General features: G+C 47.6%; 3 protein-coding genes and 1 long non-coding RNA gene across 8 annotated transcripts in view; all 4 read right to left on the bottom strand.

The window, feature by feature from the left end:
- UVRAG (UV radiation resistance associated) overlaps positions 1 to 20,803 on the bottom strand; it is a 334,168-nt gene extending 313,365 nt beyond the window's left edge. For all 4 annotated transcript variants that reach the window (XM_025894184.2, XM_073879729.1, XM_025894185.2 and 1 more), the window contains exon 1: positions 20,493 to 20,803. In XM_025894184.2, coding sequence (XP_025749969.1) covers positions 20,493 to 20,609 — 117 coding nt within the window. In that variant the 5' untranslated portion in view covers positions 20,610 to 20,803. The remainder of the gene's footprint in view (positions 1 to 20,492) is intronic.
- A 16,940-nt stretch (positions 20,804 to 37,743) lies between these two features.
- DGAT2 (diacylglycerol O-acyltransferase 2) lies at positions 37,744 to 68,729 on the bottom strand. The gene is made up of 8 exons (XM_025894160.2): positions 68,361 to 68,729; positions 53,499 to 53,627; positions 48,161 to 48,268; positions 47,692 to 47,762; positions 41,944 to 42,148; positions 41,117 to 41,291; positions 40,509 to 40,711; positions 37,744 to 38,888 (listed from the first exon to the last, which is right to left on the bottom strand). Exons 1-8 carry the CDS (start codon positions 68,398 to 68,400, stop codon positions 38,734 to 38,736), a joined length of 1,086 nt encoding a protein of 361 aa, XP_025749945.1. The 5' UTR covers positions 68,401 to 68,729; the 3' UTR covers positions 37,744 to 38,733.
- A 395-nt stretch (positions 68,730 to 69,124) lies between these two features.
- On the bottom strand, positions 69,125 to 79,352 carry LOC141370446 (uncharacterized). Of its 2 annotated transcripts, XR_012374474.1 has the most exons (4): positions 79,221 to 79,352; positions 77,519 to 77,613; positions 72,316 to 72,427; positions 69,125 to 69,322 (listed from the first exon to the last, which is right to left on the bottom strand). It is a non-coding gene; the product is annotated as an uncharacterized lncRNA (long non-coding RNA). The 2 variants fall into 2 exon arrangements; XR_012374473.1 differs by lacking the exon at positions 69,125 to 69,322 and having other exon boundaries at positions 71,918 to 72,427.
- Positions 79,353 to 92,054: 12,702 nt separating this feature from the next.
- On the bottom strand, positions 92,055 to 116,446 carry MOGAT2 (monoacylglycerol O-acyltransferase 2). Its single transcript, XM_025894159.2, has 6 exons — positions 116,277 to 116,446; positions 110,763 to 110,941; positions 102,092 to 102,296; positions 101,561 to 101,735; positions 100,746 to 100,945; positions 92,055 to 99,293 (listed from the first exon to the last, which is right to left on the bottom strand). Exons 1-6 carry the CDS (start codon positions 116,365 to 116,367, stop codon positions 99,139 to 99,141), a joined length of 1,005 nt encoding a protein of 334 aa, XP_025749944.1. The 5' UTR covers positions 116,368 to 116,446; the 3' UTR covers positions 92,055 to 99,138.
- Between the last annotated feature and the right edge of the window lie 26,584 nt (positions 116,447 to 143,030).

The following is a 143,030-nucleotide window of genomic DNA, read 5'->3' as shown; positions in this document are numbered from 1 at the left end:
GGTTATCCCAGGGAAGAGAAAATGGGTATTTGGGGTACAGAGTGATATGGAGACTCTTCACTCTTATGTACCTTTGAATTGTGATCCATATGAATATACTGTTTATTTTTTAACATAAAACCAGGGGCACCTAGGTGGCTCAGTCAGTTGAGTGTCCAACTCTTGGTTTCAACTCAGGTGATGATCTCATGGTCGTGGGATCAAGCCCTGCATCAGACTCCACACTCAGTGGGGAGTCTGCTTGAGATTCTCTCTCCTCTCCCTCTGCCCCTTCCCCCTGCCTTCTCTCACTCTCTCTCAAAAAAAATCTTAAAATAAAATAAAACCAAATTTACATTTTTTAAAAAAACAGAGATAGCAACTAACCTTTAAGCACAGGTATCTGTGATAGCCATTACCAGAAGCAGTGTGACATAGTGGTAAGAGTTCAAACTAGAGTCAATAATTCTGAACTCTAAGGTAGTTCTACCATTAACCAGTAGGCAAATCACTTACTTTCTCTGAGCTTGTTTCCCCTCCCATAAAATGGAGATATTTCCTGTATGCCTAACTCTGTGGGTTATTTTAAGGATCAAATGAAATAATGGATATAAAAGCTTTCTGAAAAATCATAAAGTACTTTATAAATATAAAGTATTAACAGAAATAGGTACGTTGAGAAAGGGATGTGGTTATCAGTATAAGACGATGAATTGGTTTAGGCATTTCTAATTTGAAGTGAAGAGACAGATTTAGAATTCATTTATCTAAACAGAGGTGACATGGTCTCAAATATAAGAGATCTCCAAAGGACAAACATTCAGTAAACAGAATTACAAAACTACAAAACTAGAAAACATCCTGAAGGTCATCTAAGCCTTTGCTACTCAGGATTACCTGGGAACTTGTTGGAGAGACACAATCTCAGGTCCCACTACAGACCTACCCAATCAAAATCTGTATTTTAACAGGATGCCCAGGTAACTTTCATGCACATTTTAAGTTTAATAAGTACTAATCTAGCCATCTCATTCATTTTTCAGATAATAAAACCGGGGCCACAAGTAAAGGATCTTGGTCATGTTCACACTGTCAGTAAGCACCAAAAATCAAGATTTGGACCCAGGCCTGATCTCTTGGACTATGTGTAGATGTATGCATGTACATTATGTATTTGCTTCCCAGATACCTTGTTGGTTTTTTTTTTTTAAGATTTTATTTATTTATTTGACAGAGAGAGACAGCAAGAGAGGGAACACAAGCAGGGCGAGAGAGAGAGAGACAGAAGCAGGCTTCCCACCGAGCAGGGAGCCTGCTACGGGGCTCCATCCCAGGACCCTGGGATCTTACCCTGAGCCAAAGGCAGACACTTAAGGACTGAGCCTTAAGACTGAGCCACTCAGGCGCCCCCCAGATACTCTGTTTCAAAACCCAGGAGACATCTTTGCCTTGCAGATATCCCATGCCCCCCCGCCCCCATTTCTGATCAGCCACCAGCCCAGTAATTCTTTCTTTCTTCATAATATCTCTGGCATATATTCCTTCTTTTCCACATCCTTCATTCACTGCCCTAAAACTACTGCTATGCATACAATGAAAACCCAGCTTCCTTCTCTTACACATGTATCAACTTCCACTCCTGGAAACAAGAGCTCTCTAACAAAGAGCAAGCTCTATATAATTCCAAAAGAAGATGCAAGCCATTAAAAAGCATTAAATATTAGCATAACTGATTCCAGGTAGAATCTATGTTTGAAACCTAGCAAAACTAGCACACTCTAATTTGGTAATCCTAACCCAGAAACTTCCTATTGCCACTCCCACTATTTCTTTCCCATCGCCTCCTTCTCTTTGCTCTAAAACTGACCCAGGTTGCCTTCTTCTAGTAAGGCCTTCCACTATAATCAAGCTTTACTAAATAAATCCAAAGGCTATGAATCTACTTTCTATTACCATCTTCTATCCCAACCTGTCCCAATACACTCTCAACATTCATAAACATTCTTCTATCTTCATAATTCTCTCCTATACACTGTACTCTAACAAACCAAAGTATTTCAACATTTCTTGAGTATCCACAATGTGCCAGGAACTACACAATAAAACAGAAGTCTAAATACCTCTGAAGGGGCGCCTGGGTGGCTCAGTCAGTTAAGCGTCTGCCTTCAGCTCAGGTCATAATCCCGGGGTCCCGGAATTGAGTCCATCAGGCTCCCTGCTTAGAGGGGAGTCTGCTTCTCCCTTTCTCACTGCTCCTGCTCTCTCCTCTCTCAAATACATAAAATCTTTTAAAAAAATTTTTTAATAAATAAATAAATAAATACCTTTGAATACCTTTCCTACATAAATTCAAGAAAATTAAAAGCCCTGGTCTCTGCCCTATTTGCATTTCTGCACCAAGAAGTTTTGACTTTTTGGGCGCCTGGTGGTTCAGTCGGTTAAGTGTCCGACTCTTGGTTTTGGCTCAAGTCATGATCTCAGGTCCTGAAATCGAGCCCAGAGTGGGCCTCCATACTCAGTAGGAAATCTTAGATTCTCTCCCTCTGCCCCTCCCGCACCCACCCTGCTCACGCACTCATTCTCTCTCTCAAATAAATAAATAAATCTTTAAAAAAAAAAAAAAAGGAAGTGTTGACTTTTTAAAGAGCAAATAATATGGAAACACTTTTTATAGATGTTCAGCCACAAAAACAACAGGTGAACAGAGTAAGACACCCACAACATGAAGCCTGCACAGCATGAGGGTAAACAGTTCTAGAGACTCCCGTGTACAAATCGGGCTCAATTAGATCAACCTGAAAAAACAAAGGGAGTATGCTTCAATTCAAAATCAAATTGTGAGCTATTTATTCCAATGATCCCAAACACCATCTTTGTGTTACAGCATGAACTTGGCAGACTTGGGTCTGAGCACCACCCTGCTATGTCACTAGGAAATGTATTTAAGCTCTCTAAGCTTCATATTCCTCATCTGTAAAATGGAGCTAATGACAGTTTGTATCTCACAGAATTATAATGAGAAGTAAATAGAGTAACTGCAAAGTCCTTAGACACAGTGCTGGCACATGTGACAGTTAAATAATATTACTATTATTATCAATCATCCTAAAGTTTCCTCATTCTTTTGTGGTGAGTTTACCTCTAGAGCTTCAAAATCTATCCTCCAAACTGGAGCTATACAGGTTTGTGAAGGTACAGGCAAAGATGAAACTGGAAAACTGCATTTTAAATTCAACAAGCAAGAGTGACATAGCGGGAAAAGCTCTGAATTTAGAACCAGAATAGGTGGATGTGAACTCTAGCTCTTCCATGTTCCTTTCTTGGCCTTGATTTTCTTCCCTGTTAAATGGGAGAGATGGCTCTAACTACTGTAGCTAAAAATACTATGAGAATGGTTTATAAAGAGATTAGCTACTACAAACAAAGCAGCAGGGTAAAAGATAAGAGTGGGAAACTTGTTCATGAATAACTGTTAAAGGATATCTCTATAATGGTATGTGACAAGAAATCAGGAATCTTAGCTGGAGGAAAATATGGCAGTAAATGGTAATCACAAAGTTAGACTAAAATGATTATCTACAATTAAGTAGGCAAACACCAAATCACTCTTTATGACCCAGCTCCAGAATCTCCATTTTTGATATATCCTTCCTGACCTCCCTGTCCCATCCACTACCCCAAATGAAGATGATCATTTCTACCCTCTGGGCTACCACCACCCTGTGTACATGCCACCATCAGACAGCACTTGCCGTAATTATGCTTTATTGTCAATGCCCCCCTCAAAAAGAGAGGTGATCTCTAAATACAGAAACCAAGTTTTATTCCTTTTTACACCTACAGCACTTAGCACAAACCTGGCACAAAGTAGGTCCTCAGTAAGTGTTTGATGGATGAACCAATGAGTGAATCATAGACAATATTAGCGATTTCACTCTGCCATGTCAGATAGTACCCTTAAGTATTTGGTAACATTTAAAGCTGTATTTTATGCAAAGCTCTTAATAACATATATTTCATAATTCTTTGCCCTTCTGTAGCCTCAATGACTATAAGCACCTTAAGGACCAAAACTATGTCTATTTATCCCAAGTGGCTAATGGGCAAGCACACAGATATTCAATAAATGTCTGTTGAGAGAAGAAGAGAATGATGAATGTATGAATACCACTGCCTCACCACTCAGACCTCAATCTTCCCTTAGTTAGGAATTTTGTCAGCAGGGGCTCAGTTGGTTAAGTGACTGCCGTTGGCTCAGGTCACGATCCCGGGGTCCCAGGATCGAGTCCCACATCAGGCTCCACGCTCAGTAGGGAGTCTGCTTCTCCCTCTGACCCTCTCCCCTCTCATGCTCTCTCTCACTCTCAAAGAAATAAAATCTTTAAAAAAAATTAAAAAAAAAAAATTTTGTCAGCAGTCTTCTCACCACTCTTTCCACCACCACTCTCTCTCTCTCCTTGTGTCAACTAGACTTGAATAAAAAAAGTAGTGAACTTTTTTAAAAAAGACTATCCTCCCATTCTGGCTTATAGTACAATGTCAAAGTCAGAATGGTAAATGTAGAGGGAGTGTTAAGAGCTGAGATATCTTTGTTTTGTAACGTCATAGCCAAGACTGGCTCAGATAAAAACCATCAATGGATGATAAGTCTGCAGGGTGGGGGGAAGCAGGATATATGCATGTTCTCTGTCTCCCTGCAAACTATTCATTAGTCACACACATGTGCACATGCACACATGCAGACTTCTAAAGTTGAGAAATCACGTAATATCTTGACCATGTGATGAAACTTAACCTCACCAGTGAGGGACAAATGGAGACCATGTGCCTCCAGAAGTGATACATTATGAAGGACACATTACCACACATAAAATATTCCAGGTGAGAATGCATAATCTGAATCTGATCATGAGGAAACATCAGATAAACAGAAAATGAGGTATGTTCTATTTTAAAAAGGGAAGAGGTGATCTGTATTATGATAATGACATTAAAAAAAAAAAAAGACAAAGCTGTGAAAAGCTCTTAAAGAAGAGATAAGACAATTAAATGCACTACCTGATCCCAGACTGAATCATGAACTGGAGGAGGAAAATTTTATAAAGGACATTACGGGATCAACTGACAAAAGTGGAATATAAACCACACATTAAATAAAAGGATATCAATGTTAAGTTTACTGAAGTTGATAACTATACTATACAATAACTAGCATATGAAAGAGAATATACCTATTTAAGAAATACATATGCAAGTATTTAAGGGTAAAAGGTCACGATAACTTCAAATGACTCACATATACCAAAAAATATTTATCTATACCTGTACAGACAGAACTTGCAAATGATAAAGTACATGGAATAATGTTAACAGGAGACAAATCTGGGTAAAGGGTATAAAGGTGAGGTGTTCTTGTACAAGTTTTATTTTTGCAAGTTTTCAATAAGCTTGAAATTCTTTCTAAACAAAAAGTTTGTTAAAAAAGGAAAAGAAAAACAAGTCCTAGCTAATGCAATAAGACAAGAAAAGGTATAAACATGTGTAAAGATTGGGAAGGAAGAAATAAAACTGTTTTTGCCACATATGACCTGATCATCTATGTAGAAAATCTGAGAAAATGGACAAAAAATTCCAGGAACTAGTAAGCAATAATAGCAAGGTTACAGGATACAGGTTAACATACAAAAGCCAATCACTTTCCTTTATACCAGCAATGAACAAGTGGAATTTTAATTTAAAAACACAATACCATTTACATTAGTAACCTCAAAAAATGAAATAGTAGGTATGAATCTAACAAAATATGTACAAGATCTATATAAGGAAAACTTCAAAACTCTGATAAAAAATATCAAGGAAGAATGAAATAAGTGAAGTAACATTGCATATTCATGGATAACAAGACTCAATATTGTCAAGATGTCAATTCTTCCCAACTTGATCTACAGATTGATGCAATCCCAATCAAAATCCCTGCAAGTTACCTGTGGTTATCAACAAACTGATTCTAAAGTTTATATGGAGAGGCAAAAGACCCAGAATAGCAAACACAATGCTGAAGGAGAACAAAATTAGAGGACTGACACTACCCAACTTCAAGGCTTACTATAAAGCTACAGTAATCAAGACAGTGTGGTACTGGCAAATAAATAAACAAATAAATCAATGGAACAGAACAGAAAGCCCAGAAATAGACCCACATAGGTATATTCTTTGTATACGTGTCAAAGTATACATCTTTGACACAGGAGCAAAGGCAATACAATGGAGCAAGATAGTCTTTTCAACAAACAGTGCTGGACCAGAACTGGACATCCACATGCAAACAAATGACTCCAGACACAAACCGTACATCCTTCACAAAAATTAATTCAAAATGGGATTACAGACCTAAATATAGAATGCAAAACTATAAAACTCATTGAAAATAACACTGGAGAAATCTAGGTGACCTTGAGTATGGCAATTACTTTTTAGATATAACACCAAACACACTCTCCATGAAAAGAATAACTGACAAACTGGACTTGATTAAAATTAAACACTGCTGCTCTGCAAAGGACAATGTCAAGAAATGAGAAGACAAGCAACAGACTGGGGAAAAATATTTGCAAAAGGAACATCTGACAAAGGACTGTTACCCAAAATATACAAAGAACTCTTAAAAACTCAACAATAAGAAAACAAAACAACCCAATTGAAAAAAATTAAAAAAAAAAAAACAAACCCAAAGACCTTAGCAGACACCTCACCAAACAAGATATACAGATGGCAAACAAGCTCTGGAAAAGATGCTTCACATCATTTTTCATCAGGGAAATTCAAACTAAAACAAGATGACACTATACAGACCTATTACAATGGCCAAACTCCAGAACACTGACAGCACCAATGCTGGCGAGGATGTGCAGCAACAGGAACTCTTCATTCATTCATTGTTAGTGGGAATGCAAAATGGTACAGCCACCTTGGAAGTCAGTTTGGCAGTTTCTTATAAAACTAAGCATACTCTTACCATACATTCCAGCAATCGTGGTCCTTGGTATTTACTCAACAGAGTTGTATGATTCAAACTATATGACACTCTGGAAAAGGTAAAACTATGGACACAGTAAAAAGATCAATGGTTGCCAGGGCTTAAGAGGGTGTGAGGGATGAACGGGTGTAGCACAGGAGATTTTTAGGGCAGTGAAACTACTCTGTCTGACACTATATTGGTGAATACATGTCATTATACGTTTGTCTATAACCATATAGATGTATAACACCAACAGAAAACCCTAATGTAAACTATGGACTTTGGGTGACAATGATGTGTCAATGCAGGTTCACCAAATGTAATAAACGTACCATAGAGTGGGGGATATTGATAATGGGGGAGACTATGCATGTGTGGGGGCAGGGGTATTTGGGAAATCTTTGTACATTCTGCTCAATTTCACTGTGAATCTAAAACTGCTCTAAAAAGACTGTCTTCCCCTCTACCTCCAGGATATCCAAATCCTAAAGCATGGCATATATGGCCCTTTATAATCTAATCCCAGACTACGCCTCTCCGACTCATTTGTTTCCACCATCCTCCTCCAAACTACTTAAACTCCAGCCTCACATAATTATCAGCCATTCCTTTTTATACCTTACCTTTTTACTCAAGGGGGTCACTTGGCAAGAATGCTTTTCCTCCCCTTTCCGACCTCAGCATTTGTTCAAACTACCTCTTATATACTGCACTAAAATGGTTTGCTGATATAGGTGCCTTAACCATTAGATTATGTGCACCTCCAGGGCAAGGATAGTGCCTTATTGATCCTGTATCCTCAGTGTCTAACAAATAGTAATAACAACAGAAGCCAACAACTAACATTTCTGGAGCACTTTCTCTGTACCAAGCACTTTTTAATGCAAATTTATGACTCATTTAATCCTTTCAACAACCCTATTGGGTAGGTGTTATTATGCCCATTTGATTTGAGCCTTCCTGAGGCATAGGGAGATAAGTAACTTCAGACTACTCAGCTGGGAAATGGAAAGACCAGGATTTCACCCAAGCAGTCAGTCTGGCTCTAGAATCCATATTCTTCGCCAATGTAGTGTACATAGCAGAAAGTCAAAAAAATAACTGTTGAACAAATGATACTGTAGAACAGAGTTGAACACAATGTTTATGGAATGAAAATATTAGGGAAGAAAAGTCAAGCAATTGGCAACTGAGAAAAAGGAGGCACACGGAGGTTTAAAATGTTTAGAGATATAAATAATCCAATCTCTTTCCAATCTTCTCTTGTTAAAAAGTTAAGACCAGAACAAAGTTTCCCAAAGTTACCTTAGTTACTCCCAGAACAAGCTTTACAAGTCTTCCCACTATACCACATTAAAGGAATGATTATCTGTTTTAAGAAACTGTAAAACAAGAGCCCCTGGGTGGCTCAGTCGGTTAAGCATCTGCCTTTGGCTCGGGTCATGATCTCAGGGTCCTGAGATCCAGCCCTGTGTCAGCTCCCTGCTCAACAGGCAGTCTGCTTCTCCCTCTGCCTGCCGCTCCCTCTGCTTGTGCTCTCTCTCTCTGACAAATAAATATTTTTTTTAAAAAACTGAACTTGAGGGGCGTCTGGGTGGCTCAGTCGTTAAGCATCTGCCTTTGGCTCAGATCATGATCCCAGAGTCCTGGGATCGAGCCCCACATCGGTCTTTCTGCTCGGCGGGAAGCCTGCTTCTCCCTCTCCCACTCCCCCTGCTTGTGTTCCTGCTCTAGCTATCTCTCTCTCTGTGTCAAATAAATAAATAAAATCTTAAAAAAAAACTGAACTTGTTAAAAAAAGAAACTGTAAAACAAGGGGTGAGGGATGAACTGGGTGAAGGGGGTCAAAAGGCACAAATTTCTAATTATGAAATAAATAAGTCATGGAGATGTAATGTGACTATAGTTAATAATACCATACTAAATATTTGAAAGTTGCTACGAGGGTAAATCTTAAAAGTCCTCATCACAAGAAAAAAATTTTCTTGTAACTATATATGGTGACTGGGACACCTGGCTGGCTCAGTCAGTAGAGCATGCGACTTTTGAACTCAGGGTCATGAGTCTGAGCCTCACATTGGGGATGGAGTTTACTAAAAAAAAAAGAAAGAAAGAAAGAACTATGTATAGTGACATATTAACTAGACTTACTGTGCCAATCATTTCAAAATTTACATGAATATCAAATCATTATGTTATATACCCAAAACTAATGATGTATGTCAATTATACTTCAATTTTAAAAAACAATAATAAATAAAAATACCTAACACCAGGCATTGTCAAATCACTCACAATAAAAATGAAATACAAATTAAAAGAAAAAAGAGGGACACCTGGGTGGCTCAGTTGGTTGAGTGTTTGCCTTTGGCTCCTTGCTAGGCAGGGAGTCTGCTTCTCCCTCTGCCTGCGCTCCCCCTGCTTGTGCTCACTCACACTCTTTCTCTCTGACAAATAAATAAAATCTTTAAGAATAAATAAATAAAGAAAGAAAGAAAAGAGAAATATTGTAAAACTATGTTCAAACATATTCTGGTATTCCAACAAGAGAAGTTGGAAAAAGACGTACCCCAGTCTGATGCAGTATTTGATACACAGCAGGACTTTAATATCAATTAATTAAATTTTCAATTTTTAAGAGGTCTTATGTTTACTTCTAAGTATCAATTTATTTAATTTTTATTTTTTATATAACTACCTAAAATATGCTGCATATTTTGCTACATCATTAAAGAGGATATTGATACTGTAACCTTTTCTTGAAAATTCAAGGCAATAATCATGAGCAATACTTTTTAGTAATTTTCAGGTAGTCCTAAAATAGCCAAGTTTATTTATCAAAAATGTAGAAAAAACAAAAAATGCAGCTAAGGTGCAATTAAGAAATTCTGCAATTCTAGTGTCCCCATCTAATAATCAGACTGATGTCTTTTCATAGAAAAACATGAAAATCAAAAGTAAACTAGTCACTCCAGAGTACCTGGACAACTGTTCTTTACTTTTACATTTATATTAAATACCTTCCAAGCAGAATAAACTCCATTAAGTCAATTCATGAAAACAAGACTGAAATACCTACTCTACAGTAAGTCTATAATGGGACCAACTCTCTCCTGTTATGAGTACAGTATTATAAAATATCCTAGACCTGTAATGAGCACCCACAGCCTACCTGCCTATCTTGCTTTGTGATCTATTTTCAAAATGAAAACTTAGAAAATCTTCTTCATATTGCTGCTTCCTGCTTCCCATATATAGCTAGATATTAACAGTTTAGTGGATGAAAGCAATACCAGTTTTCTCATTAAGATTATTCTATTCATTAAGGTAGACAATCAAGGTTAAAAAAAGTTTTTTCATAATTCTAAATAAAGTTATTTTCATGTTACATTTTTTAAAAAGTTTAGTTTTCCTGTACTCATTAAAAAAATGACTGGCATTGTGACAGGAAATAATTCATATCCTCAGAAAGACATAAGTAGGTTGGAGGAAATAAGGCATACAGTTTCTAATCACATGCCTAACATAATTCAAAGAAGGTGCTTTATAAATATCTGTTGAATAAATGGCTGATGCAGTTAAGTTCCTTCTATACTTCTTTTAATAGAGGCTTACAGGACATATGAAGTACTTACAGTTCAGAGTTAAACCCTTAGTAAAAAAAAAAAAGTACAGTCATGGTGAAGAACACCAAGCTTTTCCTGGGGAAAAAAAAAAAAGATCATAGGTCTGATTTCCACTTTTACTTATTTGTATCTTCTCTTTTTTACCCCGGAGTCTACTGACAAAAGCCAAAGGTAACTGCCAGTTTCAGCTTCCAAGTTTTCCTCATTGTTTTTGTTTTTTTTTTAAGATTTTATTTATTTATTTGAGAGAGAGAGACAGCAAGAGCAGGAACACAAGCAGGGGGAGTGGGAGAGGGAGAAGGAAGGTTCCCGCTGAGCAGGGAGCCTGATGCGGGGCTCGATCCCAGGACCCTGGGATCATGATCTGAGCCGAAGGCAGACCCTTAACCAACTGAGCCACCCAGACACTCCTTCCTCATTGTTATTAAAAATATCTGAATGCTTCTTTCAGGACATTCTAAAAACCATGGTGGGGAGAAAAGTGCCAGGTATTTCAATGGACCAACAAACAAACAGAAGATGCTTAAGTAGTAGGTTCTAATGCTCAGCTTTAGCATTATCTGGCTCAGCCTTTAACCAACAAATGCACTTTACTAAAGTTTTCAATGCCTAATAACATTTCTAGTAAATGAGGTCTATGGCAATCATCGTCAAATATTACAAAGAATGAAATTCCTGACATCACAGAACCCACAATCACCAGATGTTGTTGTTTCAGAAATTTAAAAAGGTAAAAAAAGAATCAGTACTTTTAAGTGTACTATTCAAAAAGGATAGACATGGTAAAAAAAAAAAAAAAAAAAAAAAAAAAAAAAGGATCAGCCTGGTAACTACCCAGGGACAAAACAGGAAGACTGATCACTTCAAATACAGAGGGATTTTCCAAAGTTTCACTCTAATTCATACCATAAAAGAGGGTGTTAGGGGGTGGGGTCTGAGTGTTCTGCCTGTAAAGAGAAGTTTAAAATATAGTCTTTCTCCCGTTTCAATTCTAGCCTAAAATCCCCAGAGCTGCGGAAATGATGTGTCAAAGCACAGAGGTAAGTTTAAAACACAAATTCTCAAACACCCAGCCAAGCACAGTAGAACTAAGGCCCAGGATCTGCTCAGGTATCTGTCACTAAAAGGAACAAGAGGAACTGTCAGGTAACTGTCACTAAAAGGAACTAAAGGAACACTCAATTTGGATTTGTTAAACTAATACTCTTTATTGACTCCTCGAGGAACGGAATAAACAGATGGACCAAGTCTATGACCAGGGAAATAGTTTCAACTCTGAGGGCTTCAGATTTTGCATCTATAAAATCCTACTATTCAAATTCACACTTCTACCTTAAAATAAGATGGAAAACAAAATTATATAATATTAAACCAAGGTATACTAGGAATTATACCTTATTTTTTTAAAGATTTATTTATTTATTAAGAGAGAGAGTGCATGCACATGCGTGCACAAGCCAGAGGGGCAGGGAGAGGGAGAGAGAATCCCAAGTGGACTCTGTGCTGAGCTTGGAGCCTGACACAGAGCTGGTCTCACAACCCCAAGATCAGGACCTGAGCCAAAACCAAGAGTCAGATGCTCAACCAACTGTGCCACCAAGGCACCCCTATACCACTGAAAATTCCAATGTCAACTTTTCGGTTCTCCATGTGTTCCTCTACCTGTATAACCTAAGTATATAACAACTACTAAATCATGCAAGGCATCAGAAAAATTTAACTCTTCCTGAGACATTACTGATGTCATCAGACCTCATTTAATATAGACCTAGTCTTCAATTTTTCTAAAATACCCCTAGTTTCTTGCTGCACTCATTCAAGTGCTTTAAAAATGACAAATATTCCTCCACCCAGTGGTAATAAGTCTGACAGGTAAAAATACACAGATATCAAAAGTACAAATATGGAAACTATGAAAACCTTTTTTTTTTCATTTCACCATATACTTCAGGTCCAACTTATTAGTTTCAATTCTGCTCCTGCTCTATTTCCAGTCAGTTTCACTTCTGAATTTTCTGCCACAAAGTTAAGAATTGTGACCCTGTGGAGAAATTTTAAAGTAAACGCCAAATAAGAACAGCTTTTACTTTCAAAGGAGAACTAAACATTTTCACAGGAAAAACAAAGAAACAAACAAAAATTCTTACATTCCTGATGGCATTTTGTCACATAAAAATGATTTTAGAGGGCGCCTGGGTGGCTCAGTCATTAAGAGTCTGCCATCAGCTCAGGTCCTGATCCCAGGGTCCTGGGATCGAGCCCATCGGGCTCCCTGCTCCGCGGGAAGCCTGCTTCTCCCTCTCCCACTCCCCCTGCTTGCGTTCCTGCTCTCACGGTCTCTCTCTCTGTCAAATAAATAAATAAAATCTTAAAAAAAAAAAGACTTTAGGCTGTTGATTTTTTTGTCAAGTTTCTGAAGCTTCATCATACAGTTCTGTTTACAAGAGCCAAAGCAGCTAAAAATTGCTATCATTCTATTTTATAGGTATTACATGTTTTAAATCTGAGTCACAAGGGGTTCAATAAATATTTGTGGAAGGAATGAATGTACATAGCACAGTGCTGTGCTGCATGAAGCATACATTCCCAGTAAGACACAACTTTCTGCCTTCAGTGGCCTTACCAACAAAACAGATTTTCTTTGAAAACATAATAAAAAGATAATTAGATAAGATTAGCAAAAGTAAGATATCTAATAAACGTTTAAGGGGAAAATATATATCATGTACAACTAAATTAAGCTTTATAAAGCATTTTGGTGCTTCTCTACCATTTTTTTCTTGTATGTGTTTCAATCCCATTTCCTTCTCTTTAGGCTGTAAAGTTGTTCAAAGGAAATTTTCATACAGAAATAAAATTTAAAAATAAAAACATAGGCACGCTTGAACATTCAACTCTTGGTTTCAGCTCAGGTCATGATTTCAGGGTGGTTGAGATCGAGCCCTGCATTGGGCTCCACACTCTGTGGGGAGTCAGCTTGAGATTCTCCCTCTCCCTCTCTCCTACCCCTCCCCCCACCACAAGCACACCCGCTCACTCCCTAAAATAAATAAATCCTTAAAAAAATAAGTAAATAATATATAAATAAATTAAATAAAAATATACAGCTCCTACTACATAATCAATAGTGCTTGATACAGGTGTATGGGAAATAAACTACACAAAGCATGATGGTCCTGAACCTTGTGGTAACTTAAAACTTCTGTACTTCGCCAGCAATCTACAAAGAGTGGATGCCCATAGCAACTAGGGATCAAAGACCTTGACTGCAGTCCCTGTGTTGACACTGTGTGACTTTGAGAAAGTTACCCAGACCTTAGATTCCTCATCTGTAAAAGGAAGTGGTTACTGATATAAATCTCCCACGTGGAAAAATTCCAAATAATTTATGTAGATATTCTGCCCTCAAGGAGAGGAAACAGGAATCCCCTACTCCTTAAGTGTGAGCTGTGCATAGTGACTTCCTTCCAAAAAGGACAGTAGAGAGAGGTGAATGGGAAAGAGTAACCTTATAGCAGAGAAACCCCAGTCTAATCATAGAAAAAAAACAACAACAAACCATGAGACTAATTCCAATACAGGGACAATCCAATACAAAACACCTGACTAGTACTCAAAACTGCCACGGTCATCAAAAAGAAGGAAAAATCTGAGGAACTGTCACAGCCAAGAGACTAAGGAGATAGGACAAATATAATGTGCTTTCAGGATGGTATCCTGGCACAGAAAAAGGTCATTAACAGATGAATGGATATACAAACCACAGAAGCTCCCTGCTGATTCAGTCGGTAGAACATGGACTCTCGACCTCCAGGTTCTGAGTTCGAGCCCAATGCTGGGCGTACAGTTTACTTTAAAAAAAAAAAAATGCAGCATATACATACAATAGAGTATTATTTAGCCATATAAGGAATGAAATTCTGATACATACTCCAACACAGAAGAACAATGAAAACATTATGCTGAAAATAAGCCATACACAAAAGGACAAATATTGTATCATTCCACTTGTATCAAGTACTTAGAATAAGCAAATCCATAGGGACAGAGAGTAGAACAGAGTTTACCTGGGGCTGGAGGAAGAAGAAAATGGGGAACTACTGTTTAATGGGTACAGTATCTGTTTGGGATGATGAAAATGTCTGGAAATAGATACTGATAACGACTGCACACACAACACTGAGAATACACTTAATGCCCCTAAGTTGTATACTCAAGAATTACTAAAATGGCAAATTTTGTTATGTATATTTTACCCCAATTTTTTTAACTAAGGAAATCTGAATAAACTCTGGACTTCAGTTAATAATACATCAATATTGGTTCATGAATCATAACAAATGTATCATACTACTGAAAGATGTTAAGAATGGGGGAAATGGGCATAGGGTATATGAGAGCTTTCTGTGCTATCTTTCATCTCAATTTTTCTGTAAATCTAAAATTGTTCTGAAAAATAAGGTCTACTTAAAAAAAAAATCAGGGAAGATAAAGGTTAACAGCACTAATATAGCCCACCTGTTCCAAAAACAGGACAAGAGGGGCCACTGGGTGGCTCAGTTGGTTAAGCGACTGCCTTCGGCTCAGGTCATGATTCCAGGACCCCACATTGGGGGGGGGGGGTCCTTGCTCAGCGGGGAGCCTGCTTCTCCCTCTGCCTCTGCCACTCCCCCTGCCTGTGCTCTCCTGCTCTTTCTGTCAAATAAATAAATAAAATCTTTAAAAAAACAAAAACAAAAACAGGACAAGAAAACTGCTCTTCAAGTCAATGAAAAACATAAGCAAGCAATCAGAAAAATTAATGCCAAGGACATAAATAAACCTGCAATTCACAAAAGAAATTAAAATCTACACAAAGCTAGGCAAAGATGAAATTTATAGGGTTGTATAAGGATAAATGAGATCATGTACTTAACATAATGTTTTATATACAATAAATGAAGCTATTAAAATATAACTAATAATTAAAGAAATACAAATTTAAATAATAGAAACATATATACATATGAAGGTTATATACATATTCATAAATTATATGATTATATTCTATATATATTATTACATGCAGATAAAATCTGTACACATAAAATCATTTTTGAAAACACTGAGAAAACTTCTGAGTCCAAAGTTGACAAAATATGGAGAAAGAAGTACTGTCATAATTTGGTAGTAGCAGTGTAATGGGCATGTCCTTTTAGGGAAACACTTTGCTAGTATCTTCTAAAGTTAAAAAAATGTATATACAAAAATCTTAATTTATATATTTAATATAAAGCATAATTGTATACATTTATATATATCCTTGAGTGATTTCACTGCTCAAAATTCATCCTACAGAATTATTAGCACAAGTATACAAAGATATCTACACATGGATATTTACTGCAACAATGTAATAGAGAAAACTGGAAATAATCCAAAAGGCTACCAAGAGTTGAACAAAGGTAACTGAACATTATTGTGCAAAATGTGGTGGATGTATATACACTGACATGGACGACTGTCTAAAAGAAATAATAAACTGTAAATTTAAAAAAAAATATTTTAAAGGAAGGGAATAAACCAGTTTAGGACTATTTAATCTGGGCTCTTCCATATACATATGGTTCAAGAGAACCAAAACTGCATGTAAAATTGTCTATGTATGTAAGCACATTTTCTAAGGAAAGTGTCTGTAGCTTTTATCAAATTCTTAAAGGAATATGTAGCCTCCTGGAAAGGGTCACTAAACAATCAGGAAAAAGCATCCCAGCTCTGAGTATCTAAGAAATGTAATTAGGTTGTATTCAAGTGAGGAAGACCTTGGGGAGGAAAGAAATGCTCTCAATTAAACTCTTAAGAACATATTAAATGCCTCTACCACAAAACACAACATTTTATTTCAAAACTCCTAAATCTAAGGGTGTGAAGGAAGTTACTCATCAGATGAGCTTATATTCACTAATTACAAACCTCAACCAAAAATTAAACATCAAAAGCAGTCTTCCAAATGCATGACTAGTTCATGCTTAAATTACAGTTAAAGTAGTATCATACAGAAGCAAAAGGAGGCAAAGATTAAGTGGTAGTCCCATTTGACACAGTCAGGTTGATAATTATGGACTAGTTACTCACACATATAAAGATTCAGGAGTTATGCAGCCTTAACTAAACTTTATTTTTTAAAGATAAGTCGATTAAAATAAGACAAAAATTACTTAGGTCTTATACATAATTTTGTGAACTTTCTCTGAGCAGAATAAATAAATAAATCTTTTCCTGGAGGCAGGTTAGGAAGAGGAATCCAATACCTTTAGAACTAATACAATAAATTAACATTTTAAACATTATAGCCACTAGAGTCAATGGGACTTAATGAAGACTGAAATAAATGAGTAGAAAGTAGCAGGAATACTCTCTATCCTAAAATGAAAATATAGGGCGCCTGGGTGGCTCAGTCGTTAGGCGTCTGCCTTCAGCTCGGGTCGTGATCCTAGGGTCCTGGGATCGAGTCCCACATCGGGCTCCCTGCTCAGCGGGAGACCTGCTTCTCCCTCTCCCACTCCCCCTGCTTGTGTTCCTGCTCTCGCTGTGTCTCTGTCAAATGAATAAATAAAATCTTTAAAAAAAATAAATAAATAAATAAAATAAAATAAAATGAAAATATATCTTAGGGGCACCTGGGTGGCTCAGTCATTAAGCATCTGCCTTTGGATCGGGTCCTGATCCCTGGGTCCTGGGATCGAGCCTCACATCGGGCTCCCTGCTCAGCGGGAAGCCTGCTTCTCCCTCTCCCACTCCCTGTTTGTGTTCCCTCTCTCACTGTGTCTCTGTCAAATAAATAAATAAAATCTTTAAAAAAAAAAGAAAATATATCTTAGAACAGTGGTTCTCAACCAGGAGTAATTTTGCCCCCCCTAAGGGACATTTTGCAACACCTGAAAACATTTTTGACTGTCAGAACTGGACGGGTGCTCCTGGTATATTGTGGGTAGAAGCTATGGATGTAGCTCAACATCTCCCAGACTCACCTACCCACTCAAAATGTCAACAACGCCAAGAAGTGGGCTGGAGGAACCACTGAATCAATGCTTTGAGATAATCAACTTAACAAGAGAAATCCTAAAGCAAGGTTTAGTTATTTGTTTTGAAAGACTGACACCTTATCAAATAGCATGGATCTTATTAAAATGATATAATTTTTGATGTGTTATTTAAAAGAAACTTATTAATTGAATTTCCAATTTATCTAAACCTTTTAAATTATGCAAAAGCCATAGGCGAGGAAAAAAAAGACAATGAATTAATGCTAAAAGAAAAAAGTTTTATACACACACACACACACACACACACACCCCTATCATGCTCACAAACAATACTGAGCAAAGGAAACCAGACACAAAAAGCTACATTTTGCATGATTCCATTTATATGGTTCAAGAATGGCCAAAAACTGATCTCTTGTTAGAAATCAGAATAGTGGTTCCTCTGGAGAGAAAGAAAAGGTAGAGATGGGAGAGAACATAAGGGGGACTTCTGGAATGCTAATAATTTTGTATTTCTTAATCTGGGTAATGGTTATATAACTGTGTTCACTTTGTGACAATTCGTCAAGCTGTGTACTAAGCAATCAGTGCAGTTTATACAGTTAACGCTTTCACAAAAATGTTTTTCACAAAAATGTTTATTTTTTAAATGTTATGTATTCACACCCTAAAAATCTGAACACTTTGACCCACAAAGCTAAATGAACGTCAACTGCAAAAGTAAAAGTATTTTTGCCACATAGGCTACCTTCCAAGAATTCAAGAAGGATGACACCCCCAGAAAGCTGTAAATACCATACTGAGTTCATACAGCATTCAGTTGAACACTTAAGCCACCATATATCCCTCAGCACAAATCCAAAAATTTGACAAAGGCTTACAAATGCAGTTAAATTTATTCCATGGACAGTCTGAATTATTTCCCCCAATTTTAAACTGTGAACTGTTATTAGAGAATGCATTCTATGAAACAAATGATGCTTTCTCTTTCTTAATCCCACATTTTCCCAAAGCTCCCCCAAACTAAATCCCTCTTGGCCATTAACTTCTTAGGATTTCTCCAGGCTGCTTGCAACAGTGCCCACCAACGCCTCTCAGTATCCATTCTTAAAATCCACCTCCCCACACACATGAAAATTCACATTAATGCTCATTCCAGAGGCTGGTCTCCCCTACCAGACTTCTACTCCCTCCCAGGACCTCATAAATACAATCCAAACCTAACTACCCTCAAATTCCTAATACTCTCCAACAACTGGCTTCCCAACAGCACCACAAAACTAGGGCATATGCTAACCCCATCTTTAAGAATCTTCTTCTACCACATAAAAAGCCCTGCTTCTGCACACAATTCAGCTCAGTGGCCACTGCAACTATGATCACCAGTGTCGCTCTCTGCTTTAGCACCCCCTCTACTGCATTCACATCCAACCCATTTCCCACCCACCCCCTGCCCCAAACTCTACTTTCTTCTTTTTTTTTAAAGATTTTTTTATTTATTTATTCATGAGAGACAGAGGGAGGGAGAGGGAGAGAGAGAGAGAGAGAGAGAGGGAAGCAGAGGGAGAAGCAGGCTCCCAAGGAGCAGGTTAACCACCTGAGCCACCCAGGCGCCCTCTACTTTCTTTTTGAAGAATCTTTCCTAAGTACTACAGCAAGGATATAAAGTTGAAGGAAGAATAAAGGAAATGTGCTCCATTCTGAGTGAAGGTAGTTGCCCCAGTGTCAAGCACACAACCATGTGCATGGGCTACAGGGTCGGAGGGCAGGAGTGTGAAACCCAGCCACTGCCCTTCCCAACTGCAAGGCTTTGGGCGAGTGATTTTACATCTTTAAGCCTCAGTTTGCTGAACTACAAAATGGGAAATCATAAAAATAGCGATCTCATAGAGTCGCCAGGATGAAATGAACTACGGGCTGTTGAGCACTTTGCACAAATCCTACGTGGTAAACTCTCAGTAACTGAGAGTTTTTCCTAGGTCCTCGTCTTGGAAGAAGGAATACAAGAGAGGGTGAAAAGTACTTTATAAGGGCAAGGGAGTGATGGAGGGAGGAAGTACTGTACACACATTGTGTCAGATCCCCAAACAGCGTTCTCTCTTTATTATCCCCTTACAATGTGGACCCAAGAAGCCCTCAAAGCCCCTGCTAAAGGATGGGGGAAGACACAAATAGATATATCAAATCCTCCTTCCAGGAGAGTCATTTAAGGGAATGAAAGTGCCCCCTAAATTGCTAAAATGAGATCCCTGGGGGTCTGAGAATTAGGAAGGAAACCCCAAAGTCCCAAAGGATTTCTCTTGGGAAGCTGAGGGGAGTACTTCATAACAAGGAGATTAAAAGTAAACGCTAGAAACCATGAAGACTCCTCAACTTCTCCCCTAGGAAAGAGTACTAACTGGTTTCTCCGCAAATGGCTTGAGAAAGGAAAAGCGCTTTCCCCGTCTCTCATGGGACACCCGGGCTTCCCCGGGCTTCCCCGGGTCCCCTCCCCGGAGGGATAAGGAGGAGGGTCCGCGCAGGGGAATCCCCAGCCCCCTCCAGCGGGGGAGAGGCGGGCTCAGGCCGGGGCCCCCAGGGAGTTCCACTGGGTCTCTTCCAGTCTCTTTGCAGCCGGTCTCCAGTAACGGGATCTCTCCGGGGACTCGGGGATCTCCCAGAGCTTCGGCCATCGCTGGCTCCCTCCCCTCACAATTCTTAAGTCCTCGGTCCGGCGAGTCCTCCCCGGGCACTTCTCCGGGTCTCCTGGCTGGCACAGGGTCCGCCCGCCGCCCACGGGCTCCCCTCCCCGGCCTCCTCCCGCCCCCCCACCCCCCGCCGAGCGCCGCAAGCCCGCGGGGTTACCTGCTGAGAAGGCAGCTCCACATGCAGGGCCCGCGCGGCAGAACCGGGTGGCAGCGAGGAGGCCGGGCCCGGGGGCGGCGGGGGGACCGGGCCCCCGACCGACGCTGAGGCGCTCATCTTGACCCAGCGGCCGCCAAGCGGCGGGGCCCGCGTTCCTCCGGCATCCGCCACCACCGCCTAGCCTCGACCCGCCGAGCCCCTGCAGCCCAGAAACCCGCCACACGAGACGCAGAACCGCTCTACCCAACCTCCAGCCGCCACCGCCGCTGGCTAAGGAAGAGCCATATTACCGCAGTGCAACCCCCACCACCCCGCCGAGACCCGGCTTGCTCATTGGTTCGGCTGCCACGGGGGCGGGACCCAACGACAGACAAGGGACGTGCTATTGGGTAGAAGATCTGTCCATCGCCGGCCGGAATGGACTCGGGGCGGAGGAACCCGGGGATGGCCTAAATCGCGTCTGTCAAACCCGGGTGAAACCTGGGGCGTTGCTTCTTTTTTTCCCAGTCTAATTGGTTCTTTCAGTACCGTGGGGCGGGGTCTCCTGGCGGATCCGCAAAGGCCATTCCTTTAGGTCGGTGTCAGTTGTCAGTAAGAGGAAAGAGGGGCGGGGTCTGATTAGGTAGAGAGCGCGCCGGGGCTCTGTTGTCACGTGCAGGAGGCAGGAGAGTCACCTGATTAGTGAGAGTCAATCTTCCGAGCCACTTCCGCCCGAACCTAGTTGCCATGGTAACCGGCCTCCCTCGGAGGGCGGGGACCCGTTTGGCGCCCGCTGGGTCGTGATGCCCGATCTACTGTTGCAAGCTCCCTGAGCAGCCTTTTCCTGAGGGGCTCCCAGGAACATGCGGGAATTGAAAAGGAGTATTTTATGGGTTCGACAGAAGGCCACCACTCAGGATGCACGGAGACTAGAAACCTGACGGGCAGTCCCACCTGCTCTTCCGTGACCAACTCCAACCCACAAGTCCACGCCCCTCTTCGCACTCCCCTGACTAGTACCCTGAGCTCTAAGGTGTGCCAGGCACCCAGGACGCTGTTTCACCTCTCGGAGTGTGTTGCTTATGCTGTCCTTAGAAAGCCTTTGCTACTTTTCTCCTCCTAGTGCTTACTTACCCATCAAATCTCATCCGGGGGTGGGGGTTCCTTCTTCCAAAAGGCTTTCCTGATCTACTCTGGGAGCCTGAGTTAGGAACCTTGCCTCTACCATATTTCTGATTATTCTACTTCATTGTCTTTTAGTAAGTGTGTAACACACACACACACACACACACATTGAATTCCTCAAGCAAAAAGACCTTGTCATTCGTCTCTGGATTTCCAGGACCTGCTGGATAATGAGTACATGTTTGTTTTTTAAGTGAAGACCCAGCTCAAATGCCACCTCTTCCACGAAGACTTCCTTGATCATAATGATAGCATATATAGCAATTGCTTCTATAATAAAGAGCATTGAATCATTCTGCAGGATATCAATCTGCCTTCCCCCACCCACCCCCACCCCCAGACTGTGAATTTATCCACCACCTGGACTGGTATAACTGAAAAGAACAGAGTGTTTTAGAATCAGACACAACAGAAATCAGGCAGTTTGGGAATCTTGGCTCTGCCACTTTCTAGCTATGTGTTCCTGGGCAAACCAGTTCCCATCTTTCCGCTTTGGTTTTCCCATCTGTAAAATAATAATAAGGTTGCTGTAGGGATTAAGTAAATCAACATATGTAAAGTGCCAGTGAAGACCTCACATATAATAACTGCACCAAAAATAGTTTAATCAAAGGTAAGCATACTATCTTTCCAGGGTGTTCAGAAGCCTGAAGACACTTTGGATCTGACCCCAGGACTGGCTAACATGGATGTCACACTGTCTCCTATTCTGAGACATGGAGTGGTTCCTCATGGGTGTGTGGTCAGGTGTTTGTTGAGAAGGGATTAGTCAGGAAATCCCAAATCTCATGTGGTTCAACTCATGTAGTGCCAAGATCTGGTGGAATTTCACAGAAAGCACTTTTCTGTTTCCAAGCTGTATTAGTTCCCTGAGTCTGCTGTATCACATTACCGCAAGCTAGGTAGCTTACAACAACAGCAACAGAATTTTATTCTTTCACAGTTCTAGAGGCCAGTAGCCCAAAATGAAGGTGTTGGCAGGGCCTCCCTCTCTCAGAAGGCTCTAAGGGAGAATCTTTCCTTGCCTCTTTCATCTTCTGGTGGCTCCAGGTAGTCTTTATCCTGGGGATGCATAGTTCCAATCTCTGCCTCCATCTTCTCATGTCTTTTCTTCTTCCTGTGCATTCTTTTCTTTTCCGTACCAGGACACCTGTCTTTGGATTCAGGGCCCACCCAGATAATCCAGATCTCATTTTGAGATCCTTAATTACAAAGACTCTTTTTCCAAGGAAGATGACATTCATAGGTTCCAGGGATTAAGAGTATGGACTCATTCCAGGGGGAGAGGGACATCGTTCAACCCACTACAGAGGTTAAGAAGATAGACCTATAAAGACAGAACACAGAATTACTTCATTCCTCTTTGGAGGTCAGCTCTGAATACTAGCCAGCTTTATTACTTCGTTCATTCAACAAATTTTCATTGACACAAAGGTGTCAAGCCCTTTGCTGGGTGCTGGGAAATCAGACTCAGACTCATCCCCAGAGGAGCTGCCCTCTTTATCGTGTAGTCCAATACGTAAACAAAGACTGATAATCCAGTTGCTCAGCCTGAGGAAAGCTCGGGAGCTGTGGAAGCCAGAGAAGAGAGTCAGATTTCCGTCACAGTAGAGGTGACATTTAAACTGGGTATTGAAGGACCAATAAGAGTTTACCAGGCAGGAAGGGAGAAAAGGATATTCCAGCAGAGAGAGCAGGATCCATTCTTTCTACAAACTTCTATTGAGATTCAACTCTGTACCAAGATGATTACCAAGCACTGGAGATACACACTTCAAGTAAACAACCCTTCTCAGACTTTTCCACTCACATGTCACTAACACCAGGATAGCTAGAATGCTCACCTCTAGGGACAGGACAAAGAACGGAAATACCTGCAAAGTATTCAAGGTAATGAATGTAAAATGTTTTGCACTGTGCCTTGGGTATAGTAAGTGTTGGATAAATGCTGTCTATCATTATGTTTATATGTCCTGTTTCATTCTAAAAAATCTTGTATTATCTTAGATCCTTTTCTGTTATATTTATTTCAAAGGAAGAATATTTCTAATCACTTTGAATTAAAATACTATAATATTTATACAGTGATATATATCCCCTAGGGAAACTTGTATCCAAGTGTAGGGAACATGGATTCTAAAGTGGCCAAATACAATATACATGCAATGATAGAAGAAAGATCAAGGTCCAGTGGTAACAGAATGACTGACTCTACTGGAGCTGGTGGGCAAAATCAGAGAAGCCGTCACAAAAGTCTTAAAAAATGATTAGGAGGTTGATAGATGAACAACAGGTTAGATCTGTTTGGGTCAGGGATGACTGGTGCTTTAACAGCTAACTAGAACCATGTTGGATATTGAAACCAAGCATTGTTTGCAGGGCCAAAAAGCTAAAGCCACTCCAATCCATTTTACCTCCTCTTCTTCCTCCCTCCTCATTCTCTAGATCTTATGGGTGTGATGCATTAAATAAGTAAGAGCAAGACAAGCCAGGGTGGTCTTTTGATGTCTCAAATTTAATTAAATTAGATCTAGCCCCTTCCTTTTGGCAGAGTCCTCTTTCTTCCATTTACTCACTCACTAAGTCAAACAGCATTCAGACCAGTACCAGGTGCCCAGCGAGGGCACTACGTTTACAGAAATAATGCAGATAGAATCCCTGACTGCAAGGAGGTCATGGATAATTTCAGTACAAAGTGGTCAATGCAGTCATTGGGACGATATATAAAGTATAATGGGAGCATGGAAGAGGAAGTTGCTAACTGCTGTGTGTTGTACCAGAAGGCTTTCCAGAGAAGAAAGAGTACTCTAGGCAGAAGCATGAGCTTTGCATGAACAAAGGCCCTGAGGCAGAGGACATGACATTAGCGTAGTTTAAGGTGGCTGAAACAAAGGTTGCATGAAAGGAACAGGCAAAGAGGCCAAAAAGGAAGGGGGGCCCGGTAAAGAAGAACCTGGCTGCTAGGCGGAAGAACTTGGGCTACATCTTAGGCAATAGGAAGTCAGTTAGAAAGATCCTCAGGCAGCCCTGGAGATGCAGGTTTCAAGGGGTAGGATTTGAAGAGCAAGACTCTTGCAGAAAGCCAGATGAGAAGTGTAAAACAAGGAGACCATTCCGCAAAGAGCCTGCACCCAACAAAGGGGGTTCCCTGGGCAGCATTTCTTTTTCTCCTTTCTCAACCCTCCAAGGTCACTTTTTTGGAAAAAAAAAAAGCTTCTTAGATGTAGGCTAATGGCTACCTTTTCTGGGCTCCCACTGTGGCTGCCTGACCTCTCTTCAGTACCTGTATCCGCGTGCCTAGTCATACGGTTTGTGTTTGTCTCACCCACTCTACTTTGAACTCTTTCTTTTCATTTCAATCCAAATCCCACAGAGGGCAGGCTGCAGAAGCTTCAACGCACCGATGCATAAAATCAGTGAATGAGTGGACGAACGCTTGAGTAAGGGAATGTTTAGATGACGTGGAGCCTCCATACCTCTCCCACTGGAAACAACCCCAGAGAGAGGAGGTGAGCTTGCGCAGGGTCACACAAAGTTTGTAGCAAAGCTGAGACAAAGACTTAGGCTTCTTGCCCCCAGGGGCAGCGCTCCTGCCTCAATTCCAGTGGTTTTCACACTGTCATGGACTATAAATGTGCCAATGTGGGCACCTGAGTTTATGAGTTCATGGGCCAGCCAGGGTGGCAAGCATTGGACAGAAGCACATCTAACCCATGGGGCTGATTTAGTGGGAGCCCCAGAGAAAGCTTTCTTGGGAACTGCCTTTTACAGTGAGGTCTAAAGGGTGAGGGGGAGGTAACTGGACAAAGCGGGCTAGTGAGAGGAAGAGGAGAATTCGGGCAGAAGGAAGAGCCTGAAGAAGGAGCATGGAGCATTGAAGGAACTGAAAGGGGAGGCCGGGCGGGAGTAGGCAGAAGAGGCAGCGGGCATGGGGGGGATGGGGGGGAGGAGAACAGTGTTTGAAAGAAACTGATATTTCAAAAATAAAATCAAAGACCTCCTTCAATCTCTTTTACAGTTTTAGGGTTGCTTTCATTTGTTATTTCATAGAGCAGCAGCAGCATTGTCTTTTCAGGGCTTAGAGCTTGCGCAGCTTTAGTCCAGCTCTGATGGCACAGAATAAGTCGGTGATGCTGGCAGGGTCCAGATCCTGGGGATCTAGGGAGTCTGACCAGGGGAGTCTGACCTTGAGGTGTGTGGACCACCACGGAAGGGTTTAAGCAGGGGAGCTACATGGTCTGATTTATGTTTTAAAAAATGTCACTCTGGGGGCGCCTGTGTGGCTCAGTCCGTGGAGCAGCCGACTCTTGAGCTCCGCTCAGGTCTCGATCTCTGGGTACGGAGTATAAGCCCCGTGTTGGGCCCCACGTTGGGCGTGGAGCCTGCTTAAAATAAATAAATAAAAATATCACTCTGGCAGTTGGTCAGGAGCAGATGCAAGGGGGGGGGGAGTGGTGAAAATGGCAACAGTAAATTGTGACTTTCCTTTGTTGAGTTAGAGGACAGTTTGAACACAGAAATGCGGCTGAGTTCCTGAGAAGAGAGCGGCTCAACGGATGCCTGATTTCCCTCGTTGCCCGCCGGAAGTGGGCGTGATTTCCCAGGGTTCCTGAGACTGGGCATGCTGGCTGCAGAGCGGGGGCGGGGGGGGGGGGGTCTGGGCGTTCCGAGCCAGGGGGCAGAAAAAACCCGGTCTGGCCCCGCAGCTAATTGGCTACAGGATTTGAGGCAAATTCATTCCCCTCCCTAACAGGGTTCCCTGGGGGCTAGACCGAACTAACATTCCTCTAGTACTCTACATATATTACCATGGACAATCCCCACAGGACCCTGTGAAGTAGGTATTGTTGCCCCGCTTTCACAGAAGCCTAAAAAGCAGCTCTGGAAATGGAAATGAGCTGCCCAATGTCACATGGTTCTTAGTGGCAGATTGACTTGTGAACCCAGGTCTCTTGCTTGCTGGGCTGGGGGCTCTGTCCCCCATACCACACTGCCTGCATTAGGTAGAATACACTATGTAGGACTGAATTTTCCCAAAAGAATGAGAATCTTAGGGCGCCTGGGTGGCTCAGTTGGTTAAGCGACTGCCTCGGCTCAGGTCATGATCCTGGAGTCCCGGGATCGAGTCCTGCATCGGGCTCCCTGCTCAGCAGGGAGTCTTCTTCTCCCTCCGACCCAACCCCCTCTCATGTGCTCTCTCTCTCTCTCATTCTTTCTCTCAAATAAATAAATAAAATCTTAAAAAAAAAAAAAAGAACGAGAATCTTACTTCCAACAACAGCAAAGTATAACCGCAAAAAATCCAAAAGCTAGAACTCTCTACACAGTTTTTCTTTCTCATTCTCTTCCTGAATAATGTAGTTCAAAGGCACTTAGGGTGGGGCTGAGAACAAGATCAGCATGGGGTGAGCGGGTAGTGTGGAGAAGGCCCAGAGCAGGGAGTCAGAGCCAGAGGGAGGCGAGGCGGGTGTCCACACAGGGCCAGCAGTGAGTGCGGGAGGAGTGCAGAAGGCTAGGGATTGACCAGAGTAGGTGAACAGGATATCCACTGGGAGGCCAGCCTAAAACAAGATGTCTGAGCTGAAGCAGGGCTAGGTGAGGATTGGCTCCATAATTAGTGGGGCCTAGTGAAAATGAAAATGCAGAGTCCCGTGTTCAAAATTATTGAGTTCTAAGAAGGCAACAGCATTAAATCAAGCATGGGGCCTTTCTAAATATTTTATTTATTTATTTGACAGAGAGAGAGAGAGAGAGAGAGAGCACAAGCAGGGCAAGTGGCAGGCAGAGGGAGAAGCAGACTCCCCAAGGAGTGGGGAGCCCGATGCAGGGCTCCATCCCAGGACCCTGGGATCGTGACCTGAGCTGAAGGCAGCCGCTTAACTGACTGAGCCACCCAGGTTCCCCAAGTGTGGGGCCTTTCTAAGCACCAGGCCTGGGGCAACTGCTTAGGTCACATCTGGTGAAGCTAGCCTAGATGACAAGAGCGTCAGTATTGGGTTCAGGGTTGGAGGACAAAATGGTGACAATGGAAGATTGGTTATGTACAGAGGGATTGATCAAATAAATAAATATATTAAGGATAATGGCTGCCAGTTTCTTTTCTTTTTTTAATTTTATTTTATTATGTTATGTTAGTCACCATACATTACATCGTTAGTTTTTGATGTAGTGTTCCATGATTCATTGTTTGTATGTATCAAGCACCCAGTGCTCCATTCAGTACGTGCCCGCTTTAATACCCATCCTTCCACTCGCCCCAAAACCCTCAGTTTGTTTCTCAGAGTCCACAGTCTCTCATGGTTCGTCTCCCACTCCGATTCCGCCCCCCTTCATTTTTCCCTTCCTACTATCTTTTTTTTAACATATAATGTATTATTTGTTTCAGAGGTACAGGTCTGTGATTCATCAGTCCCACACAATTCACAGCGCTCACCATAGCACATACCCTCCCCAATGTCTATCACCAGCCGCCCCATCCGTCCCACCCCCACCACTCCAGCAACCCTCAGTTTGTTTCCTAAGATTAAGAATTCCTCATATCAGTGAGATCATATGATACATGTCTTTCTCTGACTGACTTATTTCGCTCAGCATAATACCCTCTAGTTCCATCCATGTCATTGCAAATGGCAAGATTTTGTGGGTTTTTTGATGGCTGCATAATATTCCATTGTATGTATATACCACATCTTTTTTTTATTATTATTGTTATATTAATCACCATACATTACATCATTAGTTTTTGATGTAGTGTTCCATGATTCATTGTTTGTGCATAACACCCAGTGCTCCACGCAGAATGTGCCCTCCTTAATACCCATCACCAGGCTAACCCATCCTCCCACCCCCCCTCCCCTCTAGAACCCTCAGTTTGTTTTTCAGAGTCCATCGTCTCTCATGGTTCATCTCTTCCTCCGATTTCCCCTCCTTCATTCTTCCCCTCCTGCTATCTTCTTCTTCTTCTTTTTTTTTTAAACATATAATGTATTATTTGTTTCAGAGGTACAGGTCTGTGATTCAACAGTCTTGCACAGTTCACAGCGCTCACCATAGCACATACCCTCCCTAATGTCTGTCACCCAGCCACCCCATCCCTCCCACCCCCCCACCACTCCAGCAACCCTCAGTTTGTTTCCTGAGATTAAGAATTCCTCATATCAGTGAGGTCATATGATACATGTCTTTCTCTGATTGACTTATTTCACTCAGCATAACACCCTCCAGTTCCATCCACGTCGTTGCAAATGGCAAGATTTCATTCCTTTTGATGGCTGCATAATATTCCATTGTGTATATATACCACATCTTCTTTATCCATTCATCTGTCGATGGACATCTTGTCTCTTTCCACAGTTTGGCTATTGTGAATATTACTGCTACAAACATTGGGGTGCATGTACCCCTTCGGATCACTACATTTGTATCTTTTACAGTAAATACTCAGTAATGCAATTGCTGTAGGGTAAGCTCTAAGTAGGGTAGCTCTCTTTTCAACTTTATGAGGAACCTCCATACTGTTTTCCAGAGTGGCTGCACCAGCTTGCATTCCCACCAACAGTATAGGAGGGTTCCCCTTTCTCCGCATCCCCACCGACATCTGTCATTTCCTGACTTGTTAATTTTAGCCATTCTGACTGGTGTGAGGTGGTATCTCATTGAGGTTTTGATTTGGATTTCCCTGATGCCGAGCGATGTTGAGCACTTTTTCATGTGTCTGTTGGCCATTTGGATGTCTTCTTTGGAAAAATGTCTGTTCATGCCTTCTGCCCGTTCCTTGATGGGATTATTTGTTCTTTGGGTGTTGAGTGTGATAAGTTCTTTATAGATTTTGGATACTAGTCCTTTATCTGATATGTCATTTGCAAATATCTTCTCCCATTCTGTCGGTTGTCTTTTGGTCTTGTGGACTGTTTCCTTTGCTGTGCAAAAGCTTTTTATCTTGACGAAGTCCCAAGAGTTCATTTTTGCCCTTGCTTCCCTTGCCTTTGGCGATGTTTCTAGGAAGAAGTTGCTGCAGCTGAGGTCGAAGAGGTTGCTGCCTTGTTCTCCTTTAGGATTTTGATGGACTCCTGTCTCACGTTTAGGTCTTTCAACCATTTGGAGTCTATTTTTGTGTGTGGTGTAAGGAAATGGTCCAGTTTCATTCTTCTGCATGTGGCTGTCCAATTTTCCCAACACCATTTGTTGAAGAGACGGTCTTTTTTCCATTGGACATTCTTTCCTGCTTTGTCAAAGATTAGTTGACCATAGAGTTGAGGGTCCATTTCTGGGCTCTCGATTCTGTTCCATTGATCTATGTGTCTGTTTTTGTGCCAGTACCATACTGTCTTGATGATGACAGTTTTGTAATAGAGCTCGAAGTCCAGAATTGTGATGCCACCAGCTTTGCTTTTTTTTTTTTTAAGATTTTATTTATTTATCAGAGAGAGAGACACAGAGGCAGGCAGAAGGAGAAGCAGGCTCCTTGCTCAGCAAGGAGCCCGATGTGGGACTCGATTCCAGGACCCTGGGATCATGACCTGAGCCGAAGGCAGACGCTTAACCGACTGAGCCACCCAGGCATCCCTGCTTTTCTTTTTCAACATTCCTCTGGCTATTCGGGGTCTTTTCTGGTTCCATACAAATCTTAGGATTATTTGTTCCATTTCTTTGAAAAAAGTGGATGGTATTTTGATAGGGATTGCATTAAATGTGTAGATTGCTCTAGGTAGCATTGACATCTTCACAATATTTGTTCTTCCAATCCATGAGCATGGAACATTTTTCCATTTCTTTGTGTCTTCCTCAATTTCTTTCATGAGTGTTCTATAGTTTTTTGAGTACAGATTCCTTGCCTCTTTGGTTGGATTTATTCCTAGGTATCTTATGGTTTTGGGTGCAATTGTAAATAGGATTGACTCCTTAATTTCTCTTTCTTCTGTCTTATTGTTTGTGTATAGAAATGCAACTGATTTCTGTGCATTGATTTTATATTCTGCCACTTTACTGAATTTCTGTATGAAATCTAGCAGTTTTGGGGTGGAGTCTTTTGGGTTTTCCACATATCATATCATCTGCAAAGAGTGAGAGTTTGACTTCTTCTTTGCCAATTCGGATGCCTTTTATTTCTTTTTGTTGTCTGATTAATGGGTGCCAGTTTCTATCAGAAAAAGGAGTTATAAATATAGGAAGAGAAGGAACTTGGATGAACTCTGTGGTGATAGAACATAATTGCCCAGATCTTGGTTTCTAAATATCATCTTCCACTAAGAGGAATCAAGATTCTCTGAAGAAATGGCTGACTCCCAGGAGTGGGCCAGAAAAAATACAAGATGATCGATCATAGGATGTCTAGTCGTGTTAGAAAGTAAGGAAGTACTCCTCTCCCCGCAGAAAAGGGAGATATGTCAAAAGAACACAGAAGCCAGTTTGATGAGTCTCCCACTGGCCAAATCTGGAGCAGTTTGAACATCAGGATAAATAATGATAGAATAGCAGATAGCCCACTGAATAAAATAGGGATACATGAGTCTTTATTGATATAAAAAGGTGGGGAAAGAGAGATTTTCAAAGTATGGAGAAAGAGTAACTTTACAATATAGACGCTTGACAGGTCCCACCTTAATCACGTGATCAAGTGAACATCACCTAGTAGGATAAATTGAAATCATGACTACCTCCTAGGATGTGGTAAGTAGAGTCCATCATTACTTCTGCGATATTTCAGCTAAAGATGGATAGTTAGAGTCAATCATAAGGAAAAACTAGATATAACAAAACTGGTGTTCTACAGAATACTAGACCCATAATCTCCAAGGCTGTCAAGGTCATGATAGTCAAGGAGAGACAGAGGAACTGTTTCAGAGAAAAGGAGTGTGATACTGTGATTTATAGTAAGTAATAGATATTTGGTCTTTGGGTTTTTTTTTTTTTTTAAGATTTTATTTATTTATTTATTTGAGAGGGACAGAGATAGTGACAGAGAGCACCAGCAGGGAGGAAAGGGAGAAGCAGGCTCTCCACTTAGCAGGGAGCCCCATGCAAGACTCGATCCCAGGACCCCGGGATCATGACCTGAGTCAAAGGCAGACGCTTAACCAACTGAGCCACGCAGGCTCCCAGTATTTGGTGTTTGTTCACTGTTCCTGGCACATAGCTCCCAAAACTCCTGTAATTTCCTATATAAGAGCCATAGGGGCATTTTTTTTTTAAGATTTATTTATTTGAGAGAGTGAGCACGCAGGAGGTAGCATGGGGCATCTTTTGTTATATTTAGTTTTGTCCTCACTTCCTGAAAGCTTCAGAGAGGGAAATGAATATCTTTTGTTTCCAAAACAAGTCCCTTTCAACTACATCTGAGTTTATGTTAATGAGTTGACATTTGGAAAGCTCCAGATAACTTAAGGTTGGGGACTGGTTGCCAGGGAAACCAACCCTGATTAGAAGGTTGAAAGCTTCAGCACCCTCCCTCCGCATTAGGGCTGGGACTTGGGAGCAGTCTTACTCCAGTGTTATAAACCCAGCATTTTACTGCCTGTAGTGAAACAGTGTTATAGCATTTTTTTTTTAAAGCAAGCTCTACACCCAATGTGGAGCTTGAATTCACGACCCTGAGATCAAGAGTCACATGGTCTACTGACTGAGACAGCCTGAGGCCCCAAATTTTATTTATACAGTGAAGTCATATTTATTTTCAGAATACATTTTTATATCTTACATGTTAAAAATATATCTTTTGTGTTGAGAGGAAAAATATTTTGTATCAATTTTCATCAAAATTAAAAATCTCAAAAATTGGGTGCCTGGGTGGCTCAGATGGTTGAGCGTCTGCCTTCGGCTCAGGTCATGATCCCAGGGTCCTGGGATCGAATCCCGCATCGGGCTCCCTGCTCCTTGGGAGCCTGCTTCTCCCCCTGCCTCTCTCTCTCTGTCTCTCATGAATAAATAAATAAAATCTTAAAAAAAAAAATCTCAAAAATTGTTGATATTTTAGCACTGAGAAAAGGCACTTACTAAATGTGTGCCAATGCAATTCAATGTTATATAAAAAATGTAGGAGATAAAATTGTGTGTATGCATGACACAAATGTTAGATGAAGATACACAAAGCAAAACTCCCTAAGCAGGAAGTGGTGGAAAATATCTTGAAAAAGAGTTTACAAGGAAGGGAAACAGGATTGTGAAAAAAAAGAAGTTTGGAATACATATGGGACAGAGATTTGTTATAAAAATTATGGTTGAAGCCAAGGGGTGGGGGGAATTCCTGTTTTCTCCTAGTGATCCTATTCATTATCATTACAGGGGAATTTCTTCCACCTCTCAGAAGTATCAGGAAAAAGTGCCTTCTAAAACTGCAGCCTGGGGGCACCTGGGGGCACCTGGGTGGCTCAGATGGTTAAGCATCTGCCTTCAGCTCAGGTCATGATCCCAGGGTCCTGGGATCGAGCCCCACATCGAGCCCCACATTGGGCTCCCTGCTCAGCTGGGAGCCTGCTTCTCCCTCTCCCTCTGCCTCTCTCTCTGCTCATTCTCTCTCTCTCTCTCTGTGTCTCAAGTGAATAAATAAAATCTTTTCAAAATAAAAAATAAATAAAAATAAAACTGCAGCCTGCCCCATGTAAAGAAAAGTGAAATACAGTTGACTCTTAAACATGGGGGTTAGGGGTGCCAACCCCCCACCACACACAATTGAAAATTTGAGTATAATCTTGACTCCCCCAAAACTTAGCTACTAATAGCCTCCTCTTGACCAGAAGCCTTACCGATAACAGTTAACAGTATTTTGCATGTTATTTGGGGTTTTTTGTTTCTTTTTTTTTTTTTAAAGATTGTATTTATTTATTTGTCAGAGAGAGAGAGAAGAGCACAAGCAGGGGGAGCGGCAGGCAGAGGGAGAAGCAGACTCCCCGCTGAGCAAGGAGCCTGATGCTGGACTCCATCCCAGGACCTGGGGATCATGACCTGAGCCAAAGGCAGATGCTTAACTGACTGAGCCACCCAGGTGTCGCTGTATGTTATTTGTATTATATTCTGTGTAGTTACAAGAAAGCTAGAGGAAAGAAAATCATAAGAGAAAATACACTATAAAAAAAAGAGAGAGAGAAAATACACTGTAGTAGCACTGTTTCACAGTTATCAAAACCAATCTGTGTGTAAGTGGACCTGGGCGGTTCAAACCCATGTTGTTCAATATTTTATTGATGAGAAGGCCAAACTCTTCCATTCATGGGTACAGCTCCTCTAGTAGGTGATATAAACATATTGAAGGTCACTGTTTGTATTAGGTCAAGCCATAAAGTGGCTGACTTAAAACAGAAATTCATTCTGTCCCAGGTCTGCATGCCGGAAATCCAAAGTCAAGGCGTTGGGAAGCCTTCGCCCCCCAAAGACTCTAGGGGAAAATCCTTCTTCCCTATTCCAGCGGCTGGCAGCTGGCGGCTGGCGTATGCCTGGGCTGCCTCCTCCACAAGGCCCTCTCCCCTTTCCCCTGTGTCTGACTTTCTCCTAGAAGGACACTTGTCATTGGATTTAGAGCCCACCTACATAATCTAAGATTATCTCATTTTGAGATCCTTGACCTAATTATATCTACAAAGGCCCTTTTTCCAAATAAAGTCATATTCCTTCATTGATAACAGGGTTTAAGGTATGTACATATCACGTTGTAGGCCACTATTCAACCTGCCACATCATTCCTATGTGTGACCTGCCCTTTTTTCCTCTCAGGCCAGCCTGCCAAAAGATGGAGAAATTAAGTTCTTATTAATCTGAATGAGACTGTTTTAAATTAAGATGTGAATTTTAATCTCCAGGGTAACCATTAAGAAAATAACTCAAAAACATACAGCGAAAGATACAAGGGAATTAAAACAGTGTATTAAAAAATACACATTTAACAGAAAAAGCATCAGGAATGGAGGGAGAGAGGAACAAGAAAGACTAAGAAAATGGCAAAATGGCACATGTAAATCCTACTTTATCAGTAATTATATTAAATGTAAATAGACTTAACACTCCAATGAGAAAGGTAGAAAGTAGGAGAATGGATGAAAGGAAAAAAGATCCAACACTATTCTGCCCACAAAAGATATACTTCAGGGGCGCCTGGGTGGCTCAGTTGGTTAAGCCACTGCCTTCAGCTCAGGTCATGATCCTGGAGTCCCGGGATCGAGTCCCGCATCGGGCTCCCTGCTCAGCGGGGAGTCTGTTCTCCCTCTGACCCTCCCCCCTCTCATGCTCTCTATCTCTCATTCTCTCTCTCTCAAATAAATAAATAAAATCTTTTAAAAAAAAGATACACTTCACTTTCAAAGACACAAATAGGTTGAAAGGAAAACGATGGAAGAAGAGGTTCCATGTAAGTAGTAACTAAAAGAAAGCTGGGGTGGCTATATGTCTATAGGCTAAATAAAATAGATTTTAAGACAAAAATTGTCACTAGAGACCAAGGGCATCTTATAACGATAAAAAGGTGACTCCATCAGGAAGATGTAACAATTATGGACATATACATACATAACAGCAGACTCCCAAAATATGGGAAGGAAAACTTAGAGAATTGAAGGGAAAAATAAACAATGTAACCATAATAGTTGGAGGCTTCAATACCCCATTTTCAATAAAGAATAGAAAGACTAGGCAGACGATCAACAAGATCAGCAAGGAAACAGGAGACTTGAACAACCCTATGGACCAACTTGACCTAATTATAGATATCTGGAAAATACTACTACTGTAACACTAATAGTATCTAGAAAACACTTCAACAGCAGGAGCAGAACACACATTTTTCTCAGATGCACATGGAACATTCTCTAGTACAGACCATCTATTAGGTCATAAGAGAAGTCTCAGTAAATTTAAAGAGACTGAAATCATACAAAGTATGTTTTCTGAAATAAAATTTGAAATAAATGACAAAAGAAAATTTGGAATAGTAAATATGTGTAAACTGAGCAACATTCTCTTAAGTAACTGAAAGGGTCAATGGAAAAATCAGAAGGGAAATTAGGAAAAACTTTAGGATGAATGTAATAAGAACACAAGATACCAAAACCTATGGGATGTGGCAAAAGCAGTTTGAGAGAGAATCTTAGAGATGCAAACATATTAAAAAAGAAAAAAGAAAAAAGATCTCTTAACTTTCTACCTTAAGACCCTGGAAAAAGAAGAGTTCCTGGTTAGCTCTGAGCATTTGTGAGTCAGTTTTACTCTCTCGAGTTTCTAGCCCAGGGCCGGAGCGCTGAAATGCCACAACGTGAAAAGAAACCCCAGGCCCCTGTGGGACGTTTGCCTCAGAACTAGCCCCAGTGCCCTCTAGTGGCCATATCTGTGAACCACAAGTAGAATCATGGAATTGACAACTTCCAGGCTGGGACTACAGCCCCACCTCTGATGGTCGTCTGGAAAAGGAGGAGCCTGTTCCCTCTCCCGAGGTAACAACTCCCCATCAGAGGCAATATTCACAGCATTTACCTAGAGCCCCCCACCCATTGCTTAGAGCAGGCTGCTGCTAGATGTACATTGCCCTAGGTGAGGTCCCCCTCTGGGATTTGGGGGCCTGCTGATTGTTGCTGTTCTTAGGCAGAGATGGTGGAGTTCCCTTGCGCACAGTAGGTGTTCAATCTTCACAAAATTAATGCTGAGAATAAGGGCCTACCTTTGTGAGGTGGCCTACGTTAGGGCCAGGGCTCAGCCTGGAGCCAGAGGCTGAGAGTCATGGCTAACCTCAGACTGGGGCTGGAAAGGGGCTGAAACTGTCATCAAGAAACAGGCCTTTCCTCCATCCTAAAGGAAATATCTGTCCTCTACCGGAGCTCTGTGGACCTGAGGCCCCTCCAGGGTACCTCCCGTTGCTGCCTGCCCTCCTGCCCATCTAGAAACTCTGGAGAAGTCAGCCCTCCCACCCTTCCAAGCCAAGCCCCACTGCAGACCTATCTCCCAACACCTCCTCCTTCAACACAGCAGTGCCGTCTCCCCGGCCTTTGCACCTGCTTGCTGCTCTACCCTTCATTTCCTCCCTGGCAAACTTCCAGTCACCTTTCAAGTCCCAGGTCAGACATCGAGGTCCCAGCTCAATGAGGCACCCCACGTTGGATGCCCAGAGGAGTGGTCCTCGAAGTGGATAAATGAATGGCAAGGGTGGGCACTTAGGCAGTTGGAATGAAGTCATTTGGTCTCAGCTAGCAGGGGTTCCCAGCTGCTTAGTACTCGTTGAATCGAATGGAATTCGAACAGAGAGAGGTGCCATCTTGTGAGACCTAGTTGTGGCCTGAAATCACTACAGTGACTGGAAGAGCTCTCCCTCTTTGTGGTGTAACTGAAGCCAGGGGCAAACAACATAGTTTCAGTGATCATGGAGGACGCTTCCAGCTCAGTCATCTCGGGACCTTAGCCCTTACCTACATATAGGACAGAAACCCTTACCACATGTAGTAGCCAGCCATGAGGGGGCTCCAAGGACCCCTGCCTCCAGATTTTCACTCAGTGTATACTCCTCTTGAGTGTGAGCTGGATCTAGTCGCTTGCATCTCATGGGGAGAATACGGCAGATCACATCTGAGATTAAGTTATAAAATAATGTGACTTGCACCTTGCACACTCTTTCTGGCTCTTCCTGCTTACTCTCTCTGATGAAACCAGCTGCCACGTTGTGAGCTACTCCATGGAAAATCCCACATGGTAAGCAACTAAGAGTGGCCTCTGGTCAATAGCCAGTGAGGACGTGAACCCTGGGAGCAACCACATGGATGACCTTGGAAGTGGAGCTTCCCCCAGTCAAGCCTTAGGATGACTGCAGCCCAGCCGACACCTTGACTATGGCCTTGTGTGAGCCCCTGAAGTAGAAGCTGCACCTCAACTACTGACCCTCAGATTGTGTGGTGGACACCATGTTGTTTGAAGCCACGACATTCTGGAGGAATTTGTCACACAACACTAGATAACCAGTACCAGTACCAGTACCAGTAACCAGTACCGTAACCAGTACCAGACCACACAGGGTCATGTAGCCCAATGAGCAAAGGGGAAGGCTTGGCAGGCAGCCCAGATGGGGCCCTGGTTTCCCCAAGTGTCAGTGGCAAGATACAGATGTAGCCCCAGCAATAACTCACAGAGGACTCTCGTTTTTATTTATTCGTTTTGGAAAATACAAAAGTCTGACATGGTACAATAATCGCATCAAAAGGAAACAGGATGCACAGAGGAGGGCCTGGATTTCTTCCCTGGCCCCTGCCCTCTCAGAAAGGCACAAATATGTGAGGCTTGAGTTCAGGGGCCTCCTGACCTGAAACCAATCTGCTGCTCAGAAGGCCAGGCCCCTCTGTGAACAGGAAGAAGGACCCTTTCCTCACACCCACACTTGGGGGTATGGGTTAAACAAGTTGAGGCCCTGGGGGAAGTATGTGATTCAGGCCAAGTCCGGGTCGTTCTGGGTCCATGTCAGCACCCTGTGGAGGACCAGTCACTCCAACCAGACATGGTGGCTGAATAATCCCGGAAATGGTGCATCTGGGCACAGGGTCATTGCCTCCCCCATTCCTGCTCTGGAGGCCTTAGATTTAAAAGACTGGAGACGCTCAAGCTGGAGCATTCAAGATGGGGACAATTGTGCCCTCCAAGTCTTCCCCTTGGTAAGAGGGACCAGTCCTGCAGTTAAGTGCAGGGTAGGTAGTTTGGAATAGAGGTGTTTGTATTACAAGTGGCTTCTGCCCCTCATCCCGCAGTGGGAAAAAGCAAATAATCTAACCGGCCCGAGCCACGAATGGCTGTCCTTCTTTCCCAGTTAACCAGGACTGAGTTTTCTCTGTAATTCTGGGAAAGGAAGAAGGGTTGGTTGAGAAACCGTGAAGGCCCAGATATGTTAGCCATCACCTAGAGCAGGACAAATTGGAAGTGAAAGAGTTTGCAATATTCGTTTTTTCCTTCTTAAAAAAGACCTAACATTTGTAATGGTTTAACAAAATTATTATAATTTCTTTTAAATAACCCACAGACACCCATGACGCTTCCAAATTTACAGAACAAAAAAGCATTCGAGAACTTGGTAGAAAACGATCTGTAGCTGATTCTTCCCAGGAGCTGGCCCCCAATGGTGGGCTCAGTTCACCTCCAGAATCTCGGTCTCCGGGAGGCCGAACTTGGTCTTGTGCTTGTCGAAGAGCTTCACCAGGGCCTCCATGTACATGGTGTGGTACAGGTCTATGTCCTGCTGGGTTGGGTGCTCCAGCTTGGGGATGGTGATGGGCTCACCCACTGCAAGGATGGGGCAGAGGCCTCTGGTTAGTCAGCCCACTCGGTCCACCTGCCTGAGAGTCTACCACGATGTTGACGGCAGTGACCCTGCACTACGTGCCAACCATGTGCCAGGAACTGGGCTAAATGTGCTCCAGCTCAGGCTGTCCTCCTGACAGATGAGGAGGGCCTGGGGCATGGAAGGGACCTGCCCCAGGGCCCACAGCCACTAAGCAGCGGGTGAGATCCACATTGGCTGCACCCACTCGCCCGACTGGAAGCTCCTGCGAGGGCTACGGCAGCAAGTGACGGCACTGCTCTTGCCCCGCTCTGCGCAAGTCACATAGCCTCACTGAGCCTCGGTTGCCTCACCTGTCCCATGGGATCCTCCCTCCTAGGGCTTTGCTGAGGATCACGTGCTTTGAAAAGTGTGGTGAGGGAGGAGGAGGGGAGCAACATTCATGCACACATGCATTGCTTTACTCCCTGCATCTTCACACCCAACTCATCCCGAAGCCCTGGCAAAGACATTTTGGAAATTTCTCCCCAGTTCTTGCCCTTTCCACGGCCATTCCCTCAGTCCCCCCCCCTGGCTGCCAGAGAGGCATCTGCACCCATTTCGGGGGCTTCCGTTTTGACCCCTGTAACCCATTGGCTATCCAGCAGCCCCAAGAATCACTTTAAAGTGCAGTTCTGAACCTCTCCTCCCCCCAGTCCTCAGGCAGCTCTCCATTCTTAAGGTGAAGCGCAAACTCATTCCCACTGCCCGTGGGAGCCTGTCCCTCTCCAGCCACAGCTGTGCATGGAAATGTCCCTGCTGCCTCAAAGAGATCAGGCCTGGTAATGTAGGCCTATGCAACGAGAGCAGAGTGAGTCTGGGTCTGGGACCTCAGATGCAGGAAGTTAGTCTTTGTAAAAATGCAAAGCAAAACACCTGACCCTGATAACTCAAAGCATCTATGTGAGCTTTGACCCCGAAAGTCCACGGCTGGTGGCCTACACACTTGTGTGTGATCTCTGGCTTGTGAAACACACACACACACACACACACACACACACACACACACACACACAGAACAACGCAACTGAGGGACAAGAGCAGCCAGTTTTTTGCTATACTTCTCAGAGGCCTATGCTCCAGTCATGTTGATGTTTTTCTTTTTGTTTCTCAAAAATCTATACAATTTTGCTGTGGAAGTCCACTCAGGCTCATGTTTCCGACAAATCTCTCCTCCACGTCTCTTTTGCTAGATAATTCCTCTTCAGCTAGAGGTGTAAGAGTCACCTCTTCCCTGGGGTCCACTATAAGGCCCCAGAGCACCCTGCACATTCCCCTCACACCCCCTCCTGGTCTTTGCTCCACAGACTGGTCTTCCTGCATAGACTCCGGGCTCTACACACACACACTGCCGAGTCTTGTTTTCTCACCTGGCACTGCTTGGCTCATAGCAATGGAACTAATTCCCCACCGCCCGCTCCCCACCCCCACTCGCCATCCCCAACAGCACCCAAACATGTCTGCATCCACAAGGTTTAGAGCGTGGACATCAGAACCACATAGCCTGGATGTGAATCCTAACTCCACCACAAACTAGCAGTGGGGCACCCGAAGTTCAGGAGCTGCGGGCAGGGGAAGCTCACCGACGGTGGTGATGGGCTTAGAGTAGGGCACCAGCCCCCATGTGTCAGAGGAGAAGAGGCCTCGGCCATGGAAGATGCACGGGGCAAAGCCAATGTACTTCTGGAACTTCTTCTGGACCCATCGGCCCCAGGAGCCCTCTTCAAAGATCACCTGCTTGTATACTTCATTCTCCCCGAAGGAGTAGGTGGGAACCAGGTCCGCTCTGGAAGGGAGAAGCCAGGGTCCGTCACACCCTAACTGCCGGCCTCCTGCTCTCCTAGCAGCATGACATGTGTTGGCCTGAGGGCACACAGTCCCGCACGGGAGCCTGGCCTCTCGGCCTGTCTGCAAGGGCCCCGGGGAGCACAGGTGGCATTTCTGCTCCACTCAGACCCTCGGGCTACGCTCGGGCAAACTTGCTCTGCAGCTCTGGCCGCCAATCTCCCCCCTCCCACAGGATGGCAAACTCTCATCCATGCCTTCCTGGGGTCTGGGCCTTGCCTCAGGGGCCGAGGAGTTGCTCTGTTGGGGCCAAACAAAGCTTCGGAGGGCTGTGCGTGCACTGCACGCTGTTGTGTGTGCATGTGCGCTCGTGCGCGCGTGCACGCGAGTTGGGGGGGGCACTTACCCGTGGCGTAGGGCCAGTTTTACAAAGCCCTTGCGATTGCGCAGGGTGACCGCATTCTTGCCAGGCATGGAGCTCAGGGACTCGGCTGCGCCCCCCACTACGATGATGATGGCATTGCCACTCCCATTCTTTGAAAGCAAGTAGTCTATGGTGTCCCTGTTCACAGGGCAGATGCCTGGCAGGGAGAAGGACACAGAGTCAGGGCTGCCCACAAAGGCACTCCCTACCCCCTGCATACAGCCGGGCATGAAGAGAGAGAGCCCTGGCCTTGGGCCCCAGATCTAAGCCAGCCACTAGAAGTTACATGGCCCTGCCTAAGCTATTTCTTTTTCAGAGCCTTGGCTTGCTTATCTGTAAAAGGGGGATAACGATATGAGGTTGTTTAGGGAACTCCTTCATTTGGCAAACATTCCGTGAGGTCCTAGCTCTGCAGGCTGTTGCTAGGTGCTGGGGAGCCCAATGAGTCGGGGCAGCAGGGGTCACAGCAGGTGGATAGGACAGAGCCACTGACAGTGATTCACGTGTGCAAAGGGCAGCACAGGGGCTGGGGTCGGAGAAGGCTTCCCAGGGAAGATGTGAGCCAAGAGAAACCCTGACGACCTCATGGACAGCTCTCCTGCTCAGAACTGGGCCGCCGTGCCTGGGCCACACTGCGTCTCTCCACACAGGCCCAGCCACTGGGGCATGGCGTATTGACCTCCTGCTCCCTCTCTCACCTCGCTCAGTGGCGAGGTTCGGGCCTGGACAACAGGAACATGTCAAGGTAAGAGTGGAGGCTGCTGGGTAAGAGTGGAGCCCAGCAGGGGCAGGCGGAGGCGGCGTCTCACCTCCAGACATCAGGTACTCTCTTAGCACTGGCATCCGGAAGTTGCCGGCCAGCGTGGCCAGGTAGGGCCTTATGCCGGGGAACTTCTTGCTCACTTCTGTGGCCTCTGTGCTGAAGTTGCAGAATGCACCCAGGCCCATGATGCCATGCGGGTGGTACCCAAGGATGTAGTTCCTGGTGGTCAGCAGGTTGTGTGTCTTCACCAGCTGCAGGGAAAAACTCAGGTTAGAGGAGATGCCAGGAGAGGGGTATTGGGACATGCCCAGAAGATGGGGGAAGGACCCGGGGTGCCATACCCTGGGCGACTCTGCACACATGACCTGAGACTCGCTGCAGTCTCCATTGAGACTGTGAGTCCCCACCCGGGAAGGGAGTGGGGAACTTTCCCTCTCATTCCCTTACCTCTCCAGCCAGACACACCAGGTCCTGTCATCTGCACCCTGCCAGCCTCCTGCCTGCCCTCCTCCTGGGCCCATTGTCCTCATCGAACCCCTGCTGCTCTCAGATAAAGAGGGGTGTCCAGTTTTTGTCAAGGTAAAGTCCATGTCCCTTAGTTTGGCCAGAGAAGGGACAGTGCAGGTGGCCTGAATGGAAACTTCCTTCCAGGCAGCCAGGCTCGGCTCATGCTGTATTGCAGCGAGGCCAGGGGCGAGCAACAGGCCTATGCCAGCGCTGGCAGGGGCAGGGGGCCAGCCAGGCAGCTGAGCTGTGGTACTGTCAACAAAGCTATCTTGGGATGCTCTAAGGAATGATTGGCTTCCTCCGGGGGCTGCTCCCTGCCCTGGGGTTGGTGGCTTGGAGGGTGGGGTGGGTGGTGCAAAGTTGCCCTAGACTCTGAGGCACCTGCCCAGCATTGCACGGAACATGGTGGGGATGGAGGGTGCTGAGCACACTGGAGAGCAAGGCTATTCAGAAACATCACTTCTTTTCCGATTAGAAAATTAATGAATAATCATAGAGTACTTTAAAAATACAGGAAAGTAAAAAGGTAATCTATCCAAAGCACCTGCCCTATCTCCATCCGGATAAACCACTTTGACGTGTTGAGTTCTTTTGCTACTCTTTTTTAAAAACCACAAAATTAAGGGCACATGGTTGATATCATTTTTACATAATTTACTTTTTTTAAAAGATTTTATTTTGTATTTAATTATTTGACAGAGAGAGAGAGAGAGAGAGAGAGTGAGCAAGCACAAGCAGGGGGAGCAGCAGAGGGAGAGGGAGAAGCAGGCTCCTCACCGAGCAGGAAGCCTGACGTAGGGCTTGATCCCAGGACCCCGGGATCATGACCTGAGCCGAAGGCAGACGCTTCACCAACTAAGCCACACAGGTGCCCCTCATTTTTACATAATTTTCTACCAAGCATATCTTAACTATTTTTCCTATCACAATCCCTCGGTCACATGTCTCTCCTGGCTGCATTATCCTGCCCCACAGTTATGCTGTGTGTAACAGAATTATAATCAAACTCTGATGGATGGATCTTTAAAAACCTTCCAGAATTTCCTTCAGAAATAATGCTTCCATAAGTACCTTATTTTTGTCCACATATCTGATTGCTTGACAAACTTCTAGAAGTCACAGTTCCTGGGGCCAAGGGTATGAACATTTTGGTCTCATGGGCTGCCCGGCCTCTAGCGGGGTCCACTGATAACACCCGCCTTCCCATGCCAGAAAGTGCCTGTGTCCCTGCACTGGCGTGAGCTGGACACAGACCCACGGGCCACTGGCAGAATGTCAACGGCCTGGGTTTTCCATGACTCCCGAATTGGGAACCCCTGGCTGGGGAAAGGACCTGGTGCTCGATTTGGGGGACGCAGTGCTGGTGGCTGCCCCTGGGAAACTGAAATCTGAACCTTCAGGTGACAGAGGCCCGAGGGGGATGGAGCAGATGGTGGCTGGCCCCATTCCCAGCTCTACGACTGCGGGGACGTGTCTGAGCACGCCCCCCCCGAGTTCCACCTCCACTGCCGCTCGGGCCTTCCCTACTCTTTCTCCCACTTTGCCTTTGGCAAGCACGTTAAAGCTGCTCAAAAACCCAACCAGCGCTTTGCTGCCTGCTACATAAATGGAAAACACAGGCAGCCTAAGCCATGACTGTTGGGTAGGGGGTAGAGGGGGGGTGTCTAAAAGGGCGCCCGGCTTCACGTGAGCTCTGCGAGGAGACTGCTCCGAGAGTTCACCTCCCGAAGAGCAGGTGTGCCCAGGACACTAGCTCACAGGAAAGCTGGAACCTGGAGCAGGCTTCCAAACAGTAGGAACATGTCAAGGTAAGAGTGGAGGCTGCCAGCACCACCCTCGTAACCTGCTCCAGAACTGAAGGCTGGGTCTGGGAGCCCAAAGCACAAAATGTGCCGGAAGAGCCCTGATCCAGGCCCTTCCTTTGATTGCAAGGTGGAGACAGAGGCCTAGAGAAAGGAGCTGCCCCTTCTCTCAACCCTGCTACTGACTTGCTTTGGGACCTCGGGACAGTCCCACCTCTCTGGGCCTTAGTAGGACCAACTGGGAAATGAAGGAGATGGACAGATAGATCATTCAAAGCTCAGAGAGTCTTTCCTAGTCTCCTCGCCAGAGATCCTGCCTATAACTCAGGGATAGGTGACTCGGGTGCCACCACCCCTACTTCTGGTAGCCGGTGGTGCTGGTGGCCACTGCTAATGCATGAGCCCTTCTGTGCTGGAAGAAGGGATGCTCTCGGGGCTCGCTGAGCTGCTCTGGTGGCAGGGAGCTATACAAAGAAGGGTGTGGGGAAGGGCGGGCGGGTGGTTACAGCCAGAGATCGTTACATAACCACTGGCAAGAGGCCAGGAGAAGGGGGAAGGCCAGGAGGGCCACACAGAACACGACAGAGCATCAACCCTGACATCAGGTCACCAAGGCCAAACCCTCTCTGCACTGAAAAGCAGCCTGAGGCCCTGAGGATCAGGGGCTCGGCCAAGTTCACCAGTGGGCAAGAGCAGAGCCCAGGCTGAGGCTCCATGCCCTGGCCGGCCTCAGGCCCAGGTTGGCTTGGGTCCTGGTGCCTAGGGGCCCTCTCCCGGCCAGCCCACGTGTGCCCTGTAGCTCCAATTCCCATCTGACTTCTTGGAATAGAGGTGCGAAAAGGGACACAGGGTTTTGTTTCGGTTCTTTTGGAAATGTGGACATAAGTGGGGAAGGGCACCTGCTTGTCCCAGCTCTGGCCAATGGTCATTGGGTCATCCTGTTTTGGGTGGAGGGGGCTATTGGACTCAAGGAATCTTCCAGAGGGACAGGCTGCTCTGATCACTGTGGCCTGACCTCTGAGGTAAAGATCCCAGCAGAGAGAAGAGAATCCATAATCCCTCACACCCACCCATAATTTACCACTTTTTATCATATGAACAGCTCCATTTTGCAAGTAAGGCTAATGAGGCTCAGTGAGCTTGAGAAAGTATGCCTGTGGTCCCTTGGGCAGAAAGTGACAAAGTCTAGCAGAATCTGCTAGATGGTGAGCCTACCTGAGGGGCCGGGGCTGACTCCTCCGTGTCCCCATGCCTAGCACAGAGCCCAGCGCAGGGACAGGGAGCTACAGCCCTGGGCAGTGAACAGAGTGACAGAGCAGGAACTCAACCCAGGTCTCTAACCACAAAGCAGAGGGAGGGAGACCCAGGAAGTGGGGCTCAATCTGATGAGGAAATCCGGGACTGAATCTCTCCCAGAGAAACAGGCAGTAGGAATTCAGTGGGAAAGAGCCTGGGGCTTGGATTCTAGTACGAACGCCAGCATGGACTCGCCATGCAACCTGGACCAGACCATGCCCGTCTCTGGGACTCAGTCTCCCCACTTCCAGAATGACAGGGTTAGGTCCGATGATGCAACTCTGTCCCAGCAACAGCAGGCTTGAATTCCTTGCAGCCAGGGAGATGGGGTCAGGGGAAGGGAGGAGCGGGAGCCCTGACCCCAAGGATCCTGGGAAAACTGGCTCAGGCTGCGGCAAGCAGAGGGAGCTTCCTCCCAACACTGAGGGCAGTGGAGGAATGTAGGGTTACCCGGCCACCTCCTCTGGGCAGCACGCCAGGATGTCTTAGTCGCTGACTCACAGCAGCAAACATACACCACCCTGCACCACACACACATTCACTCTCACACTTGCTGCCTCGGCTCTTCAGACCCCACTGCCTTCTGCTGGGGTCACCCTAAGCAGCTAGGATGTGCCAGTGCTGGGGTGCTCAGTGAGCTGGCCAGACAGGTCTCTCCCCTTCGGGATTCTGCCAGAGTTAGCCACAATCCCCCAGCACTAGGGCCCAGATGGCCTCTGCCTTGCCAGCCTGGCTTGTAGACCACCACTGGCAGGGGGCCAGACAAAGATGAGAAAAAGTCCAGACCAAGCCACCACTGATCCTGTCAGGACCTGGAGGCTGGCCCCAGAGAAGATAGGTGCATAGAAGACCGGCATGGGGGTCCCAGAGCAGCCAATGGTGGTGCGGCAGGAAGGAAACCCAGAGACCGACTTAGTCTAAACTCGCTTCATATGGGGCGACTGCATGCTGGAAGGGACGGTGCCTCTCTCAGGGTCATACTGGGCTCTTCCTCCAAGCCTGAGGGAACCTGGAGTCCCCGAGCTTATTTCCTACAGCTCTGCAGCATAGGGAGGCAGCAGGCTGTTGGGAAGAGTCCAGCATTCTGAGGCAAGGCAGCAAATGGAATTTCAGCTCAAACTGCTACTAGCCTCATTCAGCTTTACTACTTTCTGACCTTCAGGTTTTTCCTCTGTGAAAAAGGGATAAAACGCATACCCGCCTCACGGGGTACTGCGAGGGTTAACGGGGACTCCTTGAGGAAAGGTGCTGGTTTCTGGAAGGCTCCCAATAAATGGAGATCCTCCTCCTCCACTCCACCGCCTCAACATCCCCCACACGGCAGGCTTCTTCTCAAACTCAGGTGCCTCGCGTTCTTCCGTTTCCATGCCTCTTTAGTGCTACTCATCTTTAAGGTGGAGTTCTAGGAGCATGTCCTCCAGAAGCCTCCCCTGAGCACTTCAGAACTAGGGTCTCACTCTTATTTCACGGCACATCTAATTTCCTGGACCCTAATTCCCTGGTCATGAGCCCCAGTGGGCCACCTGCAGCTGGCTGAGGGAAGTGATGATCTTTCAGAGCTTCAGAAGGAAAAAAGAGCCCCTCATACCTACTGCTTTAAGTTGTATCCGTGGTTCAGGTCAGATGGACTTGGAACTATCTTAGTATTGCTCTTGATAAATTGTTGCCATTTCAGTTATGCCTTTAATATTCACTGAAAGGCAGACAAGCAACAGCCCTAATATCTGCTATTATACATGCTTATAGCACTAAGGATCTCAGTGTCGGAAACATCTTTTAGATCCAAATGCTAGAACAAGTCCCGTTTCCTTAAGAAACTAGCACGCTTTGTCCTTTCTCAAAATAAAAACCAACAACTATCATGTTTCCCTTTTTGCCTTGGCTGCCAGGAAGCTAAGAGTTGACCATGAAGCTCAACTACTGCAACTTTGTTGACCCTTATGGCTGAACTGCTAGTAGCTTCTCCCTCAGGTCTTGACTTTTGTTTTTACCTGGTATGACACTGTATGTATCCTACATTGCCTCAAAGCCTGCATAAAGTGGGGTAGAACATGAACAGATGTCCACAGTGGAAGGGGTCACGTGGTTCAACTCAGCACATGTGGTACCCACAGACGGGTGAGTTAAAGCTTGCGCTCAGATTTCCCACCCGTTCCCACCCTCCCGAGTTAACACTCGCAAGTCTTTACCTGGATGGGAAAGTAGTCTCGAAAGTAGCGCCACACAGCCCAGTTTCGGACCCACTGTGACCTCCTGCCACCTTCCAGGGAACAAAATACAGTGTTGGGAAGCAGCGGGAGTGGGGGCGGGTGACATTTGGGCAAGGCAGAGAAGACAGAGCCAGTGAGACCCTGAGTGAGGGGACTGTCACCCTATGGGGCATCTTCTCCCGCCTCCCCACTGGGCCCTTTCTCACCTTTTCTCCCCTCACGTTAGGCAAACCCTTGATGGAGTGTGAGCTCCTCTGAGGACCAGGACGGTGCCTTCTGAGGGGCTTTCGACACCCCAACCCGGAACCACACCCTGGCCTAGCTCCCCGCTTTCTACATAGCAGGTGCTAAGTAAAAAGTGGTGGCCCCCACGCTGAGGAACTTCCGCTCTGCGCAGGAGGGCGGGTCCCAAGGGCGAGGGGGTGGGGCGAGGAGGGTGTGCTCTTACCTTTTTTGGGCGTGTTCCAGTCAAACACCAGCCAGGTGAAGTAGAGCACGGCGATGAGCCAACAGTCGGTGCAGAATGTGTACATGAGGATGGCGCTGCAGGCCACTCCTGGTGGGGAAGCAGAGGGCCCCGGGTCAGGCCCTGTCCTCCCTGGGTGGGCCTCAGTCTCCCCTCTGGGCAAAGGCTCACCAAATGACACGCCTTCGGCACAGCTGGGACCATGGGCAGAGGAGGCCTGCAGCCACAGCCCGGGGAGGATGACGCTCATGGGGACAAGAACCTCATCCCCTAGATGCTGACGGGCGTCCCTGGCGTCCAGGAGCTCGTGGGCTCCCTGCGGTCTGGGCAGTAGCACTGGGAAAGCCGTCCTTAGAGCTGTTCTTCCGGGCCCCTCCTCGCACGTTCTCCCCACCCCAGTGCCGACCACAGTTACTGTGCACGCAGGGAGGGACCCACCGAGAGCCTCTACACCGCAGGACTTGGGCCGAGCCACCGTCTCAGGTGTGAGGCCGGGGAACTTTACCCCACTTTGGAGATGAGAACACTGAGGCTCCAGGAGGAGGTAATGTGCCAAAGGTCACTCAGCAGGACAGTGGCAGAGCCAGGATTCATAAAGATTTTATTTTATTTATCGGGGGGGGGGAATGGGGAGAGAGGGCACAAGCAGGGGGAGCGGGAGAGGGAGAAGCGGGCCAGCTGCCAAGCAAGGAGCCTGACGCGTGACTCGATCTCAGAACCCTGGGATCATGACCTGAGCCGAAGGCAGACGCTTAACTGACTGAGCCACCCAGCCGTCCCAGCAGAGCCAGGGCTGGACCAGTGAATCCATAATCTGCACCAGGCTTTAGAAGTTCACCAAAAATGAGAAGGCCCAGCCTGCCACCGGAGGGACCTGACAGAGGTGGCTTCCTGCCCCGGGAGGAGGGCCGGCCCCTTCCAACATAAGAGGGCTGCAGTCAGGCCCAGGCCAGAGCCCAGAGCCCATCAGGACCCCTTGCAAAAACCCCAGCAGGGCCCTCAGAAGACTCCCTGGGGCCACCTTCCATGCAGTCACTCCTTTCTGGGTCTTCTGGCCCTAATGTTGAATAACCTGGTGCAGCAATGAAGTCTGCACCAGAGCTGGCTTACCTCAGGGCTGGCCCCTGGAAGCCCTCATCAGGGCCTCTATCCCCATTTTACCCAGCCCTCCAGGCCTCACTCAGACCAGATCTCTCCAAGAACCATCCTCCAGTATCACATTGCCCTCCCACATGGATCTCTCACCTCTGAATTCTCCACACTAGGTGGGGGGGGGGGGCACATCTTCTTTGCCCCCTGGCACTCAGCACAGGGCTGGGGGCAGCCGGTGCTCATGCGAGGTAGAGCGTGACTTCCATCCAGCACCCTCCCCCACTGCTCAGGGAGGGAAGTCAACCCTTGCTGTATGCCCACCCTCTGCTGGGCACTGAGCTGGTCATGGGTGCTCTAGGGCTGCCTGGCTCTGGATCCCATGCTCTCTCTTCTTCCTGCTATGCTGAGCCTCCTCCGCTTTCCTCTGAGGGAGAGGGGAGGGCCAGATGGACTCCCCCCTGAGCCTCAGAGCAGGAAAATGGTGATCCCTTGTCATCCACAATGCAGTCCTGGTCTGCTCCTGAGCTAACCTCTCCCAAGGTAGCTAAAAATAGTACAACTATCTTGGGAGGGGCAGTGAACATAGAGTGACCAGGCATCCAGCTTCTCAGGACCAGCTTAGGAGTGTGACATCACAGACAGGGAAGAGGTAGTCTCTAGGGAAGCATTTGCAGCCTACAAAACCCCACTAAAGGCAAACTGTGAAGTACTCGGAGCAGCTGCGTGAATGGCTGTGTCTAAGTTAAGGCCACTTACAAAGTCGCTCACACTGTTGAGCAGTTTGCCTTTGGTCCCCTTTCTTAGGCCTGGGAAATGGGCTGTTCCAGCCCCCTAGACGCCACAGGTATCCAAGCTCCTTCAGAGGCCAGGTGGATTCCCCAGGTGGGCCTGGGCAGGGCCGTGAGGTTCAGGCGAGGGTCCGAGCGGCCTGGAAATCTAGCTGCCGTCAAACCCCTAACTCTCCTAAGGGGTACGGGGAGCAGAGGGGGCTGAGCCGCAGGCCCCTCTGCCTCCAAGTCTGAGCTCTCTGGGAAGGAGGGAATCCCTACCTACTGTCCTCACACTGCTGCTCAGGCAGCCTGGATGGAGGAAGAGAGAACGCACTGGGAGTCCAGAGACTGTATTCCAGTCCTGCTGCCCGTAGCCCCCATGTGCCCACCGCCCCTCTCTCACAGCACGCGCCGGACTCCCTCCTGCACACAGCCCTTCAGTCCCTGGGCTCCCTGGGAGCTGGAGCTCTGATGCACCTCTCCAGCCCCAGCAGCCGACCCAGGAAAGGTTCATGGAGCAAAAAAACGAGCTGAACCCTACTTTCTCAGAGCCTGATCCCAGTCCTCTGAACTGGGGGCTCCCTGCTTCCCCCTTGTGGGCCACAGGACTGCAGCTGGGTCAAGAACCACTTAAAGACCCTGCGGGCTCCATGCACGGAAGGCCCAGGGCCACCTTCACCAGCTTCACCTCCCCACATCTTGGTGAAGCCAGGGATTCAAACCTCCGGTCACGGAGGCCTGTGAGCAGGGCGGCCCGTGGCGGCTCAGGGGCTGGGAGGCAGCACGACGGGCTGCTTCAGGACGCCTCAGCCCTGCCACTCACGGGTTGCAGCCCCTCCCTGAGCCTCCATGTCCTCACAGGGCATTGGGAAAGTTACATGACGTGATGTGGAGGAGAACAAACACACAGCCAGGCATCCCGTCCGGGGATCCATGCACTTGGATGGGGAACAAAATGACACCTTAATTTTCACCCCTCTCTGAGGGAAATTGAGTATTTCCTCCATTGACTCGTGTAACAGACCACAGCGTGTTAGCAGTGAGCTGTCGACAGTGGCTCGGGGGGAGAGCAAAGGTGTTTTCGTATCACATTTAGAGCAGCGGCAGAGACCTTAAAACATCATTTGTTCTCCGAAATGTTTAAGAATTAGAGCAACGGTTACGTCTGCCCCTAGATCTTTTTATTTCATGTAATAATAAAGAGGCACACGTGTTACTCTATGCCTCATTTGACTTCTTAAATGCGCATATATATATATATTTACACTTAAATATCATTGGTTTTCTCTGAAACCCAATGAACTTTGTATTACACGTTTAAAAACCCCGAGGGAGGTTTATGGCCTTTACCAGAATGCTAGAGGGGTCCACTGGGCAAAAATGGTAGAGCCCGCCTGTTCGAGGGTAAGCTGCGGGGCTGTGGCAGCCTTTGAGACACCAGAAGAGCCTCTGCCGGCAGATCTGGGTGGGAGCAGGAAGGAGCGGCTGGGGCTGCTCAGGGCAATAATTAGCCCCAGCTCAGCAGACCTGCCCATCCGAGCAGGCTTGGCTCCCACCTACACAAGGGCGTTGGGAAGATGCTGGGCCGGTTTCTGGGCTACGTTGGACCTGATCGATTGCAAACCTACAACTTGAGGCCAGTCCCTGTTGCAGCCTGCATGGGCTGGGGTTCTGGCAGCTGCTCAGCTCCCCGGCAGCCAAGCTAAGACAGGGACGGTGGCGGCTTCTTGGTACAAACGGGGCCTTAAGGGAGCGGGTGCAGCAGACTGCACATGTGTCTGGGAGGCTGCAGTCCATGGGGTCTTGCCCTGGTCCCACCACTTCCTCCTCATTCTGGGCAAGGCTCTGCCCCCTCCGGCCTCTCTACTCTAGGATCCTAAGAAGTGGCCAGATGTGGGCCAGGGTAGAGGTTTGAGCCCGAAGGGAGCCAGTTTAATCTGCTCTGTTCCCCAGACCAGTGTTTATCTCATTGAGGCCATATATCTCTCTAAGAATCTGAAGATGGTAATTGCCCTTCACCCCAGAAAAAGGTGCACATATTCTCACATATAATTTTTCACCTAATTTTGGGGGTTCATGGCCCTCTCCCTAAAACCTACTCTTGGGCCTAAAGGTGAAAACTGGTTGTTTTAGACCAGGTCCACCAATTCTGAGCTCTCCAGTAAGGTGGGCTCCCTGGTGAGTGCTCTGGGCTTCCCCCCAAATCCCAGCTATGCCATTCAAGGAGCTTCACAGTCTCAGAGAGTCAGTGAAGCTCTGTAAGTTTCTATTTCCTCACCTGTGAAGTAGAAAGTCAAGGAAAAGCACATTAGGTGCCTGGGGGCACCGTGCAGCCTTGATAAACAGCACCCCTGTCCCAACCCTCTGCCCTGCAAAGGAAGGCGGAGGCAGCGTGGAACTGCTCTGGAAGCGTGGTCTCAGAGGCCCCCATGCCTCCTGGAAGGACAGGGGCTCAGCGCCGATATGGTAGCTCATCAGGTAGATCATCCCCCGTCAGCCCAGACAATCCTAAAGAGGGCTGTGCCCAGAAGGACTCTCCCACAGGCACTGGAATGTGCTCTGGGGCGCTCGGCTCGGACATGCTGGGAGGCCGCTCATGATGCTGAGAACACAGGGGCCTGGGGAAGAAGCGAGGCGGCTAGGAGGGCAGGGGCTGGCCCACGCACGGGCCCTTTCCTCTTCCCAGACAACCCACCATGGCCTGAGCCTGGTCTGAGGGGCAAGCCAGGGAATGAGAGCACCAAGCTAGCCCTGCAGAAGTAGCCAAAGCACCGGTGGGGGAGGGGTTGAGAGAGAGAAAGGGAGGCAGCTCTTAATGGGCGAGGGCGAGCAGCTGGGGACTGTGTCCAGCAGGGGGTGCTGACAGCTGGGAGTGGGGTCTGGGGGCACATCCCAACAGCGGCTCCCCTATAATGGGCCCCCCCCGGTGACCAGGCCCTGTGCTGCATGTTCTCATCCCGCATCTTCAATTCCCACAAAGGCCCTGTGAAGAAGGCAGCATTTTTGCCACAGCTGAAATGAGGAAATGAACTTCCAGAGAGTTCAAGGTCACAGAGCTTGCCTGTGGTAGAGTTAGGCCTCAAGCCGGCACCACACCACACTAAGGCAAAGCAACACACCTGCTGGGAAATGGTTGTTGGTAGGCAGGGTAGCATGTGGGAGAAGCACAGGCTTTGGGGGTCCTATAGACCCGGATTCAAATCTGTGTGACTTGGGACAGGTTACTTACCTTATGTGAGAGTTGGGTTTCCTAACTGTAAAATGGGACGTGTACCACCACCTCCCACTGCATCTCACTGCGTCCTCATGCATGCCTAGGGCTAGAGCACTTGATCGGGCACTCGAAAGGGGGTAAGTGGGAGGGTGCTCTCACACGTCACCCCTGCAGAGCAGAGCTCCTGCTCTAAGCTCTGTCGTCGAGGACCCTGCCTGCCCTCGCCCTCTAAGCCCCGGCTTACCAAGCACAAGGAAGGACAGGACCCATTGTAGCACCGAGATGACCTGCAGCTGCTTTTCCACCTTGGATCTATTGAGCCAAGTGACGGAGAAGAGGTCCTGGAGGGCGGAGAGGATGCTGGAGCCAGTGCCTGCAGCAGAGGGCAGAGGTCAGTCTGTTGCCCCACTTCCCTCCAGCCTCAGAGCCCCCAACACCAACCCACCTCCAGAGACACCTTCCGACATGTGACAGGAGCATGGCCACAACATCAGACTGATCCGGGTTCAAGTCGCAGCCTGCCACCCAGCAGCTTTGTAATTCTGGGCTGTTCGCATGCTTCCCTGTGCCCCAACTTTTACATATACCCATTGGGAAGGGTGTTCCCCTCACGGGGTCATACTGGAGACCAAATGAAGTATCCAAAGACGCTGGGGTGGGGCGGGGGGCGGCTCTCCATAATTGCCAGCTCTCTTCCCTTCCCTCCAGCCCAAACTCCGGGCCTTATCCTTTATCTGGATCTAGTACAAATATTTAATCTTTGCTATCTGTGCCTGTGAGGCCAAGGACAGAGGTTCAATATCCAATTTGCAATGTTTTTTTCTCCAAGTGTACTTTGAGTACCCCAATCCCTGCCCCCTCTCATCCCCAGGACCCCTTGCCAGCAGGCTGAGCCCTCCTGTCCTCAGCCCAACACCACCACCACCACCATTACCACCTTTAGAGGGATTTACACTTTCAGCTTCATCTCAGGGCCCAGAGCTTGGGGCCCAGAAAAGAATCAGGCGGGAGCTTTTGCTTCCCCAAAGGACCCAGTGGCCAGTGAGCTTCGGGAAGCCTGGGATAGTGAGGGCTGCAATTATGTTTGCTACCAAGCGGCTACCAAGCCTCGAAGTTAGGAAAAGATGTGCCCACTTAATTGGCTCTTTGACTGTGCCCCCAGGATGATGCCCTGGACTCCAGTGGGACCAGAAAGCCTGGTGATGGTAGGAGAGGCAGCACTGGGGAAGGGCACGGGCGGCTAGACCAGAGGAAGGGAGCCACTTCCAACCCCCATGCCTGCTGAGCCCCAACCGCATGCCCTTCACTCTACACATCTTCAGTGAGTGCTTGCTGGATGCTGGGCAAACATTCCTTCACACCAGCCACTCTGCAAGGCCCAAGGACTGAGTCACAATGTTGTCCTTGAGGGTCTCATGACCTTTCACCCTGGCCTACTGCTGGGAGAGGGAGTTAGGGGCTTACACTCAAGCCTTTGCATTTCTTCAAAATCTGGAGAGCAACAAGGTCACAGCAGAGTTTAGAAAGGGACATAAACCTCATCGGCTGAAAGTTAACTTTTAGGAGACGTACAGATAACACCAGACCTCAAGGCAGACACACCAGTCCTGTCTCCTGTACCCTGGTCTAGTAGATCGGAGGAAGGGGGCATGGTCCAGCAGAAGAGCCAGACGCCAGTGGTTCCACTCACTAGGTGACCCCAGGCAAGACCGCAAGGGTTCCCTGCCGTATCCTCAGGGCATAGCACCTATGGGTGCTCAGTAGCATCTACTACTCCACAGGCATAACTGGGTGGAGGTGGTAGTATGCGAACTCACAAAAGCAAATGAGGCTGGGCCACAGAGCCATGGCAGAGGTTTTGGCGTAACTGCTCCTTGGCCCTCTAAATGAAAATCCTACCACCACAGGCCCTTCCCACCTCCGCACCTTCCCAAAACCCATGCTGGGGCCTGAGGCCCCCCTCTGGTCATCCGGTAGGGCCCAATGAGACCCTCAGGTCACTGAGGAGCACTGACTTGCCAGGGTTACCCAGGCAGTGGGAGGCAGAACCAGGGCTAGAACCCAGGATTCCTGCTTCCTGCTCAGGGCACCTCCCCTTCCCCCACAGCACCTGCCAAGGACAAAGAGCTCTTGTATGTGGTACACAGCAGGTCTGAGGTAGGTTGAGCTCAGGGCCCGGTAAACCAGTCCAGAAGTGGGAAAAGGTCTGTGTAGGTTCATGGCGGAGAGAAGTGAGGCCCAAGCACAGGCCTGAACCCCTGATCTCAGGGCTGGCCTGCCCAAGTCATGGCTTAGCCGCTGCTCAGCCTCCTCAGCTGTGCTGGATGAAGTGAAGCAGGAGCTGGGGCAGCTAAGGGGAGGCAAGCCCCTGCTCTGGGTCTGGGGCCCACTGCATGCCCTGGCTGGAGAGAAGACAGAATGTACTCCAGCACCTTCCTATTCAAAGTGGAACCTGGCATGATCTGGGTCCTGGAATCGAGCCCTGCATCGGGCTCTCTGCTTGGCGGGGAGCCTGCTTCTCCCTCTGCCTGCCGCTCCCCCTGCTCGTGCTCTCTCTCGCTCTCTCTCTCTGTTCAAATAAATAAATAAAATCTAAAAAAAAAAAAGAAAGAAAGAAAGAAAAGTGGGACCTGGGAGCTGTTTAGAAATGCAAGATCTGGAGCTGTTTAGAAATGCAAGATCTGGGGCTCCAGACTGGATCTACCAAATCAAAATCGGCATTTTTAACAAGATCCTCAGCCAAAGTCTCAGGAAGGTAGAGTCTGGGGCAGGGAAGGAGGTAGGGCGAGGTGCTGGGGACCTCCACCTTCTGCTAGGCAGGGAATAAAAGGTAATGCAGGGAAGGGCATCAGACATTGCTTCATGTGACCAGTTCCTAGAGCAGACAGGAACCCCGAGGCCAGCAGCTTGAGGAGCTCTTAAGGAAAGGGCTCACTGTCTAGCCCCTGCTCTGGGTCAGGGCCAGCCGACTGCTTCCACTCGGCATACGGAGTTCTCCTGCTTGGGGAGGGGCCGCATGGTAATTCCACACTGGTGGCATATCTCCCATTGAAACCACTGAAAAGACACATTCTTGCTAATGCCTAATCCAAATCCATCTGCTATGCTGATTAGCGGTCTCTCGCAATTAGATACGGTCAGAGCGCAGGACGGTGTTCGACCCTCACCCTATTGACCAGACAGGAAGAAGGGGCCTAAGGAACTTGCACCAGCTTCATGGCAAGCGACCAGTGCTGGGCTTTTTCGGCACTACCCAGCCTGTTCTCACCGTGCCTTACTCCAACCACCACCCACAGCCCGCTCCACAACAAAGTAGGAAACATCAAGTCCACTGAGGCATGACAGGTGTTTCTGTGGAAGTCAGAGTGAGAGGCTGCCTAGAGGGGAGCCCAGGGGGAAGCTGCCACTCTGCGTTCCTCATGCCTGGCCCACTCGGCTGCCTCCGGGCCAGACCGTCCCAACCTGGCTGACCGCAGAGCCCGGCCCCAGAGCTGGCCTGTCCATGATGCTGAACCCCAGCCCCAGGGGAAGCCCCGTATAGACCTGAGAGATGTCGAGCCATTGCTCCTCTGCCCAGAAAACCCCTCCTTGCTGTGCCCACCTGATGAGACCCTGACAATGAGACGAGGCAGCTCATCCTTCGAAACCCAGAAAGGGTAAGCCTTTGGAGAGAGGTCGTCATTCTTTCTCTGGGACTATAAACTCTAAAGCCCGTGCAAATCTGGAGTGGTCAGAAGCATGGAGAGAACCTGTCTGGAATGAAGTCAGGAGAGGCCCACAGAACAGAGAAATAAGGGAGAGAAAAGAAGGGGGTCCCTCTGGGTCCCACAGCCCCTCACCTTGTCCTAGCTGCTGATTACACATCCATTCTCCCATGATGGAGCCAGGCCCGGGTCTGATCCACATCTGGCTTTCCAGTAGCCTGCCAGGGCCTGGCCCAGAGCAAACACCAAGAAGGTTTGCTGAGTGGGAGGAAGAGCAGGTCTCTGCTCTGGCTGTTCCTCAGGCCCCCCAGCTCCTTCTCTTCACAGCTAGGTGACAGCTGTGCCACGCACATGACCCACACAGCACGTTCATGGGCACCTGGATTCCTCACCAGGCCCGTGAGCTTGGCACCATCACTCCCATTTTGATGGTGATAAAAAAAAGTGACAGGGTCAAGGTCACTTGGCCAGAGGGTCGCAGAGTTGGACTCAGTTCAGGCCCAACCTCCAGGCTTGGATTCTGTTCCCAGGCCGCAGGTCCCCCCAAGTTCCTTCTCTCTTCTCCCCAAAACAAAGTAGGGGGAAGCTGGGAGGGGACCGTGTTCAGGGGCAGGCATCTCGTGGAGCAGGTGGAGTGGCAGCACGCCTTGACATTTCAGTCCCAGTTCTGCCACCGACACCTGTGTGACCTTGGCCACGTCACTTTGCCTCCCTGGGCTTTGGTTCCCCAATCTATACCGTGAGGGTAGGGAGGATGAATTCTATAATCTCCTCGACTGTTGGACTCTGGTGTCCACTCTCCTGGGGACACGACCTAGAGGCTCACCACCCAGCCACAGCCCTGGGACGGTTGCCCAGCTGATGGGAAGTGAGGTTCAGCTGGGTACCTGCAGCTCACAGCCAGCCCTGACCTCCCAGCTGTCAGCACCTCCTCCGGCCAGGCTGTGGCAGAAGCAGGTGTGGATGCCACACGGCCGCCACCTTCACACTTAGTCTGACTGTCCCCAAGTCTCAGGTGGGCCTGCAGCGAGCCTCAGCATCTAGCCGCATCTCGTCTGCCCACACCACCCTCCCCTGGCCTCCCTTGGTGCAGAGCACCCTCCACGCCCTCTCAGCACCAGTCCCACTGGCCACCCTCCTCTGCCAGTGTCTCCTGGGCGCCAGGGCTCACACCGGTGCATCTATGTGCCCAGGTGAGAGCAGGTGCTCAGACAGGGTTACGCGTGAACAGACAGACCCATGAGCCACAGAGGCAGTGGGAGGCCTTGGTGTCCGAGTCAGACTGAGCAGACTGACAGGAAGGCCCCTGGCACCCTCACTGAGGACCTTGGCCGGGGTCAGGGTGGGGGAGAGAGCCTCTCTTGCCCTCCCTGAGCATGAGTTTCCCACTGTGATGAGAACAAACCCACTACCGACACGTCTTTTCTTCGTGGAGGGAGACAAGACAGGCCATAGAGTCGCTTCACTAGTCCTGTGAAGAAATGTCCCCAACAGCTCATTCAAGCGGCTGCTCCCAGGCACCCCCTATCTCACCACTTACTTTACACAGCTCACGTACTCCTAGATTTGTGGAGGGCAGAGCTGTAGTAGTGGGGCTACCAGAGAAGCCCAGAGCAGTTCTCTTATCCCCAGAAAGGAAGGCCCCCCCCATCTATCTGGGGCCTCAGGGTCCCACAGCACTCCCCAGGAAGACAGACAAGGTAGGGATGGGCAACCCCATTTCCCAGAGATGGAAACTGAGGTGAGGTGAAGCCAAAAGAGGTTAAACCAGTCGCTTGAGGTCAGGGTACCAGGGAGCTAGGACTCAAGGCTGGAATTTGGGCTCGGCATCCCTCACCATTCCTGTGATGCCAAACTGTTGAGGGCTGGTCCCCACTAGGCAAGCCAACGCACACCCAGACTTCAGGAACATACCCCTGCCTAAAGGAGGGCCACCTGCTTGGCCCCAAACCATGCCCCAAGTCTACCGGGGACATCCTCCCACGGACTGGCTGTGCAAGGGACGTGACCCCCCCACCCGCAAGCTCTCACAAGTCGGGCGGCAGCCGCCAGGGCTAAGCCAGAGCTGCCTGTAGCAGTGGGGACCAAACACCCCTCAGGCCCAGAGCTGAGGCTGGGGTGGCGGTGGGAATGGCTGTGTGAACACCTTCTTGCCCATCATCTGATAGCAGAGTGACCAGGGAGGCCACACCCAGGCTGATGAAACCAGGGTTTCCTGGGCTTCCTCTTCCACGTGCCTGAGGGGGGCTGGGTCTGAGCTCTAATCCCCTTAATCTGAGGAAAGCCTCTCAGCCAGCCACATGGCTCTGTGACCCAGGGAAGTCACCCAGCCTCCCTCAGGCTCCGTGTCCTCATCTGTAAAATGAGGAGAATCATCCCCCCCTCACAGGGTTGCTGGGATGATGAAGTGAAAAAAGAACAATGCGTGTGAGGTACATTCGGCATTTGTTAGGTGACCAGACGGTAGCTACCACCATCGCTTCTACCACAGACCACAATGGCAAGGGATAGAAGTGAGCAAACACAAAGTTCGTCAGGAAGCGCACGGCCCTGAGGTGGTGCGCGATGAGCAGAGGGGGCAGAGCGGGGGTGCTGGCAGGGGAGGGCCCGAGGGGGCGGCGAGGCCTCAGCCGGGCCTCGGAGACAAGATCTGGGGGGTGAAGGGAAGGAAAGCAGGCTCTGTGACTGGGGGCAGCGGTGGGAATAAAGGCTCAGAGGCAGTTATAAAGGGCTGCCCTAACGACCCAGGAATGGGGGTTCACATTTACCAAAAACGGAAGCTGAAAAAAGCTGGCAAGGGCCTGAGGAGCCAAAGGTGGCCTCCTGGAAAAGGTAGGCGGGGACAGAGACCAGGCTTGAAGCCTGGGGCACTTAGGGGGTGCCAGGGTACTAGGCACCGGGGGCACCGGGGGCACAGCAGTGAACACAGCAGATAAAGTCTCACGTGTTCGGGGGCCTGAATCCCGCTCAGGGAGAGATAAAGCACCCACACGTAAATGTGCGACATAATGCCAGATGAGAGCCCTAACGAAAGATAATTTGGGGTGATGAGCTAGAGAGGGGGCAGGAGGATCCTCTGACCTGTGGAGAGGAGGCACTGAGCGAGGCCGGCCTCCCTGAGGAGGCAGGCGCACACACGAATGGCCATAGGTCAGGCCGCGGGATGGCCCCCCGCTGCTTCCTCCACTCACCTTCACTCCTGGCACCAGGGGAGGGGGCATGCCAGCCTGGAAAAGGTACAGAGGACAGGAGGCTAGGCGTCAGGAGACCCTGGCCTCTAATCGGCAACAAGTGTAGCCTTGGTGAGTCACTTCCTGTGCAAGCCTCAGTTTCCTCATCCGTGCAGTGGAGCTAATACCCACCTTGCCAGATTTTTGCGAGACTTAAATGAGATGAGGTAGAGGCAAGAGCTTCATAAAAAGTAAAGAGCTGCGTGAATGCTAAGTAATTATCAAGGGAGCCTTGGTTTCCTCTCCTGCCTAATGGGCGTAACAACCCCTGCCCCGCCTGGAAGCAGAGGCGTTGGCATCAGCGTGCCTGGGATTCAACCCCTGGCTCTGAGTCTGGCCTGCTGTGAGACCCTGAGAGCCGCTGCTCTGCCTGAGACTCAGTGTCCTCCTTAGTTGTAATCCAGGACTGCCGCGAGGAATCTAAACAATGCATAAAAAAAGGGACAAAGAGGGTCTGGCACATCTGACAGAGGACTAGGAAGATGCCAGTGACGTCACAGAGATGCGACTAGCCCCCAGGGGCTTCTTGAGGAGGGAAGTCATCTTGCTCATGTCCTCAGCCCCAAGGGTGTCACACCTGGGCCCACCTGGACCTAAGCTCTGACCTCAGACATCAGCTGCCGAGCGGACAGCGAGGAAGGTGCCCCAAACTACTCCAAACGGCTGGGTACAAGTCTGCACAGAGGCAGGGAGATGGACATACTGACCCCTGGCAGACCCTTCTAGCCCCAGGGAGGTCCAAGAAGCTAAGCCAAGTGCTTAACAGGTGCCAGAGACAAGTTCTCTTCTATGGCGCCCCATGAGCACCTTTCAGCAGGAATCATACGTGTGGTGATGGAAGGCCAGTCAAGGCTCTGGGGGGACATGCCTCTGGATTTTAGAGTCCCAGTCCATGCCTGGGCTCCTGGAAGCCTTGCACACAAAGCACCTCACCACCTGCTCAGCCAGATACTCCTTCCTTCCAGGAAAACTCTCCGCACTCTCGGCCCTGCCTGCAGTGCCCCCAGCTAGAGTCCTATCACCTTCAGGTACAATCTGGTCAGTCGTTCAACTCACACTTGGTTGACACCTGCCAGGCACTGAGCGCTGACCCCTCAGAGACTTTCCTCAACCTTCCTGACTGACTTCCTCAGGGAAGCCTACCTCACCCCTATACTCAGCAGTTCTCATTAGAGGAAAGAATGTGCATTTGTTTGCAGGGACTGCATCTTGTTCATCTGGGTCCCTGTGCCCAGCATGGGGTCAGGCACAGAGCAGGTGCTCGGTCAAGTGTTTCCTGAATGACTGGATGCTGGAGGGGACTGCAATGCATAGACAGGGTCCAGACACCACAGAGATAGGCCCAGTCCACAGCTGACTGACCTGGGCCACGACAGATGGTCAAATGGAGCTTTCTGGGAAATCAGGAGGGATGGGTCTCCTCCAGCTAGACAGGCTGGGGTTAAAGGCAGGGGCAACAGTGGAAGGCTCCAGAGTGAGAGAGAGAAGGATGGAGCCCAAACACTACCATTCATTCAACAAGTGCTTTCTAAGTACCCTTTCCACATCAGGCCAGGTGCTGCAGACCTAGGGTGAGAGCTGCCCGACCCTGCTTCTCCTCTGCTTCTTGGGCACCTGCTGGAGGCTGAGCTCTGCCTCTAGGCAGCACCCCCCAGCTATGGCTGGGGAGACCAGGCTGTGAACAATTAGGCCCAGAGGGTAAGTCAGGACGGGGGGACCTGGGGGGGGGCGCCCCAACGTGATCTGGAGGTTGTTCTCACAGATGCCCTCCTGGATGAAGTAATGGGCCAGGTGAGGTGAAAATAATGAGTAAGGGTTAGCCAGGCGACAGGAGGGAGGGAGGGGCAGGGGCAGGACCCCAGGTGCTGGAGTCCTGCAAATGGCATTTGCAAAGGCCTGGAAGGAAGAGAGGGCACACACTGGAGGAATCAACTGCAAGTAGTTTAGCCAGGCTGGAGCATAGCGGCTGTGTGAGTGGGTGAGTCTAGTTGAGAAAGTGGGTAGGGAGCCATGAAGGACTGGGAACATCAGGCCAGGGAGTCCTGGGCTCCATCCCAGAGGTCGAGAACACTGCCACCCACCCCTCCCATTCCCTTCACCAGCTTCACATGATGCCTCCGGGCCCCTTGGCAACAAGCCGGCCATTCACCTGGTCCCAGTGCACTGGTGAGTTCTTTCCTGGGAAGACTAATAGTCTCCCCTGTGAGGGGTAAGTGTCCTTAAAGCAGGGCCAGTTAGGACATCTGGCCCAAAGGGGAAGCCAACACACAGCCGTGGTAGGCATGCTGGCTGTGAAGCTCCTGGCTTGGCCATCAGGACGGTGGCGGGTGGGGGTGGGGGGGCTGCTCAGTGGATCCCTGCTTGTTTGTCTTCCGGGTCTCCTGTGTAGGATCTTGTCAGGGAGCTAGGCGTCCTCAGTATCCACAGGTAGGCTGGGACCCTGGGTCTCCCCCTTCCCTCTTTTCGTCTCAGACTCCCGAACCCTGGAGGTGATTGCTGAGGACCCCAACGGCCCACTTTCCCCACCCCCACATTCTGGCACATTAAAAAATAGCTACTGAAGTAGGAGGAGTTGCCATGGCAACACCACCAGCTTGTGGGTATGTCACCGAGGAGTCTCCAAATAGACCCTTATCATAATCCATGAGCAAGTGTGGGGAGCTAGGCTCTTCTGGGGTACTCACCTGGGCCCCAAGCAGGACATGAGCCCATTTTCACGAAGATAAGCAGAGAACGGGAATGAGGAGGAGGTTGGGCCCCAGGTTCCCAGGGCAGTCAGGGACAGGACTGAAATCCCATTTCTGCAGCAGAGCTGGAATGAACCCGAGAGGACCAGCTCTTCCAGCTCTCCTCTCCTTGGGCTGACATCCCAAGAGGGCAGGGTCTTGCCAAGGTTACATGGGAAGCAGATGCAGTTAGGCTCCTGGCCCTTTACTCCGGACTCTTAAATCTGCTCTACTAATAAAAGGAATTCATGTTTCCTGCGTCTGTTGATTCGCCCAAAGGGTTTGTGGGTTTAGCTTCCTTGGGTCTGCACCATAACCTGGGCAGCTACTCCTATCATGCTTTTGCCCGTTTTACAGATGAGAAGACTGAGAGGAAGGAAGGGGCAGGGGTTTCCCGAGGTGACAGAGCAGTTCAGGGACGGCACAGGGGCTCGACACACCCCAGATCTGACTCCTAGCCCCAGGCCCTCAGCTCTGCCAACAGCAGCTCCAACCCAGGGAGACCCTAGAAATGGTGGAGGCCAAGAAGCTCTCAGTGCACCTTTCTTAGGAGCCCCCAATCCCCATCCCCCTGCCAATGATTACAGGTGAGCCACCCAGGGCCTGGATATGGCATCCTCTGTCTCCCTTGTCTCTGCCTCTCGGCACACCAGGGCCTCAGCCCACGTTCATCGCTCAGGGGCCCTGCAGGCAAACTGCCCGTCCCACCCAAATCTCGTGCCTCTGTTGATACTGTTCCCCGTACCCGAATGTTCTCGCCTGCCTTGCTAATACCTATTCATCTTTCAGTATCCAGACTGAATGCTGCCTCTTCCAGAAAGCCTTCCCTGACCCCAACCAAGATGATTGAGCGGTCCCATGTTCACCTTCAGGCCTCCACAGCTCCCCATGCTTCCTTCCCTGGCACTGTGTACATCCCCCTCAAAGGCAGGGACCAGGGCGGATCGACCCAGGGGCAGTACAGAGCCTAACACACAGAAAGTGCTCCAGCAGCAAACCAAAAGGCCCACACCCCAAGTCCCCATCACGGCAAAGCCTTCCTGGATGCATCAGAGCGGGGGCCGCCACTCTCCACAGTGTTGGGAGCCTGCTTGCGTGTGTCACACAGGATGAACGACAAGGATGAACTTGAGTGTCACAAGTTAGTTTACAAAGCACTTTCCATGCATGTTCGCTCAAACCCTCACATCCTTGAGAGTTTGAGATTTCCGATCGGGTTTTCCATATGGGGGGGTGAGATTCCCAGAGGGTAAGTGAGCCACCCAGCCATGTCCCAGAGGGAAGCGAGGGCTGCCATCCTGGCTCTCTGGCTTCTAAAGCTCTGGAAGTGATGAGGGGGACCACGGAGAGCCCAGCGCCCCCCCACTCGGCACTCTGCCTGGGAGCCAGACCCTCACGAGATGGAGGGTGTCTCTGCAGCAGGGAAGAGCTGCAGCCCCGTCACCCAGCACAAGCAGGCACGGAGGAGGCCTGAGGAAGGACTGAGGAATCACACTGAAGCTAAAAGCAGGACTTCCTCCCAAGAGGAACAGGACAGCTCTCGGGAGGGCTGAGGTTCCATTAATGATTCACTCATTCAACAAATATTTACCGAGCACCTACTACATGCCATACGTTATACGAGATACCAGGGACATAGCACTGAGACCGACAAGGTCCCTGCTCCCAAGGGGCTGACAATCTTATGGGAAAGACAATTACTAAACAGGTAAGGACACATGATAATTTAGGTAATGAGAAGGGCTATAAACAAGAAAACAAGATGTGGCAATTAGGGGGCAGTTCTACACATGGCACGGTCAGAAAAGGTCTCTGAAAGGAGACTGAAGGATCCAAAGTAGCCATGTGAAGATCTGGACAGAGGGACAGCATGTGCAAAGGGCCCAGGGTAGGACAGAACTGGTGGGAATATTCGCTGGAGGAACAGGAAGACCAGTGGCAGTTCTAGAGCACAGCATGGTAGGAGATGAGGTTGTGAGGTGGTGGGGGCTGCTCATGGCGGGGGCTTCATGGCCTCCTGGAAGAGTTTGGAAGGTCTGATCCATGATGAGGGGAAACTGGTAGTTCATCACCTGGCATCAGAGCTCTGGGGTGGTGTCTCTACCCATCAGGGCAGCTGGGAGAGCTTCTGCAAAAAAGCTTGGGAAGGGGTGATCTACCATCCCATCCTGGAGACTGGGAGCAACCTTTACTCATTCAGAGTAAATCGCTGAGTGTCTACAATAGCCAGAGCCCTGTGCTCAGCCCTTCACCCCCTCTCTTGGTTAAGGAGGCAAGCCACAGACTAGGAGATGGATCTGGGTTCTGACCCTGGCTTTGATAACTCTGAACCAGTCCCTTCTCTCTGGGGCCCTCAGTGCTCCCTAGGTAACATGGCAGCTGGGCCTGACCCAGCACTAACAGATAGCTATGATTTTATGACTAATTGCTGCTAAATTTGAGGTGGGAGGCTGGGGTGAGGCAGGATTTCCTCATTGGCTACTGAGTCACCCAGCCTGCCAATCAAATATTACTCTTGGCCCTCCTTTTACAGCACAGAAGAACCGTTGGTAGCAGAGATAACCCCAAAGTGGCCTCTGTGCAGGTAGGGAAAGGATGCAGGGGAAGGGAGACAGGGAACAGGAGAGTGACATTTCTATCCTATGATTTAGGACGGGGTTAGGTGACTATCACCCCACAGTTCCAGAGTTTCCCAACAATCTAGCCTCTTAAGTTTCACTCCCTACCAAGCTCCTGCTTGTATACCTCCAGTAATGGGGAGCTCCATCCCTACCCACACCAGGATTTCTCCATTACATCAAAACCTGCCCTCTGTAATCCCACCCCTTGTTTTTTGGAGACACAGAGAACCAGTGAATCAGCTCAGAATTTTACTAGAGTTGCCATCATTTTGTTCTGGGTCTTGTGCTAAACCCGGAGGATCTAGGCAGGCGTCAGAGGGCTCTGACCTGAAGAGCCTCTGGTCCAGGGGCAAAGGCAGAGATGCAAACGTGACTAACTCTGCAGCCTCCACCCCAGGCATAGGATAGTCCTTCAGAGATCAGAAGTTACCAACACAGACTCCCACCTCCCCCAACACCCACCTAGCCATGCTCCCACAGCTGGCTTTTTCTTTTGGCCAAGAAACCAGTCACCAAGGTATCTATTTCAATCTCTCACCCAACACAGGACTTCCTTTCACAGAATCCATGGTCTCTCCTTTGAATATTGCCACTGACAAGGTGTTCACCACCTCGCAACAGTGGACACTTATCCACAGAGAAAAACCAGGCCACTGAGGAGTGTCTTCAAAGACCAAGGATGTAAGAAGCCGGTCTAATGGAGATGTCTAGATAACATAAAATCTGCTTCAGCACCCTCCCTTACCCCACCCAGTCTTTCGTCAAAGTAGATCCAGAGAGCTGACACGTGACTGGTTTGCATTTCATACCAGCCCATGATGGAATTCCTTGCAGCCAGTTAAAAAAAAAAAAAAAAAAAAAAGAGGGGCGCCTGGGTGGCTCAGGTCATGATCCCACGGTCCTGGGATGGAGCCCCGCGTCGGGCTCCCTGCTCCGCAGGAAGCCTGCTTCTCCCTCTCCCGCTCCCCCTGCTTGTGTTCCCCCTCTCGCTGTCTCTCTCTGTCAAATAAATAAATAAAATCTTAAAAAAAAAAAAAAGGAAACAAAAAGTTCTTAAGATCTGAAAACAACATCGGGAAATGCTCCTGATAGGATATTAAGTGACTTGGTCAAAATCATTCACTAAAAGTCCTGAAATACAAACTAGAGGTCAAAAACATGAGAGTCAACAGCTCCTGAAAGATAGAGCTCACAGCCTGCGGACATCAGAGGCGAGGGAAGGGGATCTCCGGGAAGGACTACCGCAGAGAGCATCCCTATCCTGTTCCCTGAAGACAAAAGCATATTTAAAAGCATGAACATGGGTGAGTCCCTTCCTTCCCTTGTTATGGGCATCAAAGGGTACAATGCACAGAAAAGCACTCTTAAGTGAGAGAGGAGGCTGTCGTAGGCTATTGGGCCAGATACATGGGGCAGCTCGGGCTGCTTGCCTCCAAAATGGCAACAGCAGCTCGATATCTCTCCAAGGGCAATGAGCAGCACTCCAAGGGCAATGCCAATGCCCAGGACCCAGTTAAACTGTGATACAGCTCCACGGTGGTTACTTGGCAGCCACTAGAATATTATAAGTGATTCTGAGCAAGAGAGGAAATCCTCAGAGAAACCAGGATTCAGAACTATAGCTGTAGCATGACCTCAACTTTATATAATGCGAATAAATAAAATTGAAAGACATATACTAACACAGCACTAGGAAGCTATTTTTGGATAGTTGAGGACGCAGCAATTGTTATTTTCTTCCTGTTTTTCTCTATTTTTCAAAATTCCAATAATCAGTATGTTTTATTTTTATAATGAAGGTGGGTAGAGTAGGCGACTGTCAGTTCCTGAAGAAAAAATGATAAGAGAGGTTCAGCAAGCAGAATAAAGACTGAGGAGGAGGGAGGGAAACTTCAAGACACACACAAACCTAGCACAGCTGTGATTGACTTCCCAGGGTCTCCCTTGGCCAAGGCATCTGTCAAGGAAACCTCAAGAAGGTCATGCCTCTTCCCATCAATTCCTCCAACTATAAGTGAATATCTGTATATTCACCAAGGGCCTCAGTTCCACACTGCTGGAAGAGGGGCCTGGGCCACATGGAGGGCACCTGGGGTCTTCCGCCCCACCTTCTAAGGGTGTGGCGCTGAGCTGCTGCCGCGTGGGCCCCCTGAGCCTGGGCTCGAGGATGGGAGGAGGGCAGAGTACTGTGTGGGCACACCTGTCCCAGCCAGGCATGTTCCCGGCTGGTGGCTGTTTCAGGGGATTGCAAAACCCTGCCACTCTGCCCCATCCAGTCTCTCAGGGCTTGGCTCCACCTGGTGAGAAGAGAGGGGAGGGAACTGCCAGGGGCCACTACCCCCCCTTGCTCTGGGTTGGGGAGGGCTTGTTAAATATCAACCTCATCTAACAGATGGGGAAAACAAGCTGGGGGAAGGAAAGCGATGTAACAGAGGTGACAAAAACGGATCAAGTGCCAGAGTGGAGCATGAACTCAGCCTTGACTACGACGCTGCCTGCATCTGCCGAGGTCCCCAGGATCCTTCCCTCTTCCCAGACCTAGATGCGCGGCGTGGGGCACGCTTTCAGAAAAGAAAAGAAAGGGCTTGGGACCTCAACCTGCACGCTGGCCAGTTCTCCAGCAACGTACCCTCGTACCCTCGTTGTAAGAACACACTCCTGCCTGCCTTAAGAGCCCTGTCACGTCCTTTCGCGAAAACCCCCTGCGGCTTCCCAGCCCGGGATGAAAGCCGCGGAGGCCCTGCAGAACCCCCCACCCCCGCGCCCCGGCCCACCGCCGCCCCCCACCCCCAGCCCCCAGCGGGGCAGCCCGGGCCCCCGCTCACCTCGCAGGACCCCGGAGTAGGCGGCTATGAGAGTCTTCATGCTGAAGCCGCTGCAGCTCACGGCCCCGCGGGAAGCCGGCTCGCCCCGCACCCCTGGCCCATGCCCCGGCCGCCGGGGCCAGGGCTTCGCGCCGAGCTCGGGGGCCGGGGTTGGGGGGACGGCGCCGACGCTGGGGCGGCTACGGCGCGGGGAGCTGGAGGCGCACCGCCCGTCGCGGCGCGAGCAGCAGCCGAAAGCGGGCCGTCGGCGGCGGCCACTGCGCTCGGCGCTCGCAGCGCGGCGCTTTATCACCTCACAACCCGGCGGCCCGACGCGGGCTGGGGCGGGGCCGGCCGTTCCACCCCGCCCGCCCCTCGTCCCCCACGGGAGCCCGAGCGCCGGGCGGCGCGGGCGGGGCGGGCGGGCGCAGGCTCCGGGGCTCCCCGCGGGACGCGCGCCGGGGCCGGGCCGCTGCTCCCCCCGCGCCCTCGGCCGCTGCCCGCCGGGGGCCCGTGGCTCCTGGGCCCGGACGCAGAGCACGTGCAGCCGGCGGAGAGCCTTAGCGGGTGTGTCTGCCCGCAGCGGGGCCTGCGCTTGGCTAAGATGCTAAGGTCCCGCCTCGGGTCGCTGGTGCCGGGATTCGTTAGGGTAGGCCTGGGCTCCCAAGCTGCCTCTACCTTTCCGTCTGGTTATCAAGAAAGCCCACAGAGCATCTCTCCACTGCGAAGTGCCGCGGACGCAGCTCAGCCAGCCCCGTCCCTGCCCGTGGGGTGCTCACGTGGTTGAGGGGTGAGGGTCCAGGACGCAGGAGACAGCCACACACAGATGCTGTTGGCAGTGCCGGGACAGGAATCAGAGGAGAGAGGCCCCTGCCTCCGCTGGGGCTGGACGCACTTCCCGGAGGGGTTTATGCACAGCAGCTTTGCACTCAGAGCTGGAGTCTGATTCTGGCCCTGCCTTCCTTGAACCTCAGTTTCCGTATCTGTAAAATGGGAATAATAATAACCATCATCATTTGTGTGAAATGCTTTGAAAACTAAATGAGCTAAGATACAAAACAAAACAAAACAAAAAAGCCTAGCATAGTGCCAGGCACATTTTTCAAAATTATGTTCCTTGCCCATTGATGAGTGGTTTTGCAGATGGAGTCTGTGGGCGCAAGGCAGAAGGACAGACATGATGTCTTAAACTGGGAAGGTTAAGAGGAGATGGCATTTGCCACTGGACCGGGGATGATCAGTACATTTCTGCCAGGCTGAGGAAGGAGAAGGGCATTCAGGCAGAGGCCACAGCATGGGTGAAGGCCTGGAGGTGAGACCCCAGAGCACCCTGGAGTGGCTGGAAGAGGGATGCAGGCAGGGGAGGAGTAGAGAACAAGGCTGCACAGATGGACAGGGACCAGATCTGAAGGGCTTTGTAATCCTGCGGAGAAACTTGGACTTCATCCCCTGGGGGATGGACCAAAGGAGGGGTGTGAAGAGCGGGGCACCTTGATTAGACTGGAGGGTTAGAAAGAGCAGGTGGGTTGCTGGTAGGGAGGTGGGGCTTGGGGACTAGGGCAATAACATGTGGCTTCAGTTTGACCCTTCACACATACATGGCAGCTTTCTTTGTCCTGGGACTGTGGTCTCCTGCATGAGGAGAGAGCAGGGGGGACTCACACTAGGCACTGACTTCTCCTGGCCCCCTCCCCTCACCTCCCAACGTCCCTACATTCCCGGCTTTAATGGTCTGCCCTGTTCCTCCTGCAGGTATGTGAGCAGGATGGCTCTGGGACCCGAGCCACATTTTCTTTATCTTCTCCCTATCCAGCCCCTGGGTGCTTTGACCAAACCAGGGATGCAGAGGCCAAGTCAAGCTGCCAAGCAGGAGTTGACCGGGGTGGGCTTCACCAAAGATGGCATGTCCCACCGCCCCCGCCCCCAGTCGCCAGTGTTGTGTTGCTATTGGGAATTACAGGTGCTTGCTTTGTAGTTTGTGGGGGTTGGACACTTGCACACCTGAGACTCCTTACCATGACAGCAGCCTTGGCCCTTCTGCACGTGGCCAGCCCACAAGGCAGAGAGCTCACTTGTCTTAAGAGAGGCCCGGGGCAAAAAGCAAACATAAACATTTACCAAGTACCCTGCTCTATGCCAGGCTCTATTCTGTGTGCACGTACCCAATCCTCACAGCTGCCCTGCAAGGGGTGATTATCACCGCACTTTGCAAGGGAGGTACAGAGAGGCAAAGTGATTTGTCAAGGATTACAAAGTGAGGAAGTAGTAAAGCTGGGATTGACATTCAAGCCTTCCTGAACTTTCAGCCCATGTGCTTTCCCTGACTCACAAGGTTGGGGAGAGGAACAGGCCCCAATACTGGAACTACTTGACAAGAGCAAATTCCCATTCATTCCCTCCTTTAAACTTCCGCCATAGCCCTGAGAGATTATTCCCATTTTGTAGTTGGGAAAACTGAGGTTCAGAGAGTCAAAGAGCTTGCCAGATGTCAGTGGTGAGGCTGGGGTTTGAACCAGTTCTCATGCCCAAGCCTAGGGCTTGTCTGGGTCAAACTCATTCCCAATGCTCAGCTCACTCAAAGGGTGGGTCAGGAGAGCCTGGCATGGCCTTGTGGTCCAGAAGCTCACCTACCTCCTCCTTCCTCATCCAGGAATTTGCTTGGCACCCTTACTGGGACTGCTTCCCTTCCCTCCAAGCCCCCAAGTGTCCTCCTTCTGAGTGACTTTACCACAAGCTGCTTGGTCATCAAGAGCCAGATGGTGTATAGTCTTAGGTACCAGGCTAAGGGGTCTGGACTTTATCCTCAGAGCAATGGGGAGCTATAAAGGGTATTAGCAGGGGTGACATATGATCAGTTTTGTGCTCTAGAAAGATCATTGTCCAAACAAGAACACGTTCAGCTGTCACCTCCATAGCATCCTTCTTGATTACCTATGGCCTGTATCAGCCAGGGTCCCTGAGGGAGACAACATCTCCGGAATTGGGTAACTTGAGGCAACTTTAATACAAAAACTTTGCAAAAATATAGGCAGGATATAGAGAAAACTCAAGGGGTGGTGCAGTACTCCAAGGCTAGTAACACTGGGGGGGGGGGGGGGGGGGCGGCCTGAAGGTCCAAAGGGAGGAAGCCAAGCAGAGGGGAACAGACCACCCATGGTGACCTGGCAGAGTCACACTCTGTCCCTCCCTCCAGTCTTCTGCCGGGCTTCCCATTGGCCAGAGGGTAAGGAAGCCCAATAACGTAGTTCATACAGAGAATTGAGGAAGTGAGCAGGATAGAGAAAGGTAGAGAGTGGGCCTAGGACGGTAAATGGAAGGTACACAGCACGTGGCCCCTAGGAGGACCCTCTCTCAGCTCTGTGTGCCCATCAGATCTCCGGCTTCTCTCTTTCAGAGCACCTCTACTCTTAATGTTTACAAAGCTGTCCTGCCCAGGAGAGGCTACTTGAGGGTAAAGGTGGAATCAGAGGGCTCTCTGGGTCCCAGTGCCCAATGCTGGGCCTGGCCCACGGGAGGGATTTGGGTAATACTGGATGGAAGAAGGGAAGGGAGGGAGGGAACGGAGAGATGAAGATAACACAGCCCGCACTAAAGTGATAGCAGAGCCAAAGGTAAGAAAAAGAAGGTTGAAGAAAAGCTGAGGTCTTAGAATTTCCAGGTTTTGGTGACATGGACATAGGGCTCAAGGCCCACAGGGGTGATTGAAGATGACTTCAGGTTTCAAACCTCCCAGCTCTAAGGCCAGGCATTGGGGGGAATGGGTAGTAGCCTTTGGCCGTAACTTATGTGACAGGTCTGGCCAGCTGGAGAGGAGCAGGGCTGAGACCCTTGGGAACAAGCCATCAGCACAACCCCAGCCCCATTTTAAAATGCTCTGTTGCAATGTGTACTGAAAGTTCCCCTTGCATCATTCTGTCTGCAAGGTTCTTACTCAATTTCCCCTAAGACCGTCACCCTGCAGGAAAAGGGGGCAAACCTTATTTTGCACAGAGAGCTCCTGGTGCATTCTGCCTGGCCCACCTTTGCCAAGACCCTCCTAGCCCAGTGCTGGCCCAGGATGCCGTCCCTGCTCTCCAGGAGCCTGCGTGCTGAGGGAAAAAGCAGACATGTTAAAACAAAAACAAAAAAAACCATGACTATATGTGAGGATGTATGTTAACTAGACTTACTGTGGTGATCGTTTTGCAATATATACATATAGCAGATCATCTTGTACACCTGAAACTAATGATGTATCTCAATTATGTTTTTAAAAAGACCATTACTATTCAGCAGTTGTTTTCTCAGCTTTCTTTAGCAGTGCAACCTTTTCTTCAAATCCAGCCTTGTTCAGAAGCCCATGAGGTGACAACAGACAACGGGGCCGCTCTGGTTCGGCAAGGGTGGCCCCAGGATTCCACATGGTCATCCTCTCACTTGGGCAGCCCCCACACTCCAGTCTCCAGGGCTCTGGGAATGCAGCTGGAAACTCAGTGCAGAGTAGGGAGTGCTGGGACAGGGGACTCGACCCACCGAGGATGGCAAGGCTCATGTTCCCCGCACCAGGAGCAAAGTGCGGCTCTTAGAGAGCTGGGACCTGGTCACATCCATCTCACTGAGCAGGTCTGCTAATGGATCATTTTTAGAGTAACTATAATAATGCCACCTGTTAATGTCGCTTACTGTGTTTGGGCCCCAGTTTCCCTGTGCTCCATCCAAATGGGAATAAAAGTACCTCCTTCCTAGGATTGTAAGGACTAAAATAATGAACATAAAGTGCCCAGCACAGAGCCTAGCATATAGTATCAGACAAATGTTATCAATAGAAGTACTATGATTGACACTAAGAATTGGGAGGACAGGTTTACCTGGAAATGGGGCAACCTGTCCGAAAGCCTATGAATGAACATAATGGAGGAGGGGAGAGTGAAATACCCAGAGAAACCAGTGAAACCGGAGGGCACTAGAGAAAACAAACAGGCACCTCAGCGTGACCAAGGGTCCTGGAAGAAGCAGAGGCCCAGTCAAAGGAGACTAGAAACGTGTGTGAGGATCATGTTCAGCTGAAGAAGCACTGGGAGACTGGAGCGGGCTGGAGCGGTTTAGATTTTTCCAAAAAGACAAGAGGCAGGTTTCATGAACTACAGCAGGTAGTAACCAGTGCTAAACTTGAATGAGCATTTACTCACCACCAGTTACTATTCTAGCTACTTTACATGTGTGGATTTGTTTCAGCCTCATGACAGCCCTACGGAGTAAACACTACTATAATTAGCCCCATTTTACAGATGAAGAAATTTAGGCACAAAGGGGTTAAAAAAAAATTGTCCAGGGGGCGCCTGGGTGGCTCAGCTGGTTAAGCGACTGCCTTCGGTTCAGGTCATGATCCTGGAGTCCCGGGATCGAGTCCCGCATCAGGCTCCCTGCTTGGCGGGGAGTCTGCTTCTCCCTCTGACCCTCTTCCCTCTCATGCTCTCTATCTCTCATTCTCTCTGTCTCTCAAATAAATAAATAAATAAAATCTTAAAAAAAAAAATTGTCCAGGGCCACACAGCTAAGAAGTGGCAGAGCCAGGATTTAAACTGATGTAGTCTGGTCCCAGAGCCTAGGCTTTATAGTAGCTGCAAAATCCTGGCCCTTTCTCGGGTCAACAGAATATACTGCCTATTTTAAAAAGCTGTTTGGTGTCCCTTGAGAGAAGGAGGCATTGGTTATCAGGAACTATTGCTGAGTCACCTAGAGGGAGTGGTATTAAAGCACCAGTTCCCTTTCCGATGGCCTTACTAGGTTCCCAAGCTGGCCTAGGTGCAGGCCCATGGCGCTCAGCATAGTTCTTGAGTGTGCAGGGTGACCGGCAGGCACTCATGGGCCCTGCTAGGGAGGAATAGCTGTCTCAAACAGAAGCTCATCCTAGAGTGAGGGGTCCTGGTGACTCTAGGCTCCATTCCCAGCCTGGCCTTGTGGAGTTTTTTCAGTCAGCAACCTATACAAGGATTTTGACACAAGGCATGAAGGAGACACAAAGAAGGACAGGAAAACATATTTTATATGAGATAACCAAGACTAACATTAGATTTAGATGAGATAACCAACCTAAAAGCCTGCAGAAGAGTGTTGAATCTCTCCTTAAAAGAAATATAAAGTGAGGCACTGGATAGATGTGTTTCAGCCTCTTTAGTATCTTCGGCCTCCCCCAGGCTTTGGGTATGATGGGTTGTGAAACGGAGTAGGGTTGAAATTTTTGATCAGGCTGACCCTCTGTGGAAGAATGCATATCTAAAAACACACACACACACACCTCCACTCAATAAGCACAACAAAGTGCTCTCCATCTCTGCTGGGCCATGCCACCTTCCTTTGCAGGGACAGCTATACTGGCCTCTTCACTGGTCCCCTGTCTCCATCCTTGCGTTCCACACTGACCCCCAGCATGATTTTTGGAACACGCAATCCAACCATTCTCACCTGTGGCTCCCATAGCTTTAGGATAAGACCCAAGCTCCTTAACTTGGCATTCAAAGCCTCATGTGATCCTGCCCCTACTACCTTCTCCAGCCTTCCTTCATGCCTCTCTCTGATATGGATTCAGCTCTCTGGTCACAACAGGTCACTTGCTGTGTCCTTGAATGTGCTTTCCCCCTCTGGATCTTTGCTCACACTGTGCTCTTGAACCGAGGTGCCCTTCTCCCTTCTTGAACTGAAGAGTGTCTCCTTTTCTGCACCCTGCCCATCCTTCCTATCTTTATACATCTTCCTCCAAGAAGCCTTCTCTACAACCAAACACACTTTTTGTTGTTGTTGTTGTTGTTGTTTGTTTAACTTTCACTTGAACTTTAACACTGGGACCTGGGCTAGGAATATGGAGGTATATAGGGCAGGGTCCCGCCTTCTGGAAGTTCACAGCTTGGAGAAGTACATAGTTTGGAGAAGCCTACATTTTGGAGAAACAGTTTGTATAATTTATCTGTCTAGATTCCTCCCTCTCCCATCTGACTGTAGGCAAAGACAAAGCTGATTCAAAGATCCCAGCACCTAGCATGAGACTGGTATAGTGAAGACATCAGAAAAGAATGTATCGACTTCCTCAAGGTAAGGACTGGATCTTATTCATTTCATTGCCCACTCCCTGCTTCTGCAATCACATGCACTCTTGGGACCTGGAAAATACAGTGTGGGATTCTGTATTACATCTCATGTCACCCAGAATAAATTTTGTCATCATTCATTCATTCATTTATTCACTCATTCAATACATTTTTCACGTACATACTCTTTGCCAGAACTGTGCAGGTATTAGAGATATAATGGTGAGGAGAAATCAGACCCAGTCCCAACCCTCCTGGAACTTTTGAAGTTCAAGGTCAAATTGACAAGAGGCAGTACAGTCCTCATTGGAGTTTTCAGGGAAGGGGCCTTTTAGTGAAGAGACCAGAGACTGAAATGAATTTAGCCCTGACCTTGTGTATAACACTGGATATGCAACCTTCAGAACCCTGAAGATATGAGCTCACAGCAAGCTTAAAATAAAAGTGAAGAAACTGAGGCTTAGAGAGGTGATAGTGAGAAAAAGGGCTGAGTCTGGTATCCTAATTGATCTGATGCCAAAGCCCTCACTTGTTCTAATTCACCTGGGCCTGGATGGAAGGGACAAAGGGAGGAAGGGAGAGAGGGAGAAAGAGAGAAGCTGAGCTACCCCTTCAGTCCTGTATTGGGATGGTGCTGTGGAGGTGGCTTGGGCAGGAAGGTTAGACAAAATCTGGGGGTTTTCCAGCACTGCCATTGGGCAATCCCCAGAATTCAGTCATGGTTGTCCCTTCCCATGTACCCGGTGTTGAGAAAGAGGTTCAGGCCTGAAAATAAATTCAGGGGAATTTGAACCAGGGCAGCTAGCCCAGTGTGGCCTCTGCCAGGCTAACGCTTTGAGCTTGGAGGATTGTTCTCTACAGCAGTTTGGACCTTCTGTGGTCTGAAATTCCCTTCTTGTCTACACAAGGCTCCGGATTATGCCACGCACAGATAGGGGTAGAAATGGCTTGGTTACTCCATCAGGACATCTCAACTGAGATATCAAATATACTGGCACACAGTTGTTCATAATATTTACTCATTGTCCTTTTAATATTTACAGGATCTGTAGTGATGTCTCTTTTTCATTCTTAATATTGGCAATTTTTTCTTTATCTTTTTCTCTTGACCAGTTTGACTAGAGGTTTATTGATCTTATTTATTTTTCCAATAACAATCTTTGGTTTCAGATATTTTCTTTGTTTTCAATTTCATTATTTCTGCTCTTTATTATTTCCTTCCTTTGGCTTGCTTTGAATATAATTTTTTTCTTAAGCTTAGATTATTGATTCCAAGCCTTTCTTGTTTTCTAACATAAGTCTTTAATGCTATAAATTTCCCTTTATGAACTACTCTAGCTACATGCCATAAATTTTGATATGTTGTGTTTTCATTTCCATTCAGTTCAAAATATTTTTAAAATTTCCTTTGTACTTTCTTCTTGATCCATTGTTTATTTAGAAGTGTGTTGTTTCCAAATATTTGGGGACCTTTTCAGATATCTTTTTGTTATTGATTAATAATTGGATTCCATTTTTATTAGAAAACATACTTCATGTGATTCTAATTCTTTTAAGGTGTCGAGGTTTTTTTCAGGGGCAGAATATGGTAATATGGTCTGTCTTGGCAAATCTCTTTTTCTCCCCCCAAATCTTTAATGTACATTGGAAATGAGTGTTTATTCTGCTGATGCTGTGTAGAGTGTTCTGTAAAGATCAGGTCAAGCTGTTTGATATTGTTATTTGGGTTTTCTAAATCCTTGTGATTTTCTGTCTACTTGTTTTTCTATTAGTTACTGAATGAATGGAGAGAGGAAATTTGAAGTCTCCAAGTATAATTTTGGATTTATCTATTTTTTTCTTACAATTCTATCAGGTTTTGCTTCATGTATTTTGAAGATCTGTTATTAGGCTCTATTTATTTAGGATTATTATGTTTTCTTGACAAATTGGCCCCTTTATCGTTATACAATATCACTATTTCTGGTAATATTCCTTGTTCTGAAATCTACTTTGCCTGATATTAATATAGCCACCAACTTTCTTTTGATTAGTGTTTGATTAGTGTTTGCATGGTGTAACTTATTCCATCCCTTTTTAACCTATATGTTTTTATATTTAAAGTGAAGTCCTTACCATACAGATGGTCAACAGACACTTGAAAAGATGCCCAACATCACTCATCATCAGGGGAATGCAAATCAAAACCACAATAAGATATCACCTTCCACCTGTCAGAAAGGTTAAAATAAAAAAGACAAGAAATAACAAGTGTTGGTGAGGATGTGGAGAAAAAGGAACCCATGTATACTGTTGGTGGGACTGTAAATTGATATAGCCACTGTGGAAAACAGTATGGAGGTTCCTCAAAAATTAAAAATAAAAATACTATATGATCAAATCACTGCACTACTGGGTATTTACCCAAAGAATATGAAAACACTAATTTGAAAAGATACATGCAACCCTATGTTTATTGCAGCATTAACAGTAGCCAAGATATGGAAGCAACCTAAGTGTTCACCAATAAACAAAGGGATAAGGAAGATGTGGTATATATAAACAATGGACTATTATTACTCAGTCATAAAAAAGGATGAAATCGTGCCATTTGCAACAACATGGATTGACCTAAAGGGTGTTATAAACTGTGTAAAATAAGTCAGACTGAGAAAGCCAAATGCCATATGATTTCACTCAGATGTGGAATCTAAAAAAAAAAAAAAAAAAGAATAAATAACAAAAAGCAGAATCAGAGCTCTATATTCAAAGAACAAACATGGTTGCCAGAGGGGTGGGAAGATGGGCAAAATGGGTGAAGGGGAGTGGGAGATACCGGCTTCCAGTTATGGAATGAGTAAGTCACGGGAATAAAAGGCACAGCATAAGGAATATAGTCAGCGGTATTGTAATAGTGCTGTAGGGGGACAGGTGGCAGCTACATTTGTGGGGAGCACAGCATAATGTATAAACTTGTCCAGTCACTATGTGGTATGCCTGAAACTCCAGCAACAGTGTGTGTCAGCTACCCTCAAAAATAAATCAATGAAGTGAGGTTCTTAAAATAATAAATAAATAAGAGTGAGGGTCTTATAGACAGCATATAATTGAGTCTTAAAAAAAAAAACCAACAACCCCGTTTGACAATCTCTGCCTTTTAATTGGGTGTTTAACAAGATCGTTCACCATTTATATAATCATCGATATGGCTGGATTTAAATGTACCACCTCACTAGTTTTCTATTTTTTTTTTTAAGATTTTATTTATTTGACAGAGAGAGACACAATGAGAGAGAGAACACAAGCAGGGGGAGTGGGAGAGGGAGAAGCAGGCTTCCCCCCGAGCAGGGAGCCCGATGCGGGGCTCGATCCCAGGATTCTGGGATCATGACTGGAGCGGAAGGCAGACGCTTAACAGCTAAGCCACCCAGGTGCCCCACTAGTTTTCTATTTTTGAAATCTAATCCTCTATCTCCTCTTTTCTCTTTTCAAGCCTTATTTTGGATTAATTTAATATTTTATTAAAATTCCTTTAGATTCTACTACTGAGTTATTGATTAGAACACCTTAAAAAGTTTTTAGTGGTCGATTTGGGGTTCACAATATACATCTTGAACTTAAGTCTACCTTTGAAGAATAACGTACCATCTCGTGTACAGGTGAACGAGCCTTATAATAGTATACTTCCATTTCCTTGCTCCTATTCTGTGTGCTAGCTTTGTTATACACTTTATTTCTACAGATGTTATAAATTCTATATGTTGTGACTCTTTTTGCTTTGGATAATCAATTACCTTTTAAAGTGATTAAAAATGAGAATAAAGCTTTTTGTATTTACCTTCTTTTTTTGTTGTTTGTTTTACAATTTCCTTCAGTCTTCATTGTGTAAATCCAGGTTTCCACCTGCTGTGGAATGCACTCCGCCTAAAGAATTTCCTTCAGCATTACTTGTGGTGCAGGTCTACAATGTCATCTCTCAGAGACTTTAAAATAACTATGATTATTAAGTGGAGGATCAAGAGGAGACAAGAGACAACCTGTAGAAACAGATAGGGGATTTTAGCACAGAGATAACACCATAAAAAAGAAGAATCGGGGTCACCTGCATGGCTCAGTCGGTTGAGTGTTGGACATTTGGTTTCTGCTCAGGTCATGATCTCTGGGTTGTGGGATCGAGCCCCACATTGGGATCCAGGGTCAGCGCAGAGTCTGCTTCTCTCCTTCTCCCTCTGCCCCCCTCCACCTGTTTGCACTCCGTCTCTCTCTTTCTCTAAAATAAATAAAACTTTTTTTTAAAAAAGACTATTTATTTATTTATTTGACAGAGAGATAGAGAGAGAGCGCACAAGTAGGCACAGCAGCATCAAACTGGAAACAACCAGGAAAGAACCAGTGAACTTGAATCTAGGGCAGTGGAAATTATCCAAAATGAACCATAAAGAGAAAAAAGAATGTGGGTAAGGAGGAGAGAACACAGCATCCAAGAACTCTGGGACAGTATCAGAAGGTCAAAAGATGCATATAATTGGAATTTCAGAAAGAAAAAGGAGAGAGAGAGGAAGGAAGAGAAAATATTCAGAGAGATAATCGCTGAGTCTTTTGCAAATTTAATGAAAGATAACAAATCACAGATGCAAGAATTCCAGAGAATCTCAAGCAGAACAAATGTAAAAGCACATACACACCTAGATATATAGATCAACTACCGAAAACCAAAAGTAGAAAGTAAATGTTTAAAAAAATAAGAAAAAATAAAGAAAAAAAGAAAAAAAAGAAAAAAGAAAATAAATGTTAAGGGCAGCCAGAAAAAAAAATGAAATATTATATAAAAAGGGACAAAACCCTGTAGTTGCCAGGGCAACTGGAGGGAAGGGAGAACACAGAGTTTCTGTTTGGGGGATGAAAAAGTTCTGGGAACTAGATAGTGGTGTTGGTTATGCAACACTGTGGGTGTACTTAATGCCACTAAATAGTAGGCTTTAAAATGGCTACAATGGGGGGCACACGGGTGGCTCAGTCATTTAAGCTTCTGACTCTTGATTTTTGGCTCAGATCATGACCCCAGGGTCGTGAGACTGAGCCCACGTTGGGCTCCATGCTGGGTGTGGACCCTGCTTAAGATTCTCTCTCTTCCTCTCCCTTTGCCACACCTTCTCTAAAAAAGTAATAATAATAAATAAATAAAATGGTTACAATGGTAAATTTTATGTTATGTGTATTTTATCACAATTAATTTTTTAAAAAAAGAAACCCTCCACCCTTCAGCTCTCACTCCCCAATCCCCCATCCCTCCCAACCCTAAGCCACCATTCCTCTATTTTCTATCTCTATATATTTGCCTCTTCTGGACATTTCATATAAATGGAACCATGTAATATGGGATCCTTTGTGTTTGGCTTCTTTCACTTGGCATGTTTTCAAGGATCATCCTTGCTAAAGATAAAGTGTTTGTGTTCCTCCAAAATTCTTATATTAAAAACCTAATGCTCAAGGTGATGGTAGTAGGTGGAATTTGGGGGAGGTGATTAAGTTATGAGGGTGGAGCCCTCATTGGGATTAATGTCCTTATAAAAGAGACCCCAGAGAACTAGCTGCTCCCTTCTACCATGTGAGGACACAGTGAGAAGCCATTGGTCTGCAACCTGGAAGGGGGCTCTCACCGGAACCCGATCAACACTGACACCCTAATCTTGGACCAGCCTCCAGAACTGTGAGAAAGAAACTTGCTGTTTATAAGTTAGCCAGTCTGTGGTATTTTGTTGTGCAGCCTGAATGGATTAAGACAGTCCTTGTGCCAGTATCGGTATTTTTTATAGTCAAATAATATTCCATTGTATGAGTACTGCACTTTGTTTATCCACTCATTAGTTGTTATGGGTGTATGGGTTATTTTCACCCTATGGCTATTATGGATCATGCTGCTACCACCATCAACATTCAGGTACAAATTTTTGCATAAACATGCTTTCCTTTCTCTTGGTCCATACCTAGGAGTGGGACTGCTGAGTCCAATGATAACTCTATTTAACTTTCTCAAGAACACCCAGACTGTTTTGCAGAGTGCCTGGACTATCTTCCATCCCCACCAGTAGTAGTATTTGAGGGCTCCAATCTCTCTACATCCTCACCAACACTTGTTATTTTCTGACTACTTGATTTTAGCCTCTCTAGGGGGTGTGAAGTGGTACCTCACTGTGATTTTGATTTGCATTTTCCTGATGACAAGGGATGTCGAGCATCTTTCCACATGTTTGTTGGCCATTTCTATTCTTCTCTGGAGAAATGTCTATTCACATCCTTTGCCCTTAGTCCTTTAATTGGGTTATCTTCTTATTGAGCTGTAAGAGTTCCTTATAGATATTATATATTATGGATACCAGTCTCTTATAAGATATATGCTGTGAATATTTTCTCCCATTCTTTGGGTTGACTGTTCAGTTTCTTTATAGTGACCTTTCAAACACAAATTTAAAAATGTGGATGAAGTCTTTCCCAGTTTCCCATAGTCCCTGTGTTCCTGTGCCATGGGGGGGGGCAACTCTCTCCATGCTCTTGTCTCCCTGAGTGATACACTGCTGTTGGCTTGTTACTCCATGCTAGGGTCACAGTGGGTTCAGTGAGGTCTCTATTATGAGGGTTCAGCTGGGTCTTGAGCAGGCCCTGTACACCTTGGTCTGGGGGGGGAGGGGAGGGTTATCTCAGCATTCCTGAGCGTCTTCCCCATGGCAACTATCTGTTGCGTTGTATCTGTGGTTGGTCTTGGAGGGGAAATACCAGTGGTAGCCCACCTCTGCTTGGTATCATTGCAGGATCCTAGGCTAGAGACATTTCCTGTCTGTCTTCCAGGGGAGACAAGTTTTTCTATCTTTTCTCTAAAACCAGTGGATCTTGGCCTGTGTCCTAAGGGCAGCAAGAAGGTTTTTCCTATCCCTCCTCCAAGAGTCAGATGAAGTTTACTTCTACTCTTTGCCCAGAGGCAATGTATTTTTACCTAGACTCTGGGAACAAAATGATTTCTGTCCCGTCCCTAGAGGCTTAGGTTTTTGCTTGGTCAGAAGGGAGTCAGAACAAGGGATTGAGGGTTTTTTTTAACTGCCCAAAACCACAGAAGGCAGTTCTCTCAAGTGCCTCACGGAATCTTTCTTGCAAGTGTTGGGTGGAGGCCTGTGGAGAAGAACTTGCAAGTCAGTCTGAACCGCCCTTTCCAGCTGACATGCTGGGCCACACTAGATCTTTAAGATTCATTATGAGTTTACCTGATTTCTTCTTACCTACTTATATAGCAGCCAGCCACCTTTCTTCTGTGTCCTGACAGAGGTAACAGCATTTATGTGTGCTGTCTTGGAGGACTTGCTATATGAACTCCAAGTCAAAGAGCTCCAGGCATGAATTGGAGCAGAAGCAGAACAGTGCTTCAGGAGGACTCCTTCTTTGCCGTCTACAGGGACTGTATGTCAGGGCCTGAGGGGCAAGTACTTGGCCTTGAACAAATCCCCTCAGTCTCCCCACCTGTGCAATGCAGTCCCACAGAAGAGGGGTAAGGGTGGGGGCTGCGGACCAGACTGCCTGGAGTTGAATCCCAGCCTCACACCATACAGCAGAGTGACCCCCCCCCCCAGGTGAATTACTCAACGGCTCTCTGCCTCAGTTACCTTATCTATCCAATGTGGATAATAATAAAACCTATCTCTATCTATGATGCCTGGCATATAACATTAGGTACTATCATCATTAGTAGTACCAGTAGTAGCAGTAGTAGTAATAGTAGTACCAGTAGTACCAGCAGTAGCAATAGTAGTAGCAGCAGTAGTAATAGTAGTACCAGTAGTAGCAGTAGTAGTAATAGTAGTAGCAGCAGTAGTAATAGTAGTAGCAGCAGTAGTATCATACTAAAAGTAGCAGCGTTATTAATATTACTATTCTTCTTGATGATCTCCAAGTTTCCTTCTACTACTATTTGTGATATATGAAGCATTTATTCATTTATTTTGATAAGAGGATCTGCCAGGTAGGCCAGGTAATAAAATGACTCCCCTGGGAAGGGGAGGGCAGGCCTCCATTTGTTGTATGACCTTTGCTCAGACCCTGGCCAACTCTGAGCACAGACATCCTTCTGTAGAGTGCAGATTGAACTGACAGGCTGGAACTAGTTGAATCTGTGTCAGGGAGTAGGGCGGGGAGGGAATCAAGGGATAGCTTTGGAGCTGTCAGCCCAAGGCATCATGATGCCTATTTCTCTAAATTACACATCGCAGAAGATGGGGAATCAGAGCCCTCATGTTCACAGAGCACTTGAATCATCACAATTCACTCATATTCCTGATCTCATTTAGCTGTGACAAGGGCTGCTTTGGAGGTGTGTGTCAGGGATCGTTGATCCCAATTTGATAGTTAGCAGAGTGAGATCCAAAGAGGGATTAGGCCAAGGTCACCCAGGGAGATCAAGATAGAACTGGGCCGGAACCCAGGATCCAGACTTGGTGCTTTTCCGTCAACTCCAGGCAGTTGGGGGCCTGCTGCCATGCATTTTCCCTGCAGGTTGTTCCTCCCTCTGTGGAAGGGCGGGTAGGATCCATCGAAGCAGAGAGGCCTGAGTAGGGAAGTCTGGAAGGGCGATAGTTGGAGCTGCTCATTGTCCCCAGCGCCAGATAACAGCATCCCCAGGCGGGGGGGGGGGGGGCATGGGGTATCCTCTTTTGCAGCTTCCTGCCCCATGGGCCTGACCGGGTCATAAGAGTTCTGTTGAATGAAGAATGAAGAAGAAAAAAATTCTCTTCCATTTTTATTCAGGCTTATGGAATCCTAACCCTTCAGGGCCCGGGATGAGCCTTGAGTCCCCGGAAACTACTAATAAATATTTGTTAAAGGGCTCATACCACCAAACCCAAGTCTTGCACAGATTCAAACAAACAAACAAACAAACAAACAAACAAACACAAGGGGGGAGGGGAGAATGGGAAGTTACTGTTTAATGGATATAGTGTTTCCGTTTTAGAAGATGAAAGAGTTCTGGGAATGGATGTTGGTGATCATTGCAACAACGTGAACATATTTAATGCCACTGAACCTGAACCATACACTTTAAAATGGTTAAGATGGCTCCCTCAGAGCCTTCAGGAGGAACCAACACTGTGGACAACTTGACTTTGGACTTCTGGCTTCCAGAACTGTGAGAGAATAAATGTCTGTGTTTTAAGTAAAAAAAAAAAAAAAAAAAAAATTAAGATGGTAAATTTTGTGTTACTTATATTTCACCATCGTTTAAAAATTTTGAAAAGAAAATTGACAAAAATACATTTTCTAGCCCGAAGAAACAAAACAAGATTAAGCCTGCATTATTTCTATCCATTTTACCAAATGGAAAGGAAATGCAGTTGGGCTATGCTCTTCAGCAGACCCTGTCAGACACACAGACACACACGCATCCTTACCCTGGATTAGCCCACCCATCGTGAGGACCCAATAGGCACCCAGCCCCGGCCTGGAGCCCCCAGGGGCACTGTGGTCTTCTTTCTGAAGCCAAGGGAGGAATTAGAGGTCGGGCAGGTGGGACAGGGAGGAGGGAAGCCCTTTAAGCTCTCCCTTCACCAGATGGTGTCTCCTTGGTGCCTCATCCTCTGGCTTTGACAAAGGGTAGGGGTTGTCTCAAGTCCATATAGCCACAGGGCCCAGCCAGTTCTACAACCCTGGGATGGCACATAACAGGAGCACGAAAGCCCTCAGCTACTCAAACCTCGCTGTGTGCTGGGTGTGTGTGAACCTCTTTAATCCTCACAACCAATCGTGAGGCCAGTCTTGCAGTCCTCCGCAGTGACAACTGAGGAAACTGAGGCACACACGGGGTAAACAGCTGGCTCATTCAGTGTGCCATGAGCATAAGAAGCAGGTTTGAGGCTTGAATCCTGTGCTCTGAATGTCATGATTCTCCATGCTCTACAGCAGGCCTTCCACAGATGGGGAAATGGGCCCCTTAGGGTCAGTGGACCGCCTTAGTAGTCACTCAGCCAGGCATTGGCAGAGCTGCCCATGGGATCCGGATCTCCCAATACCCAGGATGGTGCCCTTCTACCAAATGAGGCCTCACCTGAGAACGAGAAGGTCTAGATTTCGTCCACTGGGACCCCGGGGATCTGCCTCCCAGCTGTGCATCCTAAGGGCAGTGAGCGGAGTTGGCAGAGCGGTTTCTGCCTGGCTGGCTTCCACCTTGGAAGATTTCTGTTTTCCTGCTTTCTGACTCTGGGTACTTTCTTTTCCAAGAAGAGATGAGGGTTTAAGGGGACACTCTCAGGAATGGGGTACCGAAGCAGGCCAAAGCAACCTTCCTAACCCAAGGCTGTTGGCCATGTTGCAGAGAGGGCCTGGGACCCGCAGGGCAGGTGGGGAGGGTGGCAGCAAGGTGGGGCTCTGGAGGGGAAGGGCAGGAGTCCGGCCTCTGGAGACACACGTCCCCTCTCCGGGTCCCAACACCCTTTGTTCAGCGGGGTGGGGGAGAGAGTTGGGCTAAGTGGTTTCTAAGCCCCTCTCCCTGTTTTAGGTCGGGCTCCTTAGAAGCCGAGCTTGAGAAGAGGGGCCCCTGTGAGACTGGTTTTTTGAGGAAATGCCCACTGGAGAAACTGGAGAGGGGGTTGGGGCGGTAGGCCAAGGAAGGCAAAGAAGCTAAACAGGGTGTGATTCTAAACTCAGAGCAAGCATGGTTGGGTCCTGGGAAAACGCCCCCCGAGGGTGCCCCAGCTTAGAGCGAGGCAGCTGGGCTTTCACTGATTGGCCTGGGCCAAGGGTTACCTGGGGCGGGGCAGGGCAGCAGCGGAAGGATGAGAGCCCAGCTGTTTATCATCCTCTGCACGTGGGGAAGAGTAGTCCCAGGCGAGCCCGAGAGAGTTGCAGGGCAGGTGGTTAAAAGGAGAAGTTGACAGGAACATGGACTGGGGCCCATAGCAATGATCAAAGGGATCAGTGGCGCGCTGACAGTGGCCCCAGCACCGCCTTCAGGTTTCATCCTAATATTTCAGATCCTGGGTCTTTCCCAACAGCATCAGATGGATGAGAAAAAGGGGTGAGGGCGCCGATAGACTGAGAGCCTGAAGCCTGTTGCTCGAGTGGGCGCTTTGGCACGAGGCTGGAGGGTACCAGGGAGCGTCAAAGGACCAGATGTCACAGGCTGTCAGGGCTAAGGGGGTTTGACGACCCTCTCAACTCCTGCCTTTACCCATGTGCACAGTCCTGCACACTCAGACACATGGGGCACAGGAACGCACCTGCGTGGATGTGCACGGAAGCCAAGGCCCTGAGGCACATGGACATGCGCACGTAGACTCACACACAGGTGTGTACACGCTTTCACACCCGCCCATGTACATACATGGTTACTCTTTTTTTTTTTTTAAAGATTTTATTTATTTGAGAGAGAGAGAGAGTGAGAGAGAGCACAAGCAGGGGGAGTGGCAGAGGGAGAGGGAGAAGCAGATTCCCGGCTGAGCAGGGAGCCCGACTCTGGTCTCGATCTCAGGGATCATGACCTGAGCTGAAGGCAGACGCTTAACCAGCTGAGCCACCCAGGCGCCCCCATACGTGGCTACTCTTACAGAGACGTATCCGTAGACATTCACACTCACTTGTGCGCACATATTCTTGAGCTTGCACTGGAAGCATGGCCAGCCAGGTCCTCTCTATTTCTGGCTTTCAGGGGAGGGCAAGGGAGGGGGATGGGGAGGGCCCAGAGCCAGGCCAGTTGCAGCTGGCTACTAAAGACTGACCTTTGGCTACAATGGTCCGGATCACACCAGTCCCAGACCCCAGGCTCGTGTCTGAATGGGTTACTTGTAGAGGACTGATAAAAGTGTCTGGAAACTTAGCTGCTGCCCCCCTGCCCCCTCCTTGTCCCCCCAAGTTTCCACTCCCACCTTTGACCCAGGCCTTTGTCCATCAGTGGATCAGAGGCCTCCTGCCCCTGTTGTACGGGTGGTGATCTGTGGTCCAGGGAAGGAAATTAACTGGGGCTCCTGACACGTAGCCCGCTTCCTCCTCAAGTGGCAGCAACCAGCAGGAGCATTGGCATTCACAAGCGCGGCTATCAGCGCAGAATCGGACTGACCCCAGCTCTGAGGGGCTCCCAGTCTTGTGGAGGTCACAGGCATTTAAAAAGTGTGATCTGTGCTGGGCTGGAAGGAAACGTCTGAGGAAGCCCAGAGGAGACACCTAACAGCCTGGAGGGAGGGGGATCGGGGAGGGTTTTCTGAGGGAGATGATGTCTAAAACAACTTAAAAGATCAAGAGGAATTGGGTATGGGTAGGAGGAGTAGGGTAAAAGGCATTTTAGGCAGAGGTAACAACTTGTGCAAAATGCTGGCACTGGGGGAAGCAAGGTGCCCCTAGGGAGACGTTCAGCAAGGCTGGAGGAGGGTATGAGTAGGTCAGAAGGAAGGCAGGAGCCTTGCTCCTGCTACGAGCCAGGCAGCCAGAGGGCAAGGAGAAGCCATGGGGAAATTTTAGCCAGGGGCAATGATTGTGTCAGAGCTACTCTATGAAGATCTTTCAGACTCCAAAGGGCAAGGTGAATCTGGGAACGGCTTAAGACAGATCTGAGATGGAACACAGGGCAACTGATGGAGTGGGGGCTGGTAGAAGCTTTGCAGGTCAAGAGGAAAATCAAGGAAATTATGTAGGAGACAAAGAGAGGAAACAAGAGAGGAAACAAATTTCCACAAAAGTTTGACTGACAAAATTCAAAGTAAATAATAGAGCACAGTTTTTTTTGGTTTTTTTGTTTGTTTGTTTTTTTGTTTTTTTGTAATGCAGGTCTACTAATGAGAAGAATGGAATTTTTTTTGGAGGATGACATTTCACTTAGGTGGGGCTCAAAGTCAGTGTTTCTTACCATCAAATTGATTGCAATGTTCATCGGTAAAAATCACTCTCAGCTCATGGGTTATTTAAACACAGGCTGCAGTTTGTTGACCCCTGGTCTAGACTCATGGGGCCCGGGTAGAAGCAAGTGAGAAACGAAGGAGTCTCCTCTGTCCCCTGCTCCACCCAACAAATCACAGAGCCTCAACCTCCCCATGAAAGCTGCTCCTATGAGAGGGGGCTATTGCTTCCAGTTAAAAGGTACCCTTGTTACTGGGAGGGACCGAGATCCTTCAGCCAATAGGCAGTATAAACATCTGTAATCATAACATCTCAGGGCAGGAGGGAGCGATGTCCCTCTCCAGGCCTCTCCCAGGGCAGGACTAAGGTCCACGTGTTTCATGGAGTCGCACTATATCCTAAATACGGAAAGTAACGTGTGAGGTCACACTGCAAGTTGCAGACAGTTGAGATTTGGACCCAAGTGTTAGGATTCCCAGCTGGGTTTCCTTTCCCTATACCACCACGTCCTGGCCATGGACCCCACTGATTGGGCGGGCGGGGTCCAGGGGGAAGGAGTAATATCAGGACTCCTCTGCCTGGGACAGCACACCCTTCGGGCTCCTGCCTCCTGCAGGGAGCAGTCTGGTGGCAGATCAGGCCTCCTCGTTTACATACATTTACACATCACTTCTGGATGAGGAACCTGAGGTTTGGAGAGAATCCATAATTTGCTTGGCATCTCAAATAGGCTAAAATTTGGCCCCCTGAAAGATATCCTGGTCTTAGTCCCTAAGAACCTGTGAATATTACCTTACATGGAAAAAAAAAAAAAAGGGTCTTTGCAGGTGTGATTAAATTATGGATCCTGAGATGAGAAGATTATCCTCAATTATCTGGAGGGGCCCTAAATATAATCACATGTATCCTTATAAGAAAGACGCAGAGATATAGAGGCAGAAGGTGATATGATAATGAACAGAGGAAGATGGAAGAAGAGCCCAGGAGCTAAGGAATTTATACAGTTCTAGAAGCTGGAAAAGACAAGGAAACAGATTCTTCCAGAGGGAGCACAGCCTTATGAACCCCTTCTGAAACTGACACCAGTGCAGCTGATTTCAGATGTCCGGCTTCCAGAAATGTGAGAGAGTACATTTCTGTTGTCTCAAGTGACCAAGTTTGTGGTGATTTGTTATAGCAGCCTCAGAAAACTAATAAGGCATTCTGCAGAGATTTTTCCAAATTAATTATTTAAATTAAAATAAACTTTTAAATCTTAGAATAATTTTAGATTTACAGAAGAGTTGCAAAGACAGTGTAGAGAGTAACTTATGTACCCCTCCCCCGGGTTCTGCGACTGTTAGCATCTTACTTTACTGTGGTACATTTGTCACAACTAAAGAGCCAACATTAGTTTTAGTTAAAATCCAAAACTTTATTTAATTTTCACTGGTTTGGGGGCGCCTGGGTGGCTCAGTTGGTTAAGCATCTGCCTTCGGCTCAGGTCATGATCCCAGGGTCCTGGGATCGAGCCCCACATCGGGCTCTCTGCTCCGCGGGAAGCCTGCTTCTCCCTCTCCCACTCCCCCTGCTTGTGTTCCCTCTCTCTGCTGTGTCTCTCTCTGTCAAATAAATTAAAAAATCTTAAAAAAAAATAAATTTCACTGGTTTTTCCTAATGATCTTTATCTGTTTTGGGGTCCCATCCAAGATACCACAGTACATGTAGTTGTCATGTGTTCTTAGCTTCCTCTGACCGGTGACAGTTTCTCAAACTTTCCTGGCTTTTTTGATGACTCACTTTGGAGGAGTACTAGCCAGGTTATCCTGTAGAAGGTCACTCCGTTTGGATATACCTGATGTTTTCCTCCTAGTCAGTTGGGGTTATAGGGTTTGGGGAGGAAAACAACAGAAGTGAGGTTCCATTCTGATCACATCGTATCAAAGGCACATACTGCCGCATGACTTATTGCTGATGTTGACCCTGATCACCTGGCTGATGTGATATGGTAAAGGTACTCACCTTCCCTCTCCTGCCCCCAACTCTTCCCACACACTACTCTTGGAAGCAAGCCACTAGCCTTACCCCAATTCAAGTGGGAAGGGTTACGCTCCCCCTCCTTGAGGGCAGACTATCTCCATTCATTATTTGTGATTCTTCTGTAAGAGAAATTTCACTTTTCTCCCCCACTTATTTTTATTTTTCAATCATTTATTTATATCAGTATGTACTCATGGATGTATGTTTTATACTTCGGATTATAATCCAAATACTGTTATTTGTTTTGTTGCTCAAATTGTTCCAGACATGGCCCTTGGGAGCTTTTTCAGTTTGGCTCCTGCATTCCTTTAAGATGCTCCCATCATTTTGTTTCTTGAATACTTCTTTACTTTCTGGCACTCTAAGATGCTTCACGCTCTATTTTCCCTGCCCAAGAATGCTACTGGGGTGAACTTCTAGGCTCTTTTGGAAGGCAGAACTAGGACCTAGGAAATACACGTATGTAAGCTAACCCATGCATACATACATACTTACCATGATTTCTGTATCTACCCATCTGTCTCTATATCAAACTAAACATCAATTCATACTGATGTCTCCTGCTGTTCGTTCTAGCCTTCCTCCCTCGCTCATCTGTAACCGCCCTCTCCAACAGTGAGAAAATCATCTGCTTACCTATTTGTACACTTTCAGATACAGCACAGCCATTTCCAAGTTGTTAGCGCACACCCCCATGAGAAATTCACATTTAACTACAGTGTGGTATTTATCTACAATTTATTTTAATGCCAGTCTTAGAGTTTCCAATCAAAACGCTATTTCCCAAAGTTCCCTAGGGCAGTTCTTCCCCACCCCACCCCACCCCGCCACAGTGAGGTTTTCTCATACGTTTGTAATACAGTTTTAAGGTTCTTTTGTCACAAGCCCACATTCCATCTTGGAATCCCCAGGCTTCTTGGTTGGTTTTTTAAAATTTAATTTCTATACATTAGGGTTCACTCTTTGTAGGTCTTGACAAATGCATAGTGTCATTTATATGCCAGTCCAATACCATCCAGATTCATTCCACCAACCCAAAGAATTCCCTATGCTTCTCTTAGTCAGAGGCTCGCCCTTTCTAAATCCCTGGCAACTGCCGATCAGCTTTCCATTCCTCTATATTATCATTTTCCAGAATATCATATGAATGGAATCAAATAGGCTTTTTACTCTAGCTTCTTTCACTTAACAAAACGCATCTTAGATTCATCCATGTTGTTGCGTGAATTAATAGCTCATGCTTTATTTCAGAGTAGTATTCCACAGCCCTGAAGGTACCACGGTGTGTTTATCTATTCACCTTCTGAAGGATATCTTGGTTGCTTCCAGTTTTTGCTGATTATGAAGAAAGCTGCTGTAAACATTGATGTGCAGGTTTTGTGTGGACTTATTTTCAAATCAGTTGGGTAAATAGCTAGGAGCATGATTGTTGTGCTGTATAGTAAGCCTTTATTCAACTTTATTTAAGAAATGCCAAAATGTCTTCCAAAGTGGTGTGCCATTTTGAATAGAGTTACTTTAAGTTTCACAACTTAAATACAATTTTTCTGATCCTTTCCTTTGTTTCCCAAGCTGGTAGACAAGAGGTCTCACTCCTAAGGCAAAGAGCGCTGGCTTTGCCCTCCGATCTGAGTTTAAATCCTGACTCCAAAAACCTAAAAACCACTTAAAAACTGTGTGACTTTTGACAGGTTAGTTAATCTCTCTGAGCCTCATATTGAGATTTAACTCTTCATATATGCATGATGTCACAGGTTAGGTTCTCCAGGAAGTGGATTTTGAAAGCACGTTTAGCCTGTGGGATGTTTATTAGGGAGAACCCTTGGGGTCAAAACCTACAGAAGGGAGGGAAGGCAGCCGAATAGGGCAGAGGGAGAAGCTGAACAGAAATGACCCATCGGAGCTGTCCTGATCTGGGCTGAAGTGGTCAAGCCTTTCTGCCCCATCTGGATCAGTCATTGGCTCAGTGCCCTGGAAGAAGCAGCTCTCCGCACCCAGCGCAAGGTGTCCTTCCTTGAAGATGCATCTGGGTGATGCTTTCCAGGATCCACTGCACCAGGCAGAGTGGAAAGAACATTGCAAGAGAGTGAAGAGTGGTCCCCCGTTGGAATCTTTCTAGCTCTGTGCCTTCAGGCAAGTCCTTCCTTTCCCAGAGCCCGCTCAGCCACGTAGAAGTGGCTAAGACCACGGCCCCACCAATCTTGTAGAGCACTTTGCAGTTCACCAAGTAGCTTTGTGTAGCTTAACCACAGCAATCTGACAATACCAGTAACTAGCCCCTCAGTGCGCTCTAAGGCAGTGCGGCTCTATGTGGTCTGAGGGCCGGAGTGTGTCCATTCACCGCTTGTTCCTGGTTCCTGACCAAGTTAGGTACAGAATTTGAGAGTACCTGCTCAGAAACTTTAGAGCAAGGTGACAGAGGAATTTTATGTCTGTTGAAAGTAAGAATAAAAACTTGGACTTGTACTATGTTTGTCTTTGTTTTCATATTTCATTTTTCTGGTAATTTACATTGTATTTTACAAATGAATAGGTCCAAGATGGATTAGGGAACCGTCCCCACAACACACACACAAGAATCTGGTCCTACACCACAGACGTTTTGAGAAGCATTGGTCTAGGGCACACCCAAATGCCAGCTTCTGACAGTTTTTGCCTTTCTTAAAGGGGGAGGCCCCTTTTGATCCTATCATTGGCATTGTATTGATAGGGCCAGGGTTTCCTGCTGTTTTTTTTTCTTTTCAGGGGCCCTTTAAAAGGGGCTACTAGGAAGAGTCTTCCTGCCCATCTGGTTCCACCCATTTCCTCACTAAAGATATAACTGGGTGTACAGGGCACCCCTTGCACTGGTTAAAGGTTTTCTAGCAAGGAGTGAGGGGTGAGTTAGAGTCTAAGAAAAGCCCAAACCTTGTGTGTTATCCACAAACTCTCCCAGGTCTTTCAAAATCCATTTCCTAGCATTTTCAAAGGGGAGGAGTGAGGAAGAACTGGCATTTATTGAATACTCGCTTATGGGTGAAGCATTTACAGGTGATGAAACCAAGCCTCAGGGAGGCATGTGGCGCAGGGGGAAGGGTGGGGATGGCGTGCAGTGCAGGGAGGTATGCGGCGGGGCCAAGCAGGTGGGTGGGGGGCTAGGCACACCTCGAGGGTTCTCAGGCCCGGCCACTTCCATTGTGCCCTTCTGCCCAGTTGGAGGCTGGAACTAGGCAGAGTGGGAGCAGGACAGAAGAGCTGTCTGGGCAGTCAGCCTTCCTATCGAGCCCAGGATTCCAGAAAGTCCTTACCCTTCTCTGACACAGGAACCTCATTGATTACAAAGAGTGGGCGTCGCTGCCGGTGTTATTGAGATAACGCCTGTAGAGCGTCCCACCCGGAGCCTGGCATGGATTCCGTGCTCAGTAAGCAGCTCGGTGCTGGCTCTGCCCTTCCGTGGGGTCATTAAGACAGATGCCCAGTTCAGCCCAAGGCATCCACTGCCCATCTGGTCCTGTCCCTGGCCCACTCCAGCTCAAGGACCTTCCGGGGCTCCCCCCTACCTCAGGGAGAAATTCCTGACGCGCTGACTGGACATAGGAGTTGCCCCAGACAGTAGGCAAGGCAAAGTCAGGGACCCTGGCTGCATTGGTCACCACTCTCGCTCAAAGTTTGCTGAACAAAGGCCTGGCCTTCCAGCCTCCTGTTCCCTCAACCTCACTTTTGCCCGCCCCATCACAACAGTGGCCATCCCGAGCCTGTGCCCTGCCCGCCGTGTCCGCTCCCTGCCTTTCTTTGCTCACTCAGCAGCTTCCACCCTCCCTGTGTTAGCCTCCTCCTGTACCCTCACCAAGCACAGTCAGCTCCCTTCTGAGGCCAACGCGTGGCCCGTGCCACGTGGCTGCTGGCGGTGCTGTGCTGGCTGACCCCTGTCCCACCCGGCACCAGAAAGCCGTGTCACATAGGCTGGGCCCCACTGGGCCCTTTGTTCCCTGGGGGTAATGCCATTTGAGAACTTCTCCCCAGGCCAAAGGGCAGCATGATTTCTGGAAGACTCCAGCGCACCCCACCCTTAAGGGCCTCTGACCCTTGCTACCACGCCTGACAAATCTTGTCGTCCTCTGTCTGCATCTATCTGTGTGTGTGTGTGCTGGCGTCGGGGAGCTGTTCTCCTGCACCATGCGGAGGCCCCCGAGGCGGGCTCGGGGGCCCTGAGGAGTGTCAGGCAGGAGGTACTAAGTTAATAACTGACCCCTTATATGTGAGGTTCTGGTACACTGTGTTAGCTGGGGAGGCCAACCACTAGACAAACACCTGCAATCTCTCAGGAAAAGGACATGTTTTGCTCAAAGTCCAGTGTGGCTGTTCCCGACCGGGCAACTCTCTGGGGCAGCCCTCCTCTGAGATCAGGCCCTAGCTTCCTTTCTTGTGCTGCCGTGGTCTTCCATGGGAGGCCGCCAGGGTCACCATGCAAAGGGAAGAATTCTCTGCCCTCCGGCCCCCCAAGTCTCTCACCACTCCCTTCCCCCATCCGGACCCCCTCAAATCTCATGGTCACCTCCTCCTCCATCCCAGGCCAGGCCAGGGGGTCACGGACAGAATTCCCTCCCCCGATCTCTGCTCATGCTGTGCCCCACCCATTTGGGGACCCTCTCTATGGCCAGCCCTGGCAAGCTACCTTGCGCAGCAGTACACAGCATGGTGTGGCCCAGTCTGGTCTCGGAGGGCTCATCCACCATCACTGTGGTAGCTAGCCTCCAAGCTGGCCCCCGGGGGCCTCACATCCTGGGATTCACACCCTCGTAAGGAGTGTGACGGGACTTAGTGAATTCACATCTCACCAATACGATAAGGTAGAATTGATAGTGTGTGATACAGAGTCTAGGTCATAAAAGGTAGTGTGGTCCCTCTCTCTCTTTACTTGCTCTGGGAGAAGCCATGCCCTTGGCAGCCATATGGAGAGGCCTGCACAGAGCACAGAGCCTCCCACCAACAGCCACATGGGTGAGCTTGGGAGTGGATCCTCCAGCCCGACTCAAGTCTTCCGCGACTGCAGGCCAGGCCAACAGTGTGGCTGCAACCTCATGAGACACCTCAGCCAGAACCCCTTAGGGAAGCCACTCCCAGATTCCCGACCTCAGAAACTTTGAGACAATAAATAATGTTTGTGGTTTAAAGCAGCTAAGTTTTGGAGTTTCTGTCACATAGCAATAGAGAACTGATTTAATGACCTCCAAAGGCAAGGCATGGGTCTTCTCGGCCTCATCCCTGCCCCAGGCCTAGCGTGCTGAACCAAGAGGAAGTGCCATGTGAGGATTCATTTATGCAACCAGTTCTCATCCAGTGGGGTGCTGAGGCGCCCTAGGTCCTGTGCTGGGTGCTGGGTGGGGCTGAGGGCGACCAGGATGTGGTCTTGGCCCTCAGGGCTGTCCCAGTCGAAAGGGAGACAAAGAAGTCCACTCACCCATTAATGACCCTTTCACCCCCAAAACTAGCCCCAAATGAGGGTAACTAACTCTGGTTCAGGGCAGTCAGGTGGGAGGCAGAGTAAGAGGGTGGGTGGGGCGTGCTGATGGACGACAAAGGAGGTGCCCTTTGGGGATGAGCGAAGTCACCCAGGTCTGGAAGGAAGCATGTTTCAAGGAAAGGGAACAGCATGCCCTGGAACTGTGATGCAAGAGCAGCGTGCATTCCGCAAGCAGCGAGGGGTGCCAGGGTGATGGGGTGCAGGGGAGGAGATCCAGCGGGGGAGGCTGGTGAGGTCTAGGAGCAGATGAGGAAGGCTCTGGAGGCTGAGGAGGAGTTTGGGCATTATCCTGGGGCGTTGGAGACTATTTTAGGGTGTTGGGTTTTGTCTGGACAGTGGAGGCAGGTGCTACATGTGGGTAGGCTAGAGGGAGATCACTGGAGGCAGAAGTATCCTGCACAGGATTGTGACCACCCAGCAGCCATCCCAGTGCTGACTGCCATGGCAGAGGAAAGGGAAGTCTGGGGCACCCCGTGGAACCCCTACCTCAACCAGGGACGTTAGGGAAGGCTTTCTTGCATAGAGGAAACCAGTATTGAAGGATGAATAGGAATTTTCCAGACAAAGGGGGAGGTGGGGAGGGGGAGATGCCATTCCAGGCAGAGGGAACCGCGTGGGCAAAGCCTAGAGGGGAGAAAGAGCAAATCTCATAGAAGGAACGGCAAATGGTTTGGTATCATGGGAGCCCATGGTTAAGGGAGGGGGACAAATGAGGATGGAGAAAACTGGGCCAGATGATGGAAGAGTGGCAAAAGGCAGGCTAAGAAACTTGGACTTGAAGGTGGACATCTCTCTTCCACTGACCCCTGCAGATGCACTGTCCACCTGTCTCCACCCTGCTTGTTACTGGAGGCCTACCTGTGTGCATGGCAGCCACAGGCCCTTGTGCCTTCCCGCTTGCGACTGGGCTCAGGCAGAGGGGAACCTTGGCAGAAGAGGGAGGGGAGAGAGGGAAGCGGAAATGCTCATTCCTTGCTCCTTCCCTGCAGGGTCACCAGCACGGTCCGTGTCCTCTGACCAGCGATGGCCCCTACACCCTGGCTGGTCACTGAGGATGGACTGGGGAGAGCCAGATGGGGATGGGGCAGCGGCTGAGAATGAGCTGGTGCCCTGGGGATAAACTACAGCTCTTATCACGGTCACACAGCGAATTCCACTACACCTGGGGGGAGGGCGGAGGTCCTGCTGCAGGCTTTCATTGACCACTGTTTCGTAGATCGTTTGCAAAGATGGCCACAGAATCTCTTCATGTACCTCCAGCCCATTGTATTGTGACACCCATGCTCCTTCCAGGCAGAAGCAGAGTCTATTCCTCACCCCTGAAACTTCCGCCGGGGTGGGGGGGTTCCAGGAGTTGCTTTGATCAACAGAATGGGATGAAGTGACTCTGCAAGTTGTTCAGCCCAGTATTTAAGAGCTCTTGCAGCCTTGCTCCCGTTCTTACAAATTCCAGCCACCGCTGAGTGCTTGAAGACCCATCAGACCCACCTGCAATGAGAGGCCCAGCCAGCCCCACCAGCCGGCCCAGTTCCAGCTGAAGGCACCTGCACGGAGCCCAGGGCAGACTGAGAAGAGCCACCTGTCCAACCCACAGAACCGGGAGGAATAATTAACTCCTTGCTTCTTCAGCCATTCAGTTTTGGCCTGGCTTGCTAGACAGCAATAGAGAACCATAATGGGTGAGTACTTCTCTCCTTTGCAAATCTTGCCCTTCTTCATGGCCCTGCCCACCTGTCACCTCCTCCACTTCCTCCTGGTTGGAAATCATCACTCCCTCCTCTGACCCCCATCGCTCTTTGTTCCCGCTTCCCTTGTGAGCCCCCTAGCATACTACCTCTTAGGATACCAGGCACCTTCCTGAGACACGGGGTACCTTTATCCCCTGAATCCTAATTTACACTTATTCCACACCATTCCAGACATGACGTGCAGTGACTCATATGTTCAAAATATTACCTTACTACGTTCACAACACCAGAGATGGGTATGGTAGTCCTTCTCAGCTGGCAAAATTGAGGTTTGGAAATGACAGGACTTGCCCAGAGTCACTGAAAAGGGATGGGCCAGGATTTAAACCCAAATTTACACCTCTTGGCTGTCCCTCCTGTTGTAGTTACCGGTACGATTTGCTCCTGGAGGGAAAGGATGCTGCTTCCCTGCTGGAGGGTGAGGGGAGTCACAAGTTTGGTCCCCGCCGGGCATCCTGCCCTTCACTATTGACGTTATGTGCCAAACCTAGGAATCCAGAATCTTCTCGTCAGGGCATCTGTCCCCATCTCACCCACCCTGCAGACCCACACAAACATGCACTCCTCGCATCTGGTCTTCATCCTCTGTGTTGGTCTGCCCCGTGTCCTAACATAGCCTCTCAACTTTCTTGCCCAGCAGAACAGGACCAGGGGTGGTAAGCTTGGGGCCAACGGATCAGGAAGGATGAGCCAACATGGCATTCTCTGGCCCTGTCTCATCCACCTTCTGGAAAGATGAGGTATGGCTGCAGGGCCACAGGGCCAGGCTGGGGGTCCAAAGAGGGGGCCTTGATGAGCCCTCTCTGTTGGGGAATGGGGAAGAAGGCTAAAGTAGAATCCTTTCATTTGTTGAACTGACATTTTTGGGACCCCCCCCCCAACCTTTCTGTGCCAAGGTCAGGGGCTGAAATTACAATGGACGAGTAAGAGGTGCCTCCAGGAGCTCTTCGCCTCTGTAATGTCAGAGCTGAGACTCAGGGTTCATCTTAGTCAGTCGGGGAAACTGAGGCTCAGAAGGAGGGCAAAAAGGTCTGCCCACTGCCACAGGGGAGTGACAGAGCACAGTTCTCCTTCTCCCCCTTTCGGGCCCCTGTGGCTGCCAGTCTACAGCTCAGAGGACCCCAAAACGCAAAAGTGCTTAGCAAGAACGCAGAGGTTTCAAGGCCACCCCCCCCCCCCGGCGCAGGGAGGGAAGAGTGGGGACATCCAGGGAGCAGGATGAAGGAGCTTGTAGGAGACGGGGCTGGAGCAGGAGGCTTCTTTTGCGCTGTTACTCAAGGTCAAGGAAGAAAAACCTGGTGACGGTTGCCACTCTGGCTCTTGAGTGACATGACAACAGGGGACCGAAACCTCAGAAATTCCTCTCTTCCAGCCATCTCTCCCATTCCCAGAGGAACAGGCTGAGGAGAGGGAGGCTCGCAGGGGTTTCGCAGCAGGGGTGCAAACCACCCACGCCAGAGCCTGGTGACCGCTCCCACTCGCCACTTGGAGTCCTGGCGTGGTTGGATTTGCGGAAGTTTGGGAAGGCTGTGAAGATATGTTCAAAAGATGCCTCCCGGAAGACTTCTCAGATCACAGCACCTCCCGCTGGGCTCCCTAAGGCCAACCTTCTGGGGAGGCACTCAGCAGAACTCCAGGTGTTGGTCCACGGGGACATTGTACTTGAGCTTGTGGGCTTCGAAGAGGTTGCACAGCTCCTTAATATAGCGCTGGTGCAGCTTGTCCACCTCCTCTTGCGAGGGGTACGGTGTCTTCTGCACCTCAATGGGCTTCCCCACTATAAGACACAAATGTGGGTGTTGGCCCCAAGCAGGAACCACTGGGTTGCAGGGGCCCTTCCCCATGGGCATTCCTGCAGCAAAGTGTTCTTACTGCCATCCCTTTCAGCCCTATTTTGGGTGATGGGTTCTAAGATGTTATGGTAACTCCATGATTCTGATATAACAACACCCACGGGCATTGCGATGGAATGGAATGTGCCATGGAATGTGCCAGGCGCTTGCCACGCATTATCTCCTTTAATCCTCGTAACCGTCCTATGTGGATAGAAACTCTTATTACTCCCTGTTGACAGGTGGGGCAATGAGGCTCAGAGAGGCAAAGTAACTTGTTCAAGGTCACATAGCCAGGAAGTATCTGTTCCAGTTTTTAAATCCTGGGGATATGCTCTTAATTTCCAGACCACGTGGTTCTGGGAGCCCAAGATGCAACAATTAGAAGTGCCTGTAGATCTAGGATGAGGTGGGCCCACAGCCCACGCAGCTCTTCTTCCTCTTTCTCTCTCCACCTGGACTGCAGTGCCTGCTTTGTTCTAGGGAAGCCCTAAGTGACCTCCTTCCTCTGGTTCTGCCTGGCTGGGACGGTAGCTCCCCTGCCTTCTCCTCTTGGGATAGCTCTGGTGGCAGCAGCAGTATTAACACATGAAAATATTGCCACAAGACACGGGGAAAGTCATGGTGTAGGGGGTACACCAAGTCTGCACTCAACTAACAAATAAATGGATGGATAAAGATGAACCAACGTCCCTCTATAGGCTTCGTCAGAGGGGTCCAGCTGGGATCCAAGAAGAAAGCAAATGAGGGATCCCAAGAACTGAAAAAGACGGTGCTGAGTCCATGCACTAAAGCTCATGCCCATTATTTACAGGCAAATCCCTCAGGCTCTAACTCAAGCGTAGCAATTCCTACTCTACACACAATTCTAATTGACTTGGAATGGCCTTTCCCTGTGTCCACCTTTTCCAATAAGCCTTATTAGAGCCTCTGGGTCAGAATTAAACCCTCCTTCTCTAGCACAATAAGAACTCAAATAGACCCTGATCCAATTCTCAACCTTGTTACTCAAAGGCAGCATGATCTTTTGGAAGTTACTTAACTTCTCGGAGCCTCAGTTTGCCATCAGTGAAATGGGGATAATAGTCCCTATCTTGAAGGTTGTTGGGATAGATCGAGCTGCTGCACGTTAGGGAACCTGCCTGCCACACAGCAGGTACTCTGTAATCAGTAGTGACTACTGTTCTTTGTGCCCCTGTTACAGTTCCCATCCCACGGTGCCTTCTCTTAGGCTTATCTGCTTGATAAGCAGTGCCTGTTTCCTGGTCTAGAATGGTGAGCTCCAGGAGGGCGAGGATGTGTCTCACTCATCTCCATGTCCCCTTGCAGCCCACAGCCCAGGCCTCTTTCCCATAGGACCCACCCCTCACCCCCGGCCAAGCCGGCTCGCAGCTCACCCACGGTGGTGATGGGCTGGCGGTAGGGTATGAGGCCGAAGCTGTACTGGAAGATGCCACGGCCGTGGAAGAGCGGGAGGGAGACGCCCATGATCTTCTGCAGCCGGTTCTGGATCCGGCGCAACCAGGACCCGGGACAGTTCTCAACCTGGTCGAAGAGCTCATTCTCCCCGAAGGAGAAGATCGGCACCAGGGCTGCCCTGGAGAGAGACAGGAGAGAATACGAGTGGAAGGTCCCACAGAGGGCCCCTAAGCTAGCTTCCTGCAGGGACGGAGCAACCAGGAACTGGAGCAGAGGACAGAGCCCTGGGCCAGCAGTAGGAGGCCTGGGTTGTCTCCCAGCCCTGCCATAGCTTTGCTTTCTGACCTTGGGCAGGTCCTGGCCCCTCTCAGGGCTACATTTTCCCAGTTGTAATAGGACAGATAGGCCAGAATGCTTCAGAGTCCTCCCAGGTATAAAATATCTGTGAGTTTTGTAGAAAAATCTCTCTGGCCCCAGCTAGCTTGTGTTCTTCAAAGATGCTTCGAAGTAGAGCAGCTCTGTGATATGCCCCAAACTCCATCCTCCCAGATCCCGTAGATGTCAGATCCAGTGCCAGCTTTGGGCAGACATGTCCCTTCCCACCTAGTGCCATTGATCACCACGCCTCCCTTCTGAAATCTTCTCTGGGTATTTGGGCATGCCATAGTACATTTCTCAATATAATCTTTGCTGTAAATAGACTGAGAATCTCCCCGCCAAAATACAATCTGCACTAGTCTCTGCTGTCTTCCTGCCAATCTCCCCTGGAGCTGAGAGCCCTCTCCCCAGATACCCGTGCATCAGGGCGAGCCTGACGAAGCCCTTGCGGTTCCGTAGCAACAGTGTGGAGGAGCTGGGCCTGGCGTTCAGAGCCTCCTGGGCACCCCCCACAATGATGGCCAGCAGATTACCACCTTCCTTCCTGCTCAGAATGTGAGCAGCGCTCTCCTTGTCCGATGGGACCAGCCCTGGGAAGAGAGGAAGGTGGTCAGGTACGGGAGAAGGGGGCAGGGATTGTGGGGTGGATGAGACCCAAGAGAGAGACCACCAAAAATGGCCCGAGAGGTCCGGGTCCCTACCCCATCCCCTCCAGCTGGGAGTCCCCTGAGGACTGGAACTAAGTCCTCTCCCTTTTCCCCACAGCCTCATTGAGCTCAGTGCCGCGCATGCAGCTGTGGGGAGTATTTCTTTGGGTTTAGCCACTTCGCCCATTGCACCTGCACTTGCAAGAAGTATGGAAGGGTTGGCAGCCCTCCCTGAGATGCCTCTTCCCGTGCCTCCAGCCTCATCCTCCTGGACTTTACCCAGGCGTGTAAAGACTCACCCCCCGACATGATGTAATCCCTGAAGAAAGGGGCCCGGAACCAAAGGCTCAGCATCATCAGATGGGGACGGATTCCGGGGAAGAGCGAAGGGAAGCCCGTGCTCTCTGTGCACAGGTTGACAAAGGCTCCGGCCGCCAGGACCCCGTGGGGGTGGAAGCCCGCAAGGTAGTTCCGGGAGGGGTCCAGCTCAGCAGTCTTGACCAGCTGCAAGGACAATAACCCGGTGAGCCAGAGCGGGACCTGCGTGCCAACCCTGACCGTGCCACCCATCAGTGTGACCTTGGGCAAGTCGTTCCCCCTCTCTGAGCCTCAGCTTCTCAGGCATACTGAGATACAGTGTGTGAATGCATCCAGGGACACCGTCTGATTCACGGCTGGCTTTGGACAAATTGCTTCCCTCTCAGGCTCTTCATCTGTAAAATGGGGACATTTAGCCCTGTCCTGCCTACCTCCCAGGACTGCTGAGAAGCTCGGGTCTGTGGTACCCTGAAATTACCAAGATTACTACAGGACCAAATATCATTTGAAGGCATCAAAGGGACACACGGGGGCACCACCCTGCTGGAAGAGCCCGGGTTTAACAAAACTCAGTCAGTATGAGAAAAATAGGCACTTAAGCCCTGGGAGTGAGCATTAGCAAGATATAGCAGGAGTGGTTGAAAGAACATGCAGTCCAGAAGGCTGGCTCCAGGCCTATTTACCCTTCCATACAATGCAAGTGTCTCCCTGGGGCTCCCTGCTCCCCCTACGCCAGACCTTCATTGCCCCTCGACCATTTTCTTCCCCCAGCCATGGGCTCTGCTGGGAAGCAACTTGCCAGGGTCTGGGCAGGCCTGCAGCATGGAGCGGGAGGTAGGGATCACCAGTTATTGCAGATGTCCTAGGGGAGGAGAGCTGTTGTCTTTAGCAGCTCCCAGCTGAAGGGGGATGAGGGTGGGGGGGGCAGGAACTGAGCAAACAAATGCTGTTCTCAGCCCACCCGTCACTGGACAGGCTGCTCCATGGTCCAGTCCACAAAGATTATTGCTGCGGGCAGTGATTGTGTGTGTGTGTGTGTGTGTGTGTGTGTGTGTGTGTGTGAATGGGGGCAATCCCTCCCCCACCCTGCCAGGACCGCAGGCCCACCTTTCACACTGCCCTACACTCTGGGAGCCATAGCCATCAGAGTCTGAAGGCCCCTGCGGCCCCTGGGCCATGCCCTGAGCCCCTGGCAGGAGGTCTCCTGATAGAACTGCCCAGTCCCCGCAATCGGCTGCAATCGCCCTCCCAGCCGCAGGGCAGCCCATCCTGGCTCAGCTTTGCCACGGTGAAAGTTCATCCTATCATTGAGCTCAAACTTGCAGTGGGTGGCTCCCTGAGGGTTCTTGCTGCTGCCTTTGGGGCCCCAGAGGTCTGGCTGCCTGCCCTCAGAGCAGCCTGGAGGGGCCTGGAGGGACCTGGAGGGCAGCGACGAGGATCTGAGCCCAATCTGCCCCATCCAGGCCAAATGGCCCCAAATTCTCTCGGACTTCACCTGGACTTGGTTTCTGCAACACCCTCCTGCCCAGTATGGCCCCCAGGCACCCACTGACCCTTTGCAGAAACCTACAGGAACCACAGTTGGAGGGACCATCGCCTCCCACACGAGGACAAACCTCTCCTGCTCACGCGGTAGGGACTTCCTAGATGTGAGGATAAAACCGGAGCGGCGAAATCTCTGGTTATCCTCAGTGGGAAAGGTGCTTGCTTGGGAACCCATCTGGCGACATTCCCCTACAAACCCACCCGGCTCCCCGCCCTGACTCACGGGCGCACAAATTCTTTCTCAGGCAGTGGGAAGGCGATTTTGTACAGCTCCGGAAAGGCGATTTGGCAATAGCTATGACAACCTAAAAGCGTGACTAACCTTGGAACCCAGCAACTCACTGCTAATTTCTTGTGCTTGTGCAGAATGACATGTGAACGAGATTATTAACCGAAGCATCACGTTTTGGTACTATCAAAACCTCGGCACCCCCTCCAGTGCCCATCAACAGGGCCCGCTGAGACAAATTCTCAAAACAGCCACACAAGTGGGGCACGGGGCAGCCCTCAGGAAGTATGAGGAAGAACTCCCTGGCCTGGCGGGGGAAGATGGCCACAGTCGCTGGTCAGGACAAAGCAAAGGGCAAGACATCGTGGGCAGAACATCCCTGACTGTGCTGGGGAAGGGGACACGCACTTGTTCGTATGTGGACACACCAAATGCTAGCTGTCCTAGTTACCTCTGGGGCAGGGATTTTCACCCACATACCCTCTCGTCCCTTTGGAATTTTGAACAAGAATGTATGACGTACTATCCTTAATAAAGAAGCCTTTGCATACAGAGAAATATCCGGCTGAATGTGAGGGCCTGTGTCTGGGCACGTGTGCCAGTATTTGTCCGTGCATTTACATGTGCGGTGTCCAAGTATGTGCGCTGATGGGGTCATCACTGTCCGCACGTCCCTAGACATGGTCTCTGCTGCTATCCTTCTGTGCACCCCTCTTCTCTCTGTCCCCTGTGCCCAAGGGATAGCACTGCCTCCCCGTGAAGGCCGTGAGACGAGAGGCCACCCGTCTGCTGCACCTACTGACCCAAGCACAGGCGTGGAACAGAGGAGACGCTCTGGAAAAACTGTGGGATGAGGGAAGGAGAGAATGAACCCACGAATGGATGAGGCTGAGGCGGCCTGCCTTGGAAGGAAGGCCCCCTGTTCCCGATCCTGTCCCAGCCTGTCACCTGGGTTCCAAAAGCAGGGGAAAGAACTCTGAGCTGCAAGTCAGGAGACCTGGGTTCTGCCACCAGCTCATCACATGACCTGTGCCAGGCCCCTGCGTTCTCTGGGCCTCCGTTTCTGTCTGCCCCCCAGGACAATGATAATGCCTCCCTGTCAGGGTGGTTCAGATGAGGTACATGGCGGGGGGGGGGGTGTAAAGCGCTGTGTTCTCTGCCTTGCTCCCCTCAGTCCTTCTAGGGGAGAGAGTGGGACTAAGCGGAGATAGGTGGTGGACGGGGAAGGCCCTCTCTGCATGCACATCGTGGCAGGCCCCGTCACGTACCAGGCAGTAGCGGCTGGGGAGCGGAACGGCCAGCTTGCTAGGCTCTGGGGGGACACCTTGCTATTTCTTTATATATATATATATCTAATTCATGCACCATCAAATTTACCCTTTTAAAGCACACAATTCTGTGGTTTTAGTGTACCTCAAAGGGGAACAACCATCACTACTATTTCATTCCAGAGCATTTTCAACACCCCAAAGGGAAACCCCATGCCCATTAGCAGTCACTCGACTGTCCCCCCAGCCCCCGGCAACCTTGGCTTCCTGTCTCTATGGACTTGCCCACTCTGGGCATTTCGTGTGAATGGCATCCCACAGCATGGGGCCTTGTGTGTCTGGCTTCTTTTGCTTTGGCAGAATATTTTCCAGGTCCCTCCACGCTGAAGCATAGATCAGCGCTTCATTCCTGTTTATGACTGAATACCATTCCACTGTGTGGATACACCATACTTTTTGTTCATTTATCACTCAACGGACATTGACGTTATTTCCACCCTTTGGCCATTACAAATAATGTGGCCACCAACACTTGCACATCAGCCTTTGTGTGCACATGTTTGCAATTCTCCCAGGAGTGTCACTACTTTGAACCCCAAGACCCTCGCCTAGAGGACCGCAGCCCTGCAGGAGGAGAGAGGCATTTCCGGGAGAGGGCTTCTGGACCACGGGTGAGAGGGAGGACAGTGAGGGCTGTGTCTCTGCCCTGTCTGCCCAGACCCATATCTCAATGAATGCCCTTTGGCAGTGATGGCCACTGCCCTGATGGCTCCTTTATGGTTCACAAAGCACCCACACCCCTAGCCTGTGTAACCGTGGCCCTCGGGAGGTGGGCTGCAGTGTGAGAGCCCCCATTTGACAGTTGAGCAAACTGAGGTGCAGAGGGCTAAGTGACCTGCCCAAAGCCACACAGATGACCCGAGCTCAGTTCCGCTGTCTCCTGCCAAAAACAGAGAGCAGAGAGCCTTTGTTCCAGAACCAGAGAGGTATCTCGAGACTCAGGACTATCTCAGGGGCCATTTCCTTTCTAGTCAAACTTGGAATGTCCAGGGCTCTCAGGAGAAGGTGCTTCCTGCCCATCAGCAACCTGTCCCTCCCTATTCTAAGGCCTGGCCCTGGAGAACCTGTTCATGACCTATTTATGTACCTCAATTACTTGGTAGTTTAAAAATGCAGGGCAAGCAAGGTCTGATTCAGTAGTCTGGCTCTGGCCTTGGGCATCTGATTTGTGGCAGATGTCCGAGAGGATTCTGATGTATATCAAAGTTTGAGAATCACCCCTTTAAACCAAAGGAATCCCTTCCAGCTTTAAGCCTTTGGCTGGGGGGGGGGGGCAGGGGGGGCAGGACTCGGGTCCTTCCCTGTCTCCTCCCATCATGGTCAGATGGAAGGAAAGGCTTGGATATTTTCCCTGGCCCTGGTGGTCTCGGTATGCTATCAAGAAGGGCTTCAGACCCCCTCGCCCCTGCCTCTCACCTGGTTCTTGGCTCTGCCTCTCCCCCTTGCACTCATGCACTCACAGAACAGACACCCACTGACATCAGCGGCTATATTCTCTCAATTCTAAGATGCACCTTTTCTTTGCATCTTAACATTATGCTCTCAAGATGCATTTGACGATTCCTTTGGAGGGATTGTTTCTTAGTGGTACATAAAATACTGGTATGTTTTGCCATTAAGGATATCTTAGAGGGGCGCCTGGGTGGCTCAGTCCCCCAACTCTTGGTATCAGCTCAGGTCTTGACCTCACAGTCATGAGTTCAAGCGCTGTGTTGGGCTTGGGCGTGGAGACTACTTAAAAAAAAAAAAAAGGGATGTCTTAGAGTTGAAGAAATACAGGATGTGCTGAGCACGGAGAGCTGGAAAGAATGCCCCAGGTGGTGCACATTCCCAGCACCTCCTGTGCCCAGGGACCTCAGTACACCGACTTGCTCCATCTTCTGTTCATTCTGCAAGGGAAGTACCGGTGGCAATGTCCCCATTTTACAGATGAGGAAACTGAGACACAAGGTTAATTAACGGGTTCGAGGTCACATAGCTAGTAAAGTGGCAGAGGCAAGACTTTAATACAGGCGGCCCGGCTCCTATAGGCTCTGCTGCTTTGTAGGAATCCCCAGGTGAAAAGTGGTGGGGGTTAACGGGGCAAAGGGGTGTACTTCCAAGAAGGGTACCAGCCCAGGAGTACTTGGAGAATTTGGATGGCAAAGGGGGCAGGTGAGGCATAAACAGGGGTCCAGAGTCCAGGCACCTGCAGGCTGGACAAAAGAATTAGATTTGATTTTAGGTGTCACGGGAGTCACTGCTGTTTTAACATTTTAGGAGTATTCTGGCTGCTGTGTGCAGGATGGACTGCAGGGGGCGTCGGCGGAAGCAGAGCCCAGATAAAGAGCCGACTGGTCAGGATTTAGGTAGTGAGTGGGGGAGGTGTTTTGGAGAGACCCCAGGCTCCAGAGCAGTTCTCAACCAGGGCCAGTTCCTCATCCCACCAGGGGACATGTGGTCACATCTGCAGACGTTTTTGGTTGTCACTCCTCGTAGAGGGGAGTGCTACTAGTGGGCAGAGTCCAGGGATGAAGGCACCCCCTGCCCCCCACACACCCATCCTTCAGCCCCAAATGTCCATGTGTCGATGTGCAGAAAGCCTCCTGAGAGCTGCCGGCCGAGGAGGGACAGCGAAGACAGGAAGTGAACAGGAAGGAAGCCCCCTCCCTTCAGGGCAGCCATAGGGCTGAGGGAGGGGTGTCAGGACGGGCACAGCTCGGTGTGAAGGAAGACCCTCTCCCAGGCAGAGTCCTCCCATGGTGAAAGGAGTCATCACAGGGGGAAGTATCACTCCTGGGTCCAAGTGTAAGCTGGAGATCTGTCCGGGGCAGGCAGCTGGCTACCCACCTACCTCTGACTCCAGTTAAGAGCCCCCAGTATGCTGGCGTGGGGGTGGGGGTGGGGAGGGAGGGCCTGAAGTCCCTAGTGACGTCCGCAGGGCTGAGGAGGCACTGAGGCAGGGCCCAGGTGTGGGTGGGGAGGTGTCCTGCGCCGCCCTGGGCCTGCAGCATTTCCTGACACCAGGTCACAGCCCGGCTGCAGCACTCCATCCCTTGTCAGGCCTTGGCCTGTGTAGACAGTGTTTACTCCAGGATGATGAAATCTTCACAGGGGAAACCCAGCTCTGGGGCCGGTCTTCAGCACGAGGTGGGGTCAGTGCCTCCTATGTGAAACATCGCCCATCGCCAGATTCTTCATCATTAGCTCTTTAGGAAGCCTGCAGCGTGAGTTTAGAAAGCTGCAAGGCCCAGAAAGTTTCCTAATTTTGCTTGGAATTCCATCCATAGATGCTAGTCCATAAAATCACACTAAGAACTGATAGGAGCTCAGAAATCTACACGCATTTGACAGGGGAGTGCAGAGGCCTGTGAATGTGCATGGGAGCGTCACCTACCTTCCGCCCCTCCCAAGATCCCAGCAGGGCCTGGGCTGTACAGGTGTGTAAAGGGTTCTAGAGGGGAGAGGGGTGGGGGGATGGGTTAGCCTGGTGATGGGTATTAAAGAGGGCACATACTGCATGGAGCCCTGGGTGTTATACGCAAACAATGAATCATGGAACACTACATCAAAAACTAATGATGTAATGTATGGTGACTAACATAACATAATAAAATAAAATTAAAAAAAAAAAAAGAGTGGGAGGGGAGGGGAAGGGAATCTGCCGGCCACAGCCCCAGCCCTGCAGGCTCCCAGCCTAGGCCAGGCAAAGTCCAAGTGCATGCCATCTCGCCCTCTGCTGGCCACATGGTGGTACTGCCCACCCTCCGCAAGGTCGTGATGCAACAGGCCTACAGTGGGCATCCATCCTGAAACACTACACACAGAATTGCGGCAGATCAGGGCAGTGTCCCACCGGGGTCAATAGTGCCGAGGTTGAGAAACCCTCCTCGAGGGCTGGCTGGCTAGGGAAGGACCAGGAAAGGCAGTGGATAAGATAGGCACAGACCCTGCTTGTCTTTGCTGACAAGATCCTGGAAGAAGCAAATATGGGGAGACCTCCCCCAACCTGGACTCCCAGGTTAGCTCAGTGCTGCTCATTCGCTCTGCCCTTCAACACCTATCACCCCTCGTGAGCGTGGAATTCTCTGCCAGTCAACTTCCTGCCCTCTGCCCAGCCCCTGCCCTGATGCCCTACTGCCCTGCCCTGCCCTGCCCCGTCCCACCCTTGCCCTTTGCCCAGGAGGCCCTGCTCACTGTGGTGCTCGGGGCTTCGTACCCCAGTTCTTGCCCAGCTTTTGCTAGTCCTCGCCGGGCCCCAGGACTCTCAGAAGGGAGCAAAGAAGGAGCCCTGAGTCCGCTGCTGAGTGCCCACGAGTCAGTGGGCTGTTTAACCTCTGTGAGCCTGTGTCCTCCACTCCCTCCCCCTTCACCAGCTGGGGACCTAACGCCAAGGGGGGGCGGGAAGAGGCGGAGCACCAGGACCGGGCAGGAGAAGCCCGGCAGGTGTGAAGGTCAGAGCCGTCCCCCGACCACAGCCACGTGCGCGCCTCTCCACGCTCCCCACTGACTCGGTCACATAATACTAGCACCGAATGTCCTGCCAGCCAGTAGGACGTTCCTGCCAGCTCAGCGAATCTGCCCAACTCAGTGACGTGTGTTGTGTCATCTCCACGTTACAGATGAGGACACTGAGGCTGACAGAGGCTATGAAACTCTCCCAGGGTCACCATGGGCTGTGGCGGCGCTGATATTAGAACCTAGTCTGTCCTGCTCCAGAGGCCACAGTTTCTGCCTTTCTTCTCCCCCGTTTCCAGGGTCCGGTCAGCTGCCCCCGCCTGGCACCTCTCCGTGTTCCCCACTGCCTTCCCACCGTGGCCCATCCGGCCAATAAGCCAGCCCTGCCTGGCCGCTCAAGTCCCGGGGTTCAGTCTGTCTGGGATTTGGTAAAGGAGCCAACAGGAGGGTCTGTTCACTCAAATCCGAGGGTCCGCTTTACTCAGGACTGACATTTGAGTCCAGGGTCAAGTATCCACGATGGCATGAGATGCCCTGAGTCAGAGTGAGAGATTCAAACGTGCTCAGAGGTGGAGGGATCAGTCTGCTTCCTGGATACATGGGGAAACTGAGGCTTCGAATGGGGCAAGGTTTTGCTCAAGGACACCCAGCAATCTGGAGTTGGGGGCGGGTTAGAACTGAGAACCAGTTCAGGGCTCTCTCCCCTGCTCCTTCCCCCCTAGTTAATGCACACACTTTAAAAGCAGGAGAACTTGTCCTGTGGAGTTGGTCACACCTTTGTCCCTCTCAGAGTGTCATTCTCCCCGTCTGATGAAGTGTGGGGCTTGATGGGTCTCTTAGGACCTTGAGTTTATTATATTCACCCCCTACCTGGCTGCTGAGGGGTTTACACCTGTAAGATACATATGTGTGCCACACTATATGCCCACAGAGACCTTCAAACCCTGACATTTCCCAACCCTGGGAAACCACAGCCAGAGAGAAGCTGGACTCCTCCCCAGACCATATAGTGGTGTAAGCCCTGGCCCCTCCCTCCCAGCATTCTGCTCCCTGCACCCTGGGCCGTGCTCCCGCCATGAAGATGGACACATCCCAGCCAGCCCCAGTACTCACCGAGACAGGGAAATAGTCCCTCATGTACTTCCACAAGAAGCAGCGCTTTAGGGCTTGGATGGGCCTGCCCCCCTGCCGTGGCTTGTCTAGGTCCAGGTACCACCAGATCGCGTACAGGACACTGACCAACCAGAATCTTGTGAACAGGAGGCCTATGAAGACCACAGTGCAGATCTGGGCTGGGGAGGGAAGCAGGAACCATCAGAGGTCTGAGAGGAAGGAGGTGAGATGGTGCACACTGAGTGTCCCATATGCCCAGCGCTAGCAGCATGGTCCCGTCCAGCCCGTGGCCCCGGGAGGGAGAGCTCAGCTTCCCACGCCTTCAAGGAGGGAAGGCACCTGCCAGCCCGCCAATGTCTCGCTGGGAGCACAGATTCGAACCTAGGTAGGCCCAACTTCAAAACTCATTGTTCCCGCTGTCCTGGCTCCCTTGTTCATGCTGGTCTTCCCCCGCACTACCTCCCTCTCCCCAGTCAAGTGGTCTGCATTCACCAGGTGCTCCAAAAATGCCTGCTGGACAACCGACTGGATTCCTGGTTTCTAGTTTCCATCTTTTGGGGACCTCAGAGAGAACGGAAACACTCTTTCTGCCCACTCTCTGCCCCATCTTTCCACAGATACACCTGGCCAGATCTGCCTCTCTTCAAAGGCCTTCCCCGGCTTTCCCGTAACTTCGGGAGGAGCCGGCCCTCCCCGCCTCCTCGCCCACCTGCACCCCCAGCGCTCTGGCCACACTAAACTGCTGTGTTCTTACAGCTCATTGAGCTCCTTCAGTCCCTTAGCTTTGGCTCGTGCTGATTCCTCCTTCCCGCAGTGCCCTGTCCCGGTGAAGGAGGGAGGGAGAAAGAGGCCAACCCTTGGCTGGTCCGTGGCTCAGGGCTGTAGCAGGGCTAGGACTAGGCCCCGTGAGGAACTCCCTCTCTGACCCGCAGCTCTGAACCCCTTGCCATAGGCTAATCCCAGCTTCATCTCAGGGTCAGCTGGTCCGTGGGCCATCGCTAATCTGATGCTGACGGAAAGAATATTCCCAGAGAATGTGGCTCCTTCCCCACCCATTTCCTCTACTCAACACCAGGCACTCATCCTCTTAAAGAAGGCCAACTTCCAGTTGTATATTCTATTTGAAAGTAGGGGAGATTGGGCCTGCCATTCCTGGCACCTGGAGGAGGGGCCTTTTGACCCAGTCTGAACAGTGGTAGAATTCATAAGCCGGACGATGTAGGCTGGGGCTCACGGATGTTCACTTTACACAGAGCATCTCTCACGGGCCAGGTGCAGGGGGGCAGCCGTGAACAACAGACACGAAGTCCTGCCCTCGGAAAGTGATGTTCCAGGGTCACAATCAGGGCGCTTTGTTTTTTAAATTGTTACTGTGATGAGAGACGCGTAACATAAAATATATCACCTTAACCGTCTTTAAGCATAGAGTTCAGCGGCAGTAAGTCCATTCCCATTGTCGTGTAGCCATCACTACCACCGTCTCCGGGCCCGCCAATCTCTGACACTGAATCTCTCAAACTGAATCTCTGACTCCCCGGGCCCCTCCCCCAGCCCCTGCCGGTCGCCATTGGCTTTTCTGTCTCTACAAATGTGACTATTCTAGGAACCTCATGTATAAGAAGAGTCATGAAGTATTGATCTTTTGGTGACTGGTTTGCGCCACTTAGTATGATGCCCTGATGGTCTACTCATGCCATCCATGCTGTAGCGTGTGTCAGAATTTCCTTCCCTTTTGAGGCTAACTACTATTCTTTCTCATGTACCGACCGCATGTTGTCTATCCGCTCATCTGTCGATGCACCAACGGCCACTCGGTCCATCCTTTGCACTTTAAATTTTCAAATACGATTGAATTAGTCACTAATAATGTAAAATGGGGAGGCTTCACAATACAAACCCCGACATCTGATTTCTCTTGAAAAACTAGAAGACATGGTAGCCCCGAGTCACGAGTCACTGCTCTCCCAGGCAGCCCTTCCCTCCAGCATTTCCTCCCATTCCCAGACCTGATGGCCAGTCTTGAGCAACCTGTGCTTTATGCTCAGAGGCCTTGCAGTTTCCTGAGCATGGTGGAAAGGACCATTCGCCGTTGGGGGGTTGGTTAACTTTTTGTTTGTCTTAAAGATTTTTTCATAAAGATTTTGCAAGAGAAAGCCACAGAAGGGCGGGACCAAAATGCCACCGTTTGTATGAAAAATAACCCTGGGGCACCTGGGTGGCTCAGTTGGTTGAGCGACTGCCTCCGGCTCAGGTCATGATCCTGGAGTCCCGGGATCGAGTCCCACATCGGGCTCCCTGCTCAGCGGGGGGGTCTGCTTCTCCCTCTGACCCTCTTCCCTCTCATGCTCTCTGTCTCTCATTCTCTCTCTCTCAAATAAATAAATAAAATCTTTAAAAAAAAATTAAAAAAACAAACAAACCCTGGCACGTACATATACAGCGGCACACGCATAGAGCAGAAAAGGAGCCCCCGGCTCTGGAAGAAGGAGACAGGATGTGGGGGACAAGAATGGCAGGGAGCTTGAGTAAGTTTAATTTATTCCTTTTTCCATATTAAAAATGTTTAGGGTGGGGGGAAAAAATTAAAGACCCCCGGCTAGGCCTCTCTCCCCTTGGGCAAAATCAGAAGTCTGTGTGAGTGGTTCCCACCTTAAGAAAACCAGCTCCAGAGAATAGACACAAATGGTTGATCGTGGCTACCTGGAGGGTAGGATTCGGGGAAGTCTTGCTTTTAGGACATTCATCACGTTTGAATGTTTTACCATGGCACGTATTAGTTCTGCAGTCAGAAAAAGAGATTGGCATTTGCACTTGACACACAAGGCATTTGCACTTGACCAGACAGAAAGGCCTTCCCCATACCAATCATCCTTCACCCTTAGCTTACCCTTCAACTCCTCCCAGCAGGCAAAACTGAAGGCTATGGAATCACTTAGAAAGGGAAACACTTTCTCTCACTTAATCCTCACAACTCTGAGAGGAGGGGAAATATTTTAAACCCCACTTTACAAAGGTCCAGAGAGGGTATGCTAATTGGCTAAGGTCACACAGCAAGCTGGTAGGATGGGACCTAAGATCCAAATCTACCATTTTGGCTACATCTTGCTCCCATTTATTCACTCAACAAACATTCATGGACTCCCATTCTTGTAGGAGCAGGAGATGCAGTTAAGGACAAGACAAACTATTTGAATGGTGCTCACCTTCCAGGGTGAGTTATAGAGGAGAGGAAATAGTAAATAAATTACCCACTTGGGAAGTATTTGGCTGTTGGCCCTGAGTCCTTAGTGACGGGTCCTAGGTGACCTCTCCAGTCACTTCTCTGGCCTCTACCACTCCCTGCAATGCCTCTTCTGACTCCAGTATGAACGAGCTGTTCAGGAAATGCACGTAGTATTTGCTCTTCCACTGGAAGCCCTCACTCTCTGACCAGCCTTTCAATCCTGCCCCGTGGCCCCCATCTCCTAAACAGCTCCTGAATGGGGCCACTTCTCCCCACCCACTGCCAGCCTCCCTAGACCAGGGCTGGCAATCTTTTTCCTTAAAGGGCCAGACTGTCAATATTTTAGACTTCGCGGCTCAAGAGGCAACTTGGATGATATTACATAGGTCCCTAACCATTTAAAATACAACCCCTTGAAAATGTGAAAATCCTTCTTAGCTCATAAACTGTACAAATACAGAAACATTCAGTGGGCTGGATTCAGCCCATGTGCCATAGTGTGGTGCCCCCTGATGTAGATTGTACGGCTCCCTGCCAACAGCCCATTCCCCCCCGTCCCCCACGCCAAACACAGTAGATACCTCCACTGCAGCCACAGGGAACTTCCGCATACAGATTGGACCTTGTCACTCCCCTACCTAAAGCCCTCCTGAGGCTCCCCTTTGTCCCCAGGATAAGGGATACTATAAAAACCTCCTACTCCAGGCCCCAGGGGGCCCAGATCCCTTTTCCCAGCTGCCCTTCTTCTAGTCGTCCAGGCCCAGGGCTACCTGACCTCTCTGGGCTGCGCTTGATATTCCCAGGCTCCTCTGCCCCGGGCCTACTGAGGCAGGGTGGGGTGCAGCGGCAAGGCCAGTCAAACACACTCAGCTTGCAAAGCTCACACAAGGCATGCTGCACCTGACGAACCTTATCCCCTGTGATCCCGAGGCCACAGCCTACCTCTAAGGCCCCGGGCGACCTTTGTCCAGGAGCCAGCGGACTTGCAGCCTGCCCAGGGCTAGGCCTCCTTCCCCAGGCTGTCTCCATCCGCCCAGTAGCCCCTCAGCCCCACCTCCTCCCACACTGTCCGCCCTCTCCTCTCTGCCCTCCTTCCCTTTCTTCCTTTGGCTGTAGAAGGGGCCCAAGACTCTGGACCTACAACCTTGGGGCAGTTAAGGCACTTAGTGTTTCTGCCCATCTGTGTAATGGGGATAACCAGGGATATTTAGAATGTTTAACAACCCCTGGGACAGAGACACAGATGAATCATAAGGGATTCATAAAGGTGCTAGAGGCCTGCTTTGCTGGGGGTGACTTCAGCTGCAGAACTGGGAGGTGGTTCTGAGGGAGCACATGAGGGTGTGTGTGTGTGTGTGTGTGTGTGTGTGTGTGTGTGTGTGTGTGTATGGGGGGGTGCTGTTGACCAACTGGTACAGAGCATACCCATAGTGTAACACCAGGATAGTGGCATCTGTGCACAGGCCGAACGCCAGTCCCGGGGGAAGCAGAGGCTACCCTCTCTGGTGCTGGCAGAGGAGGTGAAGAATCCCACACACCCCCAGTCATTCTCTTCCCCTGCTCGGCCCCGGGCCCTCCTCCAAAGGGTTCCCTTCAGCAGAGTGGAGTTTGGGCAAGGGCAGTCTCCCTGGTCACCATCAACGTGCTCCTGGCGGGGGTGGGGTGGGGAGGGGGAGCTAAGCATACTTCCCATGGGCCCCCAGCCCAGGGGTCTGGCCTAATCTGGGCCAGGCAAAGCAAGCACATTCTCCACTTCATCCCGCGGAAGCTCTGTGCCAGCTCAGCAGTGATAGTCCCACTCCACAGCTGATGAATTAGAGACCTGCAGAGGTCTCGCTCCAATCCCCTGGCAGTCTCTACTTTCTCTTGCACTCCTATTCTTTCCCTGTTCCCTTCTCTTTCCCTACCCACCAGTCTGTGTCCTCCTCTTTGAAAGGAAGGAAGGAAATCCATTCCCTCTGAGAAGCCCTACAGGGCCTGGAACTTTCCCACAATCACTCAGATCCTTCCCCACACCACCACCAGGTAGCCTGAGGCAGGGTCTCCGTCCTAGTACTAAGGTGGAAAGCTCAGTAACCTGTCCAAAGCCACAGGCAGCGGCTTCTACCACACCCTGTCCCCATGCCCTTCCATACCCTCCAGAGGACTCCGGGCACCGGACTCTATGGGCAGGGACTCTGAGTGCAGCAAAGCCCCCTTTAGGACGAATGTCTTTCCACCATCAAAACACTGTGTGCACCTGGAGTGGCAGGTGCCCATGGTCTCCCAACCCCCAGCCCAGCTCGCCTTACCCAGGACCAAGAAGGAGAAGACCCACTGCAGGACCATGAAGGTCTGTAGCCTGCGCTCCCATGGCAGGAACAGCGGTGCAAACTTCACCATGCTGGCTCCTGTGACGGCTCCAGAGGCTTCTCTGTGCACTGCTGCGGTCTGAGACACCAACTGATTTTTGTTGCTATTGGAGGTTGCATAAGCGTTTGTAGGGGATGGGGGGAGGAGCGTGCCCCACCCAGCCCCACCCAGCCTCAAGGCCTCTGCCCCTACAGTGGCAGGGACACGTTCCTAGGAAAAACCTTTGAATCCACCTGCCCTGGGCCTAGGAGGAAGGAGGAACGAAAGGAAGCGTATAAGCCTTGTCCAAGGCAGTTGCCTCCTCAGGCAATGCCTTATCTGCAATGACCTTTCTCTGCTAGAATCTGGCCTTTCACTTTGAAGGTGAAGCCCCAAGTAGAAAAAAGCAATCCTGTCTTCATCTGTCCAATAACCTGGCTCCAGTAATTATCTCCTCTCTCTCCTATCATGTGGACTGCTCCCCGCTCCACAAATGTGCGATAATAGCTCTCACCTAAAAATTCCTGGGCCCCACCATCTCCCCCACCTCCTGCCCCATTTCTCAGCTTGGCATGGCAGCACTCTTGGAAAAGCTGTCTGCATGCCATGCCCTTACCTTCCTTTCTGTCCTCCCCTACTCCATGCTTCAGATGCCACTTGTCCATGGAACTACCCTTGGCCAGTTCACCCATGACCTCCGTTCGTGTTGCTAAATCCAGGATCGATTCTCAGAGCTCGTCTTACCCTATCAGCACGGTTAATCACTCCCCCTCTCCTTGAAACCACCTGGCCGATGGATGGCATGCTCTCCTGGTTTCCTTCCTATCTCCCTGGCAGCTTCTTGGTCTCCTTTGTGGCTCTTATCCTTTGCCAGATTGAATGTTTGAGCACCCACCTGCCGCCTCAGTCCTGGGGCCTTCTCTTTTCTCTTCCTGTGCCCTCCCTCAGAGATCTCATCCACACTCACAGCCTTGTAGTCTACCTACACAAGGAGATTTTCAAATCTCCGTCTCCAGCTCTGACATCCCCCTGGGGCTCCAGGCTTGAATATTTAGGTGGCTACTTGACATCTTTACTCGAAAGCCTGCTGGGCACCTCCCTCATAGAATGTCTAAGACCAAACTTGATTTCCCCTCACCTGCCCATGCCAACCTTTCCTCTACTCTTTGCCATCTCAGTGAAGGGTAACTCCATGAACTTGGTTCCTCAGGCCGAAGCCATAGAGTAACTCTGGACTCTTTCTGTCCCCCTCTATCCACATCTATTGGTCGATTCTCCTAAATCTCTCCTTTTACATATACACTTTGAATTGAAGTGTATTCAAAATACAGTAAAATGCACAAATCCTAAGTGTACAGAGTAATGCACCTTCACAAAGTGAACACACTCATGGAACTACCACTCTGATCAACAAATAGAAAATGACCAGCACCCCATGCCCTCACCAGCCACTCTCCTCCTCCCTGTAGGCTACCACCACCCTTACCTCTGCTTTTGAACTTCATGAAAAGTGAATCTTACAGGATATACTCTTTGGGGACTGGCTTTTTTGGCTCAAGATTATACTTATTTTTTTTTTTTTTTTTTTTTTTTAAGAAAGATTTTATTTATTTGACAGAGAGAGAGAGAGCACAAGCGGGGGGAGCCGTAGGTAGAGGGAGAGGGAGAAGCAGGCTCCCTGCTGAGCAGAGAGCCCAACGTGGGGCTTAATCCCAGGGCCCTGGGATCATGACCTGAGCCTAAGGCAGACACTTAACCAACTGAGCCACCCAGGCGCCCCATGGTTTTTTTGTTTGTTTGTTTGTTTGTTTTTGGTTGGTTTTTTTTCCCTTTGTTTCCCACATCCATCTAAATTGTATTTGTAGTACATTTGTTCTCATGGCCATATAGGATTTACGGTGTGAGTATCCATAATTTATCCATTTTACTGCTGCAAGGCATTCAAGTTGTCATGTGTTTCTGGCTATTATGAATTGTACTGCTATGGACAGTCTTTTTACCCCATTTTATTGAGAAACACTTGCCGCGTATCACACAGCATGATGATTTGATTGATTTATATTATGAAATGATTGCCACAATAGGATCAACTATGAACTATTATCTCATAAAGATACACAAAAAGAAAGGAAAATAATTTGTTTGTGATGAAAACTCTTAGGATCTACTCTCTTAATAACTTTGCTATATATCGTACAACAATGTGGGTGTTTTTGTCCCTGTCTTGGTGCAAATTGGTGTATAGTTCTGTCTAATGTGTGCCTGGGAATAGAATGCTGGGGCTCCTGGTATAAAGCCATATAGTTTTCCAAAGCAGTTGTACACATTTACACTCCCACAGCCAAACATGGGAGTTCTGCTTGCTTCACACCCTCTTCGACATTTTAAACATTTCAGTGAGTGTGCAGAGGCTTCATCGTGTTTCTAGGATTTTCCTAACGCCAATTGAGGTTGAGCACATTTTAATATGTTTACTGGCCATTTGGATTTCATTTTCTGTGACGGTCTTGTTCTAGTCTTTTGTTGATTTAAATATCTCTTGCATTAGAAAGCTGCTTTCCACCCCCACAGCTAGCCCCTTTGACTCACTTGACACCAGCTTTTCTGTTGGTCCCTCTGTCACCATGCCTCTTGGTCCTCCCACAGTCTCAGCACAGCTAGAGGGACAGCTGGGCCAAAGAGTGTGTGAATGGCTCAAGCTTGGGAATAGCGCCAAACTATTTTCCAAAACGGTAGCATCAGTTTACATTCTGACCAGGAATATGTGAGAGATCCCATAGATGCACACCCTCTCTGACCCTTGGTATGCTCAGACTTCTTATTTTTTGCTAGGGTGTGAAGCAATATCTTGTTGTGGTCCTGACTTGCATTTCCTGATCACTAATGGTAAACGTGTCTTTATTTGTCGGCATTTCCTCTGCTGTGAAAAGCTCATTAACTTTTACCAGTTCTCTACAGTGTCCTTTGTGGGTTTTGCCTGAATTTAAAGAAGATTTTCTATGCACTTATGCTACTAGTTCTTGGTTGGTTGCATATATTGTGACTCTCATCTTCTAATATTTAGCTTGTCTTTTCGGGTGTCATTTGATGAACAAACATTCTTAATTTTAAAATAGCCATGCTTATAAAGTCTTTATTCAGTAGACATTGCTTGGTCTGATTTGAGAAACCTCTTCGCCTCTGTATTTTCCAATAAGAATTTCAAGTTTTGTTTTTCATATATAAGTTCTTGATTCATCTGGATTTTTATATAGTATGAGTCAGGTTCCACTTTTGTCCTTTAAAACAGATGACCATCTTTTGCAGTTCCGTTTGTTGAACCACCACCTGCCCCTTTCCTCCATGTTACAACGTTCCACCTCTGTCATCCAACAGCATTCCATACATAGCAGTCTGACTCGGGGGTTTTTCTTCTCTTCCATTGGTCAATTTCTCTGTCTCTGCCAGTGCCACACCATCCTAATTGTTTAGTTCTCATCTCTGGGAGCGCAAGCCTCCCCCTTGCTCTTCTAACTTGGAAGTGTCCAGGCTATCATTAGCCCTTTACTCTTCCATTTACATTTTTGAATCATCTTAACAAATTCCCAAAAAACTCTCCTAAAACATTGCAGTTCGTAAAATGTTGAATCCACAGTTCATTTAGAGCAAACACATACATGAATAAAAATGAAAGAAAGCAAAAATGGGTTAAATTCCTGGGTCATAATATCTAGCAAAAGAGCAATAGAGACGCCCAAAAGAAAACAAGGAGGAGAATAAAGGTAAAAGCAGAAATTAATGAGATAGAGATTAGAAAAAGAATAGATCTAATTAATACATTAACAATTTTGTTTCCTAAAGAAATCAATGTAATAAATTACCAGCTGATGAATCAAGAAGAAAAGGCACAAGTCACACAAACACAAAATGAGAAAGGATGGTGGAGAAATAATTGAAACAAGAAATTTTAAAAATTCAATAGAAATTATGTTGCAAACTTCAATGCAAGTAGATTTGCATTCTTGGATGAAATTGATAGTTTCCTAGAAAATATAATTTACCAAAATGACCCATTAAAGATAGAAAACTTAAACAGATTAATTTCCATAGAAGAAATAGAGATAATTATCAAGGAATTTCCTTGCAAAGTACTCCACGTTTTACCAAATCTTTAAAGGCTAGATAGCTCCAAAGCTCCATAAATTGTTTCAAACCTTTTAAAATGTGAAGAAAAACTTCCAAATTCTTTCTTATATAGCAGGTATAACACGGATACTTAGGCAATTTTTTAGAAAGCAGCACACAAAAAAAGAGACTATAAACTTAATGAATTGCTTATGAATATTAATACAAAGTATTTTCTAATATAATATTTCTAGTATTTTATTTGTTTTATTGTTTTGTTTCCTATGGTTAAGAGTCTCTTATGGTTTGTCTCCCTCTCTGGTTTCATTTTGTTTTATTTTTTCCTTTCTTCCCCTATGATCCTCTGTTTTGTTTCTTAAATTCCACATATCAGTGAGATCATATGATAATTGTCATTCTTGACTGACTTATTTGGCATAGCATAATACCCTCTAGTTCCATCCACATCATTGCAAATGGCAAGATTTCATTTTTTGATGGCTGCATAATATTCCATTGTGTGTGTGTATACATATACATATAGATAGATAGGTAGATAGATAGATAGATAGTGTGTATATGTATATATATATGTGTATGTATATATACACACACTATATATAGATCACATTTTCTTTATCTGTTCATCTGTCGATGGACATCTGGACTCTTTCTACAATTTGGCTATTGTGGACATTGCTGCTATAAACATTAGGGTGCAGGTGCCCCTTCAGATCACTACATTTGTATCTTTGGGGTAAATACCCAGTAGAGCAATTGCTGGATCATATGGCAGCTCTATTTTCAACTTTTTGAGGAACCTCCATACTGTTTCCAGAGTGGCTGCACCAGCTTGCATTCCCACCAACAGTGTAGGAGGGTTCCCCTTTCTCCACATCCTCGCCAACATCTGTCGTTTCCTGACTTGTTAATTTTAGCCATTCTGACTGGTGTGAGGTGGTATTGCACTGTGGTTTTGATTTGTATTTCCCCGATGCCGAGTGATGTTGAGCATTTTTTCATGTGTCTGTTGGCCATTTATATGTCTTCTTTGGAGAAATGTCTACTCCTGTCTTCTGCCCATTTCTTCATTGGATTATTTGTTCTTTGGGTGTTGAGTTTAATAAGTTCTTTATAGATTTTTGGATACTAGGGCACCTAGGTGGCTCAGCTGATTAAGCATCTGCCTTCGGCTTGGGTCATGATCCCGGGGTCCTGGGATCGAGTCCCACATGGGGCTCCCTGCTCACTGAGGAGTCTGCTTCTCTCTCTGCCTGCTGTTCCCCCTGCTTGTGCTCTCACAGTCTCTCTCTCTCTGTCAAATAAATAAATAAAATCTTTAAAAAAAAGAAAAGATTTTTGGATACTTGCCCTTTATCTGATATGTCATTTGCAAATATCTTCTCCCATTCTGTCATTTGTCTTTTGGTTTTGTCAACTGTTTCCTTTGCTGTGCAAAAGCTTTTTATCTTGATGAAGTCCCAATAGTTCATTTTTGCCTTTGTTTCCCTTGCCTTTGGAGACGTGTCTAGCAAGAAGTGGCTGCGGCCAAGGTCACAGGGGTTGCTGCCTGTGTTCTCCTCCAGGATTTTGATGGATTCCTGTCTCACATTTAGGTCTTTCATCCATTTTGAGTCTATTTTTGTGTATGTTATAAGGAAATGGTCTAGTTTCATTCTTCTGCATGTGGCTGTCCAATTCTCTCAACAGCATTTGTTGAAGAGACTGTCTTTTTTTCCATTGGATATTCTTTCCTGCTTTGTTGAAGATTAGTTGGCCATAGAGTTGAGGGTCCATTTCTGGGTTCTCTATTTTGTTCCATTGATATACGTGTCTGTTTTTGTGCCAGTACCATACTGTCTTGAGGATTACAGCTTTGTAATAGAGCTTGAACTCGGGAATTGTGATGCCACTGGTTTTGGTTTTCTTTTTCAACATTCCATTGGCTATTCAGGGTCTTTTCTGGTTCCATACAAATTTTAGGATTATTTGTTCTGTTTCTGTGAAAAAAGTTGATGGTATTTTGATAGGCATTGCATTGAATGTGTAGATTGCTCTAGGTAGCATAGACATTTTAATAATATTTGTTCTTCCAATCCATGAGCATGGAACATTTTTCCATTTCTTTGTGTCTTCCTCAATTTCTTTCATGAGTGTTCAATAGTTTTCTGAGTACAGATCCTTTGCCTCTTTGGTTAGGTTTATTCCTAGGTATCTTATGGTTTGGGGTGCAATTGTAAATGGGACCAACTCCCTAATTTCTCTTTCTTCTGTCTCATTGTTAATGTATAGAAATGCAACTGATTTCTGTGTATTGATTTTATATCCTGCCACGTTGCTGAATTCCTGTGTGAGTTGTAGCAATTTCGGAGTGGAGTCTTTGGATTTTCCACATAGAGTTATTACATCATCTGCAAAGAGTGAGAGTTTGACTTCTTTGCTGATTCAGATGCCTTTTCTTTTTGTTGTCTGATTGCTAAGGCTAGGACTTCTAGTACTATGTTGAAGAGCAGTGGTGATAGTGGACATCCCCTCTGTGTTTGTGACTTTAGGGGGAGAGCTCTCAGTTTTTCCCCATTGAGAATGATATTCGCTATGGGCTTTTCATATATGGCTTTTATGATATTAGGGTATGTTCCCTCTATCCCTACACTGTGAAGAGTTTTAATCAAGAAAGGCTGCTATACTTTGTCAAATGCTCTTTCTGCTACTCTCAAGAGGATCATATGATTCTTGTCCTTTCTTTTATTTATGTAGTGTATCACAACGATTGATTTGCAGATGTTGAACCAAACTTGCAGCCCAGGAATAAATCCCACTTGGTTGTGGTGAATAATCCTTTTAATGTACTGTTGGATCCCATTGTCTAGTATTTTGGTGAGAATTTTTGCATCCATGTTCACCAGGGATATTGGTCTGTAATTCTCCTTTTTGATGGGGTCTTTGTCTGGTTTTGGGATCAAGGTAATGCTGGCCTCATAGAAAGAGTTTGAAAGTTTTCCTTCCATTTCTGTTTTTTGAAACAGCTTCAGAAGAATAGGTGTTAATTCTTCTTTAAATGTTTGGTAGAATTCCCCTGGGAAGCCATCCGGTCCTGGGCCCTTGTTTGTTGGGAGATTTTTGATTACTGCTTCAATTTCCTTGCTGGTTATGGGTCTGTTCAGGTTTTCTATTTCTTCCTGTTTAAGTTTTGGTAATTTATACATCTCTAGGAATGTATTCATTTCGTCCAGATGGCCTAATTTGTTGACATATAGTGGCTCATAATATGTTCTTATAATTGTTTTTATTTCTTCGGTGTTGGTTGTGATCTCTCCTCTTTCATTCTTGATTTTATTTATTTGGGTTCTTTCTCTTTTCTTTTTGATAAGTCTGGCCAGAGATTTATCAATTTTATTAATTCTTTCAAAGAACCAGCTCCTAGTTTCATTGATCTGTTCTACTGTTCTTTTTATTTCTATTTCATTGATTTCTGCTCTAATCTTTATTATTTCTCTTCTCCTGCTGGGTTTAGGCTTTATTTGCTGTTCTTTCTCCAACTCCTTTTGGTGTAAGGTTAGGTTGTATATTTGAAACCTTTCTTGTTTCTTGAGAAAAGCTTGTGTTGCTATATACTTCTCTCCTAGGACCAGGTACCTTTGCTCCATCCCAAAGATTTTGAACAGTTGTGTTTTCATTTGCATTTGTTTCCATGAATTTTTTAAATTCTTCTTTAATTTCCTGGTTAACCCATTCATTCTTTGGTAAGATGATCTTTACCTCCATGTATTTGAGTTCTTTCCAAATTTCCTCTTGTGATTGAGTTGCCGTTTCAAAGCATTGTGGTCTGAAAATATGCAGGGAATGATCCCAGTCTTTTGGTACCAGTTGAGACCTGATTTGTGACCCAGGATGTGATCTATTCTGGAGAATGTTTCATGTGCACTTGAGAAGAATGTGTATTGTGTTGCTTTAGGATGGAATGTTCTGAGTATATCTGTGATGTCCATCTGGTCCAGTGTGTCATTCAAAGCCCTTATTTCCTTGTTGATTTTCTGCTTAGATGATCTGTCCATTACAGTGAAGGGGGTGTTAAAGTCCCCTACTCTTATTGTATTATTATCAATGTGTTTCTTTGATTTTGTTATCAATTGGCTTATATATTTGGCTCCTCCTATGTTAGGGGCATAAATATTTACAATTGTTAGGTCTTCTTGTTGGATAGACCCTTTAATTATGATATAGTGTCTTTCCTCATCTCTTATTATAGTCTTTGGTTTAAAATCTAATTTGTCTGATAAAAGGATTGCCACCCCAGCTTTTTTTTTGATGTCCATTAGATGATAAATGGTTTTCCACCCCCTCGCTTTAAATCTGGAAGTGTCTTTGGGTCTAAAATGAGTCTCTTGCAGAAAGCATATCAATGGGTCTTGGTTTTTTTTTTTATCCAATCTGATACCCTGTATCTTTTGATTTGATCATTTAATCCATTTACATTCAGAGTAACTATTGAAAGATATGAATTTAGTGCCCTTATATTACCTGTAAAGTGAATGTTACTTTATATTGTCTCTGTTCCTTTCTAGTCTATGTTACTTTTGGGCTCTCTCTTTGCTTAGAGGATCCTTTTAATATTTCTCGTCAGGCTGGTTTGGTGATCACAAATTCTTTAAGTTTCTGTTTGTCCTGAAAGATTTTTATCACTCTATTTTGAATGACATCCTAGCTAGATAAATTATGCTTGGCTGCATATTTTTCTCATTTAGCACACTGAATACATTATGCCAGTCCTTTCTGGCCTGCCGGGCCTCTGTGGATAGGTCTGCTGCCAATCTAATGTTTCTACAACCTTGTAGGTTACTGACCTCTTGTCCCGAGCTGCTTTCAGGATTTTCTCTTTGTCTCTGAGATTTGTAAGTTTCACCATTATATGTCGGGGTGTTGACCTATTTTTACTGATATTGAGGAGGGTTCTCTGTGCCTCCTGGATTTTGATGCCTGTTTCCTTCCCCAAATTAGGGAAGTTCTCAGCTATAATTTACTCCAGTATACCTTCTGCCCCTCTCTCTCTTTCCTCTTCTTCTGGGATCCCAATTATTCTGATATTGTTTCGTTTCATGGTATCACTTATCACACGAATTCTCCCCTCGTATTCCAGTAGTTATTTATCTCTTTTTCTCAGCTTCTTTATTCGCCATCATTTGGTCTTCTATATCCCTAATTCTCTCTTCCGCCTCATTTATCCTAGTGGTTAGAGCCTCTATTTTTTATTGCATCTCATTAATAGTCTTTTTGATTTCGACTTTCAAACTAGATTTTAGTTCTTTTATTTCTCCAAAAAGAGATTCTCTAGTGTCTCTATGCTTTTGTCATGCCCAGCTAGTATCTTTATAATCATTATTCTGAACCCTAGTTCTGATATCTTACTTATGTCCATAATGATTATGTCCCTGGCAGTCAGTCCTGCCTCTTGTTTTCTTTTTTTGAGGTGAGTTTTTCCGTCTTGTCATTCTATCCAGAGAAGAATAGATGAACAAGAGAACAAAATACTAAAATGGCAGCAATGACCCCAGAGAAATATACACTAAACAAATCAGATGAGACCCGATTTGTGTGTGTGTGTGTGTGTGTGTATGTGTGTGTGCAAATAAGATTAAATACAACGAAGAGATGGAGTGTAACTGTAAAAATGAAAAAAAAATTTTTTAATTAAAGTTGAAAGACTAAAGAATCATGGGAAAAAAGCCATGAGTTCTATGAGCTGTATTTCCCTAGCACGGGGGTTTAGCCATTCTCATTGATTGGTAAACTTAGTCTTGGCTGGATGTTCTTGCTGATCTTCTGGGGGAGGGCCCTGTTGCAGTGACTCTCCAATGTCTTTGCTGGAGGTGGAATTGCCCCGCCCTTGCCAGGTCTGGGCTAGGTAATCTGCTCGGGTTTGCTCTCAGGAGCTTTTGTTCCCTGAAATCTTTCCATACAGTTTTGGAGGATGAGAATGAAAATGGCGTACTCCCAATCTCTGGTCCCAGAGGAGCCAAGAACTCCACCCGACTCCTCAGTGAGCCCCCAGAGAAAAAGCAGTCAATCACTCCCGTCTCCCTGGTCTCCGGCCGCACTCCGTGCTCACCCAGCCTGTGACTGAGCATTTCTGTCTCTGGCACACGACCCCATCTGGGGACTCCAAACCCAGAAGATTCCTGCAGTGCGCTCCTGTGCTGCTCCTCCCGAGGGAGGAAGGGGAGTCTCCCCAGATCTGCCACTTGTTGGGTCACTGCTGGAAGAGCAGTGGCCCAACTGTGCTGCTGATCACAGTTTATGGCAACCCCGAGCTGAGAGCCCACTCTTCAGCTCCATCTCTGCAGCCGGCTTCCCTGCTCCAATACCTGGGAGCTCTGCTGTGCTCAGGCACCCCAAGGGTCCTGAGACCACACTGTCCCAGCGAGGGTTCCACCCCCACTTAGCCACCGGAGTGATGTCCCTCAGTGGAGCAGACTTCTAAAAATTCCAATTTTGTGCTCTGCTGCTCTATCACTCGCAGGTAGTGGCTGACAGAGGCTCCCTCCCCCACAGTCTATCTTCCCAAATATTGCCACCTCAGATTCACTTTTCTGCATGTCCTACCTTCCAGAAAGTGGTTGCTTTTCTGTTCAGAGAGTTGCTGCTATTCTTTTCTTCAATCTCCTGTTGAGTTCATAGGTGTTCAGAATGGTTTGATAACTATCTAGCTGAATTCCTGGGACCAGATGAAATTTAGGTCTCCTACTCCTCCGCCATCTTGGACTCCCAAGATTAATAGATTTAAGAGGAAAATTACATGATTATCTCCATAGATGGTGAAAAAGCCCTTAACAAAACACAGCATAGAATGTAATTGATGTGTCTTCTTAGTATAATAAAATATATACTCTGTTCCTAAAGTTAGAATTATACTTAATGGAGAAATACTAGAGACATTCCCACAAAGATCAGCAATAAACTGAAGAGCACCTCTACTAGTCAACATTGTACTGGAGGCGCTAGACAAAGCAGTTAGAGAGGAGAAATCAATAAGAGCACAAGAATTAGGGAGAAATAGAGTAAGTCCATCCCTTGTAGATGATAGGATTGTGTACCTGGAAAGTCCTGAAAGTATTTTGTATTTGTCTTTATTCTTACGATTTCTGGAGTTCCTCATTTCTTTGTATAAACCCAAGTTTTTCTTGGTATCATATTCCTTCTGCCTGAAGAACTTCCTTTAATGTTTCTTATAGCACAAATATGCTGGAATTAATTCTCTTGGCTTTTGTTTTTGGCTAAAATCGGTAATTTTTTTTTTTAATTTTGAAAGCTGTTTTCACTGGTAATAGAATTTTGGGTTGATAACTTATTTTTCCCTTTCAGCTCTTTAAAGATGTAATTCTTATCTTTGTTCCTCTGTATGTAATGTATCTTTTTCTCTGGCTGCCTTCGGGATTTTCACTTGACCTTTGGTTTTTAGCAATTTCAATATAAGGTGTCTAGATTTTTAAAAAATTATCCTGTTGATTCTCTGTGTTCTTGGGTTTATGGTTTCATATCTTTCATTATTTTTGGAAAATGTTCAACCTGTCTACTTAAATATTTGTTCTGATCTGTTATTTCTTCTTCTGGAATTTCAATTACATGGATGTTACACTGATATTGTACAGCTGTTGAAGGCTCTTTCTGTTTGTTTGTTTGTTTATACTCCTTTTTCTCTTTGTGTTTCAGTTTGGGTAACTTTTATCGACCTATCTTCAAGTTCACTGGTCCTTTCTTTGGATGTGTTGAGTCTTCTGATGAACTCAGAAAAGTTCTGCATCTCTGTTTTTTAGTCCTAGTATTTCCATTTGACTCTTTCTATTGTTTCCATCTCTCTGTTAACTTTAAGAGTAAGATCTCAACACAGCAACCTGCCTATATTTGAGACACACTCTCTTGATCCCCTATGTTCCTCATCAGCAAAGGAGCTTCTTCCATTCCCTCCCTGCTGGGTCTCCATGGGTTGGCTGCCTCCTTCCACTTAGCTCCTGTCAGATAGCCCACTCCTTATAACCATTGCCCCAGGCTCCAGTGATAGCTCCCTCCCCTTGCTCTGTTATACCTGTGAGTGGCAAGATCCCCTTGGTTTGGCACACAGTAGACTCACATATTATTGAATGAATGAAAGTATCTGAAACATAAAGTGTTGAAGGAATGGAGGGTGACAAGCATGGAATTAGGACCACTAGGTAAAAGGCCTTGAATGCCTCAGGGCTCCCACCCAGCAGGGTGAATTGCCTAACTAGAAATAACCAAATGGCCCCAGGACCAAAGCTAAGTGCTCCAGGTGGACTACAGAGTGCTACAACTGCTGGGTACTGAGTCCCCACCCATGTGGACAAGGCCCTGCTTGCTCTGCCATCCTAGTGGCCTTTTGCCTTTAGCAGAAGATGAAGGGAACCTTTTTTGACAGTTTGGCCAGAGCCCAGGATTCCTGTCTGTGCTGCTGGCTTTATGCTGGGCCCAGAAAAAAAGATGTGGAATGGTCCCTGCTCTGCTCTTCATTCCCTAGGTGACTTTGAGGAAGCACAGACCCTCTCTAGGCCTCACTTTCTACATCTGTACAATAGAGATGGGGTTAGAGGTATAGGAGAAAGAAAAGAGGGAAAAGGGAAGGAGAGGAGGAGAGAGGTGGGGGGAAGAGGAAGAGAAAGCCCGCAAGTACCAGCCTTGGGGAGGCGCTCTCTCTGGTGGTCATTTTGAGGAGCTGCATGCTGCATGGGCTTCCCTTCCAGGTCAGGGTCCGCCAGTGCTCTGGAGAAGCCTGGAAAACAGGCAGAGCTGTGAGGAGGACTTACTCACTGAGGTGGCTAAGGGATTTATTTCCGCTGGCTTTGACTGGAGAAGACCTAAGTCTGTCCCTCTCCCGGCCTTGTCAGGATGGAGAATTCAGAGCCCTCCCAGGGCTGTTGTCATCTGTTGAGCCCCTACTTGTGTGTCTGGTGCCTTGGGGTATTGTTCTGTGAGGGAGATTTAGTATCTCTTTTGACAGAGGAGAAACAAACTCAGGGGGCCTAAACACTTTTCTCCAGTTCACCACACGAACATGACCTTTTTGGTTGGTTGGTTTTGTTTGGGTTTTGTTTAGTTTGAAGACCGTTGGGGACCCATGTGGTTCCTGGTCCTCTGCTCCCTTCATTCACCCTCTCCCTGGCTGACCTGGCTCGCGACATGGTTGCTTCTTCCACCTTCACCTCTCCTCTGGGCTCCAGACTGCCACCTGACGTCTGCACTCACACGTCCCAAAGGCATCTCACCACTGGCCCGTTGGAGTGGGGACTCCCGGTTCTCTTGCCCACCCCTGCCCCCATACCACACCCCTTTGCCTCTGCCAGGCTTGCCCTGCACAGAAAACAGCACATCATCTGCCCAGTTAGTTGTTTCAGGCAGAGACCCAGGAGACGTTCTAGATTCCCCCCTTAGCTGGCCCTCACCTTCACCCATCAGCAACTCCTATCACATCTAGTTCGGAAACACCTCCCCCTTACGTGTCCCATCTCCGTTCTCCGCCTCCCAGGCCATCCCCTGCAGGCACCGCTGCACTAGCCTCCGGGCTGATGTTCCTCCTTCTCTTCTTGGTTTCTTCACGCAGCAGATGGTTGTTGGGTGTGCGTGTACTCTTTACCGGGCACTCCTCCGGTCCCTGGAAAGAAGGCAGGAACAGGACTTGCCCTCTGGCCTCTTACAGGCAAATCTTCAATGTTGTCATTGTTGTTGTTGTTGTTGTTGTTGTTATGCAAATTCCCCGCTTAGCAACTACAGGATGCCTTCCAAACTCTTCACCTTAGCCCCCAAGTACCTGTGTGATCTGGTCTCTCCAGGAGCTTCTCCTGCCAAACTTCTCTTCTTCTCCATCCCCCTGCCTGTGATGTAGCCACACTGCTCTCCTTTCATCCTTTCACTCCCTTAACTATGCCATCCCCTGCCCCCTGGGGGCCTCTACTCCTGCTGTCCCCTCTGCCTGGAGTGTTCCCTCCCCAGCCTCTGTATTCCTGTGTCCTCCGCCTTCAGGTCTTGGTTAAATGACACCTTCTTTGAACACCACATATTATTTTTTTTAAAGATTTATTTATTTATTTATTTGAGAGAGAGAGAATGAGAGAGATAGAGAGCACGAGAGGGCAGAGGGTCAGAGGGAGAAGCAGACTCCCTGCCGAGCAGGGAGCCCGATGCGGGACTCGATCCCGGGACTCCAGGATCATGACCTGAGCCGAAGGCAGTCGCTTAACCAACTGAGCCACCCAGGCGCCCTGAACACCACATATTATTCCCTTTCCTTGCGTTCTGGATGTTTCCTCCACAGCCCTTATCTCAATGGGTAGTATTGAAATCAATAATCTTTTACGTTTTAAAAATCAATAAACCAAAGATAATAATCTTTTACGTTTATCTATTACATAGTGGTAAGCTCCTTTCGGGCAGGAAACGTGGTTATATAATTCACCAATCTACACCCAGCCCCTAGCACTTATGAGGTGCATTTATTGAATAAAGGAATGTGGAACTAAGGCTTTCTCCTCCCCACTTAGCTTTTCTGAGAGCTAAAGGAAGACCTACTCCCCTGAGTCTTCTTTTCTTCAGGCTGAACACCTCAGGAATTAACCTGGTCAATGCAGCACTGCCCAAACTGTGTTCTGTGGAATGTTACTCTTTCAGAAAAGTTTCATGATGAATTGAATTTAGAGAGTCAGAGTACGCGGCATGGTAAAGGCTCTGAGAAGTCCTGCTGTAAAGAGCCCGTTTAGCTCTGTTCATCTCGACTGTCCCTAACCTTGTCTGCTTCATTGTTGAAAGATAATTTAGTTAGAAACTAAGCAGTCTCTGAGCTCTGGGGCAGTAGCCAGATTCTGCACAGGAAAGTCAGCAAAGTCAGCCAGAAATAGAGATGGAAAGCCGGGGCCTTGGGCCAGACAGGCTCCCAGGGTCTGAGTGTGGTTGTCCGTGTCCTGGTGATGACACACATGCTGGGCACTACTGGCTGAATGATGGCCCCCAAAGATGACAACAGCCTCACCACCAGATACTGTGCATGTGGCCAAAGGGACCACGCAGGTGTGATTATTAAGGAGTTTGTGATTATCCTGGATTATTCTGTATTATCCACTTGGACCCAGTATGACCACAAGGGTCCTTGTAGGAGGGAGGCAGGGATGAGTGTCCCAGGAGAAGGAGAGGTAATGATGGAAGACGCAGGCTATAATGAACTTGGAACACAGAGGAAGGTCCATAAGCCAAGGAACATGGACAGCCACAAGGAGCTGAAAAAGCAAAGATAGCAGATCCCCCCTTGGGGCCTACAGAAGGAACACATCTTGCTGATCGATGCCCTGATTTTAGCCTAGTGAGAATGATTTCAGACCTCTGACTTGTAGAACTGGAAGAGAATACACTTGTGTTGTAAACCACCAAATCTGTGGCAATTTGTTACAGTAGAGATAGGAAACTAACACAACCCCTTGCAGGAGTTCAGTAAGTCTTGGTTCTGAACTTTTTTTTTCTCTTGTTCTCCCCAACAGCCATGGCAAAACCCTTAGCTAATAATCTGGGCTCCAGGGGCGCCTGAGTGACTCAGTCAGTTAAGTGTCTGACTCTTGATTTTGGCTCAGGTCATGATCTTGGGGTCGTGAGTCTGCTTAAGATTCTCTCTCTCCTTCTCCCTTTGCCCCTCCCCCTCTCTCTAAAATTAAAAAAAAACATTAGGGCTCCATGAGCTAGCCTGCTCCTCTCTGTGCTAGAATGACTCCCATATGTACCCCACCCAGCCTTCCAGATTCCATTCAAATGCCACCTCTACCACGAGCCTTGCTATATCCCCATCACACCCACCAGGCAGAAGCAGAGACCCACAGCACTTGAGATGGGGAACCCTTCCACCTCACAGCACATCTCCCCTCATCCATGTCTCATTCTCCACCAGCCTGTGAACATCAACAGAGGTTTTGTGCATGGAATTAGTGGGTAGTGTAGTAGGGGAAAGCCCCAGATGAAAGGGCTCTGCTTTATGGTCCTCCTGGCTGGGTGCCCTCATCTGTGTCTTCACCTAGGGCCCACCTGGTGAAGCCAGCATGTCCACTTTGTATCCTGGATGGTTTCCTTTGGACATCCCACAAGCCCTTCAAGCCCAGTATGTTTGCATGATGTGAACTGACATCAGCATCTACCAAACACGTGCTCCTCCCACATTCCCTGGCCGCCTCTGGCGCCACCACCCAGCCCTCCAGGACTCTGAGGTTACCCAGGACTCTTCCTTCTCCTTCTTTCCACTTCCAGTTATTTAGACAGTCTTGTCATTTCTACCTGAGGCACATCTCTCAGATCCATCTACTTTCTCTGTCTCCACTGCCCCTGGTGCGGCCCAGAGACCCCCATCACCTCTTCACTGGTCCCCGCTCCACCTTCCTCCCTGTCTTTCTGCCTCCAGGATGGCCCCAGTCAGCTCCTTCTCCACAAGCAGCCGCCAGGGGGCGTTGTTAGAAGCGCATCAGAGCATGTTGCTCTCCTGATTCAGGCAGAGCAGCGGACAGACCACAGCTGTTGATGGCAGATGCCCGCCCGCCCCCGCCCCCCCCCCGCCCCGGCACGTCCCAGCCTACTGAATTGTGATCCCCAGTTCCACCAAGAGACCGGCTGCAGCTTCTTTCGGCCCCTTTTGTGACCCAAAGGGTCACAAAAGACCAGCCGAGTCCTCAGGCCTTCATAGGCTAGAGACGCATCCTCATCATGACAAGCGTCATAAATTTCTCCTGCATCAAATACCATGTACTGCAGTAAACGTTTTGAAAAGGATTTTTGTAATTTCGAGTTTTGTGAAGAACAAATTATTCATTTTGGTTTGTAACTTGAACTTAATTGTGTTTATTATAACTATGTAAGAATTGGTTTGGGTTGCCCATGACTAGTTGGCATAATACTGCATTTGTAGACATTTTAATTCAGCATTTGTTAATTTTGATTTTGCTTTTTTTCTGCTCACATTTTGGAGTCAATGTAGTTTTCCTTCCAGGGCTTAAATATTTGTGTAAGCTCTTGAAAAGCTCAGGGGCCCCAAGCCATGAAGCCATGAGACCATTAAAATATCCCTCGATCTTTGCAAAGAGGCCTGGGCCTCCAAAGAGCTTAGGGCTGAGCTTGCAGCTGAGCTGGGTGGCTGGGGTCAGATGGCTCCCAGCAGCGCATACACAGACACACACACACACAGACACACACACACACACACACACACACACACACAGGCATCAAGGCCACCCCTGCTGTGCCAAAGTGTGGTGAGAACAAGGGGGAAAGAGGCTTTGGGTGGGGAGGAGATCTGGGAAATTCTGAGCATCCCCTGCCTCCACCTTACACCTTCCTGCCCACCCTGCCCCCATTCCATGTGTTCTGGCTCAGACCTAGCTCTCTCTCTCTCTCTCTCTCTTTTTTTTGAAGATTTTATTTATTTATTTAAGATACAGCGTGTGCACACGAGCAGCAGGGAGGGGCAGAGGGAGAGGAAGAATAAGGCTTCCCGCTGAGCAGGGAGCCCAACACGGGGCTCGACCCCAGGACCCTAAGATCATGACCTGAACCGAAGGCAGACCCATAACTGGCTGAGCCACCCAGGCACCCCTCAGACCTAGATCTCTTGAAGTTTGGCTCCTTGAAGAACTGAAGGCCCTAAACAGACTAAGTGGCAAGAGATCAGAGCTGTTGGCTCTCCCACACCTCAGTCTCCTTTTTAATACCCCGTTTCCCCACTGTTCCAACCTCACAGGGCTGTATCATGATGAGTGGAGGCTTTGGGGTCAGAAAGGCCTGGATTCATATGTTGGCTCAATTTTGAATTAGTTTCATGACTGGGGGCAAGTCACTTCTTTCCTCATTTGCAAAATGAGCTGAATAATACTAACTCATGATCCTCATGAGGATCAAACATGAAGCCACTAGCACAATGCTGGGCAGTCTGTAGGCACTTGATAAAGAGTAATTTCCTTCTCTCTAGCTATTTCTGAACCCACAATCTCACCAGTCACTGAGTTTGGCCACCCAAGGCCTGGCTTCCTTCCCTTTTCAGGTGGTCCTTGACACCAGGGCACCAAGATGCCAATCTGATGGGGAAAAGGGGTGAGAGATCTATTTACCACATAGCTGATGTATGTTGGGCACAGTGCTGGGTGCTTTAAGCAGGTGACACTATCACCCTCTAAGGCCTGCCTGACAGATATATTTAACTTTTCCTGACAGGATCTGCTCCCCCTTCTCCACTTTCAGTCCCTCCAGTGCTCCACCACTCTGCAGAGGGGTAGAAAGCAGAATGTGGATCCTCTTTGTCAAGTTTCAAGCCACAGTCCCCCATATTCATCAAGTGAACATTGATTCTAAATAAACACTGCTTCCCCTGACCATTGCACTTGACCCTATTATTTAAGCCCAGCACAAAGGCATATCTTTTAAAATAGAAAAAAAATGTAATTACTTAATTTAAGCAGTCATCATGAAAGATTCTGAGTCAGCAAACCAATATAATGGATTGTGACTAATGCATTTTCCTTGCAGAAAGCAGATGGCTGGTATCCAGCTTCCATCAAACCTGCAGTCATCCTATAAAAGATGGCAACACAAACTTGGTCCACCCTTCCACTCTCCACCAAAACTTGATGTGGATTTCTCAATTCCAGGGGCAATGTTTCAAGAAATCTGAGTCAAGTACTGCTCAACAAGCAAGAAGTAAGGTTTCTAAACTGTCTTCCAGTTACCATCATCATCACCACCAACCACCACCATCACTACCATCAATCCTACCGCCATCACCACCACCACCACCACCACACCACCACCATCACCACAACTACCATCACCATCACCAACACCACCATCCCTGACACCATCACCACTACTACCACCATCACCAACACCAACACCATCATCACGACTATCATCAACACCACCACCGTCACCATCAACACCACCATCCCCAACACCAACACCATCACCACTACCACCACCATCACCAGCGCCACCACTACCAACATCATTACCATCATCACCACTACCATCATCAACACCACCACCATCACCACCACCACGACCACCATCACCAATACCACCATCATCACCACCATTCAACCATTATCTATGAGTGCCTACTATGTATCTCGCAGGATCTACTCTACATAGCTTTGAGGTTAGTATTTATTTTCCAGGGAGAAAACTGAGGCCCAGAGAGGATAAATCATTTCTCCAAAATTACCCAGCTGGAAAGAAGTAGGGTTGGGATTCAAAGTGTGGCCACTCTGACTTTAAAGCCTAAATTATATCTAAAGCGATATATTCTCTCTCCTCTTTCTCCTGTTATCACCCTGACACAACTCTTCCTTGGCTTATCAGCTCCTGTTAGCACCTCCTCTCCAATCCTCCCGAATTTCTGGCATGCCCTCAAGATTAAATTCTTCGTTTTCAACCATGCTCTGTATAATGCACTTGTGACCACCTCATAGCAGTGTTTATGCTATAATAGTCTAATATGCTAACAGTAGTCTGTTATTATTTTATGTCCACTACTCTCCCATCCCCTCCAGACTTACACTCCTTGCGGACAGACTGTCTATTGGTCAATGTATCCCTGGAACCCAGGGCATGGTTCATGATTTTCCTCATGGTTCACTCAAAAGCCTGTGGTCTGAATCCATGAATGAATATATAGGTGCATGGACGGATGAATGAAGAGACATGTGAATCAATGGGTGAGTAATTGAGTGCACTAACAGACGGTTAAAGAAAACTCTCAAATCTACATTTGTAATCCTCTCCAGTTCACCCCATTCTTATATCTCCAAATACCTGTCAGAGCTTTCCACTTGGCTCCTTGCTGTCATGTAAAGCTAAACCAGTACAGACCTAAACTCCACCCTAGCTGATCCCTTACCTCTTTTCTGACAATAGTACTCCTGTTCTTTCCAGGATCCCCTCCACTGGTCCTCTGACTGATTCATTCAGTCAACAATATTTTGTACTTGTTTGTCTGTGTGTTTGGCTGTCTGCTATGTGCCAAGCACAGTTCTAGGGAATGGAAACAGTACTGAATAAGACAAGCAAGTTTCTGGGGGAACTCAAAGGAGTTCACAGTCAACAGTGGGGTGGAAGATAGCATAGCAGACAATAGGCAAGAACAAAGTAAACAAGATAATTACAGAGCATAATGAGTGATACAGTAAGGAAATACATAGAATGATGAAAGAGAACTAAGGGACCTCACACTAGATAAGATGGGGAGGGAGGGCTTGTTTGAAGATGTGATATTAAGCAAGACCTGAAGGATGAGAATAAGTCATTCAATATAACAGCTGAAAGAACATTCCAGGCAGAGGAACCAGCAAGTGCAAAGCTTCCTGGGCTGGAAAGAGCCTGGTGTGTTTCAGCAACAGAAAGGGAGCAGATGTGGCTGGAGTGCAGTGAACAGCAGGAGACTGTATGAGAGGAGGTGTTAACAGACTGGAACCAGGTCATGCAGGGCCTTGAAGGTCATGGCAAGGAGTAGGATTTTATTCCAAGAGCAGTGGGAAGCCATTGAAGAGTCTCAAGCAGGGGAATGACATGACCCCTCTGGCAGGTAGGCAAAGAGCTCCCCCCATCTCCAGTAGCCCCAAGTGTAGATGATTCACAGGTGAGTTATCTCAAGTCATCAGGAAAGGGTTAAATCCAATTCCATTTAAACCATTACAGTGCACAGAAAAGGAAAGCATCCAAATGCTTTTTGTAGAGTCATCATGGCATCGGTGGCCACTCTGAACAAAAGGCACAGCAAAAAGGAAACAGACCAAGCTGTTTTGTAAGTACTCATTAAAAAAAAAAGCTTTAAAATTTTAGTAAATAAAATTCTGAAGCACTTTAAAAGACCAACACACCACAACCAAATTGACGTTATACCGAAAAAGTCAAGAATGGTTTGATAGTAATAAGCTATATGATAATTACATGTTGAAAGATCAAAGTGAAAAAGACACGATCATGTCTGAAGAGACTGAAAAGACATTTGATAAATTCACCATCTATTCTTTTTTTTTTTTTTTAGGATTTATTTATTTATTTGACAGAGAGAGACACAGCTAGAGAGGGAACACAAGCAGGGGGAGTGGGAGAGGGAGAAGCAAGCAGGGAGCCCGATGCAGGGCTCGGTCCCAGGACTGTGGGATCATGACCTAAGCTGAAGGCAGACATTTAACAACTGAGCCACCCAGGCACCCCTCACCATCTATTCTTGATGTTTAAAAAATTTCTTAGTAAAATCGGAGCAAATGGATAGTTTCTAAATATTTTGTGCCAAAAGTCAACGTCATGCTTAATGGTGAGATACTGGAAATGTTCCCACTAAAGCCGGGAACAATAATTCTAGAGGTACATTAGGAGCAACTGGGAAAGAGGAAGAAATGAGAGCTATAAACCAGAAAGATGGAGACAAAATTGTCATTTACGTGAACCATAAATCTATAAACAATTGAAACTAATTAGAAAGTTGAGTATGGTTGATAGAGATCAATACAAGCAAAAATTCAACAGTCCTGTTGTGTATAACTATAATAAAAGATGTAGTTTAAAAATACGTCAGTTCAAAGAAGCACATGAAAAGATGTTCAACATCAGTAGCCATTAGGGTGATGCTAAATTAAAACCATGATGAGATATCATTACACGCATATCAGAATGGGTTAAAAATAAAAAAGAAATAACAATACCAAATACGGGCAAGGAAGTACAGAGCTGGATCTTTCCTCCACTGCCAGTAGGAATACAAGATGGTGGAGCCATTCTGGAAAGTAAATGGCAGTTTCTTATAGAGTTAAATATACACTTAAATGGCTCCTGAGCACTTATCCTAAAGAAGTGAAAATGTGTTCACAGAAAAACTTTACATGCGTGTCCACAGCAACTTTATTTGTAATATCCTCAAACTGGAAACAACCCAAATGTCCTTCCATGGGTGAATAGTTAAACAAAATGAAGTTTATCTACACAATTGAGTAATACTCAGCAATAGAAAGAAACAAAGTGTTGATAAATGCAACAATTTGGGTGGCTCTTAAGGCAATTATGCTGAGAGGAAAAGCTTATACACAATATGATTCCATCTATATGATGTTCTAAAATGTCAAAAACTCAGAGATGGCAAATGGATTAGTGGTTGCCAAGGAAACCAGGAAAATCAGGGAAGGGTGTGATAATGAAGAGGTAACAAGAGAGATCCTTTGTGGTGATAGAACAGTCCTGTATTTTGATTGTACTGGTTCTTATACAAATCTATGTACATGATAAGATGTCATAGAACTATGCATGAAGCCATATTCAAAAATGAGTGCATCCAAAAACTGGTGAAATCCAAGTCAGGTCTGCAGTCTAGTTAATTGTATGGTCTTAATGTAAAATTCCTTGTTTTGACAACGTACTGTACATATTTGAGATGTTACCACTGGGAGAAACGAGGTGGTGGCTACAGGGGCCTCTTGGTAGTGTTTTTGCAACTTCTTGTAAGTTTATAATTATTTAAAAATAAAAAGGAAAATTTATGTCATTTCCTGTTATGACAAAAACCGTTACAAAAGAACATAAAAGAACTGAATAAACAAGAGAGCTTCACCATCTCTTTATGAGTAGAAAGTCTCAAAATCCCCACAATGGAAGTTCCTCTTAAATACTAAATAAATTCAATGCAATTCCAGAAAGCATTTCATAAGACTTTTTGTTTTCATAAAAGTTTTCAAACAATTTGACAAGCTGATTCAAAGGTTAATATGGAAGGATGAAAAGCAAGACTTCCAATGCAATGTAAGCTCCATGACAATAGAGATGTTTATCTATTTTGTTCAATTCCATACCCCAGGGTCTGGAACAGTGCCTGGCCCCTAGTAGGTGCTCAAAAAATATTTGTGAACGTATGAATGACAACCTAAAATAAGAGGAAGAAGAGAGATTGCCCTACCAAATATTGAGACCTACAATAATTTTAGACTATAATATCGGCATAGACTAATAAAGACTAATAAAACAGAATATAAAGTTTAGAAACACATCCACATACATATGAAAACTTGTTATCTACTGGAAAAAGCATTATCAATCAGTGAGGAAAAGATAAACTTCAAACATGCTTAAAGAACCGGCTGTTATAGGGCGCCTGGGTGGCTCAGTTGGTTAAGCAACTGCCTTCAGCTCAGGTCATGATCCTGGAGTCCTGGGATCGAGTCCCACATCGGGCTCCCTGCTCAGCAGGGAGTCTGCTTCTCCCTGACCCTCTTCCCTCTCGTGCTCTCTATCTCTCATTCTCTCTCTCTCAAATAAATAAATAAAATCTTAAAAAAAAAAAAGAATTGGCTGTTACAGTGTCGTATGGTGACAGAAGTTACTACACTTGTGGTGAGCACAGCGTAACATAGAGATGTGGAATCACAATGTTGTACACCTGAAACTAATGTAACATTGTGTGTCAACTATACTCTGTCAAATTAAAAACAAAACAAAACAGAATTGGGTGTTTATGTGGAAAAAAACCTAGGTCCTTTTCTGTATTAAGATTTGCATTCTGCTACAAACCACCCAAAAGTGGCCTAACCAAAAATGGATTTCTTTTCTCTTATAAAAAGAATTCTAAATATGAGCAAAAGAAAAAAAAATCACAAAAATTAAAAAGTCAACAACAAAGTCCAGAGGCAGACTGGTGTAGCAGCCCCATAATGTCATTAATGGTCCAGGTTCGTTCTTTTTCTTTTTCTTTCTTTTTTTAGTTATTCATGAGAGAGGGAGGGAGGGAGGGAGGTATAAAGAGTGCAAAGGCACGCATGCATGTTCATGAGTCAGGGGAGGGGCCGTGGGAGAGCGAGAGAATCCCAAGCAGACTCCCTGCTGAGCTCCGAGCCTGGCCCTGAGCTCAGAGCCAGGTGCGGAGCTCGATCCCACAATCCCGAGATCATGACCCCAGACCATGACTGAAGCCAAAACCAGGAATGAGATGCTCAACTGACTGAGCCACTCAGGCGCCCCTGCTCCAGGTTCTTTCTATCTGTTCCTCTACAATCTTCAGCTTGCGATTTCTGTCTTTAAGATTGTCACCTCATGGTGTCAAAAGGGTGATTCACCTCTAGCCTCTGTCTATTTTTCAGAAGAGAAGTAATAGAAGAAAAAAGGGCAGTGGAAGGGAAAACACCCTTAAGTCAATGTTTTCCCGGAAATCTCTTGAGGTCTTCTGCTTACACTTCAGTGACCACTTCTGGTCTCAAGGAAGTCAGGAAAGGTGGACTTGCACTGAAATAACTTGGGTGTATTGTAAGTCAGGCAGAAGGGTAGTCTGCCACACAACTTTACATGGTGCACAAAAGATAGATTGAAAATAGATGAAAACTTCTTACAGGCGGTAGAGGAGAATATTCTTATAACTAACAGAGTAGGGAAGAGTTCTTAAAGATGCAAAAAGCACAAACTTTGGTTAATACATTTAAATACATTAAAATTTTAAACCTCTGTGTGTCAAAATATACTATAAACAACATTAAAAGATAAGCCACACACTTGGAGAAGATCTTGGCAACACATAGAAGCCATGAGTGATTAATGTGCAGGATATTTAAAGAATTCATATAAAATCTTTAAACAACCTAACAGAGAAATGGGCAAAGGATATGAACAGGCAATATACAAAAACTCCAATAGGGCAATAAGTACATGAAAAGATACTTAACCTCACTTGTATTCAAATTTAATGTTTACACTCACCAGGGTGGAAAAAGTTTAAAAGTCTAGTCATTCCAAATATCAATGAGGATGCTGAGAAACAAGAACTCTCACATATCATAGGTGGGTGTGTGAATTGGCACAACCACTTTGGAAAGCAAGTTGTTTTTCATATATTGGAAGAGGCATATTTTGTATGGCCTAGATATTTTACTTCTGGGTTATTAACCCTAGAGAAATGCTGTCACATGGGCTGTGGAGACACCCATAAGGAAAAATATATTGTATTATTTGTAATAGCTAAAAAGTTGAAACAATCTAACTATTCCTCAGTGGAGGAATAGATTTTTTTTTTAAGTGGTTTATCATACAACAGACTGCTGGAGAGCAGTTAAGATGGCCTAACTAGTTCTAGGTGTACCAACATGAATGAATCTCAAACTCCTATTGACGAGGGGAAAATCACATTGTAAAGGTTTCATAAAGTTTGACACCATTCATAAAAAAAGTCAAATTATAAATGTTTAATACGCATGAATTTAATTTATTTATTTAATGCTAAATACACATGTAGATACATGTGTATTAATAAATGTGCAGAAACATGTATGCACACCATCTTCCACATGGTGGTAACACTGGAGGGAGGAAGGCAGGGTGTGTGTTCACTGTGGAACTTACATGTGCCTGTGTCATTTTATATAAGGGAGCTTCAGAGCCATCACCAAGGGGCTCCCACTGAGAAAACAATGGAACAGCTTGAGCATCAAAATAAGAAGTGATAGTAATGGATTACAGCCATTGAAAAAAGTAAGAATTCATGAATCCATGCTGGTATAAAGAACGATGCCAAAGAATAAATGTAGAAGGAATAATGGAGTTAGAAAATCACTTATTTGGCAAACATCATAGTAATAATTGTCTCAGGCAACAGCCATCAATAGTTGTTAAAACTCATGGATGAAAATTTGATGAGTAACAGGAGAGCTATAGAGTCTCAAAGTATCTGGCTTTAGTATAATATTTAAGTATTATACTAAATGAAGAAATTGGGTATTTTTATCCTGAGAAGAGAAGATCAGGGAATACAACTGTTGTTTTTTTAATATGACTTTAAAATGCTGTAATATGTGGTCTCAAGGCAAGATGGAAATTGCAAGAATTCCTATTTTGGCTCAATATAAGGAAGAATTTTTTTTAGCCTGCAACAATAAGTAAAAAAAAGAAAAAAGGTTCAGAAACATATTAAATTATTCCCAGACTCAAGGAATTTTAACATTCATTTATTCAGGGTTCTAGGACGGTATCATTCTATTAATCTGAGATTCTAGGACTCCAAATATGATTCTAAGATTCTCATTCTTTTATTTTGATTCCAGGGTATGAAGATTTCATGATTTTGGTATAATCCCTGTTTCTGTGGTCATACTAGTCATAGTGAAAGCACTAAGGTATTTGACTCTAAATCTCACCTAGCTTCATAACTGGAAATCCGAATGCATTGGACCTTCCTACCCAACCTTTATGACTGGGATCAACTCTCCCCTGGTTGTGTTCCTGAAAATAGAGGGAAGGCTTCTAGCATTTCACCCTAAAATATACTATTTCTAGTAGGTTTTTGGTATATATCCTTTGACATACTAGTAATTTCTACCTTGCAAAGAGCTTTTAAAATTAATTAAAGGGTGTCAACTCTTATCATATTTTTCAAAATACATCTATGTGAGAGGGTTGTGTGATATTTCTATGGAATCTGTTAGCACGTAGTACTATATCTACAGATTTTCTTTCATTAAACCAGTGTTCATTCTTGGATAAACATAACAATATTGATAAATCATGACTTTTAGGTACAATTCTGAATTGTTTACTAACATTTCATTTGAGATCTTTATATC

The sequence above is a fragment of the Callorhinus ursinus genome, unplaced genomic scaffold (assembly GCF_003265705.2).
Source record: "Callorhinus ursinus isolate GAN/ISIS: 27379988/994484 unplaced genomic scaffold, GSC_fseal_2.0 scaffold35, whole genome shotgun sequence".
NCBI classification, from domain to species: Eukaryota; Metazoa; Chordata; class Mammalia; order Carnivora; family Otariidae; genus Callorhinus; species Callorhinus ursinus.
This window is presented reverse-complemented; position numbering and strand designations above follow the sequence as displayed.

What these genes read in the sequence shown, in the direction of transcription:
- DGAT2 (XM_025894160.2), bottom strand. Translation starts at nt 68,400, where the DNA reads ATGAAGACTCTCATAGCCGCCTACTCCGGGGTCCTGCGAG. An exon ending in CCTGTCCTTCCTTGTGCTTG is followed by an intron (nt 48,269 to 53,498) that starts GTAAGCCGGGGC and finishes CTTCCCCACCAG; the next exon opens with GAGTGGCCTGCAGCGCCATC. An exon ending in AGAGTACCTGATGTCTGGAG is followed by an intron (nt 41,292 to 41,943) that starts GTGAGACGCCGC and finishes TCTCCCTGCCAG; the next exon opens with GCATCTGCCCTGTGAACAGG.
- MOGAT2 (XM_025894159.2), bottom strand. Translation starts at nt 116,367, where the DNA reads ATGGTGAAGTTTGCACCGCTGTTCCTGCCATGGGAGCGCAGGCTACAG. An exon ending in GGGACTATTTCCCTGTCTCG is followed by an intron (nt 102,297 to 110,762) that starts GTGAGTACTGGG and finishes TTGTCCTTGCAG; the next exon opens with CTGGTCAAGACTGCTGAGCT. An exon ending in GGATTACATCATGTCGGGGG is followed by an intron (nt 101,736 to 102,091) that starts GTGAGTCTTTAC and finishes CTCTCTTCCCAG; the next exon opens with GGCTGGTCCCATCGGACAAG.